This window comes from Rhinatrema bivittatum, chromosome 8 (genome assembly GCF_901001135.1).
Source record: "Rhinatrema bivittatum chromosome 8, aRhiBiv1.1, whole genome shotgun sequence".
NCBI classification, from domain to species: Eukaryota; Metazoa; Chordata; class Amphibia; order Gymnophiona; family Rhinatrematidae; genus Rhinatrema; species Rhinatrema bivittatum.
In genome coordinates this window covers 220,191,595-220,335,773 of record NC_042622.1, presented here as the reverse complement: position 1 = coordinate 220,335,773, position 144,179 = coordinate 220,191,595, and the positions used below count along the sequence as shown (strand labels likewise).

General features: G+C 45.0%; 1 protein-coding gene and 1 long non-coding RNA gene across 4 annotated transcripts; one reads left to right on the top strand and one right to left on the bottom strand.

Annotated features, from left to right (window-relative positions):
• Nucleotides 1–26,369: 26,369 nt before the first annotated feature.
• On the bottom strand, nt 26,370–113,979 carry R3HDM4 (R3H domain containing 4). Of its 3 annotated transcripts, none has more exons than XM_029613456.1 (8): nt 113,851–113,979; nt 65,264–65,418; nt 64,197–64,315; nt 56,291–56,414; nt 54,878–54,963; nt 53,070–53,155; nt 51,946–52,001; nt 26,370–27,514 (listed from the first exon to the last, which is right to left on the bottom strand). In XM_029613456.1, the coding sequence occupies exons 1-8, from the start codon at nt 113,895–113,897 to the stop codon at nt 27,411–27,413; spliced, it is 777 nt and encodes a 258-aa protein (XP_029469316.1). In that variant the 5' UTR covers nt 113,898–113,979; the 3' UTR covers nt 26,370–27,410. The 3 variants fall into 3 exon arrangements, with proteins under 3 accessions (XP_029469316.1, XP_029469315.1, XP_029469317.1); XM_029613455.1 differs by lacking the exon at nt 113,851–113,979 and adding an exon at nt 97,754–98,025; XM_029613457.1 differs by lacking the exon at nt 113,851–113,979 and adding an exon at nt 88,346–88,560.
• Nucleotides 113,710–142,121, top strand: LOC115097531. The gene is made up of 2 exons (XR_003858299.1): nt 113,710–113,954; nt 141,471–142,121. It is a non-coding gene; the product is annotated as an uncharacterized LOC115097531 (long non-coding RNA).
• The last annotated feature ends 2,058 nt before the right edge of the window (nt 142,122–144,179 follow it).

Sequence of the window (144,179 nt, the reverse complement as noted above, 5' to 3'; positions counted from 1 at the left end):
GATTAGCGATGGGGCGGAAATTTACAGGGTTGGCTGGGTCCAGATTGGGTTTTTTTAGTAAGGGTTTCAGCGAAGCAATTTTTAAAGAGTCAGGGACAGATCCTTGATTGAGGGAGCAATTTATGATGTCTGCCAGAGGTTTGGCAATGGTGTTGGGAATGGTGGAGGAGTTTGGTCGGTATTTGGTCCAATGGGCGAGAAGAGGGTTTCATTTTCATATGCAGAATATTTGTGTCAGGCAGTATATTTGGTGGATACATGGAGGGTGCTACATCCTCTGAGCAAAGAATTTACACATGTATCCAGAGCTCATGGCACACAATCTAGCATAGACTTTCTTCCAGGGTTTCCGCTGTAAAAATTGGGCCTTTGATCATCTCTGATCATGCACCTGTTTGGCTTAATCTGGAGGGGTTGTGGCCAGATGAGATGCACCTGGCCTTTCCCAAAATTCTTATATAATGATCTTACATTTAGAGTTTATTTGATAAAAAAAGTGGGAGAAATATACATTTAATTGGGATCATCAAGCCTCCCCCATTGTATTCTGGGAAACTGCCAAAGTGGTGTTGCAGGGAGTTATTTCTTATATGGCCACAAGACGGAAAGCTTTGACATCAGAAATTGTATTAATGGAACAACATCTCTATAGAGTCAAACAAAACTATGATCAAATCCCAAGGAGACACAAGGAGAACATTTTTGAGGTACAGGTTTCTCTGCATATGCTGCTTCACCAAAGGGCAAAAAAGGAAATATTATAAATATTATATTATAAATGTAAATTTTTTCGGCAAGGAAACAAAATTGATAGAACATTGGCCAACATAACAACAATGCGAGATAAGGCAGGGTGGTTGGTAAATACTGAAAAAGATATTAGCAACATCTTTAAAGATTTTTATCAGGAACTTTACACAGCATCTCCAGGATCTGAACAGGATATCTCAGACTACTTATGCTCTACAGGACAGCAGTTGAGGCAGTTAATTCGGCTGAATTAACTGCCTCAACTGCACAGGAAATCAAAAAAGTCCAAGCTTTTAAAAGCACCGGGGTCAGATAGCTTTCCAGCCAAATTTTATAAGCTGTTAGTGTCAAACCCTTGGGAAATATGCTCTTACATTTAATTGACCTACAGCGGTTTCCTTAGCAGCAAATTGTGCCATTATATTCACCCAAGCCTTCCCTGAGAGCTAGAACTTTATGTAGCGATAGACGGTATCCCAACCATTGTACATATGTTTCAGAGTTTTGTATCTTGTTGCAGTTAATCGTGTTTATGATTGTCTCCATAAAAGTTCTTTGTAAACCTGTTCCAATGTAACTCGCCCCTGAGGCGACTGTTCAGTTCCATGTAAACCGGTGCGATATGTATTGTATACAGGAACATCGGTATATAAAAACTAAAAATAAATAAATAAATAATACTGTCGAAGATGGGGATGAGATTTGCCTCTCCCACTTCATATCATCCAATCTCTCTCAAATTTTGATATATAGCTTTTAGCGAAGATCATGGCCAACAGGCTAGCAAAAATTCTAACGATTACAGGACATGAGCAGGTAGTCTTTGTAACTGGCCATTATACTATTATGAATATTTGCAAGAATATTGCTTCTCTAATCAGCAACAAACATAAGTAAATTCCCTCCATACTTTTGAGTCTAGACACCGAAAAAGCATTTGATAGACTGGAGTGGAGTTTTATGTTAGAGGCCTTGGAAACCTTTATTTTCTTCAGGTGATACGAACATTGTATCATGACCCATGCACCTATATATCAGTCAATGGCTGTAACTGGGAGGAATTCTATTTGGGCAGGGGGAAAAGGCAGGGATGCCCTCTGTCCTTGCTGCTTTTCTCTCTTTAGAACCTTTCTTATACAAGATTCAGGGTAATGGAGACATTGCAGGCATTCCCATGTGGGAACATTCGAGAGAATGTGTTAAGCTGTCTGTTTTTTAGATGATATTCTTCTACAGATTGCAGATCCACAAGCATTCATGAGAGCCTTCCCAGAGAGGTAAAGATTTATGATAGGTTGGCAGGCTTTAAATGAAATTTAGACAAATGAGGTCCTCCCAACAGTCCATGAAAGAAGACAGAATTGGGGAAACGTTTCCCAATGCGGTGGATTAATGATTCATTTACTTATTTGGGTATTTTAACTATGGACCTGGCAAATTTGTATAAGGTCAATTTTCAGAAGATGCTGCATTCCACTTGCATATTATTGAGGGCCTGGAGGGATTTTTCTCTCTCTGTATTGGGTAGAATTAATCTAATTCAAATAACTCTTCTACCGAAATGGTTATACTTGTTTCAAACAATCCCTTGCTATTTATCAAACAAAATGTAACTCAGATAGAAAATCTGCTGTGGCACTATCTTTGGAAAAAACAAGAAGTCTTGACTAGCCTGGGCCAAATTGATGCGTAAATGGGAGCATAGTGGGTTAGGCCCAGTGGATCTGAAACTGCACAATATGACATGCAACCTGCGCCATGTGACTGACTGGTTGTCAGGGACCAGCTTTTATACTCCCACCAAGATAGAAAAGGAACTTTTTTCTCTGAAGAATTTGGGGTTTCTTTTGCACTCCTCACTGATGGCAATTCCGAAATACTTGAGGGAGGGTTCCTTGGTCACCCCCTCTGATTTTATCATGGCGTTATTTCTGTTCCTCTTTAAAGAGCAATATCTCTCAATTTCTGCCTCTGATATATAATAAGTATGAGTATAATGAGGCAATTCTATATGCGATCTTTACATTATGGGTAGCTAAAGGGCTGCCCATGATAGCACAGTTATTGAATGAGGAAGGAGGTATAAAAACTTTTCCAACCTTAGTTGAGGAATTTGGGCTAGATAATAAACATTATTTTGCCTACTTGCAAGCTGCAAGATATATTAGATCTTTAAAAGTACAGTACTGGGATAGGGAGAATAGAGTATTGCTATCAGAAATATTTGATATATATAAGACCCTACTCGACATTTTATTTCTTATATCTATCGTCATCTTTTAGATTTGAAGCCACATATTTATTTTGGATAAATATTGTCTAATTGAAAAACAGAAATTGTTTTAGACCTTACAAAACTTCAATTTCCTCTCTGTTTTAAGAGAATATAATATATTACTTATAATATAGATTTAAGAGAAGTTCACTACAAGTTTCTTATGAGATATTATTCACAGAAGAGCGCCTGTCACATGAATATTGCCTTATCCAAAGTTGTAAAAAATTTAATCAAATGCCAGGAACTCTGAGACATCAGTTTTGGGGATGTCCTAAAACTGTTTTTGGATATCTGTAGTTCACTATATTTTTCAGACCACAGGAATACATTTAAGTTGCGAGATAATACTTATATTTTTTTTAGTCCAGAGCAGTTGCGGGAGCTTTTGAATGCTAGAGTAACAGTCCCTCTTATCAATTCATAGAATTGTTGGGTCATGCTGTAATTTGTGGGGTGTTTCACGCTGCATTTCTGGAATTTCTATGTTACTATTGTTCTCCTCTTTTTCTTTCCTCCCCCCGAATTTCTTCTATGATGGATGAGAGATTGAAATGCTTTTCTTATTCTTTATTTCTATTAAGAAACTTATTTAATTTGTACTCTCAATTTCCATTACAAAGTATTACTTTGTTATACTTTGTAAATATCAATAAAGTAAAACAAAAAAAAATTTCTGCCATTAAACCAGCCTTGCTCAAAACCCTTTTAAATACAGAGTAGCATGAATCTGCTCCTTCCTGGGCATCAGCCTATATCAGGCACTTCAATGCCATGGGATCCCCTGACCCAAAAAGGGAAAAAGATAACATTTTCCACAGCAGCGCAGACCTGCTGTTTCCAAGATGATCTTTACAGATTGAACATGGGAGGTAAGGTCACAGGGAGACAACATCTTATTACAGGCAACAATAGAAGTTTGTATTTGGTTGTGTTATTTGGCTGCATAGAGAGAGGAATATCGAGTAAGAAAAGGGAAGTGATTATCCCCTTGTACAGGTCCTTGGTGAGGCCTCACCTGGAGTACTGTGTTCAGTTCTGGAGACCATATCTACAAAGAGACAGAGACAAGATGGAAGCGGTACAGAGAAGGGCGACCAGAAAGGTGGAGGGTCTTCATTGGATGTCATACGAGGAGAGATTGAAGAATCTGAATATGTACACCCTGGAGGAAAGGAGGAGCAGGGGTGATATGATTCAGACTTTCAGATACTTGAAAAACTTTAACGATCCAAAGACAACGACAAACCTTTTCCGTCAGAAAAAAATCAGCAGAACCAGGGGTCACGAGCTGAGGCTCCAGGGAGGAAGACCAAGAACCAATGTCAGGAAGTATTTCTTCATGGAGAGAGTGGTGGATGCCTGGACTGCCCTTCCAGAGGAAGTGGTGAAGTCCAAAACTGTGAAGGACTTCAAAGGGGCGTGGGATAAACATTGTGGAGAGACCACGTGATGCAGTGCTGGGGACGGACGTGAAATCCCAGCGCGACGCCTAGCCCCGTATATCCAGCCCCATCCATGTCCTTACAAGATTCCTTACGTAGTGTCCAGTATACAGATCAGTTTTCTTAGACTGAGTTTGAAGCAGAGCGCCGATGATGACATCGCGCTTGGCAAAGAAGGACAAAGAAAAGGAAAAGACAAAGAACCCGGAAGTGGCAGCAGAAATGGTGCCGGAGCCCCCACTACAGACGAGCACGGCTGCGATCTCAGAAATAAAGGTAGCGATCACAGAACTGCTGGGCCCAGAGTTAAAAACAATCTCAAGTAAGCTGTCGGAGCTTATCGAGGCGTTCACAGATTATGAAGGCAGATTTGGGGAGCTGGAGAAGCGGGTTTCCAACCTCCAAGATGGCGAACGGGAGAGCACTGCCGAAATCGCAGTACTTAAGGCCCAACTCAAAAAGCACACCGAGCGCCTTGAGGATATGGAAAATAGATCGCGAAGATCTAATTTGCGCTTTTTAGGCTTGCCAGAGACTTTGGAAGAGAGGGGGCTCTCGGCATTTTTGGAAGGCTGGTTAACTAAAGAACTTAATATAACTAAAGCGCATGGCCCGTTTCGTATTGAAAGAGCGCACAGACTGGGAGTGAGGCGGACGACGGATCAAAGGCCAAAAGTAGTTATAGCTAAAATTTTCAATTATGCGCACAAAGCAGAAATCCTGCAGGCAATGCGTGGTAAATCACTGAGTTATGAGAATCATAAATCTTAATATTCCAAGATTTTTCAGCGGAGTTATCCGCGAAGCGTAAGCAAATGGCACCACTTTGCACTAAACTCATACAGGGAGGTTTGCGGGCTACCCTGGTATACCCAGCCCGACTGCGGATCCAGACGAAAGATGGAGTGCGGTGGTTTACAGAAGTGAAAGAGGCACAGAGTTACTGTCAGACACAGTTTTCTCTTGAACAGCAAAGGGATACGGCGGCAGATGTACCCAAAGACTGACAATTTGCCCTCTGTGGCCTGAGAAGGAAGGCTGTATCCGAGGAGCATAGGAGGCCTGCTTACCTAGAATTTCAATGCCGATTTATCTCTTTATAAGTGCTGCTGGTTTATTTTCTTTTTTTCGTTACATATTGGAGGCTTGAGAGTGTGCTGGCGTGCTAATAGCTTGGTATTGCCTGCCGACACAATTTTCTGGTACTGTACCAAAAATTTACAAGTGATGCCTGATGCCTAGTTCTAATGTTTACAGGTTGATATTGGACTATGTTTTAGTCAGTTGGGCAATTTGATGGATGGGGCTGGACGGGGGGGAGGGGGGTGGTCGAGTGCATGGTGGTGGTCTCTGTGTTGTTGACAGAAGGGGGGGTACTTGGCGGGAATTATGAAGGGGGAAGAAGGGAGGGGCCAGGGGGGGGGTTTCTTGTTGTTCAGCAGGTATATAGTCATGCTGTGGGGAAAGATGATGCAACAGTAATCAATAGAGTCTACTTATGTATTCTGCATTCACAATTGCTTGGGTGCCTCAGCTGGGAAGGTACCCAAGCCCCAGAATTTTGCTTTGTTTTTTTTACAATATATTCCTAGTCAATTAAACCTAGTATAGGTACTCACATAGCTTCCTGGAATGTCTGTGGTATAAACTCACCAATTAAGCGGTCTAGAGTCCTTAATTTATTGGAAAAAGAAGCAGGTTGATATTGCCCTGTTGCAAGAGACCCATCTGACGGACCAAGAACACGAGAAGCTGTGTAGGAGCTGGGTGGGAGATGTTTATTATGCGTCCGCTACATCCAAGTCCGCGGGAGTGGAGATCCTCTTCAATAAACAGTTGCCATTTAAATTAGTTACTATGCAGAAAGATCCACAGGGGAGATATCTTCTATTGGTGATAAAAGTCTATAACTATACACTGGTTCTTTGTAATATTTATGCGCCTTCTAATTATACCCCCGAGTTTTATAGAACTGTACAACGTCTACTGCTCCCTTATGTAGAAGACGCTATAATATTGGGAGGTGATTTCAATGTGGTAAGAGACCCTCACATTGATAAGTCTCAGTGTACTACACAGGATGTACGACGCAGTCAAAGTTTTCACAGTATAGAAAAATCACTTCAGTTACTTGATGCTTGGCATAAGTTACACCCAATGGAGAAAGATTTTACGCACCTATCCCGTGCACATCACACTTGGTCTAGATTAGACTATTTATTGGTGGGTAGCCAGTTGTTCCCTAAAGTAAATGATGCAGGCATTGGAGAAATATTGATTTCGGATCATGCTCTGACTTGGATAGACCTACAACTAACAGTGAACCAAAATCCCACACGCCTTTGGAGATTTCCATACTATTTAGCGGACGACACCCAATTCAAAAAATACCTGGTAGACAAATGGGAGGACTATGTAAGCTTGAATTCCTCAAATTCTGGTGACCCCGTCTTATTTTGGTACACTGCCAAGGCGGTTTTAAGGGGGGATATTATAGCCTATGTAGCTCATCGCCGGAAAACTCTAGATAAGCGTATACTCACTCTTACTTCTCAACTGCAGCAAGCTAAGAGACGGTTGATTCTTGTTCATGATTGTCAAGCTAGGAAGGAATATCTGGTAATGCAGGGGGCTCTAAACACTCTGCTTCATCAAAGAGCGAAAAAGAGTATCCTGTACTATAAATTTCAATTATACAAGCATGGTAATAAATCTGGGAAACTCATGGCTAATTTGATACGGACTTCCCGCAGGTCTCAACACATAGCGGCAATTAAGATTAATGCGGGCCATATGATTACCGATACAGAAGGTATTTTAAATCAATTTAAGCACTATTATCAGACACTTTATAAGTCAGGGGGGTGGCAACCAGAGACTTGTGAGCAATTTTGTGCCAATATAGCGTTGCCTAGGCTTTCACCAGAGCACCAAAAATGGCTGAATAGGCCTTTGGAGGAGGAGGAAGTTAGGGTGGCCATTCACCAAGCAAAGCGATTTAAAGCTCCCGGTCCTGACGGGACCGAGGAGCTTTAAATCGAATTTTACAAAAACCTGGCAGACCAAGTGGGACTGGTATTCGCCAGGACTTTTTCTGCCTTAGTTAGTGCGGGGGAATACCCGGCTCACACTAATATGGCGCACATAACATTAATCCCCAAGCCGGGTAAAGACCCACATTCCCTGGCAGCTTATCGCCCGATTTAATTGCTTAATGCTGATCAAAAGTTATTGGCCAGGATTATGGCAGAGCGTCTGGCGCTAGTGATCCCATATCTAATTGGACAGGGGCAAGTGAGATTTGTTAGAGGCAGATATGCCATTTCCAGTGTTCGGAAGCTCTTGGCTGCAATGGCCATGAGTCAACAAATGGAATCCCCCTACTTAATGGTTAGCTTTGACGCAGAAAAAGCGTTCGATAGGGTGGAGTGGGGATATCTTTTCCATGTTTTGCAAGAAATGGGATTCAATGGTCTTTTTTTAGAAACTATACATTTGCTATACAGGAATCCTATGGCTTTGATTCTTGGGAATGGTTCACAGTCCGGGCCTTTTCCAGTTTCTAGGGGAATGAGGCAGGGGTGTCCCCTCTCCCCGCTACTGTTCCTGTTGCAGTTAGAGCCTCTTTTATTAGCAATTCAACATACCCCGGCTATAAGGGGCATACGGATGCAAACGGAAATATTTAAATATGTAGCGTTTGCTGACGACATTGCGGTATTCCTCACAACTCCTGACCGTTCCCTTCCAGCTCTTCTGCGTTTGGTGGAGGAGTTCGGAGTATTTGCGGGGTTGCGTCTAAACGCTGAAAAGTCGGTAGCGGTGCCATTCCCAGATACACTTCGGGAGACTTGGGAGGGCGTCTTTCCATTACAATGGGCGACGGGGCTGATACGATACTTGGGGATATATATTACACAGAATCCTAGTGCGCTCTATGGGGTTAATATCCCACCCTTATTGACCTCCACTTCAGAGAAAATGCGTATATGGAAAGGATTGCCACTAACACTAAGCGGGCGCATAAATATGTTTAAGATGGTCCTGTTGCCCAGGTGGCTTTATGTGCTCTCTAATTTACCAGTATACCTTAAAAACGCAAAGACTTGGCCTTCTTGGATAAGGAACTCTGGCTTTTTATATGGCGAGGAGGGAAATTTTGAATCCCGTTGAGCACCCTACGGGCGCCTTGGGGGGAAGGAGGCCTTGGAGTTCCGGATATCAGGCTATATAATTTGGCGGGTAACCTTCGCCTTGTAAGGGACTGGCTTCTTGACCAGTCCTCTTTTGTCCATGTTGCTGCTGAGCAAGCATTGGTTGCCCCCTTAGATTTAAATTCTGTTCTACAAGCTCCTGCTAACTCTTTACCTACCTTTCTGACTCAATCTCCATCTATTGTGCCTATTCGACAGGCCTGGAAGATGGTGACGAAGTTAATCAGGGTCCCACCGGTGTGCGCATACCTTCTCCCAATACAAGGTAACTTGGAGTTTACCCCTGGATCTCAAACTACAGGGTTTCAAATTTGGCGACAGCAGGGTGTAACACGTTTAGGTCACTTATTCGATAAGGAGGGGGACCTGTTAACCTTTGCAGAATTGCAGTCCATGTACCATATTAGTAGGATGCATACTCTCCCCTACCTGCAGGTGAAGCATTATATCAGATCTCTGCCCCCTGAGATGTTTAATGTTAACGCACTTCACTCTTTAGTAGATTTATTTCAGTTGGACAGTAGTAAAACTCCCTCACTATCCAGATACTATAGGACTCTGGTTAAACATACTAAGTCAGACACCTTTCAGGTTTTATTAGATCGTTGGAATAGGGATGGGTTGGTCGTGCTGACACTAACAATACTCAGATCTTGCTTACGTAGAATATCCCGCGTCACACAAAACATGTACTATAGGGAAATGCAGTATAAGTTCCTTAACAGGGCATACGTTATAGAACAAGTAGCCTATCATTCCAAGCTTAACTTTTCTTAAATTTGCGCGAGATGTGGTGGTGCAGTGGGCACGCTATCTCATGCTTTTTGGGCCTGCCCCCAAGTGAGGAGGTATTGGGGACGCATTGCTCAATATCTTATGACTTTATTGGATCTCACGCCCATGGTTTTTTTGTTTGGCTGTTTACCAAAACTCCCAGAGAAGAAAAGGAAGCTTGGAATGTTTATTTTAAAGTCATGTTTGGTGGGGAAAAAGGTAATATTGATACAGTGGCGAAGTGCAGAACCCCCTTTGTTTTGGACTTGGAGAAATCACTTGCATCAGCTGATGCGTATGGAAGACTTTGACTCTCGCACCACGCCGCAGAAACGCCGGCGATTTTTGGAAGTCTGGTATGCTTATCTACAGGCATTGCCACATCGTTCCAAGAGTTTAATTTTAAATGATTGACTTGGACCTTCTTTTGGACAGTGGACACGTAACAGCATGACTACTGGTTCTATTGTTGGGGGGGGGGGAGGTAGGGAATAATCGAAGGAACAGTTCATGAAGTTGTATATGATATAGTTGCGGCAATAAAGGTGCAGAGTAATCCCTTCACTGCCGGTTTCCTTGAATGTTTTCTTTATTGCAAAATAAAAAACTTTATACACAAACATTGTGGATCCATCAGGTCTAGAGGACGTGTATAAAGAGGAGGCAGCAAAACACTGCATGGAGTGGCAGTAGCCACAAAGGCATTCACGGAGCGGGATGCCAGTGGCCAGTGGTTGGTGTTCCACCTTCACGGAGCGGAAGGATGGAGGGCTGCCATCTCCAAATTTAAAAAAAAAAAACATGGGTGGGTTAGAGTATGTAAAATTAATGGAGAGTTCATAGGCTATAGGTATTACCAATTATTAGGCTTATTCAATATTTGTTGATAGTTAATGTGGCTTTCAATGCATATCCAGCAAAGCTCTCTGCTTCAACGGCAGGGGAGAAGTAAAACTAATAGTTCACGCATATCCAGCATAGCTCTCTGCTTCAATGGCAGGGGAGAAGAAAAACTAATACTTCACGCATATCCAGGATAGCTCTCTGCTTCAACAGCAGGGGAGAAGAAAAACAACCAATAAGGGCTGAATAACATAGTCTGGGTAAACAAATAAGTATGGGTGTAGCTTGCTTGTTGCGGCGGTTACTACCCCTAACTAATCAAGCTTGATATTTCACTTGGATGCAGCTCCATCACTGCTCTCTGCATTAGTGGTGGGGGTGAAAGGGAAATAGAACCAAGGATTGCTAAGAGCCAAGAGAAACAGATAAGTATGAAAGGAAAGACGTGTGAAGCTTGCTGGCAGACTGGATGGGCCGATTGGTCTTCTTCTGCCGTCATTTCTATGTTTCTCTATGTTTATTCACATTTGTTGTTGATTTTTAGTCTTGGTTCTGTTTTATGGTTAATACTGTATCTTGCTTAGAATGTGGAAGTGTATTTATGGGCACTACATTTTTTTAAATAAATAAATAAAATAATCAGTCATGGGGAAGCAGCGATCGATCACAGGTACCAGTCACAGGGAGGGACTGTCTGGTAACAGGCCTCTGCTTCCTGTGAAAGGGAGACTGCTGTACGTTTCCGATCTTCTCACATTTATTTATTTTATTTATTTAATATATTTCTATACCGGACTTCATGAATGGGATTCATATCAGTCCGGTTTACATGGAACTAGGGGATAACCAGAGAACCAAACAAGAAGGCTGAAACAAGCAAAGTTACATAAAACAAGGGTATTGAACTTGGGAGCTATAGTAGCTGGGAAGTAAGCAGAAAGGAGCAACTACATATAGATCGAGAGATTAGTGAACATTCAGTTCCTTGAGCTGAGTCTGATGATAAATTTGTGTTAGGGGAAGGCTTGGAGGAAAAGCCATGTCTTAAGTTTTCTTCGAAAGGTAAGGAGGCAGGGTTCCAGTCTTAGGTCGGTCGGTAGCTTATTCCAATGGACTGGGCCAGCTGTGGAGAAGGAACGTTCTCTGGTGGATGTTAGATGGGTGTATTTAGTAGGGGGGACTTGAAGGGTTCCTTTATATGCCTCTCTGATGGGTCTTTCCGAATCATGGTGTTTGAAGGGGGTCTGAAGGTCTAGGGTGATCTGTTTGTGGATAGTTTTGTGGATTATGGTGAGTGTTTTATGTAGAATTCTGTATTTTATTGGCAACCAGTGTAGGTTTCGGAGGATGGGGGTGATGTGAGCACGACGGTTAGTGTTGGTTAAGATTCTGGCTGCTGCGTTCTGGAGCATTTGTAGAGGTTTTGTTGTTGAGAAGGGGAGCCCCAGGAGTAAAGCATTGCAGTAGTCTGTTTTCGAGAATAACGTAGATTGAAGTACTGTTCTGAAGTCCTGGAAGTGAAGAAGTGGTTTAATTCTTTTTAGAACTTGAAGCTTATAGAAGAGGGTTGCCTCAGTGTCTGCGAGACAGGAGTGGACGGTGCCACTTCTGGTCGAGACTTTTTTGGTGGAGGCTCGGACGGTACTGAGGTCGATGACGTCGATTCCTCGACGGGCCGAGACTTATGATGTCGATGGCGATGTTTCTCTTTCCGATCCCCTCGATCATCAGGGGAAGGGACGGGAGTCGATGGCCGTGAAGTCATCGGTGGCGGACGGTCACCGGAGGGTTGTCGATGATGATGAGACCTCGACGGTGCCGGTTCCGATGACGTCGATGCAATCGATGGCATTGGGGTGCGAGCATGGAAGAGGAGCCCCATCTTCTCCATTCTGGCTTTGCGACCTTTTGGTGTCATTAGGGCACATTTGGTGCAAGTCAGGACATCATGCTCACTCCCTAAACACAAAACACAGACTCTATGTGGGTCTGTGATTGACATAGTTCGGGTACAGTCCGGACACCGACGGAACCCCGACACCATGGCGATAGGCCAAAAATTTAGCCGCGGGACTGTCAACTGCCAATGGGCCTCAAGGGCCAAACTCGACAGTAGTCGACCAAACGACGGCAAAAACTTACCGAAGTTCCACGGACCGAAAAATTTGAAGAAGGGAGACCCCTGAGGGGCAAATTTTTCTTCAGAAAAGTAATAAGAAAATTCCTGTCAGGAACGTGGTTTAAGAGCTCTTCTACCGCGTGGCTACTGCTGCGCGGAAAAAAGAAGACTGAAGGGAGACCCCTGCTGGCTACAGGGTTAGTGCCGTGCTGGGCATGCCCAGTAGGGGCCAGTCAAAGTTCCTGAAACTTTGACAGAAGTTTTCCGTGGTTGGGCTCCATCCTCGATGTCACCCATTTGTGAGGACAACCATCCTGCTTGTCCTGTGAGAAATTATTAATAGATTTCTTTAAATTCAGATGAGAGGGATTTGTAAGAAAAGTAATGGATATTAACATTCATACAGGACTGTACGTTTACATTTAATATACATAGAAAAGATTCAAGATAAAAGTTTGATCTAAGTATTTTTTTTTACAGCTGAAAACAAGATAAGCTCTTGTTTACATATTGCAAAGCAGAAGAGCTACTTTTAAAGTACCATTAATACATTTGAACCAAAACATTTTCTCCTTTTAGGTGACTCCCGCAAAACACTGCCAGAAAGTTACTGAGTGGTCTAACCCTTTGCCCTAGAGAACACATGGAGATAATGAAGACCCTTGGGGGTGAGAGAGGTTTCCATTTTGGAAAAACAAAAATATTCTTTTGAAATACTCTCTCTTAGAATGAAGCATGATAAAATATTTTAAAACCATGCCTTGAAAAGCATCATTACCTGCCCATTACCCTCTTAATAACTACATTATATGAAGATGCAAGTACATGAAAAATATTTAATAACTATATTTCCAATTCTGAGCAAAGTACTGTGGTCCCCATGTTAACAAGCTGCAGCTGAGGCCTTTTGATTTGACAAAGTCAATACATCTGCGACCAGCTTTAGAGCATTATCCTCCCTTCATCAGGTCATTGAAAAAACAGTACTGTTACACTAGGTTTAAACAGTAGCGTCAGCTAGGCATGAGGCTATCTGCTTATGCAATTACAACTTAGTAAAGGTAACGGGGATGGAGAAAGGGGGTTGTGACAGACCTAACAGTAAAACTTTCCAGTTCAGAGAGCCTATATCTTGCTTGAACTGGCTAATCTTCCTTGACTGCCAATTTTTTAGCAAGTAAAATATAAAGTGTTGCTATCAATTCATAAACTACTCTACACAATGGTTTCTATTTGGCATAATTCAATTCTTCGTATTTCCAAACTTCAGGAGCTTTAAGATCAGTCAATAAAGGCTCATTATAGGTTCCCATCACCTAAGCTGACACATTTTACTGAAGTAAAAGATTGGGCCTATTATCTAGAATCAGCTTCCAGAATCTCTGCTATTAATAACTGATCTAATACAGTTTAAAAAAATGTTAAAACTCATCTTTTTTAGATGGCATTTGGTGCGAATTAGACATATTTGCTTGTGCCTTTGTGTTATTTATCCTGTACGAAGTTTAATAGCTTTTACATGTATTTACACATGAGTATTAGTTTTATTGCATCTGATAAGCAAGTCAGATCACATTTCTAAAACCAACATTCTAACTAACTCCCCTTGGACAAAACTGTAGAGGCAAGTATAAAATCAAATCCTGTATATCCGATAGTTGGTAAGAAAGCCAAACACTTAGCAGGGATATTGGCTATCTTAATGTCAAATATTTTTCATGCTCAGTGTAGTTCTGAAATGCCCTTTAAAGAACTCTGATTGTGCGGTTAAGAGCATGATCTTCCTTTGAGAGATGCCCACCTATTGAGGTGTCACTCTGTTCTTCTCTGTGATGTTATTTTATGGCTTTTGCCAATCAATTCATGCTGCTGCAAATCTGTTAGATCCAAGATACAAAGGTAGTATGCTAGCAGTGATGGCATTGCTACTGCCTTTGACTGGATAGCTAAAAAGCAACAGTCTTAGTACCTGATGTTGGTAAAGTACTTTCAAATGTGGCAGAATACAACACATTTGCAGCTCTTTGGTTCAGGAGCAAAAGCTAGGACTCTGCCAAGCACACTGCTCCTGCAGTATGGTGGCTGGGTCTTTGTGAAACACAGCCTCCACAGCTCGAGAAGGACACTGGGTCTATGCTGGGACATGCACATCATTACAAACTCACATGTGAAAAAGCGTAGGAAAGCCCATTTAATTCCTGCCAATCTTCAGTTTACCGAAGTTCATGAAAATCAAAATGAAACTTCAGAATCAGATCCTATTTATCTTTCAGACACCAATTTTGATTAGACAGAAAATACAATATTTTCAAAAACGTTATTGTGAACAACATGTTGCATGTGGCTAATTTTCTTCAGGCAATAAACTTTATAATATGGAACAATAGTGCAACTGAATGGCCACACTGAGGGGGGAATTTTCAAAGGCTTATGCGGGGATTGTGTGTGTAAAGTCACATGCAGCCTCCCTGCATGGTAAAAACACATTTTTAGAAGAGCATGAATATGTGCATACCATCACTGCCACACGGAAAGCAGAGTTGCTTACCTATAACAGGTGTTCTCCTAGGACAGCAGGTTGTTAGTCCATCAGATGGAGCCGAGCACAGAAAACGTATGTCAAAGTTTCTGGAACTTTTTGACTGTGCACACTGAGAATGCCCAGCATGCCCTAAACCACGCATCCACGCAGGGTCCCCTCTTCAGTCTCATAACATAGAATTATGATTAAATAAAAAACAGGAGAAACCCAACTCTGCAGGGTGGCGGCTGGGTTTCTTGAGGACTAAGATCCTGCTGCCCTAGGAGAACACCTGCTACAAGTAAGCAACTCTGCTTTCTCCTAGGACAGCAGGATGGTAGTTCTCGCACAGGCTGCTCCCCAACACAAAAGGGGACCAAAAGCACAAACCAAGTGTCAAAAAGCACAACCACCACAGTGCTGTTGGTAACAGAGGGGGGGAGACAGCCTGAACCCAACAAAGAGGCCCTAGGCAGGTAGAGTTGGGTTCAACACCTCAAAGAGATTCCGAAGGACAGACTGGCCGAACCTACTGTCACGTTGGCCATCCCTGTCCAGACAGTAGTGAGATGTGAATGTGTGGCGAGAACTCCACGTTGCAGCCTTGCAGATCTCCTCCACAGGAACTGCTCGCAAGTGGGCCAACAACGTTGCCATGGCTCTGACAGAATGAGCCTTGATATGGCCCCCAAGATGCAGTCCTGCCTGGGCATAACAAAGAGATGCAGTCTGCTAGCCAATTGGATAGTGTCTGTTTGGCAAAGGCAACTCCCAACCTATTCCTGTCAAAAGAAATAAAAAGTTGGGTGGACTGTTTATGGGCTTCTGACCACTCCAGATAGAAAGCTAATGCTCTCTTGCAATCCAAACTGTGCAGAGCTCATTTGCCTTGGTGCAAACGGGGCCTGGGAAAGAATGTTGGCAGGATGATTGACTGGTTAGGATGGAAATCTGTTACCAGCATAGGCAGGAACGTAGGGTACGTACCCAAGATCACCCTATCATGATAAAACTTGGTATAAGGTGGATAAGTCACTGAGGCCTGGAGCTCGCCACCCCTGTGCGCTTAAGTGATCACTGCCAAATATATGACCTTCCAGGTCAGGTACTTCAAATCACAGGAGCACAGTGGTTCAAAGGGAGCTTTCATCAGCTGAGCTAGCACCACACTGAGGTCCCAAGACACAGCGGGAGGCCTTAGGGGAGGCTTCAACTGAAGCAGGGCCTGCATGAAGCATACAAAATGATCAGCTCTACAGAGATGGGCGTACCATCTACACCTTGGAGGATTGCGCCAATTGCACTGAGATGAACTCTAACAGAGTTGGTCTTTAAACCAGCCTCTGAAATGTGTAGGTGGTAGTCAAGCAGTTTTTGTGTGGAATAGAATGGATCTGCCCACACCACACGGAAAACCTCCTCCATTTCAGTCTGTAGGACTTCCTAATGGAAGGCTTTCTGGAAGCCACCAGGACCTAAGACACATCCTCAGAGAGATCAAGCGGCTGCAGAATTAACCTCTCAACATCCAAGCTGTAAGCAACAAGGCCTGGAAGGTTGGATTACCACAGTCTGCTTTGATCTTGCATAATGAGATCTAGGGAAGTCCTCAGACTGATCGGTCTCTGGATGGACAACTCCCGAAGGAATGGCCTTCTAGAAAACATCTTAGGTTGAATGAACTTCATGTTTTCCACACTCCAGGCCCTAACATAGCAGTGATAAGGTGTCTTGCTGCTGAAGCAGCTACTTGGCCATCTCCTGCACCTGCTTCCAGAAGTTGCGCGAGTATTGGCTCATGCAGAGTTGATAAGAGGCAATGCGGGCAGTGAGCATAGGAGCCTGGAATACCTTTCTCTCAAGAGCATCCATCGCTCTGTGATCCTTCCCCAGAGCATCGAGGCATGGGTCTAAGAGCGCTTGGCCCTCTTGAAAGTGGTTTTGACCACTACCGATTTGTGTGACAGCTATTGCTTCTCGAATCCGGTAGCCTGTTGGAGGAGGTAAACCCCATCCGCCATCCTGTTTTACAGGAGGTACCGTATGGGGATATTTCTAGATCCTCAGCAGCATCTCCTTAAAGATGTCGTCTATCTGGACTGTCACAATCTCTTTAGGAGCCTCCACAAACTGGAGGATTTCCAGCATCTTGTGCCTAGCATCCTCCTCAGTCATCAACTGAAAAGGGATGGCCTTGGCCATCACCCGTACAAACCCTGCAAAGGTCAAATCCTTCGGTGGAAACCTCCTTCATTCTTCTAGAGGAGATGGCTCTGAATGGAGACCCTCTGAGTCCTTGGAAGAGGATTCTGCAGGGTCATCCCCCCCAGGGGTCATACAGGGCTTCATCCTCACTGTAATCCACAGGGGATGGGGCCCTAGGTGCTTGCCCTTCATCCAGAGGCATGGGCACTGGCGCCAGCCCCGGCAAAGCTGGATGAGGGGGGGGGGGGGCTGCAGACCTTGGTGTCCCTGCTGGCCTCGATAGAGCTTCCTCCTTGGAGGAACCGGCAACGAGCACAGTAATTGGTTGGGAGAAGCATCGGTACCCCGCCAGGCATCAAGGGCTTCCCAGGAACCAACGCCAACTGGGTTGGTAACAAACCAATAAGCACATTGAACCGTTCCAGCAGGGAAAACGCAGGCATCGGCACCAGTGCTACCGGCTCGATGCCCTAAAGTGCTTGCTCTCCCGCCAGCTGGATTCTACGCTCCAACTCCTCCTCAAAAGTTGCCATTGCCAAAACCGACTGGGAAGCAGGAGGGGTGTCCATATCTTTCTTGGATCCCTGAGGTGGATCGTTGACTGGATCCAGGACAAGTGAGGATTGTTGTAGATCCCTGGCATCGATGGAGGATGGGCACTCCTCACCACAGGATCGCTTTGGAGGCATCATGTCATGAGCTGGCACCTTCCTGAGCCTGGCTCCGTGCATCGAAGGCAACCGGTGCAGATGCTTCCTCAGCTTCCCGGCCCGGTCTTTCCCCAGTGCCGAGGTCAATGACAATGAACCCACCGATCTCGACCTGGAAGAGACTGAAAGGGGCCATTCCCCAGTGCCCCTATACACTGGCAGCATCGACAGAACCAACGGCCCCGCCACTGTCAATTGCTCGGTGTGGCTCCAAGGTCCATTGGTGCAGATGCCGCCGATGCAGATGTTGATGGCTTGGACTTCCTCGACCCAAAGTTTCTCCATTTTATCGAGCTGAGTGAGATGTCCCTTCGGAGTCATCTGAGTGCACAAGCAGCAACCCTGGTCGTCGTGCAATGCTCCCAGAGAACACATTACTTGTGGGAATCTGTGATGGACATGGTCCTCATCACTGGAGGCATCGACAGAAACCAGACGAGGCCATAATGAATGAAAAGAAGGAGAAAAATGAGAGATTGTGACAAAGGGTGGCAGACGCCGGTGGGCACCAAGGCACCACCATCACAGGGGGAACAGAAGCAAAAATAAACTTACCGAACCGCCAAAAACTTGACTGAAGAATCTAAGAGGAACCAAGAGGGACATGGCGTCAATAGAGCACTCAAAAAAAAAAAAAAAAAAATCGGTGCAAAAGTTTCCCAAGGCAAATTCCTGAATAAAAGCCAAGAGCTCACATAACCGCAAAGTGAAAGCTCCACGGAAAAAAAGGGACGGAAGAGGGACCCCGCATGGACGCATGGTTTAGGGCATGCTGAGCATGCTCAGTGTGCAAAATCATTTTCCATGTCAGGCTCCATCCAATGATGTCACCCATGTGTGAGGACTACCATCCTGCTTGTCCTAGGAGAAAAGCATGGTTAATTTGCTTTTACATATGGTATATCAAATCTAATAAATAATAATGTGTATACAAAGGTGGTGTTTCAGCTGGTCTGAAAGTACATACATTTACATACTTTATAAACTGAGTATGTGTATTAGTGTTTTTGATGTTAGTCACCAAGAACTGTGGATTATGCGAGCGACAAACTGTGGAAATAAATAAAACATGCATGCATTAATCACATCATACCAATTAAATCCGATTTTTCTTTTGTCTGCAGTTTTTGGATGAGGGGGCTAGAGCATGTGGAGAAGGGTATGGATGAACTGATGTAGGGAAACTGGTGCTTGGAAGGACACACAAGTAATTCCATAAGCAAAATATGAATATATATAAGCTAACTTTATAAAATAAATACCGTCACGCGCAGAGTTATTGCGAGCACATTACAATCATTTAAACATATAAAATATATACATGTACTTTTGTAAAACAGGTGCTGATGCGGATCCCTGCATTAAAAAAGGTGTACGTACTCGCACACCTGCACATGCTTTCAGGGGGGCGATACACACTGTGGCTGCACAGTTTGTAAAGGATCTTTAGGCACACTTACTTAAGCGTGCATATGTTGAGCTATGCACACAGTTGAAAATTACCCTCTTACTGCTCATTCATACTATGATTGGTTCGGCTGACAGTATTTTTTTTTTCTTTTTTTTTCCAAAAGAACTGAAGGCAGTTTGAAAGAGGGATTGCTACTGTGATACTCAAGAAAAAGGGCTCAGAAAATTACATGCTAGATACTGCTGACTTCAGGAAGACACTTTCTAATTTCAAATAAAGCAGAGTTGCTTACCTGGAACAGGTGTTCTCCCAGGACAGCAGGATGTTAGTCCTCACATGTCCATCATCAGGATGGAGCCTTATCACGGAAAACTTCTGTCAAAGTTTCTAGAACTTTGACTGGCACACTGAGCATGCCCAACATGCCAACAATCCTGCATCCAGTAGGGGTCCCCCCTTCAGTCTCGTTTGTAGTAAAAAGTACGAGCGAAAATAAAATAAGAAAGCGTTAGCAAACCCAACTCCGTGGGGTGGCAGGTGGGTTTCGTGAGGACTAACATCCTGCTGTCCTGGGAGAACACCTGTTTCTGGTAAGCAACTCTGCTTTCTCCCAGGACAAGCAGGAGGTAGTCCTCACATGTGGGTAATTAGCAAGCTACAGGATGCCCGAATATAATGATGCCAAAATGCCAAACGACGTGCAACAGGGCACAACTTTGGTAGTTTTGGCTAGCAGGGCAGCCTGATCATCTCCCTGGGTTGCAGGAAGGAAGTTGGGTTATTTAGACTGGAAACAAATTATGCAAACTACTGGCCAAAGATGGAATCCTGTCTGCCAGCCTTGTCGAGACAATAGTGAGATGCAAATGTATGGAGAGAACTCCATGTGGCAGCTCTGCAAATGTCAGCCAGAGGTACAGAATGGAGGTGCGCCACTGACGTTGCCATCTTTCTGACCGAATGCGCTTTTACGTGTTCCTGTAGAGGGAGTCCTGCTTGTTGATAGCAAAAAGAAATGCAATCCGCTTGTCAGATGGATAGAGTCTGTTTGCCTACCGGAGTACCCAAACTGGTTTTATTGAAAGAGACAAATAATTGGGTGGACTTCCTATGGGCTGTAGTGCGATCTAAATAAAAGGCAAGAGCACATTTACAGTCCAAGGAATGGAGAACTCGCTCACATGGCTGTGAGGTCTTGGAAAAAAGGTAGAAAGTGTTATGGATTGATTTAAGTGGAAATCAGACACTACATTTGGAAGGAATTTAGGGTGACTGCGGAGTACTACATGGTCGTGAAGAAACCTGGTATACGGTGGGTGTGTTACCAGTGCATCCAGCTCTCTGACTCTGCGATCTGAGAAAGATCACCTTCTAAGTGAGATGTCTGAGTGAGATGTCGGAGTTCGCAGGATGCTTCATGAGTCATGCTAGGACAACATTAAGATCCCATGCTGGAACTGGAGGACGCAGTGGAGGCTTGAGTTGTTGTAAGCCTCTCATGAAGCAAGCTACACGTGGTTGTGTCGAAATCAGGGCATTCCCTATACCCTTGTGGTAAGTGGCTATTGCGCTAATATGTACGCGGATGGAGGAGGTTTGTAAGCCAGACTCCGAGAGATGCCAGAGGTAGTCCAGAAACCTTGCTGTGGACAGGAAAAGGGATCTATTTCTTTTGTTGTGCACCACGATGAGAACCTCTTCCATTTGGAACAATAAGATCTCCTAGTAGAAGGCTTTGGTGAAGCTACAAGGACTTGAGACGCATTGTCAGAAAGGTTCAAGGATTATAGAATCAACCATTCAACATCCAGTTAGGGACAGTGAGTGGAGGTTGGGATGACGCAACAGACCGCTGTTCTGTGTTATCAGAGTCGGATCTGTGTCCAGGCGAACTGGCTGCTGGACTGAGGGCTAGTGAGGGGCTATAAGAATTATTGTGCCCCTGTCCTGACATAGCTTCACGAAAGTCTTGCTGATGAGTGGAAGTGGAGGATAGGCATAGAGGAGACCCGTTCCCCATGAGTGGGCGAAGGCATCTCGTGGTGGTGTGTTTTAGCTGCGGTGCAGGGAGTAGAATTGCTCACTTTGCGATTGTGTATTGACTCAAAGAGGTCAATGTGCGGGTGACCCCACTGATGAAATATTCGGTTTGCTACAGTGGGATCTAGGGACCATTCATAGGGATGAAAGGTTCGGCTGAGGTTGTCCTCCATCACATTGTCCACGCCTGCCAGATAGGTCGCTCTTAACAGCATGGAATGGGATAGAGCCCAAGCCCAGATCTGCGCTGCCTCCTGGCATAGCAGGTAAGAACTCGTGCCCCCTTGTTTGTTGAGGTACCACATTGCTACCTGATTGTCTGTTTGGATCAGGATTACTTTGTTGGAGAGGCAATCCCGAAATGCAAAGAGGGCGTAGCGAATTGCTCGTAGCTCCAGAAAGTTTATCTGGTGCTTTGCTTCCGCTATGGTCCAGGTTACCTGGGTTTGGAAGTTGTTGACATAGGCTCCCCAACCTAGGGTGGATGTATCTGTTGCAAAGTAATTTGAGGTTCTGGATGTTGAAAGGGTAGTCCTATAACCACCAAGGTTAGTCCTGTAACCACCAAGACGGAGAGCGAAGCTGGCTGGTGATGTAGACAATGTGGGACATTGTTTTGACTTGATTGGGACCACTGGGACTTTAAAGTCCATTGCGCTACTCTCATGGCCAGTCGGGCCATGGGAGTTACATGAACTATGGACGCCATGTGACCCAGTAATGTTAACAGGTGAATAGCCGTAGTGGTTCGGTGAGAGTGCACTGACTTGGCTAAGTTTGACAAAGTGCGTGCTCTGTCCCTTGGGAGAAACGCTTTTGCCTGGATGGTGTTTAGATCTGCTCCTATGAATGATACTGTGCATGATGGAGTCAGATTCGACTTGGGGTAGTTTACTGGAAACCCCAGGGATTGGAGTAGGTCGATAGTGAAACAGAGTGACTGAAGTGCTATTTTTTGAGACTGAGCTCTGATGAGCCAATCGTCTAGATAGGGGTAGAGATGGATTTTGTTTTGTCGCAACAACTGCCAGGCATTTTGTAAATACCCATGGAGCTGATGCGAGGCTGGTATTGGAAATAATTGCGGCCTACTTTGAATCTGAGGTATTTGCAATGAGGAGGTTATATTGCAATGTTGGCATAAGCCTCCTGAAGATCTAGAGAGCAGAGCCAATCTCCCTGTTGCAGTAGTGGGAGTATGGTACCTAGGGTACCATTCTGAACTTCTCTTTTTGGAGATGTTTGTTTAGGGCGCGTAGGTCCAAAATAGGACAAATGCCGCCTGATTTTTTTGGGATTAGGAAATACTGAGAGTAGAACCCTTGACCCCACTGCTGTCAAGGTACTGGTTCCACAGCATTCAATTGCAGAAGGGACGAGAGCTCTGTCTCTAGAAGCAGGGAGTGACTGAATAGATTTTTATACTGGATGTGGTAAAACGTTCGGTGGTATAGAGAGGAAGTTTAGATGGTATCCCTGGCTGACCACAGTTAGTACCCATTGGTCTGTTGTGATAGTGCGCCATAGACTGGCAAAATGGCACAAACGACCTCCCACTGGAATGGTAAGGACAGGAAAGATTGACTGCTGCTCTCTAGAAGAGAGTCAAAAGCCGGAAGCCAGAACAGTCTGCGGGGCTGGTTGGGTTTTTGGGGCTCTGGCTTAACGAGGCTGACCTCTTTGCGGCGGTCTAGTCTGTTGAGTACAGGATTGAGGTGGATAAAATCTCCGTGGTTTGTAAGAAAATTGTCTAGTATCCCGTCTAAAAGATCTCTTGGTAGTGGATGGGAAATCTGCAGGAAGAGCAGACAGCTGACAAAAGGTGTCGTGGTGGTCTTTTAATTGTGCAACTGTTTCTTAGATCTTAGCTCCAAATAAGTTGTCCCCTACACATTTATTTTATTTATTTATTTAAGGTCTTTTCTATACCGTTGTTAAGCTAGATGTCGTCACAATGGTTCACAATAAGGCACATAAATTAATGTTGCTGAATGTATTAAATTATGTCAACTTAAACAGGTGCCATCAAGGTACGGTAACAGTTTCATAATAAATACTAATTGTTGGGTGTGACTGCTAACCTTTCTTGTACCTCTTGCCGTAAGTCAGAGGACTTGAACCATGCCCAGCGTCTGGCACTTATTCCAGCTGCAGATACCCTGGAGGCAGTATCGAAGATATCATATACTGCTCTCACTTCATGCTTACCAGCATCAAGTCCTTTTAGAAGAATGTTGTTGAGTCCTTCCTGATATTCGTCTGGTAGAGATTCAGAGTACTCTTGGACCTTTTTCCAGAGGTTTCTGGAATATTGCTTCATATAGAGTTGGTACGCTGCTATGCGTGCTATGAGCATAGAGCCGTGGAAGACTCTTCATCTGAAGGCGTCTAAAGATTTTTGCTCCTTACTTGGAGGTGCTGAAGAATGAGTCGGGATCGTTTGGACTTCTTTTGAGCAGATTCCACGACCATAGATTGGTGGGGCAATTGTGTTTTTTGAAATCCCAGAGCTGACTGGACTAGTTAAATGGCATCAGCTTTCCTATTTACTGGTGGAACTGTGCCAGGATGTTCCCAGTTGCGTTGCAGCAAATCTAAAAGCACCTCATGAACTGGCACTGCCATGATTTCTTTAGGGGCATCAACAAATTGCAATACTTCCAGCAGCTTGTGTCTAGAATCCTCTTCTGTTTGCAAATTAAAGGGAATAGTCTCAGACATTTCCATAATGAAATTTGCAAATGTCAGATCTTCAGGCGGGGGCGATGGCATTCCTCTGGGGGTGAAGGCTCTGAGAGAAGTTCTTCTGAGTCCTCAGAGTCTGAAGAATCATCGCCCCAGGGATTATAAGGTGCATCACCAGCACTTCGAGGATCTTCAGGTCGAGGTATAGGTCCAACCCAGCCGGATCTGGAGTTGGCACTGATAGGAAGCGTGGTGGCACCGATGCAGGCACCAAGGATGGTGATGGCATCGATGGGATCGGTGTTTTCGAAGGACACTGGGGCGGTAACAAGCCCGATGGTCCTGGCGTCGGCTCCGGCATCAGCAAATCTGGTTCCTCAACAGAGGACAATGGAATTGGCATCTGTGTCGGTGGTTTAGCAGGCGCCGGTGGCATGGCAGGAAGTGACATCGATGGCAGTGAACTGATCAATATATCCAGATGGTCAAGAAGTGGAGCAAGCATGGTAGGCATCGGCATCGGTGCTGGTGGAGACTGGAATTCACGAAGAGCTTGAAGAACTGCCTCTTGGACTATCCTGTCCAATTCCGCCCGAGAAGCTGGCATCGGTGGCACAGCTATCGGGGGTGGAGGCTCAGAGGGCATTGCCGGAGGGTCCACATATTAGTGGAGTCTCGGCTCCCAGCACCCGTATCGGTGGGGGAACGCCTCAGTGTCCCGGGTCCAGAAGGGGATGGGGCCCCTTCTCCCCGGGACTTCTTGGCCGGTGGTTCAATCAATGCTGATGCCGACAGCCTACCGGCGTCGGCATCAGTGGAAGCGCTCCGATGGCGATGCTTTTCCCAATGTTCAGTCCGTTGCTTCTCCGGCACCGATGAGGATGATGTCAATCCCTTGGAGTGGGAAGAAGAAGGTGGCGGGATATCACCGGTGACTTTCTGGCGCTGAGATTTAAGCGGCGACGGAGTCGATGAAGCGGAAGGCTTCCGACATGATGCCGCTTTGGCTGAGACAGATGGAGAAACTTTGAAGAGGAGTTCCATCTTCTCCAACCGGGCCCCTGGTGGCCTTTTGGTGTCATTTGGGCACAAGAAGTGCACTGTTGGACGTCATGAACAGGGCCCAAACAGAGAACGCACACATCGTGTGGGTCTGTAATGGACATCGTTCTCGGGCACTTGCGGAACCCGGTGGCCATGGTGTTAGAAAAAGTTTTGGGTGGCGCACGGTTGGTGGCCGTCAGGCCTTGATGTAAAACGCCGCCGGGGACCGACCGGAAAAGACAGGGTAACTTACCAGTGTCGATGGAGGTCGGTAATCGAAGGGGGACCCCAAGATGGGGGAATTTTACTGAAATTCTAAGTTTAATTTCCGTGAGGAAAAGTTGTGAGGTAAACTCACAGAGCTCCAGAATCTGTGAGGCTACTGCTGCGTGAAAAAAAGAGACTGAAGGGGGACCCCTGCTGGATGCAGGGTTGTTGGCATGCTGGGTATGCTCAGTGTGCCAGTCAAAGTTCTAGAAACTTTGAAAGAAGTTTTCCGTGATTGGGCTGCATCCTGATGATGTCACCCACATGTGAGGACTACCATCCTGCTTGTCCTGGGAGAAAAGTTACCTTGTATTATTATTAGTGTTGCTGGTTCTTATTTTCAACTCCACTCAATTTTCAACTGGCACAATCTCAGACCTGTTCAGATACTCAGGTTGCAGCAGCTTGCAAGTTAATCTCTTGGAACACATAGTTTAAAAGTATAAATGCCTCAGCTTCATACTAAAGACGACAAATCTTATGTGCTGAGCTGTACATAACTCATTTTGTATGTTGAAAACTGTAAGTTTAAATATTATATAAAAATAAGCATTGTATATATTTAAATTTTTCCCAAAATTTCCATTTTTTCTACAAAACATGGAAAAAAAACCACAGGACATACCTTTTTTCTGATTGTGTCAAAATTTCTAGAACTGTTATATTTCTAAGGTCACAGCAGCTCAGCTACAGCCTCTAAGAGGATTCCTCTCTCCCCCCCCCCTGCTTTCTGTGAAGCAGATGTGCAAGAGAGACTTCCTGAATCTGTATGTGCTGCACAGAGACAGGACACTGCAGCAACAGGTTTGCAAATTCTGTTATATGGTTCCTAGAAGTTGCCTTCATTAGCAGAAAATTTTCGCTTTCGAGTTCTGAAGCCCTGTACTCAACAAGCATCAAACACTTCATTAGAGAAATGACTTTCATTCTAGCAATGAGCCAATCCATAAATCTGCAGCACTCATCCTAATTAAGCAACTCATAGCCCTTTCTACATTTAAATAAAACATTGACAAGACACTTCCCCTTTTACCCAGAGAGGAAATTAAGTGCTAACACCAATATCCCCCAAGAACATGTCCTTTACACATAATTACATCATACAGTACAGATAGCAGCTGTATGGCAGAGAACTGTCATAAAATTCAAGAAACAAGGAAAGAAAACTTGGGCATAAAAGTCTGGAGGTTAACATCAGGCAAAGGGAGCGTACCTCTACTCCTTCCCCAACTGAATGCAATCCTACGGAGAAAGATTCCAAGCATCACCTCGCCTCTACAGGTCCTTCCTTTCTGATCCAGGGAGATGCAACAATATCGTGGTCTCACATGAGCAAATTATTTCAAGTATCACCTTAAGTAATAACCCTCATCGTATCATTACAAGGACAGGAGCCATTGGGGAAGGAACATCTAAATCACCAGGATGGGTTGGGAGGAGCTGGACTGTTGGTCAATTTGGGGTTATTAATGGGTAGTCTAACTGCAGGGCAGGAAAAATGTGGGCAGAAATCTCAGGGGAGACCATGCCTTAAATTCAAAAGCAACCTTACAATCTGCAAGGTAGACCTCATCAACTGCTGAATATAGCCTAGGACAGGGCCAGATGGGGGCACCTAGGTCACTTGGCTGTCCGTAGCTTGGAAATCCAATGAACACAAACATAAAAGGAAAATAATGAGAGAAGAAAAGCCAACTTTACAGCTCCATCAAAAGCAGGGTTCACCTGCTGGCGAAGGACTGCTCTTACAGTCACATTAGCGGACACAAACAAACTCAGCCAAACGGAGCTGCTGAAAAGTTACAAGTCATCATCAATAGAAGACTCCGTCGTCAACTGCAGGGAAAGAGAAGGAAGGAAGGAAGGTTTTTCTCAAGGTTTCATGGATGCGATTGTGAGGTTAAAGAATCCACATCTTCTGGAGAGCTTTCTCCCAAGGGACAGAAGTGCTAATGAAAAAATAATTTCTCCCTGCAAACATTTTTTCATACCACAAGTACACACGAAACCCCAGGCATGCAGGAGAACATTAACCGGCACAGGCAGATTTCTCTTTGCCAATGAAAGGTGATCCTTTGGCGGCGCACAGGTGCACGCCTGCAGGATATCAGCTCATCTGTCCTAGGTATGTCGACAGCAGGAGTTCCGGAGGAAAGAAAGCCCCATGCTTGTTGCTCACCCTCATCTGGCGCTTCCCTTTGCAGTCAGAACCTTAAAAATAACACAAAAACAAAAGCACACAACACAGAGTTAAACCCCAAAAGCCGTTCAGTCTTAAAACTTGGGAATCTTGCTCCTCAATCCCTTCCCAAGGGCACCATGCCACAGTGGGAATCTCCTCCACCCACTCAGAACCCTGGACTCTCTGGCTACTTGGGAAACATATTAGCATTTCAGAGAATTTCAGGACTGTACTGCAGATGTATTAAAGGCAAAACATTCTGCAGCAGCTGTCATTTTTTGGGATAAATTTGTAATAAGTGGAACTGCCTATAGCTAACATTGTTAGCAGGTTCTTTACACTGCGTTAAAGATATACCTCAGAGGCCCTAATGCCATATTAGCAGTTAATTGGTGCTGCTAGCACAGTCTCCTGTTAACTCATTCACAAGTGCAGACTGCATACACCCACTGAAACAGCAGAGGTTTTTCCATAATTCACACAAGCCAGCCTGATTTAGTAAAAAGACCCTAGTAAGCACTTCCATTTCAATGGGCTAAGACTAGTCTAAGACTCTATGATCATCAGGGATACTAATTGTGCAGAGGCGGTCTTGCTTCATCTCAGCAGCCCTGCTTCATCTCAGCAGCCCTGCATGATAAAACTATTGAAGAATGGGTAATAATATCCTCATTATTTCTCAGTTTTTGCTCTTGTGAGTGAAATGGCCTATAACTGAAAGTGCATTGAACAGCTTCACTCTGGCAGCTCCCCAGGGCCAGATATGGCCATTAACGCCCTCAAACTCCGCAGAGACATAGGACTAGACTCCATAAGCCCCACCGCAATGAGAGGCTGCCCTCTGGTCTTTTCGGGAGGAAAGTACTAATGAACGGATGGAAAGAAAATCAGAATGTGCAAGAAGGAACAAAGCCAGCACCCCAGCAGGCTGCAGCAGGGAAGAGTGAACTCAGGAATGAGACTCATTACAGCTCTTACACTTGCACGGTAGCACCACTCATTATCTCTGGAACAGGACAGAACAGGGAAAAAGGCAGTGTGCCTGGGCCTGGTGCCACACGTTTCTTTTCATTTAAACAATTTTTTTTTTTTTGTTTTCTTTCTATTTCAGTGCATGATGCATTAGCAAGCTCAGACTCCAGAATCTGCTCTCACTGAACACGAACTCCCCAATGGGAAGAAATTACTCAGGTAAACTAAAAACTGGCAGACACATCTAGACAATGAGCCAAAGAATAAAAGGAAAAAAAAAAAAAAAGCCCATTTCAGGAAACCGCAGCAAGTCTTGTATGCATACAGAGAACTTAGCAGAAAACTGCCCTCCTCAGTGCAGATAAAAAGCTTCCCATGTCCCTTTAGCTGATCTAGCAAGGTGGTCTTTAGGGATATAGTTATACAGCACACACATGCGTGACATTTTACCCCTCTCAGCTTGTACTTGTACTGTGCGTGTACTTCATTTTGCCTGCGCACTTTATAAATATGCAGACTATTTCAAATCTGCCCTTAGTGTGCAAAACCATGGAAACTGGAGCAAGTCTATGTACAAACTCATCTTGTGTCAACATATAAAGCTAAAGGGGTCAATATTTAAACCCATTCAGCTGGGTAACTCACAAATTATCCAGCTAAATGTCAACTTCTTGAATACTGGGGCACTTATGTAGCTAAATTTTAGCAAGTCATTATCTGGCTAAAATCTAGAAGGATTTAAAAAAAAAAAAAAAAAAAAAAAAAGTGTTTCAAAGGCATTACAGAGTGGTCCTAAAATAGCTGGCTAACTATGCCAATTTTCAACTGTATCCAGCTAAGTTAGCCTGATAATTTCAGACCTGCTCTGAAGCAGGCCTAAAGTTATTTAGCCTTGTGTGGCTGCATAATTTAAGACTTAGTCGGCTATAAACATAGTCATCTCCCTCCCCCCCCCCCCCCAAACCCAGATCTCAAACTCCAGCCATTCTGTCAGAGACTGTCCAAACAGACCTTCCGTCTGGAGTTCATAAAATGTAAACATGCACGGACAATATATCAAGGTGTGCATGGAAGTTCCTTTGAGTATATTCTCCTTTCCATATGTTGTACAGAACAGTCACTTGGTAAAAATGGAATGCTGGTCTTGTGTTTTTCTCCTTCAATCACAATTTCTTGTTTTCTTGCATCAAGTCTTTTTATGGGCTGGAACAGAAATGTCCCAGGTGATCACAATGTCTTCATTCTTACATTATAATTCATATTATTTGTCATGTGCTGTGATATAAATTAATTTGGGACTTTGAGCAGCAGCAAATAAATCTGAATAAATAAATTCTCTTCAGTTCTGTTAGGATCGTGATCTCAGGGCTTTTCTGGTATAGTAAATGTTATGGTGCTTACAGTTTCCCGTGGATAAGCCAGGCCACCTTATTTTATCTCTCTGCAGAGGCCTTCTGACATCAGCACCTCACACTCAGTGATGAGATGTATAACATTTTCCAGAATTTGCATGTCTGTTTTTACCATTTTTTTTCTTTGCTGATTGTGAACCATCTTGCTTGTAAGTCCACTATCCTGTACTGCGATTATCAATCTCCCCCTTTAAGCTTATAAGTCATTGATAGTAACAGTTTTCAGAAGCCCACTTACATGAGAAAAGTGCATTTACTTCAGTAAAATCCAGTTTTGTGTGTGTAAATGGTTTTTAAAACCGGGTGCCCAGATAGCAAAAACGGTGCAGGAGAGACTTTACTGCCTCCTTGCAGCTGCTTCCTGCTAAAACTGTTTTTTTTTTTTTTTTTTTTTTTAAACTTTACAAAAATAACAGGGCCTCTACTCCCCTAAGGCTGAGGGGAGCTGTCCAGCTTCAGCTCAGCCTGAAAGCTAGGAGAGAGCCCTAAAAACAAAAGTTAGCCACCCCGAGCCAAAAAGCCACCTAGGCGGCCTCGTGAAGGGAGGGATCTGGACCACCAGATTTGTACCTCATGGATGGGAGCTGGAGCGAGCATACAAAAAGGTCACCGACCTCGAGCTCGGTCACCTCAACCAAACAGGGAAGGGTTCCCCTAGGGAACCCAAACCCTGGAAGAAATGCTCCTGAGAAAAAGAAAAAGAAAAAAGACCAAAAAATCACCAGACACTGCAGCTGAATGCACCAGCCATCATCTGCTGGAGACAGAGAAATACTGGGGAACTACAGGTTATATTACAGCGTCAGTGAAACTTTCTCTGTCTCCATCTGCTGGCACAGATGCATAAACCCAGGAGTATAGAATGATCTGGGTATGTACAGGGAATGAGACCTGATTTTACTTTGACAGTTTACAGTCTAGCATACCCCCAAACCTTTTACAAACTTTCAGTATCTGATCTGTCCCTAAGGCATTTATTCAAGACTAAACCCAATTCAGCCACAGCTCCCTATCTGTCCACCAATACATTTAGTCACCAGGTTAGTTCCTCCAGTACACACTGTTTGTCAGTCATGTTTTCTGGGTTTCCTCCCTCTTGTTGCAGGTAATTTCTTAAAAAATGAAAAAGCCTTTTTTCAGGAAATCCTAGCTTTTTTCAGTTAAGAAGCAAACCAGGAAAACTCAAGGTAGTTCATTGTGAAAACTGGTCTTATGTAGACACCTAGGGTGCTTTACAAGGGCAAAATTGGTCTCCCCCTTTAAGCTTAGATAATCATTTCTGTTGCAAATGTTTCATGTCACTATGCTGGATTCTACTGAGTTAGCTATTAGTGACCTGTTTTGTGCTAGTAAGGCTTTCCTTCTGCTGAATATGTACATTTAGGGTAACTTTATCGTGCTTTTGCAAAATTATTTTTCCTGTTTGGAGTTTAATTTTGTTTTGCAAATTGTTGCCTCTTTCCCCAAGTGTGCTGGTAAAAGCTCATTCATTCCTTCTACTGTTGGAAACTGTTAGAGTTTTGTGTTACAACAGAGTTTAGAAAATAGAATGCCTTAACAAGCCAGGGAGGTTTCTTCTTTGCAAGAGCAATAAAACAGCACTGCTTTTATTTACCAGGTAAAATGGAGCTGTAAGCAACCAGCAACACAACTCGCATAGAAACAAGGCGTACACATATATGAAAATTGGTTCTTACCTGCTAATTTTCGGTCCTGAAATACCACAGATCAGCCCAGAAAGTGGGTTGTTTATCCCTACCAGCAGGTGGAGTCAGAGAACAATTAGAACTTTGGCCACTGGTACATAATGAGTGTGCCACCTGCAGTCACTCAGTATTGACCTGTACCCAAGCCCATGCTAACAGAACTAAATAACGAAGGGTAGCACCCAACCAAATTTCCGGACTACCACTTCATCGCTAGCAAAAAAACCAGACCGAACAACTGCTAAAAACTGCTCCCTGAATCATGTCTGCAAAAAAGGAGCTTCAACAATAAAAAACGTAAGCAGGTTCTGATCAAGACAGTCTTTCGGTATCTGAAGAAAGGGGTGGGCCTCTGGACTGATCTGTGGTATTACAGGAACAAAAATTAGCAGGTAAGAACCAATTTTCATTTCCTGAACATACCCAGATCAGTCCAGAAAAGTGGGATGTACCCAAGCCACCCTACACTGGGAGGGAACCTGAAAGACCCGCATGAAGCACACTCTCCCCGAAGGATGGTTCATTAGAAGCCTTAATGTCCAATCGGTAATGTTTTGTAAAAGTGTGAATAGACGACCAGACTGCCGCCCTACAGATCTCCTGAGGCGACAGTAACTGACACTCTGCCCAGGAGGTAGCCTGAGCCCTAGTGGAATGAGCTCTGAGACCCAAAGGCACCTGACGCCCTCGGGCTATGTATGCTGCGCAAATGGCTTCCTTAATCCACCAAGGCATGGTTGCCTTTGACGCTTTTTCCCCCTTCTTTGGGCCACCAAAGAGACGAACAAATGATCAGAACGTCTGAAGTCATTGGTAACCTGCAGATAAAGCAATAAGGTGTGCTGCACATCCAAAAGATGAAGGTCTCTGTTCTGAGAAGACTCCTGGAACCAGTTAGGGAACCCCGGAAGCTCCACAGTTTGACTGACGTGAAAGGCTGAAACCACCTTAGGGACAAAGGACGGAACCGTTCGTAACGATATCCGATCGTCATAAATCCGAAGAAAAGGATCCCGACAAGACAGCGCCTGCAACTCTGAGATCCGACGGGCCGAGCAAATGGTCACCAAAAACACCATTTTCAAAGTCATATCTTTCAGGGAAACTTCATGAAGAGGCTCGAAAGGAGCGCCACATAGAACTTGCAGGACTAAATTCAAACTACAATCCGGACACACCGAATGGATGGGAGTTCGCAAATGTTTGACCCCCTTAAGAAACCGAGCAATATCCGGATGCGCTGCCAGCGAACAGCTGTCAAAGTTTCCCCACAAGGCACCTAGAGCTGCAACTTGTGTACACGAAGGGAATTGAACGCCAAGCCCTTAGAGAGGCCCTGTTGCAGAAAGTCAAGCACCGAGGAACATGCACCGCTAAAGGGTCGCAGGAACGCTGATGACACCACATCTCAAAAAGCTTCCAAACTCTGACATAGGCCAGAGAGGTGGCTGGACATCTTGCCTGTAGGAGGGTGGAAATGATTTGTTCTGAATAACCCCTCAAGCGTAAATGTCGCCTCCCAAAAGCCAAGCCGCGAGAGAGAAGCGATCCTCCCGATCCAAAAATATGGGCCCCTGACGGAGCAGATGCATTAGATGAGCCAGCTGAAGTGGACACTCTAGAGCCAAGTGTACCAGATCCGCGAACCACAGATGACTTGGCCACTCCGGCGCCACCAGAATCACTCTTCCCGGGTGCTGCTCTATGCGACGGAGAAGCCAACCTATGAGGGGCCAGGGTGGGAAGGCATACAGCAGAATGCCCGTGGGCCAAGGACACACGAAAGCGTCTATGCCCACCGAGCCCTGTCTTCGGCGACAGCTGAAAAAGCGAACTGTTTTTGCGTTCGCCTGCATTGCCATCAGATCCCGTTGAGGAGTTCCCCATCTGGCGCAAATAAGATTCCATGCCTCGAGAAATAGTTCCCATTCCCCTGGGTCTAGTTGCTGACAGCTGAGATAAATCGGCTTGCACATTCTCTACTCCCGCAACATGGGATACGGCAATGCCCTCGCGATGGTGCTCCGCCCAGGTGAACAGAAGATGTGCCTCCAGTGCTATGGCAGGCTTCGAGTCCCGCCTTGCCGGTTGATGTACCCCACTGTTGTCGTATTGTCCGAGAAGACTCGCACCATTCTGCCCTGGATCCAGGGAAGAAACACCCACAGGGCCAGACGTACAGCCCTGGTCTCAAGCCGGTTTATGGACCAGGATCTTTCCATCGCTGACCAGAGCCTTTGGGCGGACCTGTCTGCACACACCGCCCCCCCCCAACCTGAGAGGCTGGCATCGGTGGAGATTATCAGCCAATTCAGAGTGTCCAAATCCAAACCCCGTTCTAGACTGTCCAGTGACGGCCACCATGACAGACTGGCTCTGGATTACGGAAGTAGAAGCATTGGTAGATGGAATTCCTCCGACACCGGGCTCCAGCGTGACAAAAGCACATGCTGTAAAGGTCTTAAGTGAGTGAACGCCCAAGGAACCAAGTCCAAGGTTGAAGCCATGGAGCCCAGGACCTGAAGATGATGTCACATTGTGGGATAGTTCCTTCGAAGAAGGGAATGTATTTGTTCCTGCAACTTCCCTATTCGGTCTGCCGCTAGAAACACTTTGCCCAGCAAGGTATCGCATTGTGCTCCGAGATAAATCAACTTCTGAGTGGGTTCCAAGTGACTCTTCTGCACATTGATTACCCAACCTAGGGATTGCAATGTGAACATCACCATGTGCACTGATCTCTCGCAGTCCACCTAAGACTTCACGCGAATCAACCTTGTCAATCAAGCTTGTTATAATGTAAACCGGAGTGATAAGTAATTCTGTTACCTGAACTTCGGTATTAAAAAAGTTATAAATAAATAAAATAAATATTCCACTCTTCCAAATCTTTATAGATTCTGACATTATTCAGTTGAAAGAGATCCTGACTATCACCAATGTATATCCTCAAATATTTTAATTTGTGAGTGGACCATTTGAACAGAAACTGTGACTTTAATACTAAAACTTGGGAATTGGGGGGGGACCATAAAATTTGAAATTTCAGACTTCTCCCAGTTGACTGTGAACCCAGAAACAGTGCTAAAGCTTGCCATTTCATCAACTGTGGCTTGTATTATTTCTGGGTTAGATAACGTAAACAAAACATCATCCGCAAATAAAGACATCTTGGATGAGGAAGTCCCAACTGTAATACCAAAACCACTTTGCTCTAATTTTCGTGGCAAACGGCGAAAACTGCAAAACAGAGGGGACAAAAGAACAACCTTGTCTTGTACCCCTACCGACCAGGAACAGAATAGAGTATCCCCCCGGTTAACCTTTATGCATGCTTTGGGATTATCATATAATTTTCGAAGCCATTGGAGAAAAAAGGTCCAAATTGCAACTTTTCTAAAGTTTTAAAAAGAAAAAAACCAATGTACTAAATCAAATGCTTTTCAGCGTCTACAGAGAGTAGGAGAAAAGGATCATTCCATTTTTTCTCCCACCAGATGATGTCCACAATCTTGCGTACGTTATCAGAAGTCATGCAACCTGTGATAAAGCCTGTGATAAACCTGTGATAAAGCCAGCCTGATGCAGATGAATAATGGAAGGCATAACAACATTAAGTCTATCTGCTAAAATTTTAGCCAATATTTTTAAGTCTAAGAACATGCCATACTGGGTCAGACCAAGGTTTCAACAAGCCCAGCATCCTGTTTCCAACAGTGGCAATCCAGGCCATAAGAACCTGGCAAGTACCCAAAAACTAAGTCTATTCCATGTTACTGTTGCTAGTAATAACAGTGGCTATTTTCTAAGTCAACTTAATTAATAGCAGGTAATGGACTTCTCCTCCAAGAACTTATCCAATTCTTTTTTAAACACAGCTACATAAACTGCACTAACCACATCCTCTGGCAACAAATTTCAGAGTTTAACTGTGCGTTGAGTGAAAAAGAACTTTCTCCAATTAGTTTTAAATATGCCACATGCTAACTTCATGGAGTGCCCCCTAGTCTTTCTATTATCTGAAAGAGTAAATAACCGATTCACATCTACCCGTACCAGAACTCTCATGATTTTAATCACCTCTATCATATCCCCCTCAGCTGTCTTTTCTCCAAGCTGAAAAGTCCTAACCTCTTTAGTCTTTCCTCATAGGGGAGCTGTTCCATTCCCCTTATTTTGGTTGCCCTTCTCTGTAACTTCTCCATTGCAACTATATCTTTTTTGAGATGCTGCGACCAGAATTGTACATAGTATTCAAGGTGCGATCTCACCAAGGAGCAATACAGAGGCATTATGACATTTTCCATTTTATTCACCATTCCCTTTCTAATAATTCCCAACATTGTTTGCTTTTTTGACCTCCGCAGAACACTGAACCGACGATTTCAATGTGTTATCCACTATGACGCCTAGATCTCTTTCTTGGGTAGTAGCTCCTAATATGGAACCTAACACTGTGTAACTATAGCATGGGTTATTTTTCCCTATTTGCATCACCTTGCACTTATCCACATTAAATTTCATCTGCCATTTTGATGCCCAATTTTCCAGTCTTACAAGGTCTTCCTGCAATTTATCACAATCTGCTTGTGATTTAACCATCCTATTTGCCTTTGATATTACACCTCCTAACCACCACTATGATCAAGAAAAGGGTACCTTGTCATATTGAAGTCCCCTCCCACAATAACATGCCCTTCTGCCTACTGTTGTATATTCGAAAACCCTTCCAAGAAAGATCTCTCTCTTATTGGGGCAGTATACATTCCCCAAGGTGTAAAGTGAATTTCCCACTCTGAATTTTATAATAAGGTATCTACCATTAATGTCTTTTATGACAGAGTACTTCAGCCACTATGTTCTTAGAAAATAAAATACTCACCCCGCAATACTTATTGAGTTTGGAGGCGGAGGCAAAAAATTGTGTGGGGAAGCCCCCCCAGTGTTTAGGTAAAACAGTCTTCTCCCCTCCTGTGTTCTGGTAGCTCAAGATATCTTAGCTACACGACTTGGTCCCACTAATTTTTTCCCATAATCAATAACACCCTTTAGCCTGTCCCCTGTCCCCTTATTCGTTCCCCCCCCCCTTTCATATTCCTCCTACTCCTACTTCCACGAGGAAAGACTTCACGGATCATCCCCAGCCACCCGGTTCTCATCTCCCCCCCCCCCCCCCCCCCCCAATTCATACATTTTGACAGAAAAAGAAAGCATTATTTTTTCACCGCAAGATGACCTGTTAGTGGGTAAACCTTAACCCTACTCAACTGCCCCAGCCATGTCCACTCAGCTGTTAATCCAAAAAAACCCCTCCGCAAAAATTTCCTGTTACAGATCAGCTGGCTTGTCTTTCGAAGATGCTGAGCTGCCCAAATTTCTCCTCAGCTGTTTCCCTCTGTGTGGAAACCTCTGCAATCGTTGATGTGGTCCTTTATTCCCCACACCAGCCAGAGAGGTGCCTCCTGTTTTGATAGGGACAACTAAACCGGCTGCCATCAGAACTTTCCTCACTTTTTCCACAGAATTTACTTTCGAGGTCTCTCCGTTGATAGTGATGCCGAAGGGGAACAGCCATTTATATTGATAGTTCCCATTCCTCAGTATTTGTACAATTTCCCTGAACTCTCTGCGCTTTCGAATAGTGGTCGCAGATAGGTCTTGAAAGACTTCTATTTTGTGGCCTTGCCATAGCATTTCTTTCTTCTTCCTCACCTGGATCAGTACCCACTCTTTCACACCATATTCGTGAAAACAAACCACGATGTCCCATGGGACATTCCCCCACGGATGAGCCAGTAACAGGTCACAAATGTCTTTAATTATCCTACTGCAGACTACATAGGCCGTCTCAGGGATACCTCTGATCCGTAGGTTCTCCCTACAAGATCTATTCTCCAGATCGTCGACCCACTCTCTCAACATGGCATTGTCTTCCTGGAGTTGCTTGACTTCACGCTTTAGGTTTTCTGTAGCGTAGTCTTGCTCTTCTACCCGCTGTTCTATGGCCTCAACCCTGCCCCCAGTTCCTCATGGTCATGCCAAAGGTCACTGACTATCGCTTTATTTTTTTTTTTGTATATTCTCTTTATTATATTTTTCAATGATAGCATAATTTAACAGCTTCCAATTCTCGATACAAAGTTAGAAAATATTCATACAACTTTAGAATACATCCCAACAGTAGAATACAGCAATCCTGAAACTTTCAACCCCATTCGTACTTTCCCTTCCCCCACTCCCCCTTCCCTTAGACCCTCCCCCACCACTTTAGTACAGCCATTCCCAGGTAGTTGATTACATTCGCAGACATTACAATAGGATATGGAAACATGGACTAGCCCCAGTAGGCCTTTACTGTTGATATTTTGTCACACCTATTACCTTGAGACATTCCTCACCTCCCCTCTATGGTTGGATCTCAGCGTAGTTCTTTAAATAGTTCTACACGACTCGCAGGCAGCAGATGGAGCAGGGGAGACCAAACACCTAAAAATGTTTGCTTAGATTTTGCAACCAATGGGTCTACTGACCTTACTTCCAGTAACAGGTGGTCTACCATGTTACCTTTCCACATGCCCAGTGTAGGCACGGTGTCCACCAGCCACTGAGTAAAAATACATCTCTTTGCCATAAGAGTCACCTTTAATAAAAGAGACTCGTTGGTTCCAGCTCTTGCATTCCTCTCCCCATGTAAGCCTAATAGACAAAAAGTGACTGACCACGGTATTTCACTATGTAAACGTGTTTAGACAAATTGTTTAATGTCCATCCAGAATCCCATTATATTGGTACATTCCCATAAACAGTGTAATAATATAGCCTTCGGGCAGTGACATTTTAGACAATTGTCTGTTAGAGCAACCCTAGCCTTATAAGCCTTGATTGGCCACGAGTAAATTCTAAAAAGCAACTTGAGCTGCATTTCCTTTACCGTCATGGATTCAGTAGCTGCGCTTGTAAATTTCAACCCCTTTACCAGATCCATGTTGGTAAGATGTTTGCCCAAATCTCTACTCCATACCTCTGCCAGCGAATCCACTGGCCCACACTGGGTTAGGGAATGCAGGTACCTGTAAGCCTGAGACATGGAAATTCTCTTTATCCTCCCCAGATGCATAAATCTTTGGAAGGCTCCTTATGTATACTCCCCCCTTTTAGCTTTCAAAGATTTGTTGAATGTAACTGACAATCTGCTTATATGTCAGAAAGTCTGTGCTGTCAAATCCTAAATGCTCCACACAGAATTGCCATGTATGTGGCTTCCCTGATTGTAGGTCATAAAAGGTCTGCAGCTCATTGGTATTATCTTTCTCTAAGTGTTTATATAAGATCATAAGAACATGCCATACTGGGTCAGACCAAGGGTCCATCAAGCCCAGCATCCTGTTTCCAACAGTGGCCAATCCAGGCCATAAGAACCTGGCAATTACCCAAACACTAAGTCTATTCCATGTTACCATTGCTAGTAATAGCGGTGGTTATCTAAGTCAACTTAATTAATAGCAGGTAATGGACATCTCCTCCAAGAACTTATCCAATCCTTTTTTCAACACAGCTACACTAACTGCACTAACCACATCCTCTGGCAACAAATTCCAGAGTTTAATTGTGCATTGAGTGAAAAAGAACTTTCTCCGATTAGTTTTAAATGTGCCCCATGCTAACTTCATGGAGTGCCCCCTAGTCTTTCTATTATCCGAAAGAGTAAATAACCGATTCACATCTACCCGTTCTAGACCTCTCATGATTTTAAACATCTCTAACATATCCCCCCTCAGCCGTCTCTTCTCCAAATTGAAAAGTCCTAACCTCTTTAGTCTTTCCTCATAGGGAAGCTATTCCATTCCCCTTATTTTGGTAGCCCTTCTCTGTACCTTCTCTTCCTAGCTGTGTTCCCCGTTGGGAAGTCCGGGTTACCTCTGAGCAGTAGACAGGGAGAAATTTCCCATGCCAACCCGAATAAGGTATTATTATGCAGGATCTGCCATGTTTTTCTTACCGCTTGTGGGAGAGCCCTTGTTTGAGCATGTAGGACATAGCGTGGGTGAATTGATGGCTCATAATTAATCAATCACCATTTGCATGGTCAGGGAGGAATGGGGTCAGAGAGCCATTCCCCCAGGTTACCCAATTGGGCTGCCATATTATAGTACTTGAGATGAGCAAAATTCAATCCCCCTGCAGTTTTGGGGTAACAGTTTCATCAGTGATATTTTCACCCTTCTCCCTTTCCATATAAATTTGTTACAACAAGAATTTAAGGTTTTAATATCTTGTCTGAGAAGGACAAGTGGCACAATTGACTATCACTTTTAATTCCTGCTTCAAGGAACACATATCTGCTTTTAGCTCACCAAACCAGGTTTGGAAATCTTCCCGGGACGGGGGCAGGGTGTCGGTCTGCGAGATCGTAGTCTGCCAGTCGCTGCGTTCCAGCATCTCTGGCCTGCCATCGCCATTTTGGTTTTCCTCAACGATTAGGGCCTCCGCAAACTTCAGCGCGGTGGTTTCATATGAGAATTGATTTAAATCAGGAACTTTTTTCCTTGCCGACATCGTGCTGTTTTATTTTTGTGAAAGTTATTAAAGTTCCTTTGATCAGCAGTTGGACTGCTGAATTATGCGATGGATTCTTAAAGAGGGGTTGGGAGCTTGATCTCTAGGCGGCCATTTGCGATCGTGACGTCACTTCCTCTCTCGGGCCATTTATTTCTTGGTTATAGTTTCTAATATTTTGCCGCAGGTCACTGTACCAGCCGCAAATCTCCGCATGCGTAGGTACGGCTGAGTCTGACTCGCATGGAGTACCATCTATTTCTCCTTCATTAGCTTTGCCATCGACTGCGGACATTTTTGGTTGGGCAACCTCTTGATTCAAGTCCAGTTTTTGATAAGAAAACTGGCAAAATGCACCGATTTTCACTTGATGGACAGCGATGACCTCTGTGAAGCAGAATTAGGGAGTTGGGAGAGCAAAACCGCTGATGGTCGAGATAATAGCTCGGATTGACCGCTTGGTGAAGGAGCTCCCAAATTAAGCAACCGGCAGCCCTGACGACGTCATTTCCTCCCTCCAACTTGGTTCTCCTAAATCTTTGAATTCAATCTTGGTTTCTAGAAAACTCTTTGCTCCTTGCAGAAACTTGCCATTATTACTAGTATGTCATCTACATAAATAGCTAATATAGCATCATTCTTCTTCTTGCTGCAGTATATAGACGCATTAATCTGATTCTATTTGTTGATAACCCTTGCTGCATTGTATTTGGTCTGTCATATCATGCTCAATCTGATTGTTTTAATCCATATATTGCCTTTTTGAACTTCAAACTCTTGCCATCTTTTCCTCTTCATCAGTTCCTGGAGACTGTTCCATGTGTAGTTCTCAAATTGTTGCATAATTTAATTTTATTCATTTACTATTTATTTATTTAGACATTTTATATGCCGTCGTTCCATGCGTAGATCACAACAGTTTACAAAGTGGCATTCATGATTATAACACAACCAACAAAGGTTCAAAAAAGGTTTGGATAAGTTCTTGGAAGAGAAGTCCATTAACTGCTATTAATCAAGTTTACTTAGGGAATAGCCACTGCTATTACTAGCATCAGTAGCATGGGATCTCCTTAGTGTTTTGGGTACTTGCCAGGTTCTTGTGGCCTGGTTTGGCCTCTGTTGGAAACAGGATGCTGGGCTTGATGGACCCTTGGTCTGACCCAGCATGGCAATTTCTTATGTTCTAAACAAAGATTGGTTAGAGAGGAGGTATTCACAGTCAGGCAATGATATCAAGAAAAATGTACTAGTACATCTTAAAACTGATCTAATACATGAGGCAAAGAGTAAGGTATTTGCAAACAAAATGGTATTTTTTAAGTCTTAGTGAGTTTTGAGAATCTTCCATTCTCACATTTGATTTATTCTTCATGATTTTTTTTTTGTGCTTATTTTAGTGTTCTATATATTCTGGTGTTAAGTTAAATTATATGCATTTTTGAATAGCAATGTTTTTAGTTCATGTTTAAATATCTGGTAAAATACATAACGCCTTCTTCAGGGAATTCACTAAAGACATGAATAATCTAAGAGTTGCCATTTTAATTCCTGGTGAATATGTTTCTTGATAATCTATTCCATATCATTGAGTATAGCCATCTATCATTGGTTGTGCTTTATAATTGCCCCACATCATCTTTAGAACTTCACTTGAACTTAAATTGAACTTAAATACTCTTTTTTTTTTTTTTTTAATTTGAAAATTTATTGAACCATAGTGAGCAATTAAAAAAAACCCCAAAAACGAACAACAAATACAGGAGCAAATAAATTCTTCCAAATACGAAACATGGTTCACATTTCCAACTCCGCCCCCCAACAACCCCACAGTCCTAAGCCTCCCCACCTAAACTCAAAAGTATAAGCAGTGAGGGGATTAGTATATAGTACAACAGAAACAAGCAAAGTCACACTTCATGCCATAGTTCAAAAGGGTCTCCATATTGCTTGAAATTTAAGAAAAGAATCATTCTTTATTGCAATCAATTTGCTCATATAGTACACCTTCCCAATACGACATTGTAAGGATGCCAAGCCTGGTAAGCATAGCACTTTTCCCACTAAGTGGAAACTTTACATCTTGCTACAATGACGACTTGTGTTAACGTCATAGTTTTAGAAGAGATATTTGAACCTGATAACCCCAACAAAAACATTTTACGGTCTTCTAACCCCTTACAATCTGTCATTTCAAAGATTAAAGTCATCTCCATATTCTGAATCTCAGGACACTCCCACCAAAAATGGAAAAAGAGAGCCCACCTTTTGCTCATAATCAAATGTGCAACGTGTTCGTATCAAAACTTGCACAATCACTCACTGGTATAGCCTCAGCATTGATCCAATATATGCCAGTTTTTCGAGACAGTGAATAAATGTTCTTTGCCAATTTTTACTTCACAACAGTCTTTGCCAAAAATCATTTCCAATCCAGCATTTGTTTGGAAACTGATATGAGATTTTCAGATAAAATCAAGTACATAAGGTACATCTTCAGCCATTTTTTTTTTTAATTGTTGCCTCCTTATGGCTTGAATTGAATACTTCTACTGCTTCCTTGGACATGCCATCTGTCACTGTTATAGTGTAGTTAGAGAGTAATTCACATTATCCAGTTAAATGATTTGTGGCACTAGAATCTACTGAAAATGGCTCTGTCAACTGTCTCGATCTATATGGTTTGTTTTTACATGGAATACATTTTGCTTCTTAATGGTGTTCTGGTCATTAGATGATTGTTTGGGTATTTTTGCTCTCCAATTATGTTTACTTAGACTCCCTTTCACTGCTTGAAAAAAATATTTAGCCCTTTTCACATTTTGAGATTTTTATTTTATTTCCCTTGGATTCAAAACAGCAGTCCCTTGCAAAATGTCCATTTTTCTAGCAGTGATAGCATTCTATTTTCTGTTAATTCCTTTGAATTTTCTCCTGACTCTACGTGCACTATATGCCAATTCAGTATCTGGAGAATCCCTTTTCTGACGTGTTGTGGGAGTGAACAATTAGATCAACTTTTTGCAATGGGCCACTGTTGACGAGACGACGCTGGGCCTGATCATCCTTGGTCTGACCTAGCATGGCCCTTCTTATATTCTTAAGTTAATGACAGATTTTTTGTGAAGTCGTTGCACACATCAAAACTTCTGGCCACCCTATAGTATGTTAGAAGGAGTCCTTGAATTGCTAGTGATGCAACTTCTGCCTCCTCAATTGGAACTCCTAGGGTTCGGAGTTATTCACAAGCTGTATGTATGTAGTAGTAAACTTTTGACTACTTATTTCACTCTTACCTCACTCAGTTTTTGCAAAGACATCTCTATTTGCCTGTTCCTTCTGCTGCAGTCTGGTTAATAATTTCAGAAACATGTTATTATTGTCTGAATTATGTTCATGGCATCCTGATCATTTGACTTCTTGGTATTTTTTTTATACCTCCTGTGTAGTTATTATATCAAGTGGATCAGATTCTATGTCCCTTAGTTTTTAGAAGAATTAACATATTAAATCTTCAGGTTGGTCAAATTACTGGAATTCAGCATTTCAATATGATTCACAGCATTTTCAGATTTTTTACATTCAGTTTGTTTACAGAAAATCTTTGCAGGTTGCTGTTTAAATTGGCTCTGCAATTTTCTTACCTGGCTTCTCCTACATTTTTTGTTTTTCTTATTTGGGAGCTTATTTCACTCTGCTCTGGCTGTTAGGGAAAGCCAGAATGGATAAAGATCTCAATCTTTTTTTGCATTGCCTGGGCCCATAACCCATTTTTGTATTAGAGATTTGTAAGACAACAGAGTATGTTTGGATAAGAAAATAAGAACATAAGAAAAGCCATACTGGGTCAGACCAAGGGTCCATCAAGCCCAGCATCCTGTTGCCAACAGTGGCCAATCAAATTCATAAGTACCTGGAAAGTACCCAAACATTAAATAAATTTCAAGCTACTACTGCTTATTAATTAATAGCAGGTTATGGAATTTACTTTGATTTGTTTTAAATGAGCTACTTGCTAACTTAACAGAAGGACTAGGGGGCAGTCCATGATCTGAGAGAGTAAATAACCGATTGACAATAACTTTTTCAAGTCCTTTCATGATTTTGCAGACCTCTGTCATATCCCCACTCAGTAGTCTCTTCTCCATACTGACCAGCCCTAACTTCCTTAGCCTTCCCGCGTAAGGCATCAGTTCTATGCCACTTATTTTGGTTGCCCTTCTCTGCATTTTCTCCAGTGCAACTACATTTTTTTTTTTAGATGTGGCGACCAGAATTGCACACAGTATTCAAGATGCAGTCTCACCATGGAGCGATAGAGGTATTATGACATCCACCGTTTTATTAGTCATTTCCTTCCTAATAATTCATAACATTGTTTGCTTTTTTGATTGTCACAGTACACTGAGCTGATGATTTCAATGTATTATCTACTATGCCTTCTAATGAAAAAAACAAAGCATGCTAGGAAGGTTTCTTCTTTGCAAAAGCTGTAAAACAGCACTGCTTGACAAACAACCATCAACTCAACTGGCACAGAAACAAGACATATACAGCAGAAGGAAAGCCTTACTAGAACAAAACAACTCACTAATAGCTAACTCAGTAGAGTCCAGCACAGTGACATGAAACATTTGCAACAGAAATGATTAGCTAAGTTTAAAGGGGGAGACCAATTTTGCCCTTGTAAAGCACCCTAGGTGTCTACATAAGACCAGTTTTCACAATGAACTACACCTTGAGTTTTCCTGGTTTGCTTAACTGAAAAATACTAGGATTTCCTGAAAAAAGGCTTTTTCATTTTTTAAGGAATTACCTGCAACAAGAGGCAGGAAACACAGAAGACATGACTGACAAACACAGTGTGTACTGGAGGAACTAACCTGGTGACTAAATGTATTGGTGGACAGGTAGGGAGCTGTGGCTGAATTGGGTTTAGTCTTGAATAAATGCCTTAGGGGCAGATCAGATACTGAAAGTTTGTAAAAGGTTTGAGGGTATGCTAGGTAAAATCAGGTCTCAATAGTTGTTCACAATGGGCCCGATTTTAAAAATCAATTACACACATAAAACTGGGTTTTACTCAAGTAAATGCACTTTACTCATGTAAGTGGGCTTTTGAAAACTGCCACTACATGCAATTGAATTGTTCATAGGTTATTTATGCATAAGTGCACTTTACATGTGAAAATTGATTTTTAAATTGCTATTACATTTATGTGCATAACTCTTTTGAAAATTATCTCCAGAGTGTTTTTGCAGTTATGCCAATTGCGCTGTTTTATTGCAAAATAAGGTTTAACTATGGACTTCCATTTTTTGGTGACCTGTCACTTGGATTTTTGCAATTCCCTGTATCAGGGTCTTTCCCCAGTTGTGCCTTAGGAGATTACAATTGTTGCAGACCATGGCTGCAACACTTAACAGGCACTAAGAAAAATGACAATATAAAGGAAAATTGGTTCTTACCTGCTAATTTTCGTTCCTGTAGTACCACGGATCAGTCCAGACTCCTGGTTTTGCCTCCCCTCCAGCAGATAGAGACAGAGAAGTTTTAACGAACTCCGACCTATACCCCTGAGGTGCCACCTAGAGTTTGTCAGTATTACACTGTACCCAAGCAGAAAGGTTAAACCATAACTTCCACATAAACAACCTCCCCCCGAAGAGCAGAGGGAATGAAAAACTTGCAACTCAATGAACGAAACCATGCCAATACTCTTTCCCTGAAAAGGGGGGCATTCGGTAAACTTGCAGAAATATGACTAACTACCGGCCGAGCGGACTCCGTTTTCCCATGGGCGGGACTCTGGACTGATCCATGGTACTACAGGAACAAAAATTAGCAGGAAAAACCAATTTTCCTTTCCCTGTACGTACCCGGATCAGTCCAGACTCCTGGGATGTACCAAAGCTTGCCTAACCAGGATGGGACAGAGAATCCCACTTGGAGTACACTGGCCCTGAAGGAACCGGGCTCAGGGGCCCGACATCTAGACGATAATGCCTGGCAAAAGTGTGTATAGATTTCCAGGTAGCCGCCCTACAAATTTCCTGCGGCAACACCTGTTGACATTTCGCCCACGAGGCTGCTTGCGATCAAGTAGAATGAGTTTTAAGACCAACCGGAATCAGACAGCCCTGAACAAGGTAAGCCAAAACAATAGCTTTCTTTAGTCAGTGTGCGATAGTGGCCCTTGAAGCTTTATGACCTCTCCCCAGAATGAACAGATGGTCTGAAAGACGGAAACTGTTCGTGACCTCCAAGTAACCCAACAACACCCTCTATGTCCAACTTCCTTAAATCCCTAGACTCTGGAGTAGAAGAATCCAGACCCGCGAAAGAAGGGAGCTCCACTGACTGATTCAAATGAAAGGACACCACTTTCGGGAGAAAGGAGGGAACTGTTCTTAAAGAGACTCCTGCTTCAGAAATCCGTAAGAAGGGCTCCCTGCAAGATAAGGCCTGAAGCTCAGAAACCTTGCTGAGGAGATAGCCACAAGAAAAATGACCTTCAATGTCCGATCCTTCAGGGTTGCTCGTTTCAATGGCTCAAAAGGAGCATTACAAAGGGTGCGGAGAACCAGATTGAGCTTCCATGAAGGACAGGAGTTCCGTACAGGACGACGCAAATGCTTAGCCCCTCTGAGAAAACGAGCCACATCCAGATGAAATGCTAGCACAACCCCCTGCACCTTTCCACGAAAATAACCAAGGGCCGCCGCCTGAACTCGTAGGGAATTAAACACCAGCCCCTTGGCTAATCCAGCCTGTAAAAAATCCAGAACATCCAGAATTGAAGCCCTGGATGGCTGCACTTCGTGGGTCTAGACACCAGGATTCAAACACTCCCCAAACTCTAACTGACGCCATGGAGGTAGAAGTTTTACGGGAACGTAAGAGTGTGGCAATAACTGCATTCGAGTAACCCTTACTCCTTAATCACTGCCTTTCAAAAGCCATGCCGCTAGACAAAAGCGATATACCTCTCCAAAACAAATGGGGCCTTGTTGCAGGAGATTCGGAGATGGCCGAAATCTCAGCAGATCGTCCACTGCTAGATTCAGAAGGTCGGCAAACCACAGATGCCTCGGCTGCTCCGGAGCCACGAGTATCACCTTGCCCGGATGAGCTTCAATGCGGCGCAGATCTTTTCCGACCAACGGCCACGGCGGAAAAATGTACAACAGAACATCCTTTGGCAAGGGAAGGACTAGAGCATCTACCCCCTCTGCTCCTGGTTCCTGTCGCTGATTGAAAAATCGAGGAGCCTTGGTATTGCGGCACATCGCCATGAGATCCATGGAGGGCACGGTCCAGCGTGTACACAGAAGACGAAAGGCCTCTTCGGAGAGTTCCCACTCCCCTGGATCCAACTGGTGGCGGCTGAGAAAATCGGCTTGCACATTGTCTACCCCTGGGCAATGTAAGAGGCAGCAATCTTGTAGAGGTGTTGCTCTGCCCAGTTGATTAAAAGCTGAGCTTCTGCCGCCACCGGACGACTCCTGGTTCCCCCCCCCTGACGATTGATGTAAGCCACCATCGTCGCAATGTCGGAAAGTACCGTCACTGATCATCCCTCTACTAAAGGAAGGAGGGCCTGCAGTGCCAACCGAACTGCTTTGGTTTCCAACCAATTGATCGACCAGGAGGATTCCGTTCTTAACCACTGGCTTTGCACTGCCGTTCCTTGACAAACCGTTCCCCACCCGGAGAGACTGGCATCGGTGGTTACCACTATCCAGGAGGGAATTTCCAAATCCACCCCCCGCCGTAAATTGTCTGGACACAGTCACCAAAGAAGACTGGACCGTGCCGAATCCATCAGTGGGAGGAGAAGATGAAACTGTTTGGAGAGTGGATTCCACCGGGAGAACAAGGCTGACTGAAGAGGACGCATATGCGCAAAGGCCCAAGGCACCAGTTCGAGAGTGGAAGCCATCGAACCAAGGACCTGCAAATAATCCCAGACCCTGGGACGAGACATAGATCACAAGGACTCCATCTGAGTGAGAAGCTTGGACAATCTTTCCTCTGTAAGAAAAACCTTTCCCAAGATTGTGTCGAACCGAGCACCCAAAAACTCCAAGGACTGGGAGGGAACCAGGTGACTCTTGTTGGGGTTGACCACCCAACCAAACGAGCTCAACATCTGTAGCACCCTCCTCACCGCTGTTCTGAAAAGGTGTTCTGACTTCACTCGAATCAGCCAATCATCCAGGTAGGGGTGTACCAGAATCCCCTCCTTTCGCAGGGCCGCAGCTTCAACCACCAATACCTTGGTGAAGACTCTGGGCGCCATCGCCAGACCGAATAGTAGAGCGCAAAATTGAAAATGATGCCCCAGGATCGCAAACAAATATTTCTGATGATTCAGGTGTATAGAAATGTGCAAGTAAGCTTGTCAGATCCAGAGACACTAGAAATTCCCCTTTGTGTACAGACACTATCACCGAGCAAAGAGTGTCCATCTGAAAACGAGGCACCTTTAGAGTCCGATTGACTCTCTTTAAGTCTAGGTTGGGACGGAAGGTGCCCCCCTTCTTGTGCACCACGAAGTAGATGGAGTAGCACCCTCACCTGAGCTCTCCTGCGGGTACCGGAACTATGGCGCCTAGGTCCTGTAACCGCCGCAGAGTATCTTGTACCGCCCGACTTTTTTGGTGGTACCTGCATGGGGAAACCATGTACCGCTCGTGGATCGGCCGAGCAAAATCTAACGCGTAACCGTGTTCTACTATACTGAGGACCCACTGATCTGAGGTTAAGTTGGTCCATTCTTCTAGAAAAAGGGATAACCTCCCCCCTGTTCTTGGGACCCCCAAGAGATTGTGGGGCACCATCTCTGGCAGGCCGGCACCCTCGAAAGGACTGATTCCAAGAAGATTGGCAGCCAGGACCCTGTTGAAAGGACGAACCAGCGGACCGTGAAGAGCGAAACTGGCGATTTCCCCAAAATCTCGCCCATTGAGGAAAGGATCCTCTCGTCCTGGATCTATCCTTCAGCAACCTATGGATTTTATTCTCCGCCCGAAAAGCAGCTTACCCTTGAAGGGTAAGGAACCCAGTTGAGCCTTAAACGAAACATCCACAGCCCAATGTCTAAGCCAGAGGAGCCTGCGGGCGGACACGGCCAAGACCATAGTCCTGCCAGAAGTCCATAACAGATCATAAAGCGCATCAGCACTGTAAGCTACCGCTGTCTCCAGGCACCCCGCTTGCACCGCCTCACTCGCAGAAAGGGATGCTGTTGCTTGCAAATCCTGCACCCAACGGAGACCTGGCTCATAGCGTGAAACTGTTGCACATAGCGACCCGGACTCCTAGGGCGGAAACCTCAAAAATCTTTTGAAGTTGCAACTCCAATTTGCGATCCTGCAAATCCTTCAGGGCAGTGGCTCTCATTACCGGAATGGTGGTTTTCTTGGTCACTGCCGAGACCGCAGGATCCACCTTAGAGACCTTAAGGAGGTCCAGCACTTCCTCCGAAGCGGGTATAACTTGTCCATAGCCCGACTTACCTTTAAACCAATGTCCGGAGTGTCCCACTCCTTAAACAAAAGATCCGTAACAGACATATGAAAAGGAACAGATCGAGCTGGACCCCTGAGCCCCACCATCACCGGATCCCATAGCCCCAACTGTGAGTCCTCCAGAGAAACCTCAATGCCCAGCTCCTCCAGAATGGCCGGGATAAGTGGACCTAGTTCATCCCTTCTGAATAGGCGGGCCACTTTGGGATCATCGCCCTCCACTAGAGGCACGCCCACTGGCTTGGCCGGCTGGAGCTGGTGAGCCTGATCTGCATCCGGTTCCTCACCAGGGGCTTGCGGAGGAGACTCCCCTTCATCCGCACCATCCGTATCTGAACTGTCCATTGGACCGGAAAGGGACCAGAGAGGGCGTTTGGCCTTGGGGGCTTCTATGCCACTGTGTGACTTGCTACGCTTGTGGAGTGATGAGGCTCCTGTCCCAGCACCCAGCGACGCTGGGACCTCGCGGGATACCTTAGTACCCTGGCTCTTTGCTGCTTTCCGTGATTTGAAGGCTTTATGCAGCAACAAAACAAAATCGGAGAACAAGGAAGAAGACTCATCCAAGTCCTCCCCTGTTCCTCCTCTGAGGAAGAGATCTGAGCTGCCTGCAAGTCACCCCCCCCCCCCCCCCAGGGGCAGCAGGATGTGGCGAAAGAGGTGGCGGGGAGCTCCCCTCCCCCAGGGCAGCCTTCTCCTGCTCCCTGAACATTCGCAGTAAGGCTTCAGTACCTGCGCTAAGAAGAAAAGGGTCCTGAGGCTGCCACAGCAATTCTGCCCTCCCAGGGTCCCTGCGTGCTCTAGAGCTGCTGCAATGCAATTTTGCCAGAATCGGCTTCCCCGAAGAACCTGCCCCTCCCAACAAGCATCCGGTACAAACTCCAGCCCGCAGGCCACACCATGTAGCATGATCCCCGAGCTAAATTAGGATCGGGGACCGAAAAAAGTGCGACCAAGACAAACCCCCGGGAGCTTTTAGGAACTGAAAAGGACGGCGAAAACGGCATCTGAAGGAAGGAGGGTCTAGAGAGACCGCTAGGCTGGCTCAGAAATTAAATAAATCATCTCAGTGTTGTTTTTTCCTATGTGCAGATCTTCAGAGGGTGAGTGAACAGGGCTCCCCCGTATCACCCTCAGCCACGGGCAGTTACAGGGCTCCCAACCCTCTGCTCCAGAGCCTCTGTTATCTTCTCTCTTTGTGGGTTTTTTGTTTGTTTTTTTTAAAGATTCCTGAAGGAACGAATACCAACAAACTAACCTAACACCAAACCCAGACTAAAGATTTTGCACCTCCACCATCTGCTGGAGACAGAGAAATTCTGACAGACTCTAGGTGGCACCTCAGGGGTATAGGGCAGAGTCCGTTAAAACCTCTCTGTCTCCATCTGCTGGAGGGGAGGCAAAACCAGGAGTCTGGACTGATCCGGGTACGTACAGAGAATCCTTATCTTGAGAGAGCTCCACCACTTACTGGTGGAGTTCCAATTCAAGTTTGGGGCATTCATCTACACCAACTTAGTTGGCTGATTTGTCGTCACACTTTGTCCCAGGGAGAACCCTTAGTTCCTCACAGCAGGCCTTACTAATGTTCCATCTTTGATGGACCCAAGACTGTCGGCCCCAAGGCGGAAAGCATTTAGTTGCTTTTCAAAATTACTTTGAAATAGAGTACCTCTTAAAGTCCATGTTAGAAAGAAAGTAAAGATGTGGATGCACATACAAGCGTTTGCGATATGGTGTGTGTGTATGTGGGCAGGGTGGGGGGGGGGTTTGACAACATGAATATAATGTTCTCAGTTAGGAGGGTTGGGAACTAAAGCCTTATTATAAATGGTTATAATTTTTAAAATACAATGCTATGTTTTGTGAAATTAGATTTAAATTATTGTATTTATTTATTTGATTGTTCCTTGCTTTGATGCTTTCTGGGAAACATAAGTAACCAGGTTCAAAAAAAATGTAACGAGCTCATAATTTGGATTTTCCTTGATGCAGAAGTGAGCAGATGCTGGACTACCAGATGGGCATGGTCTGCTTGGATGTTCCATTTACTTGGTACAATTCCATTCCCCAAGGATCCAAGACAACTGAAACCATGTCACACTTACAGGGATGCACCCCTCGCCCTCCAAAAGAAACAATGTAGATAGAGCACGAGGCTCCTCCCTTTCCACCAAGGGGAGGAGCCTTGTACTATCAGCACTAAACAGTGGGACAAGCGCACTGGGCAAAGGCATGTGCAGTTGAAAGTATATGATAATGTGACATGAAAGCACTTACTAGCTGAGGCGAGATCCATGTACTGGCAGAGTGCGTGCAGCAGCAGTCTCTCATAGCTGGAAGGAACAGGGACAGATGTGCTTACTGTATTATCAATCTTAGGTCTGCCCCCTTACTGGTAAAATATGAGTGTGAAGGGGGAAAGGGAATATAAAAGGCACGGCCATTATACTGCATATTCTTGATCTTTCTATATTTGTACAGAACTGTTCCACTCACTACACCTCCTGTTAAAGACCAAACAGTTATTAAACACTTTCAGGTGAGGTCTAAATTTCATGGTTGTAAATGTCTCCCAAACCCAGTGCAGTGACACTCCATTCCTCGGCACACCACTATGAGCTGGCTGCACAGCCAGCAGCTCCTGCTGAGAACACTATTAGAAGGTGAAGGCATCCCACAGGTGCTTTCTGGCTTGGTCCAGCAAAGCTGGATTACCATGTTGTTTTGTTCTCAAATGAAATGCCAATTCTGTGTGTCACAAAAACAGAATATTCAACTGTTTCATACTGCTGCTGTTTCCCAGGGGAGACGTTTTCATCACAAACCTATGGATTTGGCCACTCTCATCACTCCCAAGCAATAAGAACAAAGAGGTCCATATTCAGCTGCTGTGCGGCTCAGGCACTCAGCCAGATAAAATTATCCAGTTAACTTAGTCACGCTGCTGAATATATCTGGCTATCCTAAAGTTAGCTGGATACGTTTATATGGCTACCTTTAGGACAGGTCTACTGGGTGAACAGAGTTAGCTGGATAAGTTATCTGGCTAACTCAACTCCTCCTCGTTATTGCCCATTCCCCTCTCACCACTGGGCTGGATAAACGCTTAGCTGGATATCTGTTCGGCTAAGTTGCAGCCTCTAACCACACCACTTAGCCAGATAAGACAGAGCTTATCCAGCTAGTTGCCGCTGAATATGGACCTTAAACCTTTAGGCTCCTGGACAATGAGGAGATTTTTTTCTTTTTCTTTCCTCATCAACGATGGCAAGAGCTGCCAACGCTTACTTGGTTTCACTCATGTGTGAATCATGCTCAGCCCTGACACATCCCAGAGCCCAAGCAGGGAGAACTCTGCAGGACTTCCCCTACTCGGCTCAGTAATGAGAGACAGAAGTTACCTATTGTCCAGCAGAGCAGTATACACAGACTGAGGGGTGACAGAGAAAAATGCAAGCAGCTCCTCCTCTAAACACTCCAGAGTGCCCTAGAAACATAAACATTAGCCATTAAACAAAGGCCTTGATGGGTACACAAAGTGGTGGTTATGACCCTAACAGCAGTGGTATGGCTAAACTGATCTTCCAAGAAGGCACTGGGGTATCCTGCATGGAATGACCATGATTAGAACCATCAATGAGCACAGGGAGGCCAGATATTTTGGACAGTGGCTTTACTAATTTTGGTGAATGTGTGGATTATTAGACAATTTGGTAATAAGTAATTGATGGGATCCTGGGTGTTGGATTTAGTGCTGGTCTTGTAAGAATCGAAGAAAGATAAGGCTTATCTTATCTTGTATTATTTTATTATCTATTATTTTAATGGACTACCAGTGGAGATGGGTGAGGTCACTATTTGGCACTTGCTTGGGACTGATGTGAAGGTCTGTGGTAGGAAAGAAGATGAAAGTTCAGATAAAAGACATGGTGGATGGGGAGCTGCAGTAGGGATTATGGGAATCTGTGTATCCATTTACCCTAAATGGAAAAATCACATTTGGGCAAACTGAAAAGACCAAGTTAGTTTTTTCCTGTTGTCATTTACTATGGTACTGTGCTGCATTAGAAAGTGCAGGCTCCACAGAGTCCAAAGTCTGTTGTCAGCTTTCACACAAAGGTTATAAGTGTCAGCAATCTTGAAGAAGAAAGGAATGTGCTCGGTTCCCTCTCTAATCCTTGCTGGGAACACCAGAACAAAAACTCGGGCAAAGTGAAGAATGGCTTTTAAATAGCTGCTCACTGATTACCAAATTTAGGTTTAATTTCTCGCCTTTCCAAGCCCGAGCTCAGGGTGAGTCAGTCATTCAGGTACAGCAGGTACTGCCCAGTTCCCAGAGGGATTACAATCTCAGGGCCTCATTTACTAAGCATTTTTCCCCATAGACACTGAATGGAAGAAAAGCCTTAGTAAATCAGGCCCTAAAATTTGTAGCCGAGACAGAAAGTGAAGTGTCTTGCCCAAAGTCTCAAGAATCATCCATGGGATTTGAACCCTGGCTCTCAGCCGGCTGGCTCTAACCACCAGGTCACGTCTCCACTCACTCACGGTTAACGTTAGCTGCCAAATAGGCTTAGAGATCAAACACTTCTGTATAGTTTCATACACAATGAATTTGTTTTTCTTGCTATCCTGTATCAATTTTTATTTTTTTTTAGTTCTCTAAAGTTGTTTATTGGATTTGGTACAAAACTTCACTCAAGAGAATGATTAAAAATAAAATAAAAGCAGCAGGAGGGCGAAGCTATGGCTTAATTCTCTAGCCTGGCATGAGAGTACGTGTAGGAGATAGAACAAAGGCCTTTGGAGCACTGTGACCCAGGAAATTAAAAGCAATGATGCTTGCAATCACAGAGCCGAATGAAGAGGCACAAGCTGATAGATTGTGCTAAAGTTACTGGAAACCCAGCACCCCACGCTGCTCTCTCATCTCCTAATTCCAGGCTAAAGTTTTTCAACCAAATGGACTCCAAAATTGGTAGCTCTCAAATGTTTTTGGTTGGGAGTGGGGAACCTGAATATCCTCAATTCTTAAATGAGGAAAAATAGCATTTTTTGATCAGATGTAGCAAGAGGATTTCAGCTGTCTATCTAGCCCTTTGGAGTCTGTCGCATCTCCTGCTCTTTACATTGCATAGTAATTTTCCATAAACCCTCTCCTGTGCTTTCCTCCTCTCCCTACACGAGTCACACTTCCCTCAATACCCACCATAGGGATCTGTCGCCGGCGCAGAGCAGAACGCATGCGACGGCTGATCCGCTGGAAGCACTCCTGGGGCGTATATGCAGGGTATTCTGAAAACAAAGAAACGGGTCACCTAAGAATACAGGTAAAGAGCAGGGTCAGAGGAGAGCCTCACCAGTCCTTCCCTCAGCCACAGACACTCACTAATGCATTTATCCAGCTGCCTGGCACATAACTGGTATGTGAGGCACCCAAGCAGGACTAAAGTCATAGGAACATTATGTAAATGCATTTCACTGAGAAGCAAAGATATAACAAATAAGCAAGAAAAACAAGAGAGAGCAATAATAGGAGAGAATCCAAAGGCTAGAAATAATTAAAAAAAACAACAAAACCCCTAACCAAAGCAATAGCACAGCTTAAGACCCCCTGGTGCACCACTGACCCAACCCAGGAAAGGAAGCAGACCCCCAAGCATCCCACCAATCCAACTCAGGAAAGAAGCGGCTCTTCAGCACGCCACTAACCCAACCCTGCAGAGGGGGCTTTTTTTTATGGGGTTTCTTTTTATGGTTTTCCATCCAAACAATACTAAGAGAAATAAAACAAGAGAAATGTCTCACGCTGCAAGGACCCATCAAACCAGGAACATGAAGGGGCGGATTTTAAAAGCCTTGCTCGCGTAAATCCGGGCGGGTTTACGCGAGCAGGGCCTTGCACACCGGTGCGCCTATGTTCCATAGGCGCACCGGCGCTATGTTCCATAGCGCGCAGAGCCCCGGGACTCGCGTAAGTCCCGGGGTTTTTTGAGGGGGGCGTGTCGGGGTGGGGCCGATCGGTGCTGCGTTTTGGGGGCGGGATGCGGCATTTCAGGGGCGGGCCCGGGGGTGTGGCCGCACCCTCCGGAACCGCCCCCGGGTCGCGTCTCGGCGCGCTAGTGGCCCGCTGGCGCGCGGGGATTTACTTCTTCCTCCGGGAGGCGTAAATCCCCCGACAAAGGTGTGGGGGGGGGTTTAGACAGGGCCGGGGGGGTGGGTTAGGTAGAGGAAGGGAGGGGAAGGTGAGGGGAGGGCGAAAGAGAATTCCCTCCGAGGCCGCTCCGATTTCGGAGCGGCCTCGGAGGGAACAGAGGTAGGCTGCGCGGCTCAGCGCGCGCCGGCTACACAAAATCGGCAGCCTTGCGCGCGCCGATCCAGGATTTTAGCGGCTACGCGCGTATCTACTAAAATCCAGCATACTTTTGTTTGCGCCTGATGCGCCAACAAAAGTACGCGAAGGCGCACTTTTTTAAAATCTACCCCAAAAAGCGCATATGAGAAATTTTACACCACTTCTTAGAAATGGCAAACCAAGCACTTTTGCTGGTTTTCCCTCTCATCCTTCTGGTCATAAAGTTCCCAAGATATCGCGGGGCCGGCGCTGCTCCTGCACGGCTACCTTTCCTCTGATCCTCGGCAGTTGCAGAGAGCTTCGTCTTTGGCTTCCTCTTTGCCTTCTCCTCCAGGTACAGCAGAACTTTCTCCTGCTCCTCTCCTGAACGATTCATGAAGTCGTTCCAAATCTAAGAGAGGAAAGAGAAGTCACCTATGGACCTGCAGTCTGCTCTAAGCTTCCTTACCCTGAAGTCCAACTCTTCTGAAACCAAGTGAGACTACTGCGCCTTGCTATGGAAGCCAAGCAAAGCCCTGGCAAAGCAGAGAGCTCCTTTACCACGCCTGCATCTTCCCGTTCCACCCACGTCTCCAGCAGTTATCATATGCAGCCATTTACTCTAATTCATTATTCTACATTTAGATATATTTGTATTTACACAACATTTTATATTGTTACTATATATTCAGTATTTTTGGACTTACTTGTAAGCCACCTTGGACTGTCCTTTTGGACTACAAAGCAAGTCTGAAGATAAGATAAAATTTCACAAAACAACTACTAAAAACGTTTAGCAGCTGTTCCCTTAGCTTCCACTTAACACTTTACGTTCATGCCTTTTCCACGTCGGTCCAGCCTCGTTAATTCTCAGCCCTCTCAGCGTCAAGGAGGAAAGCCACACAGCCAGCAACCAAATACGTAGCCAAGGCTTACTGCTCCTCTGCCAGCGTGCAAAGGTCTCCCAGAGGAGACACAAAACCACAGAGAAACGGAAACCATCGCTTCAGAAAGGCAATGAAGGTTATTGTGCAACGTTGCGTCAGCAAAGAGGAAGAAAGGATGATATTTCCATTTGGTTCCTGCTGCCATTGTTTGTTTGAGCTAAGGGTGCATGCATCCAGTGTTTACTGTATCTGCCATCGTGTGTCAGAGACTTGAAGATTAACAAACCTTCCTAAAGGCAGCTTTGTACTAAATTCATACTTCGACATTCACACAACAGATGAAAAGAAAAACAAAAAAGTCCCTTGCTCCATCCATAAGCACACTCTGCTGCCTGCATCAGCTCCTCAGCAGCAGCCCATAAGGAAAAGGCAGCTGGCAAGCAGGCTGCAGGAACCTATAGTCACACTAGCACAGCACAAGGAACAAAAAGAAACTAACAGGGCAAACAAACACCAAAGGGATAGCAAGCTAAAGATTTTATGCAGGTAAATACGTATTTACTTGTGTAAAACCATGTTTTGTTTTTAAACCTGAAATTTTTATTGAAACCACCATAATATCATAGAACTCAAAACAATTATATACAACACAACAACAGAGAAGGATCTTCATAGGCCATAACAATCATGTTTACACCCACCCTTTACCCAAAAACCATGGTTCCCTGTATGTCCCTCCCACATCAGTCCAGACTCCTAGGTTTTGCCTCCCTTCCAGCAGATGGAGACAGAGAAAGTTTCACTGACACTGCCACATAACCTGGTGCACCACCTGCAATCCCTCAGTATTTCTCTGTCTCCAGCAGATGGAAGGTGGTGAAAATCCTGCAGTCTGAAGAGAATTAAAAAAAGAGGGAAGATAGGATACTTAGGAAAAGGCATTAGAGGTGTTTCCTCTCTTAGCCCTCTCTGAAGGTCGGCAGGTCCTGGTGGGGCCATCCCTTCAGGCAGAGGAGCTCGAGTGCAGGGGTGTGGGTTGGAAACCCCTGAGACTGCCTGTTGCCTTTACCCGCTGAGGGGGGAGATCTGGTGGGGCCAGTTCCCTCTCCTCCCTACCTCAGGTGGACAGCCAAAGCCTGATGCAAGTATAACGTTTTATTTTAAAAAAAAAAAAAAAAAAAAAACTAACTCGTCTGTTTGGCCGGTCAGGTTCTTCTCCTGCTCGGCGTTCCATGGTCATCGTCTGTCCCGTTTAGATTTCCTGCGGTGCTCCAGTGACTCTTGTTTAATTAAAAAAAAAAAAAAGCTGTTACAAGTTCCTGGTGCTCTTCTACCACAATGCCTCGCAGCGGGCAGTGCACATGTGGGGGGACACATGCACGCGACTCTCTCATTCAGACATGTGCTCCCGCCGCGTCTACGGCAAGGAAGGCAGCTCGGGGAGCCACGAGCAGGCAGCATTCCTCTGCAGTCAGCGCGGGAGGATCAGGGCAGCCCAACAGTGCTTTCCCTGTCTTGTCGGGAACGGTGGCCATTTTGTCCTCCTTCGCGGCCGTGAATGACAAGGCTTACAGGGAGGCTTGCCCTGCCCCCACCGCTTTTGCCAGCTGAGCAAAGGCCTCCAGAGTTCCAGGAAGCTCTGTTGGAGGAGGAGGACGACCTCCTGGAGCAGGATCTGGACTGGGCAGGGGATTTTTTTCCAGATTTTGTTTTAATAATGCACAAAGCCTTTCTGGTGAAAAGGGCAGTTGGAAGTCACTATATGAAGTCCTAGATCTGTAGGGGCTGACTGTGGCCAAGAGACCCCGTGCTCCTTTCCTCCTGGTGGCGCAACCAGAGTCAGGAGGTTTCTGGCTCATCAGTTGCCCCAGGGGAAGGCAGGAGATAGCTCAGCGGCCGAAGACTCTCCAGCGATTGATTCGTCAGGAGTGGATCCCCATTCAGATGGTATGTACCTGGATGAGGTTCAGGATCAAGCTCCTTTGGGGTCAAGGGGTATGATCCGAAGGTGGTCCGCCTTTTTCACAGGAAGGAGTTGTCACCCTTAATACCTAGCTCATTAAGAACACAAGGAATTAAGGAGCCCCAAGTGGATCTGGATCACGAGGGAGTGGATCCAGTTATGTGGGGCCTCCGGGGGCTGTTGGAGTCATTTTTTGTTACTTTTTGCTGAGGATGTATATAGAGGTTAGGCCGTATGGATTCAGAGTTTTCACCCAGATACAAACTAATTTGAAGGCCACAGGCCAACCTCTGAGTGAACTCCTGTTTATTGTCTTGCACTGTGAAATGTTTACGAACTGGCAAGAGTCTGTTTATTTAGTTATTCCACTAAGTCTATGATGAGAAAACTAGCAATTAACTTATACTAAAGCCTGAGAGAGAGTATGAAGGCCACACAGCTGTTTCTGAAAACTGATAAGAACTTAAGAGGGAGGGAACGCTGTTGCTTTTCACGAGCGTTTGTAGTGTATAAGGAGAGACAGCGAGAAAGAAAGAGGGGAGAGAGTGAGCACTGGACATGATAGTACAGCTGATCCTTTGGGAATGTAAGCTTTTTATATCTATGTAGCAATTGTTATTTTCTACCATTACTTCTTCCATCTGATCTGATCTTATTTGTTCTATCCTCCTATCGCTCAAATACATTTACTTCCTTACCTGGAACAATGACAAACTGAATCCAAGTTTGTGTGTGACTCTCTGTGCAGGGGATAAGCCCCTGGGTTCAAGCCCCCAGGTATAATCCCAGTAATTGTGTATGGCCATTTGTGTAGGGGATAAGTCCCTGGGTTCAAGCCCCCAGGTATAATCCCAGTAATTGTGTGTTTATATGAAATTAGCCCCCCAGGTCAGAGCCCCTGGGCAGGATACCAGTGTGCATGGTCTGAATCCATAACAGGGGCTGACCAAAACTTTTCCTTTTCACAAATCAGCAAAGAAATTAGTTCTCCAGGAGTGGGAGACTCCAGATGCTGGCTTAAAAGTTGGCAGAGCCACGGAGAAGTTGTATCCTCTACCTGAGGACACGCTGGATTTTCTGTGGATACCGAAGGTAGATGCTTCGGTGTCGGCCGTAACGAAGAAGACAATCCCGGTAGCTGGGTCAGCCGCGCTTAAGGATGTGCAGGATAGAAAGTTGGAGGAGTAGACAACATAGAGATCGGTGTATAAGAAAGACCTTTATTGAAAATAGCCCGACTCTGGCCGAGTTTCGCTCTTTTGACAAGAGCTGCCTCAGGGGCAATGCATTTTTTTTTTTAATTTATATTTTATTGTAAAACAGTATAACCATGCCAAGTACAGACGTTCACCATATACGAAGCAGAATATAATGTTCAATGCATACAAGAAAATCGTAGGTTGAGACAGGGAACAGCTAACAGCCTGTATGCATAACTATGTACAATATATATACACATGCATGTGGTAATGCTTAATATAAACTGAAATACAAAATAGCCGTAAATGGCAATATCTGTTAGATCTTCCATTTTTACTAGGTATTACAGTACAATTTCAGTCTCTTCCTTTTGGCCTGGCGACCGCACCCCGCACATTCACCAAGGTAATTGTAGTGGTAGCTGCGGCTCTGCGAAAGGAGGGAATTCTAGTCCACCCTTATCTGGATGATTGGCTCATCCGAGTGAAGTCCAAGGATCGGTGCGAAATGGCGGTCGACAAAGTATTGCATCTTCTGAGCTTTCTAGGGTAGATTGTCAACTTTGCCAAGAGCAACCTCACTTCCTCTCAGACTCTGGATTTCCTAGGAGCACACTTCAATACCAAGGAGGACAAGGTTTCTCTCTGTCACGACAGAGCACTCAATCTGATTTCTCAAGTTCAGAATTTCCGCTCTCTGCTAGTTCCCACAGTGTGGGACTACCTCCAAGTCCTGGGTTCTATGGCATCAACTAAAGATTTGGTACCCTGGGCTTTTGCGCATATGCGTCCATTACAAAGAGCGTTGCTTTCCCGATGGAAGCCAATTTCACAGGAGTTTCAAACTCCATTGCCGCTCTCGGATTACGCCAAGGACAGTCTACACTGGTGGCACAATCTGGATCACCTGTTACAGGGCGTGGACCTGAGGTACCACAGTGGGTGATAATTACCACGGATGCAAGTCTCTCCGGCTGGAGAGCCGTATGTCAAACTCAGTCAACTCAGGCTCAATGGTCATCCGAGGTTGTTTCAACATTCCATTTAGATCAGTCTGTGGCGCTTCCGGCGTTTCCTGACACTGACCCCTTTTCTCTCGGCGGAATTGAGGCGGCTAGATGTCAGAAGAGTTCTGCTCCGCTACCTCGAAGTTACCAATGATTTTCGCATTTCGGATCATCTTTTCGTTCTGTGGAGCGGACCTAACAAGGGGAACAAGGCGTCCAAAACCACAATAGCTCGTTGGTTGAAATAGATGATTGCCTCCGCCCTTATTTGCCGCGCTGTTCCAGAGGGTCTCAAGATGCACTCTCTCCATTCGCAGGCAACCTCTTGGGCAGAGAGCCGGTCAGTTTTCCCTGCAAGAAATCTGTAGAGCGGCTACTTGGAAATCTTTGCACACTTTTGCGAAGCATTATCTAGATGTCCAAGCACAATGCTTTGGTTCTTTCGGTACACACGTTATTTGAGTGGGACTGTCCAGGGCCCACCCTACGTAGGGAAGCTTTGGTACATCCCACTGTCTGGACTGATCTGGGTACGTACAGGGAAAGGAAAATTGGTTCTTACCTGCTAATTTTCGTTCCTGTAGTACCACGGAACAGTTAAGACGCCCACCCTGGGGTAAGGTCATGGACTTCTTTTTTCTTTGTATTCTTTCTTAACAGTTACTCAGTTCGTATAAACTATGCAATTAAGAAGACACCGGATGCTCATGGCACATTTTTCATGTTCTTCTTCAAGGAGATTTCTCTAGGTTAGGATATGTACATAGTTTTGATTTTAAAATTTGGTTTGATCTGTTCAACAGTTGTTTTTTTATCTGCTTTAATATTCTAAATAAGAACATAAGAACATAAGAAAATGCCATACTGGGTCAGACCAAGGGTCCATCAAGCCCAGCATCCTGTTTCCAACAGTGGCCAATCCAGGCCATAAGAACCTGGCAAGTACCCAAAAACTAAGTCTATTCCATGTAACCATTGCTAATGGCAGTGGCTATTCTCTAAGTGAACTTAATAGCAGGTAATGGACTTCTCCTCCAAGAACTTATCCAATCCTTTTTTAAACACAGCTATACTAACTGCACGAACCACATTCTCTGGCAACAAATTCCAGAGTTTAATTGTGCGTTGAGTAAAAAAGAACTTTCTCCGATTAGTTTTAAATGTGCCCCATGCTAACTTCATGGAGTGTCCCCTAGTCTTTCTATTATCCGAAAGAGTAAATAACCGATTCACATCTACCCGTTCTAGACCTCTCATGATTTTAAACACCTCTATCATATCCCCCCTCAGTCGTCTCTTCTCCAAGCTGAAAAGTCCTAACCTCTTTAGTCTTTCCTCATAGGGGAGTTGTTCCATTCCCCTTATCATTTTGGTAGCCCTTCTCTGTACCTTCTCCATCGCAATTATATCTTTTTTGAGATGCGGCGACCAGAATTGTACACAGTATTCAAGGTGCGGTCTTACCATGGAGCGATACAGAGGCATTATGACATTTTCCGTTTTATTCATCATTCCTTTTCTAATAATTCCCAACATTCTGTTTGCTTTTTTGACTGCCGCAGCACACTGAACCGACGATTTCAATGTGTTATCCACTATGACACCTAGATCTCTTTCTTGGGTTCTAGCACCTAATATGGAACCCAACATCGTGTAATTATAGCATGGGTTATTTTCCCTATATGCATCACCTTGCACTTATCCACATTAAATTTCATCTGCCATTTGGATGCCCAATTTTCCAGTCTCACAAGGTCTTCCTGCAATTTATCACAATCTGCTTGTGATTTAACTACTCTGAACAATTTTGTGTCATCTGCAAATTTGATTATCTCACTCGTCGTATTTCTTTCCAGATCATTTATAAATATATTGAACAGTAAGGGTCCCAATACAGATCCCTGAGGCACTCCACTGTCCACTCCCTTCCACTGAGAAAATTGCCCATTTAATCCTACTCTCTGTTTCCTGTCTTTTAGCCAGCTTGCAATCCACGAAAGGACATCGCCACCTATCCCATGACTTTTTACTTTTCCTAGAAGCCTCTCATGAGGAACTTTGTCAAATGCCTTCTGAAAATCCAAGTATACTATATCTACCGGTTCACCTTTATCCACATGTTTATTAACTCCTTCAAAAAGTGAAGCAGATTTGTGAGGCAAGACTTGCCCTAGGTAAAGCCATGCTGACTTTGTTCCATTAAACCATGTCTTTCTATATGTTCTGTGATTTTGATGTTTAGAACACTTTCCACTATTTTTCCTGGCACTGAAGTCAGGCTAACCGGTCTGTAGTTTCCCGGATCGCCCCTGGAGCCCTTTTTAAATATTGGGGTTACATTTGCTATCCTCCAGTCTTCTGGTACAATGGATGATTTTAATGATAAGTCACAAATTTTTACTAATAGGTCTGAAATTTCATTTTTTAGTTCCTTCAGAACTCTGGGGTGTATACCATCCGGTCCAGGTGATTTACTACTCTTCAGTTTGTCAATCAGGCCTACCACATCTTCTAGGTTCACCGTGATTTGATTCAGTCCATCTGAATCATTACCCATGAAAACCTTCTCCATTACGGGTACCTCCCCAACATCCTCTTCAGTAAACACCGAAGCAAAGAAATCATTTAATCTTTCCGCGATGGCCTTATCTTCTCTAAGTGCCCCTTTAACCCCTCGATCATCTAACGGTCCAACTGACTCCCTCACAAGCTTTCTGCTTCGGATATATTTAAAAAAGTTTTTACTGTGAGTTTTTGCCTCTACAGCCAACTTCTTTTCAAATTCTCTCTTAGCCTGTCTTATCAATGTCTTACATTTAACTTGCCAATGTTTATGCTTTATCCTATTTTCTTCTGTTGGATCCTTCTTCCAATTTTTGAATGAAGATCTTTTGGCTAAAATAGCTTCTTTCACCTCCCCTTTTAATATTGAAGGGACACAGAGGGTGCACCAGACTAAGAGAGAGTGCCCTTCAAGTTTTTCTCTTTCTCTATTTGCTGAAAGTGAGGCACAACCCACTGTCTAGACTGATCCGTGGTACTACAGAAACGAAAATTAGCAGGTAAGAACCAATTTTCCTTTACTTACATCAGGTATGCTGGACCTGCAGAGGTTCTTCTAAGGGAGAGTACACGTACCTGCATGTAGGTTGTGTTGTTGCAAGCCTGGGTAAAGATGCTGGGAGACGCATGGTTTGTGAGTTCCCCTTCATCAGTCAGGCACTCATCTCTTTCCAGCAGGGTCATCAGGTAACGAGCTATGGAACAGAGAATCCTTAAACTGAAAAAGCAGCGCCAAGGCACAACCTCCACACAGAACTCAAGGCAACTGTCAGCCAGATCAATGACTGACACTCAGTGGTCTCAAGTGAGAGACTCCCAGATGGTCCTTTGGCCATTACTAGCCTACTCACATTACCACTACACTTTGTAGCTAACATCTTGCGGCTCTTCAGGGTTCCAATCTGGATTCTGGGGGCAGGCCAGCACTGCTTAGCTGTGAATTAGTTTCTTGATGACATTAGCAATGAAAAACAAGCACTTGACTGTTAAAAACTGAATAATGGCTTCCTTTTTAATCAAGCTTTAATTGGGATACTGGGCTGGAGAGGATAATGGCTGCTGTTATGTACAGGATTGAGGGAAATTATGGAGAAAAATAACATTTGTATGAATGCTGGATATTGGGTCACGCATGCACTCTGCCTCTCCAATCTGATTGCTAGGAACACAGGCTCCTTTTTTGCGGGTGGGATATGGCAGCTTCCTCCTGCTCTTTTGGGCTTCCAGTTGGGACAGAGCCAGGGCTGAGATCTCAATCATGAGCCTTCATTCACAAGTGCTGGGGTGTTTTCCCCCATTATGTTATATCCCCTCCCAACTTACTTTAGTTTGGTTATTGCAGTATCTGTCCTTTGGCTGGGGGCCATGTATCAGGGATCCCCTCTGAACCTGTAATCAGAGGCCATAAATCCTGCCACTAGGTGCTGCCGTTGAGTGATGACGGACTCCCTTGCCCCTGGGGCTGTGGACACTGCCTCTGCAACATCCTCAGTCCTAGGGCTGATCTGGGGAATGACCTGAGCTAGGAATCAAACCCAGATCCCTTAATATGAGAGCGTGCAGCACTGTCACTGCAATGTTGGGTTAGCCCAAGACAGGCTCCTTGTTATTCCCATCTGCTGGCCAGGAACATGGGCTCTTACTATTCTCCAGCCTTTGGAGACTCTTGCGTCCCTTGGCCTTTGGGATGAGGTCAGAGTTGCGCACTGCTTGATTGATGTAGTACTGTTTCCGTTTGGCTGGCGAGAACTTCTTACATGGAGATCTCGGGAGAATAGGAAGACCATCATCGATAAGGCTGCAAGAGACAATAAAAAAAGAAACTCAGTCCACAAATTTGGTTTCCGTAGCCTGGGATGATTTGGCATAAACATTAGATAATTTCAAAGTTTTAATAGTGTGCCTGTTGTAAACCAATACCAATAAAAACAGTACAAGTTTGATGAGCTTTTGTTTGAAATGTATTTTTTATTTTTTGAAGGGCGGTTGCGAAACATTATTGGGGGGGGGTTTAAATTAATTTTAGTACTCAGTTATGTTTTTTAAATTGTGTGTGTACTTATTTGTAACCTGCCTTGAATCTTGAAAGGAGAGGTGAGAAATTAAAATAGAAAAAAATATATGACCATTACACAGCAGAGGCTGCAATAAGAAGTCTTGTATGACCGGAGAACTGACACCATAAAACTTGCACAGGGCAAGCATCTCCAGCCCCTCCTGGAGCCTTAGTATAGAAGGATGATGGAAGCCCAGCATGATGGCTATTCCAAGGCTTGCATTAAAGCACTGTTTCCCAACCCTCTCCTGGAGGCACAGCTAGCTGGTCTGGTTTTCAGGATTGCCACAGTGAGTATGCATTAGAAATTTGCATACACTAGGTATCCAAGATATGCAAATCTTAGTCCTGAGTGAATTCTGCACTATTGAGGAATGCAGAATTCCCCCGCCCTGCGCAGAATTACCAAATTCTGCGCAGAAAATGGCAGAGGAGACCCCGGCGTGCCATGCGCGGCGAAGATGAAGGCCCCAGTGTGCCATGGGATGCGCTCTGCTTGCAGTGAAGGCGGCCCCGGTGAGAGTGTGTGTGTGTAGAGAGGTGTGTGTGTGAGAAGGGAGGGGGGAGGGGAGAGGATGTGAGAGAGAGAGCAGGGGGTGTGTGAGAGAGAGGAGGGGGGGTGCTTGAGTGTGGATGCCAGAGAGAGCGAGAGCCTATATGAGGAGATTGTGAAGGAGTGTGTATGTGTGTGAGAGATTGGGAGCTCGTGTGTATGAAAAAGGGATCCTGTGTATGTGAGGGTGCTGGCCTGTGTGAAGGAACTTTGTATGTGTGAGAGAGAGCCAGTGTGGGGTATGTGAGAGAGAGAGATAAGTAGCCTGTGTGAGGGTGTATATGTGAGAGAGAAAGGGAGCTTGTGTGGGTGTGTATGCAAGAGAGAGGGACCCTGTATGAGGGGATGTGTGTGTTCGAGAGAGTGAGGGAGCCTGTATGAGGGTGTGTGTATGTGCACTAGAGAGAGGGAGCATGTATGTGAGAGAGGGAGGGACAGAGGGAACCCTGTGTAAGGGGCAGTACTGAGAACGGGGCCAAACTCTGGGAGTGGCGATAGAGTGGAAGAGGTTGAGTTTAGAGGTGGAGAGGAGAGATACTGGCAGGTAGAGAAGTTGGGGCCTGAAAGGGCAAAGTGGCCAGGGGAGTAGGGAGAGAGTGGAAGAGACACTCTTACAGTGAATTTCTAGGGAAATTCTGCATCTTTAGGTAATTACATTTTAAATTTAATACAGAAAAAAGTTATTACTTAAAGACCATCATGTAAACTGTTAATTTGAACAATATAAAGTATGCAGAATTTTAAGTTTTTGTGCACAGAATTCCCCCAGGAGTAAAATCTCTCATATGCAGACCAGTTAGGTGAGCCTCCAGGAGAAGGTTGGGAAACACTGCACTATAGCCTACACAACTCTAGTAAAGGGTACCTCCCAGCCCTCAGCCATAAAACCTATCCTAACTGCTCATAGCCATTTCTTGCCCTTCTCCCCACCCACTGTACTTACATTATCTCCCAGGCATCAGCTATACAAGTTTGATTATCTACACTGCTCTAGCTAAGGTTATCTCCCAGCTATCAGCTCTACAAGATTGACTCCTTGCACTACTTTAGCCATCATTCTGTCTTGCCCTTTCCACCCACAACTCTCAACTTTACAAACACTGAATCAGGGCACAGGAAGAGAAATTCAGGAAGGCAGAGAGAAGTCAGCATAGGAAGGTGAGGCGGTGTGTTCACCAGATACTCTGTATCTTTAAGTTCTACCTTCTATCACTAACATTTTGATACTGAAAACAATATGCTCTCATCCATTTTAAATGATGACAAAATGGCAGTTTGATCTTAAAGGGATAATGAGTAAATACACAAAAGGCTTGGATGCATATGATGAAGGATCAAACCCTTTTAGTTTAAGAAATAATGAGGACCATATTGAGCAAACTGGAGAGTAGAAATTGGATCTGCTGGGTACTTGTGACATAACTGGCCACTGTCCAGAACAGGATGGTGGAGTTGTTGGACCTTGCTCTGAGCCAGTGTGGGAAAGTTACCCGAGAAGTGTCCTGCTAAACACGACTGGGTTAATTTACACAGTGATCTTTCCAGCCCAATTTAACTGGCTACATCTGACAAGCGCAGAATGCTCCCTGCCCTCTTTTGTATCTGGTTAATGACTTACCTGACTAAAATGTGTCCATTCGGCAGAGCAGGCAATTTAAAACTGAGTTTGTCCAAGTAATTTGAAAAGTATTCTGGACAAACCCTTTGAATAACAATCTCTATAATAGAAGTACCTGCCTCTGAAAGGCAAGGGATGGCTCACTGAGAAAGATTTTGTTCACCATTTTGCTACTCTGCATGCTGCTTCTGGGAGAGCTGATCCAGTGGATATTAGATCTCTTCTGGACTCTCTTAACTTACCAAAATGTCTGCCTGTTAGTACAGAGAAACTGTCTGCACCTATTACTCTTTCAGATATACAATCGGCCATATTGGCTCTCCTTAAGGGTAAATGTCCAGGACCTGATGGATATCATGATTTTTAGAAAAAGCTTTCCTGGCAGATGTTGCCTCTTTTCTTTTTTTTTTTTTTTAAATTCCTCTTTATTAAGTCATTAAGTGTAATAATGTGCAACATCAAATACAACAAAAACAACTATATTAGCCCTCAATACGACGACCCATTTTTCATTTACCCACACCAGATGCAACCCCAACATACACACTAACATACACAACCATAGTCACACATATTCATACATATACCCCACCAAAGAACAGCCCTCATTATACTGCGCCTTGTAGAACAGCATGGGAGCACAGACCCAGTTATTACCCTTAAGTAGCGAGTAATATCTTGGCCCAGAGATGAGCAAGTTTTCTCACCATAAACTGTGTTTTCCGTAGATAGCAGATGAATTAGCCATGCTGTCTGGGAACGTCCTCCGTGCCACTAGGTGGCGCAGCTCTCAAAGCTGAAAACTTATCTTTGATAGTGAGGCGCGCCTGCTTGTATGATTCCATGCTGCCTCAAGTCTCCTTAGTCTGTATCAAAGCAAGATGAGATGCAAAGTGACAAACTGTCCGGGGAGGCAGGAGGGTCAGCATGGCTAATTCATCTGCTATCTTTACTGTGAGCAAACTTGCTCTTTTCTCATAGATAAGCAGCATGAATTAGTCATGCTGTCTGGGAGTCCCCAGCTAATGTATTGAGCGCATATAGCCCATATCATGTGTCCCTGATGGAACCAGGAAATTGCGCTCAAAGCTTAGACCATAGGCAGACAGTTTTATGATGGTGTTGTCATAGTGGTTTAGATATGTGTAACCTGAGGATTGTGTCTGTCCTGTGTGCGTCATCTGCAGTCTGCTTGAAAAGTAGTAGCGGAAGGTTATCAGATACAGCGAGGACCCTGGGGTTGTGTTGCAAGCACCAGGGTAGGCCATTCAAGGAGATAGTCCAGTGAAGCAAGTACAGTATGGACGTGGTGTATGAAATAGGTTGTAGACAGGGTCTTTGAATGCTGCTGACAGCAGAGAAGAAAGCAGTCCGAGATCCAAGTCAAGAGAGTGTCATTGAAGATAGGCGGTCTCGGGTATTCGGGTTAAAGGAGACGTAGAGCTGCGGGGCTCTGTAGTCAGAAGGATTTTGACGTTGTGAAAAAGTGAATGTTTGGTTACAAAAAATAGTGTATGGAGGGTAAGCTTGCAATGGTAAGCTCGAGTTTTTTGGAAAAAAAACAGGAGGCAGTAGATTGGTTGATGTAGAAGCAGACAAGCATCTGTGTGTAGAAGGCGGGATGTGCACGCAGTGCAACCCTGTCCTGGTGAAAAATTGACAGGGCGGTTAGCCCAAGATGGGTCGTAGTTTGCCAATGTGCCTGGGGAAGGTGGAAGCGATTGAAAAAGCTGCCTTCAGGCGAGGGAACATGGGTAAAAAGTGTGTAGGGGTCCCCGTAGTGGGAGCATGAATGTGCTATGGAACTCTGTTTATGTCCCATGGAATTATAGGATATCGAGCCGTAACCGGAAACGCAAGATCCCAGACATGAACTTGGAGGTGAGCGGGGCAGAGAGCAGACACAGATTGAAGGGGTAATGGCAAGGGTCATGGCACTGAGGTATGCCCGAGCCAAAGCTGATCAGAGGGCTCCGGCAAAGGAGGTGGAGGAAGACTGGAGACTGTCTGATGGACCTGCGCTGATAGTAAAAAACAACCGAAGGTGCAGTGCAGGGTTTTGGTTTTTTTGTAGTTTATGTGCAGGAGAATGTGTTCTGCGATGAGAGCAGAAGAACTCCAAGCTTAGGGAAAGAACCCTGGAACTGGGGTCTGAGCCGTGCAGCAATTACTGCTTGGGCGAGAAGGTGTTGGATGTTTTGTTTTTTTCTTTTTGAGGGATCGGTGGGCCAACAATAACTGCTTTAGGGAGGCATATCATGACTGTTTGGTTTGACATTAAAATTAGTTTCACGCAATCTGCGATGTAGTTCTGGATAGTTCTGGAAGGCTGGTAATGGGAGTAGACTTTCTCTAAGTCTACGAGGATTACGACCTGTGAGAGAGGACGGGAGGTTGGGCAGAGTCAGCAAAATAGGTCAAGTATATCGTTCTGCTCAAATGCGAAGAGGTCGAGATGGGAAAAAAACGCCTAGTGCATCTGTCCATTCCTTGGGGGTTTGGGTTTTTTTTGTGTTTTGTTTTTTTTAAGTTGACGCCACTTGAAAATACCAGTCAAGGGTATGAAAAAGTAAAGGTGAATGCCTAGAAGTTATTAACTTCAGGAGAAAATAGGAACGCAGGGATATGAATCTGCTTCCTACTCGTTTGAGGATTCCTACTGGAGCTCTGCAGGGAATCTGGAACCTGACCGTCCTTCTTTGGTGAAGCAGAATGGGAAACCATGAATGTTTAGGTGGAGCATAAGGATGAGGGTACAAAGAGTCCGCTCGAATGTCTGAAGAACGGGTCGGACCCGGACGCTCCCGGCGGTTGATGCGTCGCGCCCGCTGTAAGTGGGACAGTCTGTGATCCGTAAGTGGGTGAAATAGAGGACTGTTGTCCACAGTAGTGGTGTATCATGTGGGATGGAGTAAGCCTACAGGTAACACCGATGTGTCCTGCCATCACTTCAAGTGTCCGCGGCTTCTGGGAGGGAGGGAGTCTGCAGCAGAAGGAAGATGAAGAACTGACTCTATTGGGTCCAGTGTGAATGGCACATATGGTTGCATATGAAGTGCGAGATAAGAGTGCGATCAATACATTTTGCAGGGCCTGTGTTCGGGCTGAAGGAGGAGGATTCTGCTCTGAATGATCGAAAGAAAGGGGGTCACAATGAACTGCAGGGCCTGTGTGTGTCGCAGATGGGATTTTGCGTATGCATGTAGTGTGGATCAGGCCAGAAGAAAAAGATTGGTCGCAGGGTGGATAGGCTAGCGGCCACCCGCAGGTAGTCGTCTAGGTAGGAAATATATCCGGTTCCTATGTCGACGAAAGGGGTGCAGCAGTACCACCGCGGAACCCTGATGACAAAACTTGTGGTGCCGAGGATCCGTTCCTCACTTGGCCTCTTCTGAGAGAATGAAGTTCGGGTTCAACGGAGGCTATCGTACTCCATGTCAAGCGGAGTAGCGCCAGTAAAGGTTGGGGGGGGGGGGGGCACCATTTTGGGAGGAGAGGATTGATCTCCTTTAGCAGAAGCCTGTAGTGTGGATTGCAGTGGGCCAGGCAGTACAGGTGCAGCAAGAATGAAGCTGAGAGAGAGAGAGTGCCTCCTTATAACTCCGAGAGTAAAGGTCGATTGACCCGTGCCCCGGATAGAATGAAGTGGGAAAGCCTGCTTCCTACTAAAGGTGGTGGGAATAGGGAGTCCTAGAAAACTTGATGGCTCGTAGGGGCTTGAGAACGCCACCGTTTTCCCTGTGAATATGAAGGTTGAAGTAGACACCAGTGGGTCAGTAAGCCAATATGGTCAGTAAGACGATGTAGATAAAAAAAATCGACCGGTAATATGAGTTTGATGAATCATCCACGGACAGAGACATGACCTTTACTTTCTGTTGCCATAGGTGAAAAAGGTTGTTCACTGCACGTAATTTGTGAGAGGGAGAGGCAATTTACCTTTGGTAAGTTTTGAGTGGAGATTGAAACTTTTTTTTTTTTGACTCAGGGTTCATCGTTCTGATCGTTATGTGTTACTTTACATTAGAACCTCGATTGTTTCCGCCAGCCAATAAGAATAAATACGGACAGCTGTGCTTGTCCGTAAAGGAAAGTAAGCGGTGGATTTCTCTGAAAAAAACTAAATCTTCATATAATTAAAGAAGATATCGTGAAGTTTCGGCTATGACATGTAGTGCGCAAATTGAGTGTCCTGGGACAGAGGCTTCAGAGACTGGAGATATGCCATGTGGTTCTCCATTGTCGTATGCAGTACTGTGTATTGGAGTGCCCTTCCATCGAAAGGGCCAAGACATACACGTTCCCTGCCAGGGGACTGAATGAAGGTCATATTTTGTACGTTCTTGACCCAAATCCACCCCCCCCTTTTTTTTTTTTTTGAGAGCTCCTTGATAGGAAGCCGGCTGTCCTCGGAGGGGGACGCCCCCGGCCTGGTTCTTACAGAAGGCGACGCCCGGGTGTCGGGAATACTCTGTAGCATTCCAAACACTTCAAAAAATCCCTAAAAACACATTTATTTCAATCTGCTTTCCATATATCACACACTAAATAACATAACTACTTCTCCATCTCACAGGGCACAACATTATTATATATTGATTTATTTTTATGTAAACTATTCATTGTTTTAGATTTTTTATTTTTATTGTATATTTTTGTAATTTTGAGCTTTTATAATTTGATAATCTTTATGTTTCTTTTAAGTTTAAATCTTTATTTACGTTTGTTTTTTTATTTAGTTATGTAAACCGTTTTGATTAAACACTGTTTGTAAAGACGGTATACAAACACTTTTAAATAAATAAATAAATAAGGACTCTACGAGTTCCCACGTTGAGGCTGTGTCCCTCTTTTTTTTTTTTTTTTTTTTAGAAGTCAAAGAGACAGATTCACCGAGAAGCCCATCACAGCGCAGAGCAGCAGGGTGTAAAACGTACTCCATGGCAAAACTAGCCCTACGGATAGGAGTGCCCGGAGAAGATTCCGGTATGGGATAAAGGCAGAGGGGAGCCGACAGCCGCAGAAAGGTGCCAGATGGCAACCACAGGGTGATTAAGTTCCATCGGGTGGCTGTTGAAGTTGGCGCCCTACAAACGTTACAAGCTGCAAGAGCCCTGGTAGATGGAAACTCTTGAGGGATCCTGTCAGCTGAATATAGCACTGAAGCTGAGCTGAAGTGCCCATTGGGTGCAATGACGCCAGCTGAATGTCGCCGTATAGTATTCTGGGTCAGGATGCGTCCCGAAGGCCATGCATGTTCTCATAGAAGGGTCCTTGAGTCTTGAACCCACTGGTGTCCAAAGAAAAAGAAGGACTCCCTTTTTTTTTGACCAACCCACTGGAAGAGGGATCCGTGGGCGCCCACATCCAGATCCATGATCCCTGGGTGGTCCAGAAGCATCGCATGTGATGCGTCAACATTGGCAGCGAGTCACTCGGTGGTCCGACGGTACACGCGCTGACATCACAATGTAGGGCGGACCATTCAACGTTGTCCAGTCCCACATCGGTGTGCCGCCGATTGGTTGGGTGGTCTGTGGACGCAGCAGCGTGCTGGTGGACACGTCCTAGAGTCTGCAGACACGTCAGCGCCATGGCAAGCACACCGGAAACCCTCCAGACGCACTCGTACCTCGGCTTGCCGGCAGAGGCGTCGGTGTCTCAGTGCTCTGTGCGCACGGTGTTTCAACGCGCCCAAGCATGCATTGGGACTTCGGTGCGCCCACACCCTCTTTGGAACTTCGGTGTCCCCGGAGCCGCGTTGGTGGTTCGGGGCGCCAGCACCCGCTTCGGAACCTTGATGCCCCCGCGCCCTCATCGGTGCTTCATGGCGCCCACTTCAGAGCCTTGGTGCGTGTGCGCCCACGTCGGTGCTTCATGGCGCCCACGTCAGAGCCTCGGTGCGTGTGCGCCGTCTGTGCTTCATGGGACCCACTTCAGAGCCTCAGTGCACGTGCACCTGCATCGGTGCCTTGGCGGCCTGGCATGCTGGTACATACGTTGGTGTGCCAGTGGATGCATTGGTGCCTCGGTGCACTGACCGATGCATCGATTGAAGATCGTGTCGGCGTCTCAACGTACTGCTGGGTCAACTGACTTGACTCGTAGCGCCTCCCCATCGGAGCTCTCCTTAGCGTCGGCCCGAGCGAACTGGGAGCTCCACCGAGGAGGCTCAATATGAAGGCTCCTAATGACTGGGGGCGGGGGGATGAGTGCCCGGAGAAGATTATTCACGTCTCCTAAGGGCAGCTCTTCTATGTTGTTATTCTTGAAGAATCTGTTCTTTTGATTTTCTTCTCTTTCTTTTTTTTTGTATTATTTAACCGAAAAAACGTGAGGAGAGCGCTATGCGTACTCGGTCGCGCAGAAAAAAACAGACTGAGGAGACTTGAGGCGGCGCGGGATCATACCAGCAGGCACGCCTCACTATCAAAGGGAAGTTTTCAGCTTTGAGAGCTCCGCCACCTAGTGGCACGGAGGACGTTCCCAGACAGCATGGCTAATTCATGCTGCTTATCTACGAGAAAAAATAGGCCTTCATGAAAAGAAAGGACTTTTGATTTTCAACTTCCCTCTTCCGAATCAGCGCCAGCCGTGCATTTTGGCTGCATCAGAACCTTCCAATGAGCAGATGAAGGCTGCTCCTCCAGTCTCCAACACATCAAACTGGACATCTTTGCAAGGAGAGTAGCCACCGCAAGAATTTCCTCCCGCCCTGCGGTAGTACACAACCTCTCTCCCATAGGCATAGACAGACAAAGCCCAGAGCCAAGGTATACCACATCCCGGCAATTTGTTAAGATAAACAATAATATGGTTCCAGAAAGGTTGTAGCTTTGGGTATCATGTAAACATATGACAAAGACTACCTGCTACGATTTTGTATTTCAGACATGTATCCAAACCCCATAATTTCATTTTGGCCCCCCCATACCCTAGTAATATATGTTCTGTGTAGTAGCTTGAACTGAATTTCCCTCAAGTTGGCAGAAAGGTAATGCTGATATATTATTGTGAAAGCTTGGGACATCAACTCTGCATGTATCTCGATTCCAAGATCCTCGCTTCACTGCCCAGCTAATCGCAAAAGCTGAGGAGCAGGTATAAGAGTTTAACTGTCTTGTCTAAAAAGCTATTTTATTACACTTAGGCGGAGTCTCCAAGAAACTTTCCTCATCATTTGATACAATGTTGCCCCTTTTCTTTTAGCTGTTCAATTCTGCAGAAAGTGACAGTTTCCATCCTAGAGATTTGGCTGATGCAACCATTTCCCTTATTCACAAGAAAGGCAAGGATAGCTCTGAATGTAGATCTTATTGCCCCCATCGCCCTGATAAACTCCAATATGAAAATTTTAGCCATGGTCTTACAACTCCATCTGAAAGATATTATGCCCACTTTGGTAAAAAATGATCAGGCTGGATATCTACAGCTAATACAAGTTTATTTAATACCTTGCAGGTGGAGGGGGAAAAAGAGCAAGTTTGCTTACCGTAAACGGTGTTTTCCGTAGTTAGCAGCTGAATTAGCCATGCTGTCTGGGTACGTCCTCTGTGCCACTAGGTGGCGGAGCTCTCAGACAGGCCGATACAGTACAGTGCGCTCCAATGGAGCGCACTGTTAACCTGACCTTGGACGCGCGTTTTCCCTTACCCCTTATTCAGTAAGGGGAGGAAAACGCGCGTCCAGCCCGCGGCACCTAACAGCGCCCTCAACATGCAAATGTATGTTGATGGCCCTATTAGGTATGCCTGCGGGGTACAGTAAGTAAAATGTGCAGCCAAGCCGCACATTTTACTTTAAGAAGTTAGCGCCTACCCAAAGGTAGGCGCTAGTTTCTGCCGGCACCGGGAAAGTGCACAGAAAAGCAGTAAAAACTGCTTTTCTGTGCACCCTCTGACTTAATATCATGGCGATATTAAGTCGGAGGTCCCGAAGAGTAAAAAAGTTAAAAAAAAGAAAAAAAATTTTAAAATGGGCCGGCAGCTGTTGGGCCGAAAACCAGACGCTCAATTTTGCCGGCGTCTGGTTTCCGAGCCCATGGCTGTCAGCGGGCTTGAAAACCGATGCCGGCAAAATTGAGCGTCGGCTGTCAAACCTGCTGACAGCCGCCGCTCCGGGCTAAAAGGAGGCGCTAGGGACGCGCTAGTGTCCCTAGCACCTCCTTTTGCCTGTTTTTACTGCACCACCTAATTTGAATACTGAATCGTGCGCACCGGCAAGTAGCCGGTGCACATGCTGGGAGAGCAGGCGTTCGTCTGCTCTCCCTCGGACTTTACTGAATCGGCCTGTAAATATGGTTAAGTCTTTTAGCTAGGTACTCCCTCCGTCCATATAGGACGGAGGGAGTACCTAGCTAGCTAGTACCTGGCAGGATCACCTCAGGTAGCTCAGTCAGTATCAAAGCAAGGTAGGTATGCTAGAACTGTCCGGGGAGGTGGGCGGGTCAGCATGGCTAATTCATCTGCTATCTACAGGAAAACACTGTTTACGGTAAGCAAACTTGCTCTTTTCACGTAGATAAGCAGCTGAATTAGCCATGCTGTCTGGGAGTCCTCAGCTGATGTATTGAGCAGGCGATGTTATTTTATTTTTTTTTGGTGCTCAATACAGGATGTATTGGCGGACAGTTCCTATGAAAGCTGTTTATGTGAGGTACATGTGTTCTTTTATAGGATAGTCCGTCCAAATAGCACGTCATCCACAGCTTGATAAGCCAAGCAGTAGGGGGATGTGAAAATGTGTAAAGATGATGACATCTCTTCTTTACCGATGTGCATGCTAGGTGTTGTATGAAAGTGGGCCACTGAGGCCGCCACAGTTGTTAATTGATGCGCTTTGAAGTGGTAGATAGCGACTGCGATTGGTTATGGTAACAAAGTGTATAGCGTTGGACATCCAGGTGGAAAACGTTCCCTTTGTGATTGGACGTCCTGTGGCGTTAGGAATAAACGAAAGAAACAGTTGCGAAGGACTGTTTGTTGAAAGGGTGCGCTGTGTACAGTAGGAAGCGCACACTTACTGTCCAATGGAAGTAAGTTCTTCTCATCGTCGTTTTTGTGAAGTCTTGACTGAAAAGTGGGTAAGGTGATAGTCTGGTCGAGACAGAAACTAGATATTACCTTTGGTAGAAATTTTTGGGGTGAGTACGGCAGGTCACCCTGTGATTATGGAATACAGAGAAGGAGTGTAGTGAACAAAGGTTTGAAGCCCACTAACTCGTCCCGTTGATGTGAAGGCTGTCAGGAAAGTACTTACCATGAGAAGTATTGAAAGGTTACAAGTCTTTAATTGTTGAAAAGGTGGAAGCACTTGTTTTTCGCGGACTATAGTAGTAGTCCATTCTACTGGCGGTGTCGTTATTGGTGGACAACCTCCCTGAATTCAGAAACAAGCGAATGATATGGAAGAAATACTTTGTTTAATGGAGAATGGTAAGCTGTTAAGCACTTAAGTGAAGTAGTAGTGAGGATGTGGCGATTTCTTCACTGTACAGGGGATAGAGGTAAGACAGAAGGTAGTTTGATGGACAAGAAATAGGGATTTTTTCCCCCCCTTGTGAAGAACCAGGAATTGTAGCAAGAGCACTTTAACTAGTAATTAAGGCCGGTCGAAGGCTTCCTTGAGGACAGGAATATGTCCCGGAGGGAAGGAAGGAAGGTTAAGTTACCGGAGATGATTTGTTCAACCTGCACCCGTGAGGTGGAGGGAGGAGTGAAGATGATGTTGTAGGCTCCCGTTCCCTTGGCCAGATGATGAGGATTGCTGGTCAGGGAATTTGGGTCTGTTCTGGACAGATGCAGTTGATAACTGTACCATGGAAGTCACGGCCCTGCTGGCGCGATAAGTATTAGATATGACTGGTCTCCGAGGTAGCACTTGATTATACGAGAGTTGAGATGCAGAGGGAACTCATAGACTAGGTCATGATACGAGATTATGAGGAATGCGGTTGAAGCTAATGAAAGCGTGTTGAGGACACTGAGAAGAAGTTCTCAAGGTGTCTGTTGAAGATTTGATATAGGAATACGTGGTGCGTAATCTTCTGATCTAATTCTCCCTTGTGGGAATGAACAATGCTACTCAGTTAGGATGGTCTGGAATGTGTATTCCGGGAGATGAATTTTGAAGAAGGATGGTTATATGTGAGGTCATCGCAGTGTCTGAACTGTTTTTCTGTAAGGTTTCCAGAACGTGACCTTCTTTTTCTTATGTAGAACATTTTTTTTACGTGTTTGCCCTAGGAATCATTGCTACCCTCTGTGATAGGGTGTTTTTGAAGGGTAGAAGGGTGGTTTGTGCACCTTGAGTTATAGGAAGTCTATGGCCGCACGCTTTCGTATGCGGGCTATAGACACTGAGTCCGTAATTGGTTAGGTGAGCTCCCCAGTCTCTGGGGTTGCATCAGTAGTGCGTTATATGATGTCAAAGGGGTCGTATGGTGAACCCGTTAGTGTGTTTATGCGAGAACCACCACAGAAGGTCTTCCTGTAGGTTGTTTTTATGGTTATAGAGTTGGAGAATGGATGGAAGCTTATTCCATTGGCTCGGTAGACCTCATTGGAGATGACGCCTGTGTCGTCGTGCATGAGGAGTTACTTAATGGCCGCTGCCATGTGTCCTAATATGGTTATGACTTGGCGTGCTGGAACTGTCGCCTTACGAAGTAGAAGTGACGGTAGCGTGGAGAGGGCTAATGCCCTCGTAAGCGGTTGGAAAAAAGACTTGTCCTGAATTGTGTCAATATCTGGTCACATGAATTGTAGAAATTATGTTGGTTTTAACTGTGATGTTTCGTAAAGTGGTATGGGTCTAGATTGTCTAGGCTGGAAAAAGTGCGCAGGAGATTGTGTCGTGAGAGAATCTGACTTGGTACTATGAGAGCCCATCGTGTAGATAGGGAAATTTGTGCATCCTTTTATGACGAAGTTGCGCCAGTGTCAGTGCCCGACCTTTTGTGAAGACTGTGGGGGCAGATGAAGGCCGAAATTAAGGGCCTTGTATTGGTAGTGTCTGGTTGTCCGGCTAAAAATATATGTCAGATCTGGAATTCAGATGCATTGGTATATGCTTGTTTCACATTCAGGAAATACATCCAATCCTTGGGTGGTAGAAATGGAAGAATGGACTTGCGGGAAGTCCTTGAAGTGGTGTTTGTACAGTTGCACTGAGTATATGGAGGTCTAGGATGGGACATAGGCCCCCTGACCTCTTGGGAATTAGGAAAAATTGAGAATAGAATGTCTGCAGTTTGGAAAATTGGCTGGAGACACTTTTTTTTTGTTTGTTTGTTTTTTATGTATCCACGTGGTAAATTTGAGAAATGAAGAGAAGACCAAATGATCGAAAGTGATGAGTTTCTAGGTTGGAAGGAGATTGGGTCACTTGCGTCGCTGCTTAAAGTATGTATGCAGGTGGCAGTGTGACAAATGAGTCTGCCGCATGGCAATGGTCCCCAGTTCAATTTCAATGGCATAGCAATTGCCTGTGGTTTGGGCGGTTAGCCTGGCGCTCCAGACGTTCTGCCTTTGCTCCGCATGCAGGTACGATGGTGCGCAAGACGCAGGCATATAATGGGAATGAGGTTTAAGAGCCTCTTCACTTCCCTTTTTTTTAAATGCTTGGCAATGGGCCAACACTGAAAAGAAACGTCGCTGATGAGATGTTGGTAAGAGATGCTAGACGGTATGGCAAGATTTCCTAATGTTGGGAATCACGTCTGTTATTGGTAGTCAAATGGAACCATGGAGTCCGTGCAGCTGTCTAGGCATTCGTTGATCTGAGAAGAGACAGGAAATGGACTGTCTCGTAATGGACTCAAGATATGCGCAAAGGCTCGAAGGGTAGTTTAGATACTATGGTCGATGCTTCTCTTTTTTGGAGTCCTACGGGATGGTAGTGACGTAGATTTTGTAGGAAGGGAGCGGTCCCGTAGGCCTCGCAAGAACGCGGTGGAGTGCCTAGTATCTCGGCGACGTGGAACCAGGCTTAGTGTGATGACCGTGACTAGCATGCGAATGAAATGCATGGCCCCGTTTGGTGGCAGGAAGCTGGCAAGGAAGGAACGTGTTGCTACATGCAAGACTTTGTTCTCTTTCCCTTCTTTATGGGGTTTGTTTTTTTTTTTGCCACTAATGCACATTTTTAGGTGCTAGCGATGAGTAGGTGCGAGTGAGTCTGTTGGATGGCCTCACACGTAGCTGCAAGGTAATCAGACGCGTGGAGGCCCTTGCGCATCTGTGGTTGAATGCATTGTTATTTGTTTTCTTTTTTTTTTTTTTTTTTTTTTTAACACCCTGATTTTATCAGGGGGTTGGGTACACAGGCGGTTTTGTAGAATAACATACCGCAACGCCGTCTTAAATTTATATGGTTTGTTTGGTTTTTTTGCGGTCTGGCAGTATGCAAAAAGCCTGGGTAGATGAGGTCCCGGATTGTCTAGCAGCCGGTCAGTGAACAGATTCCTGGGAGCCTGACTGCGTCAGTGTGCCCACTATATTAAAAGCGCCGGTTCTTAGGCGCAGACACCATACGTTGGCCGATGTGCCCACCGCTCAGTGTAGGTGTGCCATTGTCTTAAAGTGAGGTGTGCCAGCCACTCGGCACAGGCATGTCCCCTGTCTGAATTCCGATGCGCCCGCCTCTAGCCTCGATGCGCTCGTCTTTTAACGCCCGTAATGCTCGCCTCTCGGCACAGGCGCCGATCCGCTGGCCTGTTGACGAACGCCATCAACGCAGCAGTCTCCTGGACGCATGGCGCCGATGCACCGGTTGCTTGAGCCCTTCAAAAACTGGGTCCTCCGGCGCCACAGCGGGGAAATTAGATTTTATTTATAGTCGCTGTGCCCCTGGGATTCAAGAGGCAGCAAACTGGTGAGCGTCTTTTGGCATTGGCTTCACGGGAGTGAGCAGAGGTCCTGGTCTGCCGGTTGGTTTTTTTTTGCACTCTTTCCTCCATCAGCCAGAAGAGAAAACAAACGGCTGCACAGCGCCCCTCCCCCAGTCTCTACTCCGCACCAGCCCGGTACAACCGGGGAGTGACCGAGGAGACGAAGGTCAATAGGAATGTTCGTTCAAAGGTGGGGGGGGGGGGGGGGGGGGGGGGGGGGGGGGGGGGGGGTAGTGCCCCGAGATGCTGAGCAGTCTCTTGAGGGCAGCTGTGAGGAATTGTACTTTTTTTTTTTTAACCTTCCTCTTCTTTCTTCTTGGTTATGAGGAGTTTTTTTTTTTTTTTTTTTTTTAATATAGGTGTTTGTTATAATTTTAATAAAGTGAAAATGAGAGCTCCACGCACTGTGTTGCATGGAAAATTTTAGACTGAGCTACCTGAGGTGATCCTGCCAGGATATAGGATGGAGGAAGTACCTAGCTAACAGGCCGATACAGTAAAGTTTGCGGGAGAGTGCCAGTGTCCTGTGCACGCGATACAGTAAAACAAAATATTTAAATTAGGGCCCGTGGTAAAAAGAGGCGCTAGGGACATTAGCGCATCCCTAGCACCTCTTTTTGGACAGGAGCGGCGGCTGTCAGCGGGTTTGACAGCCGACGCTCAATTTTGCCGGTGTCGGTTCTCGAGCATGCTGACAGCCACAGGTTCAGAAAGCGGACGCCGGCAAAACTGAGTGTCCGGTTTTCAACCCGCAAGCCACGGGCTGATTTAAATTTTTTATTTATTTATTTATTTTTTTAACTTTTGGGACCTCCGACTTAATATCGTCATGATATTAAGTCGGAGGGTGCACAGAAAAGCAGTTTTTACTGCTTTTCTGTGCACTTCCCTGGTGCCGGCAGAAATTAACACCTACCTGTGGGTAGGCACTAATTTTTTAAAGTAAAATGTGCGGCTTGGCTGCACATTTTACTTACTGTATCGCGCGGGAATGACTAATAGGGCCATCAACATGCATTTGCATGTTGCGGGCGCTATTAGTCTTGGGGGGGGGGGGGGTGGATGCGCGTTTTTGACACGCTATTACCCCTTACTGAATAAGGGGCAAAACTTGCGCGTTGAAACCGCACGTCCAAATGCTGGTTAACAGTGCGTTCCACCAGAGCGCACTGTACTGTATCGGCCTGTAAAAGACTTAACCATACTTAGAGAGCTCCGCCACCTAGTGGCATGGAGGACGTACCCAGACAGCATGGCTAATTCAGCTGCTTATCTACGTGAAAAAAAGCCTCTCTGGGATGGTTCGCTCTTTAGATTAGAGAGCCTTTGGCTGGGTGTACTGGCTTTTCTTGTTTGCAACACTGGAATGCTTTCAATTCCCTCGAAGGGTTTACTGCATGCCAGGCCAAGTACACATCTGCTTAGTAACGACTCTGTGTTGGGGCTGTATAACAGACAAAGGGAGGGGTTACACAGAATCTTACCTATGTGTCTTTGGGGAAGAAGGGCTGTTTTGTTGAGTTCAACTGACTCCAGCCCAACATTTGTGTGCAGTCAGCCTCGTGGCAGTCCTTTCAGAGTGTAGCAGCTACAAGAGATCTGAATATATTCAGTATATATATATTTTTTTTTTCCTGTAAGTAATCTCAACTGTTTAGCTCCCTCGCTACCCCTCTACCGACCCACCCTGAGTTAACTTTTCTTATACAGCCCTCCCTGGACTCCTAGTTAATTAGCTTCAATTACTTCATCTCCCATTACATAGTAGCTCCTTACAGCTAAGTTTTATATATTAGTAACAAACTGTCATATTGCTTATTAAAAAAGAATCGTAATCTATTAATCTTTACTGCCTAACATGAATACTGTTAATTTTTACTTCAATTACCTATTAAAATTTTGCTAGAGCCTAAATTTTACTTTACCTTATCTATATGATTTTAAGGACTTAGAGATAATTTAGCAAAATGTATTTTATTCAATGCAACAATTGTGGTGCTTATGTCCCAAGGCCTATCATTTGCAGAATCAAAGGTTGTCCCTTTTGCTTTCAGCTGTCTGCAATTAAATTGGAGCTGATTCATCCATCCTGTATCTCTCACCCATCTCATCCAGGAGGATGAGGAGGATGAGGAGGTATTCTTTTAGCAACTAAAAAGGACCTCAGATTCTCTCTACAGCAATCCAATTCCAATGCAAAACTTGAATTCGGCCTTTTCACCTCAGACAAGCTCCAAATCCTTCTCGTATATGCTCCCCCAGGACTCCTGGAATCAGATGCTTCACCCCTGGTAGAATTAACTTCTTCCCTCATCAACTTTGACTCGCCAGCTATCATACTAGGTGATTTCAACATGCACGTAGATAACCCTACCCCATCACCTAACTGTGAATCACTTCTCACAGCCTTCTCAGCACTAGGCTTCACTCAATTAGTTAACAAACCTACCCACAAAGCCGGCCACACGTTAGACCTGATCTTCGTTAACGCTGCAATCAATCCCGTATCTATCCCAGATTGCACAAAGGTCCCGTGGTCAGACCACTACCTCATAACAACTTCATTCTCTATAAAAGATACTAGCCCGGCTTGCATTCCTGCGCCCTCCTTCACATACAGGAAAACTTGCTCCCCAGAAGACCTCAATAATCACCTATCACCTCAACTCCACCAACTGGACCTTACAGATCCGAACTCAGCACTTCGATCATGGAACACAATCACCGAAACTATAGCTAACAAGCTATGCCCTTCAATTACAAAAAAACCACACCAGAATTCCTCCAAAAGACAGCCCTGGTTCTCCTCAGAACTAAGAAAGCTCAAACTCCAACTAAGACAAAATGAGGCTAAATGGCGCAAAAACCCAGGAACCAACACCCTTTCAATCTACAAATCATCTCTGCACCAATACAAATCAAGCACCCTAAGATCCAAGAGGGACTATTACGCCTCGAAGATACATGACCTGGTATTCGATGCCAAAGCCCTCTTCAGCTATGTAGCCAACCTCACACAATTAAACCAACCAGAGATTCCACATGACCAAGCTCAATCGAAAGCGGAAGAATTAGCTCTATTCTTCAGCAACAAAATCAACACTCTTCTATCTCAGCTCCCCACTAACCATACTGTTCCACTAACCACTCGTCAACCCTCAATCAACTACACTCAGTTAGAAGAACTTGACACAACTTCATCCATGGAGATCCAAGGAATTCTAAGGAAAATGAAACCTTCCTCCCACCCTTCAGATCACATCCCAGCTAAACTACTACTATCAATTCCAGATTCTATCGCCAAAACACTGGCAGATATCATAAACTGCTCCCTCACTCAAGGACTCTACCCGGACAACCTCAAACTAGCCTCACTCAAACCCCTTCTCAAAAAACCAAATCTGGACCCAAACGATCCTAACAACTTTAGACCTATAGCCAACCTCCCCTTCATAGCCAAGATAATGGAAAAATTGGTAAACTCCCGACTCTCAAACTACCTTGAAGACAATAACCTACTTTTCCCATCACAATACGGATTCCGTAAAACCCTAAGCACGGAAGCCCTTCTCATCTCTATGACCGACCACATCATCCTAGGCTTAGACAAAGGACAATCCTTCCTTCTGATCCTACTCGACCTTTCGTCTGCATTTGACACGGTCAATCACTCTCTTCTCATCAACCAACTAACAGCCATAGGTATCTCGGGCACCGCCCTATCTTGGTTTAGAACCTTCCTCAGCAACAGAGGATATAAGGTTAAGATTCATAATAAAGAATCCTCTCTTCACCCTGCGTCAGTAGGAGTCCCTCAGGGCTCATCCCTGTCTCCTACCTTGTTTAACATTTATCTGTTACCTTTATGTAAACTTCTCACTGACCTCAATCTCAAACACTTCCTCTACGCTGACGATATTCAGGTCCTGATCCCCATCAAGGAGTCACTCGCAAAAACACTGTCTCACTGGGAAACCTGCCTCCAAAATATCAAACAGCTTCTCACAAGTCTCAACCTTATACTAAATTCTTCAAAAACGGAACTTCTACTCATCACACCAGAAAACAGCTCCCTCACACCCACTCATCCAGCCTTACCAAATACTACACAAGTGAGAGACCTAGGAGTTCTAATTGACAATCACCTAAACCTGAAAGCGAACATCAACAAAACCACCAGAGACTGCTTTTATAAGCTCCAAGTGCTGAAAAGAATACGGCCTCTCTTCCACACACATGACTTCAGAACGATTCTACAATCAATCATTTTCGCAAAGCTGGACTATTGTAACTCCATCATGCTTGGTCTCCCTTCTTCACACACCAAACCATTGCAAATGGTCCAAAATGCCTCCGCCCGTATACTCACTAACACCAGGAGAAGAGAACACATAACCCCTATCCTGATGGGCCTCCACTGGCTGCCTATCCACTTCAGAATAATCTACAAGACCATTCTCACCATTTTCAAAAACATCCATCAATTAGCCCCAATCGATCTCCATATCCCCCTCCGATTACACTACTCAACAAGACCGACAAGAGATGCTTACAAAGGATCTCTTCAAGTACCTCCAGCCAAAACTACCAGACACATCACGCTTAGAGATCGGGCCTTCTCCACAGCTGGTCCAACTTTATGGAACGCCATTCCCCCGGATCTTAGAATGGAACCCAGCATCTCAACATTCAAGAAAAGACTCAAGACGTGGCTGTTCACGCAGGCCTTTCCTAACTCCAACATTACTTAACCTCCTCCAATCAACATTCTTCGCTAGTAATAGCATTAATAGCCAATCAACATTCTTCGCTAGTATTAGCATTAATAGCCACCTCTTATAATGTTATTATATATATATATATATATAATTATTTGATCTTCATTTTCCCTTCTTACTCCTAGTTATTGATTCCCTGTTACATGTAACTGCTTTTCTGCACCATTGTTCAAATTGTAAAGTTTATTGCACCCCTGTTTCTTGTGAACCAGCATGATGGGACTACTGTCTTGAATGTTGGTATATAAAAAAACTTAAATAAATAAATAAAAAATAAATCCAGTATCCCTCACCCATCTCCCACAGAAGTTTCAGAAACCCAGAAAAAATGTTTTTTTACAGTGGACTCTGGTAGAGCAAGACGTGACAAATAGACACCCACCTTCCCCAACTTCGCAAAATCCTGTGCATCAACCCCCACTCCCACAGAAATGTCAGAAGATTCAAAAACCCAGGAACAATCGGATAATCAGTGGACTCCGGCAGAACAAGACCTGTAATGAAGAGACACCTACTCTCCCCACTGTTACCTCTAAAAAAAAATCTTCTTCTGCATTGGAGAATGAAGAAACCTCAGCATTAGATTTTGAAGTGATTTCTAAAAGTGAAGTCTTCCAATGCAGCCCTTCAACACAATCAAATGTCAAAAGAAAGCTGTTTCTGCTGGGAGACTCAATCATCAGAGGAACCAATTTGGGAGCACATTTTGATGGTGATACAACAGTTAAATGCCTTCCAGCATCCTCATCTAATAGAAATTCAAACCAGATAGTCCAAGTCATTGAAGAAGAAAGTAGGAACTTTGATATCAGTGTTATCATCCATCTGGGGATCAATGACCTCAACATAAATTATATCCATGAAGTACAAAAAGATTTCCAAAATCTAGGAAAGACGGTAAGCCACACTGCAAAGACTATTGCCTTTTCAGAAGTATTGCCTGATCATGGAAAGGGAAACGAGAAGCTATGCCATATAGATAATTTCAATTCCTGGCTCAAAAACCAGTGTACAGAAAGTGGTTTTGGATACATTGGAGGCTGGTGTCGTGTATGGAACAGTAAAATGCTACATTTGTCTGTAGCAGGAAGGAAGATGCTAAGTGAGAAATTCAGATCATATATTATCAGACATTTAAATTAAAGAATGGGGATGGCAGGAGATGGCCAATTAAACTCATGTCACCCCCAAGCAATACAGGAAGTGAGAGGAGAAAAAAAATCAAATCAGTTCAAAAAAGCAGAACAGATGTCTAGGAAGTGCAACAAATCGGGGAGAAAAATTGGAAAGCTATGACTACAAATGCTCATACTTTGAGCATAAAATCCCAGACCTGCAAGTGGAGGTGGACTTGGCCACTGCTCCTGTTACAGAGACATGGCTCACGGAGTCTCACAATTGGGATGCCGCTATTCCAAGCTGTAACTTAAGGAAGGACAGAGAGGACAGAAAAGGGGAAGGAGTACATAGATACATAGAAATAGACAGCTGAAAAAGACCAGGGGGTCCATCGAGTCTGCCCTGCAATCTTGTTTTGAATTTGAATTGCCAATCTTTAGTCTGGGTCCTTTCATTGTCACAGGGTTTGATTGAAACTGATTTAACCCTATGCCCCTTTGCTAAAGCTCCTTAGGGGGCCCACATAGTCTAACTCATTCCCTATGGGTGTCCTGTCCTATTATCCTCGTCACAATTTCTCCTTTACTGCCTCCCTATTGTTTCTGCTCATCACCCATACTCTTGGGAACTCCTGGAAACTATTTCCTTAAGGAACCACATAGTTCTATCCCATGCCTTTTTAAAGTCCTTTTCAGTCTTCTTCCTCACCATCTCCTCCGGCAGGGCATTCCAAGTGTCTACCACCCTCTTCGTGAAGAACCATTTCCTGACATTCAATTTGAGTTTCCCTCCCAGGAGTCTGGTGACCCCTTGTTCTCATTGTATCTTTCAAAGTAGAAGAGGTTTGTTTTTAGTTATGAATCATGTATATCTTTCATGTATCTGAAAGTATCATGTCACCTTTGTGCCTCCTCTATTCCAGGGTGTACATATTTAGTAGCTCTGTATGTCAAAAACAAAATCCAAGCAACTGAATTGCAAGGGATGTGGGGTAAAGAAGTAGCTTTATAGACCGTCCTAAGAAGAGAAGATGGTGCTTCCATTTTTACTGGTGTGATCTACAGGCCTCCAACCCAAACAGATGAACTGGACAGAGACCTGATCGAGGACATCCAAAAGTTGGGAAAGAAGGAAGAAGTGTTGCTCATTGGAGATTTTAATCTGCTGGATGTGGATTGGAGCATCCCTTCTGTGGAATCTACAAAAAGTAGAGAGATAATGGGTGACTTTCAAGGTGCTTTGCTCAAAGAAATGGTAATGGAACCCACAAGGGAGGGTGCGATCCTCGATCTAGTGCTCACCATTGGGGATAATGTCTCTGATGTTTGGGTAGGGGCTCACCTGTGCAGTAGTGATCAGCAGACAGTATGGTTCGATATTGCAAATAGAATACAGAGAAGAGACACAAAGACCTGAGTTTTGAATTTCACAAATACTGACTTTGTCAAAATAGGGATTTACCTAGAGGAAGATCCGGAAGACTGGGAGAAAACGGGTGAGGTGGAACAACAGTGAGCCAAATTAAAAGGAGCTACTACAAAGGCAACAAATCTATATGTTAGGAAAGTAAAGAAGAGTAAGAGGAAAAAGAAACTGATCTGGTTCACTAAGGAGCTGGCTGAAAAAATGAAGGCAAAAAAAGAGCAGCATTCAAGAAGTATAAAGGATCTAAAAAAATAAAAAGGAACATAAGGAAGAGCAAGTTTGCTTACCGTAAACGGTGTTTTCCGTAGATAGCAGATGAATTAGCCATTCTGTCCGGGACGTCCTCTGGGCGGCTAAGTGGTGGAGCTCTCAAAGATCACTGAGCTTTGTCAGTGAGGTGCGCCTGCATGTATCTTCCCGTGCAGTCGCGAGTCTCCTCAGTCCGTATTCAAGCAAGACGAGATGCAATACAGGTAAACTGTCTGGGGAAGCGGGAGGGTCAGCATGGCGAATTCATCTGCTATCTAAGTAAAACACCGTTTATGGTAAGCAAACTTGCTCTTTTCCCCCCAGATAAGCAGCATGAATTAGCCAAGCTGTCTGGGAGTTCCCAGCTGAAGTACTCAACACACATTGTGCTGATCATATGTCCATGATGAAGCAATAGTTATGTGTTGTTTGCGTAGAGTTCAAGAAGTGGCTGACATCAGAATTGCCTTTCCCATACGTGCGTCATCCTCGGTCTGCTTGTCTAAACAGTAGTGGGATGTAAACGTGTGTAGCAAGAACCACATGGCCACCATGCAAATGTCCAGAAGAGGCACTTCGTGGAGATGAGCTATTGACGCAGCCATAGTGCGGACCTGGTGCGCCTTAGGGGTGGCGGACAGAGGCTCCTACGCTTTTGATAGCAGAATTGAATGCAGTGCGAGATCCAGGACAATTGTGTTCTCTTGGAAACCTGAAGTCCTGGGGCGTTTGGGTTAAAGGAGACAAAGAGCTGGGAGGCTCTGCAGTCAGAATGAGTGCGGCGTTTATAGTGAGTGCTCGTTTATAATCCAGCGTGTGGAGTCTATGCTCACCCTCATTGGCATGGGGTAAAAAGTTGGGAGGGCGATTGGTTGATGTGGAAAGCTGATACCACTTTTCAGAGTAAGGCGGGATGCGTACACAGTGTAACCTTGTCATGATAAAACTCCAGGTAGGGCAGTTAGTGTACTAGGGCTTATAGCTCACTGACACTCCTTGCGGAAGTGAGGACGACCAAGAAGAGCACCTTCCAGGAGAGGAACCTGGGATGACAAGTGTCCAGTGGCTCGAAGGGTGGTAGCATTAATTGTTCTAGCACTACGTTTATATCCCATGGGACTGGAGGGTTTCGGACTGGGGGCCGGAGACGTAGAACCCCCTTCATGAATCTGGAGACGAGCGGGTGACAAGAGATTGGCGCCTCATTGTGAGGAGAGTGGTAGGCAGCTATGGCACCGAGGTGAACTCGAACCTAAGCTGTAGCCAACTCCTTCTGGTAGAGTAGATGGAGGTAGTCCAGGAGACGTTCCGACGGACAGGTCTGCGCCATTATCCGAGCACCAGGAGGCATAGCATGCCCATTTCTGCTGATAGCTGAGTTTGGTAGAGGGTTTCCTGGATGAGACCAGAATATCCTGAAGCTGAGGAGAAAGGTTCAGGTGGTGGAATACCAGCCTTTCAATCTCCAAGCAGTGAGATTCAGAGATGAATGAAGCGGATGAAGCAGGGAGTCCCCTTCTTGGGTGAGGAGGTGTGAACTGTTGCCCAGGGGAATCCATTGGTCCACCGATAACTGAACTAGGTAGGCATACCATGGTTGCCAGGCCCAAGCCGGAGCGATGAGAATCAGGTCAGCTTTGTCCTCGATGCACTTTTGGACTTTGCGGGAAATGAGAGGTATTGGAGGGAAAGCGTAAAGTAGACCCTCTGTCCAGTCAATGAGGAATGCGTCCTGCACTAGCTGGTGGTAACTGGGATACACCGAGCAAAAGGCCTCCACTTTCCTATTCTGCTCGGTTGTAAAGATGTTGATGCGGGGAAGACCCCAAGTGCAAAGTATCTGATCTGCCATGTCCTGATGGAGTTCCCACTTGTGAGGGTGAAATAGCCTGCTCGGTCTGTCGGCCCTGGAGTTGTTGATCCCGGGCAGGTAAGTGGCCTGAAGGGAGATGGATCTGCTCTCTGCCCATTCCAGGATCCCAACAGCTTCCCTGCAAAGGTTCCAGGAACCTGACCCTCCTTCTTTGATGATGCAGAACATAGCAACTTGACTGTCTGTGTGGACCATGACAGTCTTTCCATGGAGGGTATGCTCGAAGGCCCGAAGAGCATTCCGAATGGCACGGAGTTCTAGGAGGTTTATTTGTTGTGACCGTTCCCAGGCGGAACACAGGTCCTGAGTCTGTAGGTGGGTGAAATGGGCATCCCACCCCTTGGTGGAAGCGGCCGTGGTGAGGACAGTGTGATGCAGAGGGGGCCAGAGAGGCGAGCCCGATGTGAGCGCCAATGCTGTCAGCCACTACTCCAAATCCCTTTTCATGCTGAACGTGAGGGTGACAGGAGTGGAGAGAGGATTGAAGAACTGGCTCCATTGGGACTTCAGGCCCCATTGTAAACGTTGCATATGCAGTCGAGTGTGAGGTACGACATAGACCAAGGTGGCCATTTGACCGAGAATGATGAGTTGGCGGGCCAGGGCAGTGGTGGCCACTTGGAGGCGACCAGCAGGTGTTGTCAGAGCAAGCGCCCGGGACTCCGGAAGGAAGGCCCTATCCTGAATGGTGTCGATATGAGTCCAGATGAACTGTAAGACCTGAGTGGGTTGTTGATTTGAATTCTCGTAGTTGACCAGTAGGCCCAGGTTGTCTAGGCAAGATGTGGTTCAGAGAAGATTGCTTCGTAGGGTGAACTGGTTTTGGCCACCAGCAGCCAGTCATACAGGTAGGGAAATATCTGGATCCCCTGTCGTCAGAGGTGAGACTGCTACCATTAGGCATTTGGTGAAAACCCTGGAAGCAGAGGAGAGGCCAAATGGGAGAACCTTGTACTGGAAATGGCGCCATTTACCGTGAAGCATAGGTATCGCCAGGACGAAGGATGCATCAAGTATATGTGCATACACATCCTTCAGGTCCAGTGAGCACATCCAACTCTGGGGCGAAGGAAGGGTAGGATGAACTTGAGGGACATCATCTTGAATTTTTCCCACGTCAGGTATCTGTTGAGAAAACGCAGGTCCAGGATGGGCCAGAGGCCACCCGATTTCTTGGGAATGAGGAAGTATTGGGAGTAAAAGCCCTGGAGGAGCTATGAGGAGGGCAGCTCCCGAATGCACAGCTGCTGGAGCAGATGGTTGATCTCCTGTAGCAGGGGTCTGCAGTGCGCACTGAGGTGTTTTTGGCAGATCAGGTGCGGTAGAGATGGGAGAGAATAAAAACTGAGGGAGTATGCTTCCCGCATGATGCAAAAACCCAAAGGTCAGATGTGATGGTTTACCAGGCTGGAAGAAAGTGGGAGAGCCTGACCCCCCACCGAAGGCAGTGGTAGCGATGGGGACAAGCGCCCTAAAAACCCTGAGGGGCTTTAGGGGGGTTGGGATCCGGAGGAAGATGAGGTTGCCGAGGGAGGCGATGATGCCGTCGAGGTCCCTGCTACTGTGAAGGCTGCGGACTGCGGACAACTTGGTGGATATGAAGGAGGCCGGTAGGATGGATACGGCTAGTATGAACGAGGTGGGTAAACCGGCTTTTTGTAGATGGCGAAGGAGCGTCTCGACGAAGCTGCATCAGAGGGAGTGGTCAGGGACATGACGGCCACCTTCTGCTTCTTAAGCTGCGCAACAGTTTCCCTCAACTTATCTCCAAATAGGTTATTCGGGAGACAAGGCAGGCCTGCCAGTTTCTCATGGACATCCTCACGAATGGGGCTCGCACGCAGCCATGCCAAGTGCCGGGCCGCAGTAGCATTGGCAGTGAACTTCGCTGAAATGTCAAACCCCTCTTATACTGTACAGAGAAGGTGCCGTAACCCTTCCTCAAGGTCATGCAATTCCTCAGGAGGTCGGTCATCCGGGGACGCGGCCCGCAGCAGGGGTTTGAGACACTGGAGACAGTCGTACAGATACTGCTTAATATAAAACTGCTGTTGCTGAATCTTTGCGTTCAGCATACTGGATTGGAACGCTTTTTGCCAAAGTCATCCAAATACTTACAATCTTTGCCAGGAGGAGTATTTGAATGGAGTCGGGACTTTTTGGCCTTCTGCATAGCAGATTCCACCTCAACAGAGGCGTGAGGCAGCTGCACCATGGAGTAAAAGGATGACTGTCACATCTAGAACTTCAAATCCATTTTACGAGAAGTTGGCTGCCCTGCAAAGGGGGATTCCCAAGCCTTGGTCATGACAGTGTGGGAAGGCAAGGCCGTAGGCTCCGAAGGTGTGTCGAAGATTTTAAGGATCCCCATGACCTGCTGCCTGGGGTCAGGAATTTTTCAAGTCTCTACATTGAGGCGTTGCCCCACCTTTTCCACAAACTTGGAATAGGAGAGATTCTCCGGCAGAGAGACAGGCTCAGGTGGTACATCGGCAGGGTCAGAGGGGTACCCTGTGGAGGAACCTGGAGAAGTGGATGGCTGAGGAGAATCCTCTGCAAGAGGAGATGGCGGCGGAGGCTGTCCAGTGGGAGAAGGCTCTGGACTGGGGCTGTCCTGCGGTGATATAGAGGCGTCTGGGGGCCTGTCGGGTGGATATTGACCCTGCTGCTCCACAGTCGTGAGAAACTGTGAAAGTATAAGGGAAATTTGCGACATCTCCTGAGAGACCAAGCTTGTCTGAGAAAGTTGCCTTGGTTGTGCTGGAGTGCCATTTGGAGGCACTGCTGTCAACAGAATGTCGCTGTCCGGACCCCTGGGCCGAGTGGTATCCACAGGAGGCTGCCGTTTTTATCCCGTAAGGGCTCCTGAAGGCCTGCTTTCCTTCGGTGCTGGGAAGCCATGGAAAGGCCCGAGAACACGTTGGACGAGGCTAAAGAACTATGCGAGATGGCTGGCGAAAAAGGTCCCACATCTGAATCAACCACCAAAAGGGAACAAGGCTCCCTGGGCCGTTTGTGCCCGAAGAATGTTTATTAGGTGGCTTGGAAGCACCATGCGTTGGATGCATCGGCGTCGCTGAGCTCTGGTGGTTTGTGCGTTGGCGCCGATGATGCGTCGTGTTGACAGCTCTTCAACGCACGTTTGTCGGTGCGGCACCCCGGCGCAGTGCTTCGGCATCGCATGAGCTCGCTTCGGTGCCAGTCCGGATGAACTGGGAGGCCTAACCAAGGAGGCTCGATACTGGGAGGACTCCTTGGAGGTCCGGGGGGGGACCCGGAGAAGATGTTGCAGAGTCCTCCGAAGAGACTAGGAGCCAGACGCCGCCTCTTTTAACTGGGTGATTCAGGCAGCCCTCTGCCGCTGGGCCCAGGGGAACATGCAGCCACAGTCCCGGCAGGTCGATTGATCATAGTCCAGGCCCAGATAAAATGTAACATCGATTGTGGCTGTCAGTTATTGACATTTTTCCACACTGGCAAAACTTAAACCCTGGTGGACGCGGCATGTCGGAACTAGACAGCGGTTTGTTTGTTTTTTTAACTTTTCCTCTTGAAGAGGGAGAGAGAGAGCTCCCCGTGCATTCAGTCGCACGGAAAAAAAATGAACTGAGGAGACTCGGGGCAGCACAGGAAGATACATGCAGGCGCACCTCGCTGACAAAGCTCAGGGATCTTTGAGAGCTCCGCCAGCGAGCCGCCCAGAGAACATCCCGGACAGCATGGCTAATTCATGCTGCTTATCTATGGGAAAAGAATATCTGTTTAAAATGAGGGAGATGAAGAAAGAAATCAGGAAAGCAAGAAGTCAAGCAGAAGAAAAAATTGCCAAAGAGGTGACAAAACATTTTTCAGATATATCAGAGAAAGAAGAGAGGCCCAAAGTGGTATAAGTGAAATTGAATGGTGACAAGGAGCAATGTGTGGAGAGAGGTGAAGAAATAGTGGAAATATTAAACAAATAATTCAGTTCGGTATTCACTAAAGAAGACCCAGGAGAAGGACTGGTGCTGGTTGACAAGACTGTAGATGGAGATGGGGTAAAGGAAACTCTGTTTACAGAAGAGAATGTATGGGAAGAGCTAGGAAAACTGAAAGTTGACAAGGCCATGGGGCCGGATGAGGCTCATCCCAGGATACTGAGGGAGCTCAGAGATGTGCTGGCAGGCTTGCTGTATGACCTGTTCAATAGATCCCTGGAAACAGGAGTGGTAGCAGAGAGGAAGTTGGAAACTACAGGCCGGTTAGCCGCACCTCAATGGTGGGAAAATTAATGGAGACTCTGCTGAAGTAAAGTATAGTGAACTATCTACAGTCAGGAGGATTGCTGGACCCAAGGCAGCATGGATTCACTAGGGGGAAGGTCTTGTCAGACAAATCTGATAGATTTTTTTGATTGGATGACTAAAGAATTGGATCGAGGAAGAGCATTCAATCTCATCTACTTAGATTTCAGCAAAGCTTTTGATACGGTCCCGCATAGGAGGCTTGTGAACAAAATGAGTAGCTTGGGAGTAAGCACCAAGGTGGTTGTATGGATTACAAACTGGTTGATGGCTAGAAGACAAACACATGATGGGAAATGGAACCTTCTCTGAAGAGAGAACAGTGTTAAGCACAGTACCACAGGGATCTGTGCTGGGACCGGTTCTATTCAATATCTCTGTGAGCGACATTGAGGAAGGGATCAAAGGTAAAGTTTGTCTATTTGTGGATGATACTAATATCTGCAACAGAGTGGATACGACAGAAGAAGTAAAGAAAATGAGACGTGATTTAAAGAAGCTTGAAAAGTGGTTGAAGATATGGCAGCTAGGATTCAATGCCAAGAGGTACAGAGTCATGCATCTGGGGTGCAGTAATACAAAAGTACAGTATGTCTTGGGGGGCAAAGGGCAGTTTGTGCATGGAGCAAAAAAGAGGGACCTTGGGGTCATAGTGTCTAGCGAAGCAATGTGACAAGGCCAGAAGAATGCTGGGCTGCATAAACAGAGGAATAACCAGTAAGAAAAAGGGGTGATAATCCTCTTATACAAGTCCTTGGTGAGGCCTCACCTGCAGTATTATGTACTATGTTCAGTTTTGAAGACGGTATCTCAAAAGGGACAGAGACAGGATGGAAGTGGTCCAGTGAAGGGCAACCAAAATGGTGGAGGGTCTCCATCAAATGACATGAGGAGAGGTTGAAGGACCTAAATATGTATACCCTGGAGGAGAGGAAGTGCAGGGGAGATATGATACAGACCTTCAGATACCTGAAAGGTTTTAATTATGCACAAACTACAACAAACCTTTCCCACTGGAAAGTAATAAATAGAATTAAGGGTCATAAAATGAAACTCCAAGGAGGACAACTCAGAAACATCGTCAGGAAATATTCCTTCACAGAGAGGGTGGTGGATGCCTGGAATGCCCTTCCAGAAGAGGTGGAGACGACAAAAACAGTGAAAGAATTCAAAGGGGCATGGGATAAACAATGTGGATCCCTAAAGGCTAGAAGATGGAAATGACGAAGAGTGTAAGGGGGTAACTTGCTGGTATTGTGATTACTATTCTTAACCAGTAAGCCTTCATACTGTTGATGCAACCCCATCATTGCTCTCTGCTTCAATGGCAGGGAGAAAAAGTGGAATTAGATTCAGAGAGCAACCGACAAGGACACAATTTTACAGTCTGGGAAAACAAATAAGCATAGTAACTTGCTGATGTGGCTGTTATTACCCTTAACCAATAAGCCTGAAACTTTTGATGCAACTCCAACATTGATCTCTGCTTCAATGGCAAGAGGTGATAGGGAATTGGACTCAAACAACCACCAACAAGGGCCCTGAATTGATGGCCTGGGAAACTGATAAAGTATGGGGGTACTTGTATGGCATGGCAGATACTACCATAAGTTTGCTGAGCAGACTGGATGGACTGTTTGGTCCTTTTCTGCCATCATTTCTATGTTTTCTGATATAAGAGTGGCACTCACCAATGCTGCCCTTTATTCACCTATGATCTCACTACTGAACTCCTTGCAGCGGCTATCTGCAATGTTTCGGCTATCAAGGGATTTTGGTTGGGTGGAATGGAACAAAATTTAGTTATACATAGATGATGTTCTCCTATATGCAAATGGCCCATCCTCATCTGGCCCTGCCTTTATGGATATTCTCTGCCAATAAAGGGAGTTATCTGGCTATACTGTAAACTATTCCAAATCTGAGATTTTTCTGCCGGGTGCTAGAAGGAAGTTCCCCAGGTGATGTCTTCTATTAAAATTGCCAAGGGCTGGGTTTACCTATCCTGGGATTAAGATTGTTCACTTTTATAGGGACCTTTCCAAAGCCAATTATTGTCCCATAATATTTTTTTTTTTTTTTTTTTAAATGATTTGACTGAAATCCTAGTTTAAAGAGGGAACAGACCTCTCTTGCATATCCCTGGAACAAGAGCTATCCTTTTTACTTTTATCATATTACCACCCCTCCCCAACCCCACCCAGAACTGTTTCTCACTGTAGTCCAATAATTGCACACACTACTGGGATATAGCGAGCTGTCACTTTTTTTTTTTTTTAATCTCTTGGATGAAAAGCTATCATACTTTCTCCAATCTTTCAAAGCCCTGGCATTTACCTTTTCTAGGGGATTTCAGTGTTGGGCAAGAAAGGGTTTAGCATTCATAACTCGATTATGAGACGACATTGGGTTTAAATACTTTAACATACTAAAAGATGAATTTGAAGGAGACTGGATCGATGGTGTTATGTTTTCAGCTGCGTAGAGGTCTGGACAGTTTTGTCAATACCTCTAACCCTCTTCGGACCATTAATGGCATAGAATCATTTCTTGTTGACTTGGAATCTATGTCACATGGTACTTATGTAATTTATCAGGGATATCACCTGTGAAATTCAGATCAAGTACATTTAATTAATAAATGGAAAAAAAGTTTAGATCTTGCTCTCACTGAAAGGGACTGGAAAAATGTATGGGCTGCTGTACATAAAACATGTTTGTGCTGGGAGAATTACATTAATGGTTAAATCACTACATAGGATTTACCACACATTATTTTGCTAATATTTATGTGGGAGTGGACCCCAGTTGCTGGAGGGGGTGTGGAGAATTAGGTTCTCATTTCCACATGTGGCAGGACTGTCATGGGGGTCAATCAGTTCTTGCAGATGGTGACAAGAAATTTCTGCTATTATAAAAACTGTCCCTGTCACCTTTCAAGAGTTCTACGATTACTGAGCAGGTATGTTGGTTTGGGGGTTACAATCAAACACAGGGTTTTAGTGTCACAGTTACTGCTAGCAGCATGATTAATGATTGCCACTATGTGGAAAAGTAACTCCAATATAGAATACTGGAGGACTCAAACGAGGGACATTGCAGATATTGAAAAACTGAAATATAATTTGCTGGGACACAGATCCAAATATAATTCTATCTGAGGCTGTTTCTGGAAGTACTATGATGCGCCTCATGCCAATTAAGCACTACATGTACAGGAGGAGACCACGTGATCCGATGTGCGATTAAATTGTGTCTAGCTTGCTCCCGACTCCCCCACTGATAATCACCATTTTCGGTCCAATTTCTCGGCAGATCTGGGCCCCGAACATCCCCCATCCGTGGCTTCCCAACGTAGCATCGACGAGCTTTGGCTCGGGAGTGGTGAGATAGTCAGCAAACCGCAAAGGGAGAAGAAGATACCAGGCAAGGCGGTGAATTCCAAAATGGCCGATGGGCCGCCGAGCCCGAACAAACGCCGCAGCTCCAGCAATGGGGCATTAGTGGAGGAAGTTACTCAGGCAGTAGTCTTGCTCTGGACACGCGTTTTCAAGCCATCTCCCAGCAAATTACTGCAGTTAACGAAACTCTACAAGAAATAAAAAAGCAGGTAGAAGAGACTCAAACCAGAATCACAGGCCTAGAAACGGATACCTCAGTCCTACAGCAGAAACAGGGGGTCTTGGAGCAGCAGGTACATGCACTGGAAGCTAAAGTGGAGGACTTGGAAAACAGGTCACGAAAGAACAACCTCCGATTTGTGGGGTTTCCAGAAGCTCTACCAGACCGCATCGTTCATGCATTACTGGAAGGCTGGTTGCTGGAAGAACTGGGTCTTTCCTCTCTATGAGACCAATGCTTGGTAGAATGGGCACACCGACTGGGGGCCCGGATCCTCAGGAACGCCAGGCCCAGAATAGTAATAGCCCGCTTTTTGAACTATTCCCACAAAATGGCTATACTTCAAGCATACAGGAAAAGCTCCACGTTACAACATGAAAACTGTAAGATTTTAATCTTTCAAGATTTTTCAGCCATGGTATCGCTGAAGCGGAAAGAATTCTATGGGATCTGCCCCAATGTATTTAAGAAGCAAATAAAGTTCTCACTACAATATTCTACGAGACTACGAATGGAATACAATGGCACATGGCGCATGTTTGAGTCAGCTGCAAGCACCCAGCAGTTCCTGAACACACAAGGCGACAAGTGATTTTGAATCTCGCTGGAATGGTAACCTGGGCGACGTATCATATAGGAAGGGCAGAAGGGTAATTGTGTCGATAAGCGGAGGCCCGTGAGTCTTGAATTAGAGGACATTTTGTTGGTTGCATGGACAGAATATATATTTTATTAATGTCAGAAATTTTCTGTATCAGTGGGGGAGCTGAAACAGATACAAACGGTCTCCATGCCTCCTTCTTCGGGAGGCGAGGCACTATGGAGTTGGGGTATACAACCAGAGGGAGACAGGGATGGGATTTGGGGGGGGGGGGGGGGGGGGGGGGGGGGAAGAGGGCTGGGTGGGGGATGGGGAGGGGAAACGATATGTTCAATTGCCTGAGAACCTTTGGGGAAGGGGTCTATCGGGCTAATGGTCGGAGAAGGGGGAAGGTGTTCAGCTCCTAGGCTGGGGGCCGAACACGGTAACATACAATGTCTGGTATATCTATACACAACAGCTATATTGCTGGATAAAATATGGCTGACAGGCTTAGAATCCTCTCATGGAACATAGCAGGTATTGGTTCCCCAGTAAAATGTTCAAAACTTCTGACCTTTATATGTAGATGCAAAGCGCAAATAGCGTATATTCAGGAGACCTACTTAAATGATCAAGAGCATAATAAGTTAAAAAAGGACTGGGTGAGGGAAGTATACCATTCCTCTGCTGTGCAAAGAAAAGGGGGAGTAGCCATTCTGATTGGGAAGCAATTAGTATGGGAATGGTGCTCTACCATGAAAGATCCAAAAGGCTGGTACATTATACTTGTGGGGAGAATTCAGGGTCGCCCCGTAACTATATGCAGTGTGTATGCTCCCAACGCCTACTCCCACCAGTTCTTCGTAACCTTAATGAACGAACTCCTTGCAAAAGCAGAGGGTCATATGATAGTGATGGGTGACTTCAACCGTGTGGTTGAGCCCACTCTGGATAGGTCCTCCCAGGTGACAATCCCCGCAATGGGTAAGAATAAGGGTATCCCCTTATATGCAAACATCTGCAATTACTCGATATATGGAGGTCTCTACACCCAGAGGAGTCTGATTTCACCCATATCTCTCGGGCCCACAAGACAATGTCTAGGATAGACTATATTTTAATATCCAATCAGTGTCTGGCTAAGGTGCAAAAGGCAGAGATTGGGCAACCTGAATTCTCCGATCATTCACATGTGTGGGTGGAGATGAGCTGGGAAGGGCCAATGAGGGGTCCCATTCGATGGAGATTTCCATCTCACCTGGCAAGGGATAGGGATTTTCAGTCCTATCTAAAAGAAAAATGGGATGATTACCAAATTAACAGAAGCCAACATAAATTGACTCCCATTCCATTTTAGGAGGTCGGAAAATCCGTTATAAGAGGAGACATTACAACATATATGATCAGGAGATCAACATTGTTAAATCACTGTATTATAGAGCTAGAAAGAGAATTACGATTGGTAAAGAGAAAATCGATCAATGCCTCGTCAGAGACCACAAAAAAGATATAGGGAAACCTTATATTCCCTCAATAGCCATATACATCAGAAAACACAGAAACAGCAACTTATGTCCCATCAACTGTATCGTTTTGGCAATAAGACAGGCAAATTAATGGCATCCTTAGTCAAATCTCAGAGAGGCCACACGTTTATTGTAGCACTTAGGGATGCCGGGGGAACAAGACAGTCATCGGCAGCTGACATCTGCCATATTTTTAGGTCATTTTATGAAAATCTATATAATCATGTTGAAACCGAAGAGGCGGAGCAGAATTTTTTTCACAGGGCTGTCACTCCCGCAGATCTCAGCGTAGCAATTAATGTGGTTAAATAGCCCAATCTCGCTACAAGAGATCTTAGATGGAATTAAGGCCAGCCCATCCCACAAAGCCCCAGGACCTGACGGATTCAATGCGGACTATTACAAGATTGTGAGCAGGGATATTGGAGAAACCCTTAAGGACTAAACCAGGGATCTTTCCCCAAAGAAGCAAAACTAGCATATATAACAGTCCTCCCTAAGGGAGGGAAGGATCCCCTACTGGTGGGTCTCTTATAGACCGATCTTTTTACTTAATTTTGACCTTAAAAGTTGTTTGCTAAAATTATAGAGACCAGATTACAAGTAGTTCTGCCCTCCCTGATATCCCATGATCAAGTTGGCTTTGTAAAAGGAAGGTCATCATTCAAAACACATACTTCGCCTTTGGACGGCAATGTTGCAGAGCAAAATCCTTGGGGTACCATCATTGGTAGTAGAATTCAACGCCGAAAAAGCGTTTGATAGGGTAGTTTGGAAATATCTTCTCTCAGTCCTAAGGAAATATGGCTTCGACGGAGATATAAGAAAAATCTCCCTGCTCTATCAGGAACCCACCTCTTGTATTCTCGCTAATGGGACTATATCACAACCATTCGAACTGAAACGGGGCACCCGTCAGGGCTGCCCATTATCCCCTTTGTTGTATATTTTATCCTTGGACCTACTCCTAAGGAAAATTGCAGAGACACCAGGAATTAAAGGGTTTGAGACCACAGGGCATAGCTTTAAAATAGCTGCCTTTGCGGATGATATTCTGGTTTTCTTAATTTACCCAATGAGATCCCTTCCGGAAGTCATGAGATATCAGGAACAGTTTGGACTTTTCTCAGGCTAAAAATAAATTTGGATAAGTTGGAGGCTTTAGATGTCACGGGGCAATTAAGACTCAATGGCCCGGCTCATTCCCATTGAAATGAGTGGAGGAGGACATGAAATACCTAGGTATTAAAATCTCCACAGATATTCACAACATATACAATCGTAATTTCCTGCCCCTGTTGACAAAAACCAAAGACAGATTAGAAATGTGGCAGAACCTGCCCCTATCGTTGGGAGGTAGGATACAGCTGTTTAAGATGACAGAACTGCCTAGATGGCTATATCTACTCCAAATGCTCCCAATCTGGCTCAAAAAGAAACATGTAAAGGAATTGGAGAGGAGATTGAGTCAGTTACTTTCGAGAGGGAAGCGGGCTCGCTTATCCTTAAAATTGTTACAACTCCCATGAGAAGAAGGGGGCATGGATTGTCCAAATATTCATAATTATAATCTAGCGAGCCTCCTGCAACATATTCAGGATTGGTTGTGTGGACCAGAAACTTTTTCTCCTTCCCTCTTCCTAAAGCTTGTTATGACTTTCTCGGACTACAGAATCTGTTGCATGTGCCAGGGAGCACCCTGCCGCAAATAATCCAACAGAATCCCATTATTAAAAACTGCAGACCTGTGTGGCAGATTGGGAGTTGCCTGGGAGATCTCACCCTTTATGTCTATAATTGGACATCCTAGATTTCCTCCGGGGATAGAAAACCCAGTGTTCCGGGTATGAGCGAGAAAAGGGCTAGAATTCCTTCACCAATTCATACATGAGGAGACAGGAGCAATATACACCTTTGAGGATTTGAGATTGGAATATGACCTGGCCCATAAAGAGTTCTATGCTTACCTACAGACCAGACATTTCATTGAACATGATCTTTCTCTTAAGTCCAGATTGCTCAACTCCCAAAAGTTTAAGGAATTCTCCTCCCTTCCTAAGGGGCAAAAATATCTTGTGCCTCTCTGAACAAGGCTATTAACCAAATACGGGTGGATGGGCAACTCCAGTTCTTAGCGGATAAGTGGAATAAGGAATCAGACATTCCGGTCACTGGTAACATACTGAAAGAGTCTGATGGGTCTAAAGAAATTGTCAGATAATGTGCTAATGTGGGAAATACATTTTAAATTCCTTAGATGTCTGTATATCTCCGAGGCATGGGCATTTAAGATCAAATTAACGGACAGTGATCAATGTTTAAAGTGTGGTACAGCACCAGGAACATTATTTCATAGAGTCTGGGGGGCTGCAGTCACATCTGAGAGTTTTGGTGCAAGGTATTGAAATGTCTCAGTGAAATGTTTCAAATAGCAATTAATGACTCTGCCATTATGTCTAAGTATATGGATGATTTAAAAGAGGTCACCACAGACAGCCAACACAGGCTTTTGAAGAAAGCTTTTTTACTAACAAAAAAATCGATACTGGATTTCTGGCTCAAGGAGGGCATTCCTAATCGGACGTACTGGAAGCTAAAGATGCACAAAATGGCAGTCTTTGAGCAGCTTTCGGCAAGGAAGGAATCTCCTGCCAAATACAACGAGTTCCTGAGGATTTGGCATGCATACCTGATGTCATTGAATGCAAAATCCAGAAGCAACCTTCTCGACCTTCGTTAAGACCTTCTCAGGGCAAAGAGTTATGGACAGATGCGGTGATGGACACTCCCTCATAAGGCAAAGAGTTATCTGGGAGAAGGGGGTGGGAGGGAAGGGTTTGGGGAAGATTTGATGTTTAAAATGTGTCTCCTAACTATTACTGAAGCACTGTATGAAAAAGTTGAAAAACTAAAATAAAGGAGTAAAAAAAAAAAGCACTACATGTATAAACCTTAATCTTTATGTTTATTCTGTCCTGTGCAATTTCTTGTGTTATTCTCCCAATTGCTTGGTTGTCAGCAGAAGCTGTTTGTATAAAAGGCTAGGTCTGTAAGCTGTTGGTTAAATAAAAAGTTTTAAAAAAAGAAGAGGTGTGGCTCAAATTATTTGAACTGACTCACAAAGAAACCCTTTCCAGTAAATATTTCAAACTTGTGCTAGTTCCTTCCCTTTTTTGTGTCTCTTACCCTGTGTCTACAACAGTAATGGCTCTTCTACCCCTAGCTCGGGCCACGCTGCAGCAACTCCCCCAGGAAGGCACAAAGACAGCAGGGGGACTGCAGCGTGTGCCAGGTTTCCAGCTGCAGCTGTGTGAGCCACTGACAAGGCTAACCCCCACTTGGGACATCACGTGTCACAGAGGGACAAACCAAAAAGCATGTTTGGGTTTTTTCATAAAGTGCACTAAGAATGTAATTTGGGAAAAATCAATACAACGCCTGTTGCCAGCAGTCAAAGCTCTGCAGATGTTTGCACAGTGATTGAAAGAAGGCAAAAATAAAAGTTCTGTGATGTGGAAGAGAGTTTCAGGCACAGAGTCAATGCTATTACGTCCAATTACCCACTCCTATCACAGCTTTTTCTACTCAACCAATTTCAAAACAACCTGCTGATCAAAATTGCCTGGCAGGCTGCCAGGCCACAACTCCACAGAGAGGCGCTGACCCTACAGGGAAGGCAGCAACGCTGTAAATGGGATTCAGCAAAAATCCTGTATCACGGAGGTCTGTCTTGGAAAGTTCAGTCCAGAGCAGCTGAGCTGCTGGCCTCTGACCGAGTCACACATCACAGTAAGTGTTGACAGTTTCTGAAGATGTGCCCTCTCCAGAGCAGGGCTGAAGGAAATTAAAGCGGGTCCTCAGAAAAACAGTGGAACCAACCCAGCGTAGACTTCCAGGGGCCAAAGCAAGGCGTAGGTTAGGTTATTCAATATGAGTGCTCAAATAGCAAACTGTCATAAGAACATAAGAAATTGCCATACTGGGTCAGACCAAGGGTCCATCAAGCCCAGCATCCTGTTTCCAACAGAGGACAAACCAGGCCATAAGAACCTGGCAAGTACCCAAACACTAAGAAGATCCCATGCTACTGATGCTAGTAATAGCAGTGGCTATTCTCTAAAGCAACTTGATTACTAGTAGTTAATGGATTTCTCCTCCAAAAATTTATCCAAACCTTTTCTAAACCTAGCTACACTAACTGCACTAACCACATCCTCTGGCAATAAGTTCCAGAACTTAATTATGCATTGAGTGAAAAAGAATTTTCTCCAATTAGTTTTAAATGTGCTGCTTGCTAACTTCATGGCGTGCCCACTAGTCCTTCTATTATCCGAAAAAGTAAATAACCAATTCAAATTTACTTGTTCCAGACCTCTAATGATTTTAAAGACCTCTATCATATCTCCCCCAAGCTGAACAGCCCTAACCTCTTCAGCCTTTCCTCATAGGGGAGCTGTTCCATCCCCTTTATCATTTTGGTAGCCCTTCTCTGTACCTTCTAAAGTGCAACTATATCTTTTTTGAGATGCGGAAACCAGAATTGTACACGGTATTCAAGGGGCGGTTTCACCATGGAGAGATATTATGACATTTTCCATTTTATTAACCATTCCCTTCCTAATAATTCCTAACATTCTGTTTGCTTTTTTGACTGCCGCAGCACACAGCCAACGATTTCAATGTACTATTCACTATGATGCCTAGATCTTTCTTGGGTGGTAGCTCCTAATATAGAACCTAATATCATATAACTACAGCTTGGGTTATTTTTCCCTAATATGCATCACCTTGCAATTGTCCACATTAAATTTCATCTGCCATTTGAATGCCCAATCTTCCAGTCTTGCAAGGTCCTCCTGCAATTTATCACAACCTGCTTGTGATTTAACTACTTTGAATAATTTGTATCAACTGCAAATCTGATTACCTTAAATTCACAGATCATTTATAAATATATTGAAAAGCACCGGTCCAAGTACAGATCCCTGAGGCACTCCACTGTTTACCCTTTTCCACTGAGAAAATTGACCATTTAATCCTACTCTCAGTTTCCTGTCTTTTAACCAGTTTGTAATCCACAAAAGGATATCACCTCTTATCCCATGAATTTTTAGTTTTCTTAGAAGCCTCTCATGAGGAACTTTGTCAAACGCCTTCTGAAAATCCAAATACACTACATCTACTGGTTCACCTTTATCCACATGTTTATTAACCCCTTCAAAAAAATGAAGCAGATTTGTGAGGCAAGACTTCCCTTGGGTAAATCCATGCTGTGTTCCATTAAACCATTTCTTTCTATATGTGATTTTGATCTTTAGAATAGTTTCCACTAATTTTCATGGCACTGAAGTCAGGCTCACTGGTCTATAGTTTCCCGGATCACCCCTGGAGTCCTTTTTAAATACTGGGATACTGCTGTTGAGAGGAAATTGATAATAAATCACATTTGTTTTCTCTACAGACTACACAAGGTTTCGATAGTATCCATTGTCTACTGCTAGATGGCTTATGTTAGGGCAACTATACATTTGCCTTTTGGTACAGCAGTTGCTTATCTATTTGTTTGTACTTTGTGATCCTATGGTTTGCATATGTATCTTTTCTGATTGTACAACTTGTGTTATTGTTTGCTAGAGCTCAATAAAACTGTTTAAACAGATATTGGGGTTACATCAGATACCCTCCAGTCTTCAGGTACAATGGATGATTTTAATGATAGGTTACAAATTTTAACTAATAGATCTAAAATGTCATATTTTAGTTCCTTTAGAACCTGGGATGCTTACCATCCGGTCCAGGTGATTTGCTACTCTTTAGTTTGTCAATCTCACCTACTACATCTTCCAGGTTCACTGTGATTTGGTTCAGTTCATCTGACTCATCACCTCTGAAAACCATCTCCAGAACCAGTATCTCCCCAACATCCTCATTAGTAAACACAGAAGCAAATAATTCATTTAATCTTTCTGCAATGGCCTTATCTTCCCTGAGAGCCCCTTTAATCCCTCGGTCATCTAACGGTCCAACCGACTCCCTCACAGGTTTCTTGCTTTGGATATATTTTTAAAAGGTTTTATTATGAGTTTTTTTCTCAATGGCCAACTTCCTTTCAAATTTTCTCTTCGCCTGTCTTATCAATGTTTACACTTAAATTGACAAAGCTTATGCTTTTTCCTATTTTCTTCAAATGGATCCTTCACCATTTAACCATGCCTTCCTTCCACCTTTCTTAATGCGTGGAATATATCTGGACTGCGCTTCTAACATTGTGTTTGTAAATAATGTCCATGCCTGTTGAACACTTTTAACCTTTGCAGCTACACCATTCAGTTTTTTTTCTATTTTCTTCATTTTATCGAAGTTTCCCTTTTGAAAATTTAGTGTTAGAGCTGTAGATTTACTTATTGTCCCCCATCCAGTCATTAGTTTAAATTTGATCATGTTATGATCACTAATGCCAAGTGGCTCCACCACCGTAACCTCTCTCACCAAATCCTGCATTCCACTAAGAATTAAATCTAAAATTGCTCCCTCTCTCGTTGGTTCCTGAACCAATTGTTCCATGAAGCAGTCATTTATTCCATCTAGGAACTTTATGTCTCTAGCATGTCCTGTTGTTACATTTACCCAGTCAATATTGGGGTAACTTTAATCTTCCATTATTACTGCACTGCCAAATTGGTTAGCTTCCCTGATTTCTCTTAGCATTTTATCATCTGTCTGATCATTTAGGCCAGGTGGATGGTAGTATACTCCTATAATTATACTCTTACCCAACACACATAGGATTTCTACCCATATTGATTCTGAGCATTTAGTCTCTTGTATGATCTTTATCCTGTTGGACTCTATACCCTCCCGGACATAAAGTGCCACACCCCCGCCAAGTTGATCCTCCCTATCATTGCGATATAATTTGTACCCTGATATAGCATTGTCCCATTGGTTATCCTCCTTCCACTAGGTCTCTAAGATGCCCATTATGTCAATCTCATCATTCACTACTATACACTCTAACTCTCCCATCTTACTTCTTAGACTTCTGGCATTGGCATACAGATATTTCAAAGTGTAATTTTTGTTTGTATTAACAACCTGCTTTTCAGCTGACAGGGATAATTTGGAATTCTTTACCTCAGGTGGTTCTTTACTTATAGGCACATGGAATAGTTTTGCTTTTATTGGAACCTCTCTGTTGGGATGCCCTAACTCTGTTTCATTAGTATCCTTCAAAGATACATTCCTCCGAACCATGCACTGCTGAGTGACTGTCGGCTTTCCCCTTTGTCAGGCTGGAGGAAAACAGCAGCATGCAACCAAACCATCTGTCTCCAGGTGCTGCTCGTGTTTAAAAGGTAAACAAAGGGACAGAGACAGGATGGAAGCAGTCCAGAGAAGGGCGACCAAAACAGTGGATAATCTTCATAAAATGACTTATGAGAAGAGATTGAAGAACCTAAATATGTATACCCTGGAGGAGAGGAGGAGCAGGGGTGACATGATACAGACTTTCATATACTTGAAAGGTTTTAATGATCCATGGTCAACAACAAACCTTTCCATTGGAAAAAAGTAAGTAGAACTAGGTCATGATTTGAAACTCCAGGGAGGAAGACTCAGAACCAATATCAGGAAGTATTTCTTCGCGGAGAGGGTGGTGGATGCCTGGAATGCCCTTCCGGAGGAAGTGGTGAAGACCAGAACTGTGAAGGATTTCAAAGGGGTCATGGGATAAACACTGTGGATCCATAAAGGCTAGAGGATGGGAATGAAGAGAAGAGGCATGGGGGTGGCTTGCTGGAATGGAGGCTACTATCTGGTGATTACTACCCTTACTCAATAAGCCTTCACATGGTTAATGCAACTCCAACATTGCTTTCTGCTTCAACGGCAAGGGGAAATATGGAAAAGAGGATTTGCATTCAGACAACAACCAACAAGGACTGAACTACACAGTCTGGGTAAACAAATAAGCATGGGGGGTAGCTTGCTTATTGCAGCAGTTACTACCCTAAACCAATTAAGCCTGATACTTCATTTTGAATGCATATACAGCATTACCTCTCTGCTTCAACGGCAGGGAGCAATATGGAAAAGAGGATTTACATTCAGACAACATCCAACAAGGCACTGATCTGTGCAATCTGGGTAAACAAGCATCGGGGTAACTTGCGTGATGTGGCGGTTACTACCCTTAACCATTAAGCCTTATGCTCACCTTTGATGCAACTAAAGCATTACTCTCTGCATCAATGGCAGGGGGTGGCAGGAAATTTGAATCAAACAGTTACCAACAAGGGCCCTGAACTTGGTGGTCGATAAAACAGATAAGTATGGGAAAATAAGTGTGGGAGCTTGCTGGGCAGACTGGATGGGCCAATTGGTCTTTTTCCGCCGTCATTTTTATGTTTATATGTAAATCATTATTCCTCCATCTTTCATCACAGGACAAAGGAGACTGACTGAAAGTCAAACATTGTATGACCATCAGTGTCCATCTCGATCTTTCTCTCAGCAGAAAACGCTCAACTACTGGGCAGGCTTTCCTGCAGTGCAACTGTGAAGCACAACACAAAGAAACTAATTGTGAAGGAATGTATGCAGAGAAAATTAAATAAGCCCAAAAGTCAGTGAAGAGAGGAGAACTTCCTGGATGACAGAGAACCTGCTGAGCCTGTCTCTCCAACATATCTCTCCAGGTGCTAAAAAGGACGCTTCAGGTCTTTCAGATCAGGGATGCAGACATAAAATACTGAGAGAATGGCTCACAATTACCCAACATGAAGCATTATTTCCCAAGAATTTGGTTTAAGGACTCAGCAGCTTTTCATCTCTCTGCAACTGCACACAGCTCTCTATGACATTTCAAGGCTTACATCCCAGTCACCATTTTGAATACCCCGATAAATACCAGTCCACACTAGGGGAGCTGGAGACTTCTCTATTCCACTGGCCAAGAGATGCCCTCAGAGCCCACAATGACCAGAACTACTCAAGCTGGATCACCGAGTATTTTCCTTCGTGAACTATAAGAAAATAGAACAGACTAGCAGGAAGACAGCCAGAAGTACATAAGAACTGCCAAGCTGGGTCAAACCAAGGTCCATTGAGCCCAGCATCCTGTCTCCGAAAGTGGCCAATCCAGGTCAAAAGTACCTGTCAGATCCCCTAAAGTAGTCTAATTCAATATTTCTTAACCCTCTCCTGGAGGCATACCTAACCAGTTGGGTTTTCAGGCTATCCATAATGAATATGCATGAGAAAGATGTCTCATACATATTCAATGTGGCAATCTTGAAAACCCAACTAACTAGGTGTGCCTACAGGAGAGGATTGAGAAACACTGGTCTAATTCCTCTTACTCATTTCCAGGGATAGCAATAGCTATCTTTATTTATTTATTTGATGAGTTTTAAATACCGTTATTTGGTTGAGCCATCATAACGGTTTACAAAAGTATACATTTATCTAATAACATGTTTTCCTACAGGCACTTATTGGAACCACTTCTAAACATCACTATGCTAGTCACCTTGAACAGGCCCTCTGGCACCAGATTTCACAGCCTGACAGTGCACTGAGTGAAAAGCTATTGCTACAATCTGTTTTGAATTTGCTGGTTGTTAGTTTCATGGAATGTCCCCTTGTTTTAGTATTATTTGAAAGGGTAAATAACCGTCCTTCATTTACCTGTGCCACCAACTCATGATTTTATAAACTTCTATCATATCCCCTCTCAGCCATCTCTTTTCCAAGCTGAAAAGCCCTAGCCTCCTCTGGATCTTTTCTACTTCTGCTATGCCTTTCTTGAGATGGGAAGACCAAAACTGTACACAACACTCAAAGTGCGGTCGCACCATGACCCAAAGTAGAGGCAATATAATATTTTCCAACTCCTTTCCAGATCATTTCTAACATTCTATTTGCTTTTCTGACCACCACCACAAACTGAGCAGAGGATATCAATGTATTGTCCCAAAAGGACTCCAAGGTCCTTTTCTGGGTAGTGACTCCCAGTTTCATATACCTGTATTTGCGATTACTTTTGCCCATGTTCATTACTTTGATCTTTTCTACATTAAATTTCACCTAGCGTTCAGTTGCCCAGTTTCTTAATCTCACAAGGTTCTTCTGCAGTTCCTCACAATCCACTGCCGTTTTAACAACTTTGAATATATTTTTGTCATCTGCAAATATGATCACCACACTCATCATTCCCTTTTCCAGATCATTTATGAATATGTTAAACAGCACAGGTTGCAGTATCGATCCTTGTGGCACTCCACTAGCAACTTTACTCCATTTGTAAAACAGACCACTTAGTCTTATCCTCTGTTTCTGGCCTTTTAACCAGTTATTAGTACAAAAATCCTTTTTTTATCCTGCCTTGGACTGACAAAGGAGGAGCAAGCATGGTGATATCTGCAGGCCTCAAGCAAGGTTCTTGGGCAGGGAGAGATGGGGCAAGGTAAAAAACGAAGTTTGCTCCAGCATTAGTCTGAAGACCATTGATGAGGGTGCAGTAGCATAGCAGCCTTTGGTTCACCTGTGTAAGGCTATGGTCAGAGGTGGAAGCCTTTAAGAAGGTGAAAACAAATAGGTGTCATGAAAGGACGAACTACAGATGTGAGAAGGCCAAAAATTGCTAACAAGCTCCTAAATCCTGCCACAGAGACCTCAGGAGTCAGCTGCCAAGATACAAGTTTTAGCTTTGCTGCATGGTCACCTAACTCTACAACTCATATAAAGGAAAATGCTTCACATGAACCTAAAAGGGTGGCACAGAACAAAGAAGAGCCAAAATTCACCTATACATAAACCAAACCATTTGTTGGAACTAGAATATGATCACTGATAAAGAAAGTCTTTTACCTCAACGAAAATAAGGGTCTTCCATAGTTTGAGGTTCAGATATTCAGAGAGATAGCCATGTTAGTCTGGTGTAGCAAAAATGACACAATGTGATAGCACCTTATAACTAACCAATTTCTTGAAGCATGAACTTTCTAGGACAGAGTCTACTTTGTCAGATGCATGAGGCGAAGTACAGAGGTAGGTAAAAGGGGCAGGGCCGACGCCATGGAGCATGGCGAGCCCCGCCGTGAGGCCTGGACGGGAGACTGAGAGCGGGGGAGCCGGGGACACCAGACTCCCCCGCTCTCCTCCACAGCTGCGGCTGTGGAGGAGAGCCAGGAAAAGAATAAATGGGCATAAATTTGACATTAGAAATGGCAACAGAGAACAGTAGGTGAACATTTCATCCTTCCAAGACATTCTCTATCTGACCATACTCCTACAAAGGACCTTCAAATAAACATTCCAGTGTGAAACTGCTGAATTGGAGCTCATAAAAAAAAACAAAAACCTTAACACCATTGCCCTAGGTCTGAATAGAGACAATGGCTTCATGGCACGATACCACTGTCTATGAACTTAACTATTCTTAGATCATTCTGTCTTTTCACACTTACCTCAGTTGTCAGTAGTCTGGACTATAATGCTATTGAGACTATTTCCAAATCCTGCCTGCCTATTCAATGCCTTCTCTCTGTTCTGTATCTCTCCTCTCTCCCCCCCCCCCCCCCCCATCTCTATAATTTACCTACCTCTGTACTTCACTTGATACATCTTACAAAGTGGACTCTGTCCTTGAAAGCTCATGCCTCAAATTGTCTATAAGATGCTACCTGTCTCATGTCATTTGTGCAAACTTTGAGGAGTTTGCTGGTTTCCAGAGAAAGGACCCTATGCTCCCATGAAACCGAATTCTTTCTTCTGAGGACCATACCACTAGTGTTACACAAATTATTTTCTTTTTTTGGCCTGGAGCATTCCCCTTCTTTGGGCTTCTAGCTCAATCAGAAACAGCCTCATCTGGGTTACAGCACAATGCGCCTTCTTCATTCTCAACTACCCAGGAAATTTCCATTATTTTTTATATCTCACTGCCAATACAATTCAGTCATCATGACAGTCCTTGGCAAACAGCTGATCACAGCTCCCTCCAGAACCTGGATAATATAGAGCCTGCATCTACCAGTAGGTATCAAATTTCTGAGCAATGGTTGAGACTCCCTACCTCTTCCATAGCATCCCCAGCCAACCCTGCAAGCAGAAGCCTAGTCTGGAAATGTTTGGTACTGAGCCACTGGACCAATAGCAAAATTTAAACACAGGTTAGATATTTTCTTCCCCTGCACACACAAGCAATGTTATATTATGTTACATTTATTTATGACACCTAACACACATTAGCCACTATTCTGCTTTCGGCAGCCACATTAGGGCTGACAACCATAGAGAATGCACAAAATTAAATATTAACAAACAAAACAAAAATATATATACAGAAATACCTTTTTATTGGACTAACAATACATTTCTTGAATAGCTTTCAAGAGTTAATACTCTCTTCTTCGGGTCAGAATTCAAATGAACAAAAGATAATTATCAGGAAATATATTGTAGTGCAGAACCATAAGTAAATCATAAAAGGCATTCCAGTTATCAGACTCTTTGGAACTGACAAAAAAGGACAAAGAGTTTCCTAACACATTATGAACCATAAAATTATATTTCCTGTCACCTTTTTTTTTTAAATGTATTTATTTGTGTTATATATATTCTGCCTTTCAGGAACTTCAACGCAGATTACATTCAGGTACTGTAGGTATGTCCCTATCCCCAGAAGGCTCACAATGTTTGTACCTGAGGCAATCTAGGCTGAAGTAACTTGCCCAAAATCACAAAGAGTAGCAGCAGGATTTAAACCTTAGTTTCCCTGGTTCATAGACCATTGCACTAACCACTAGGCTACTCCTCCACTCCACTATCAATTTATCCAACTCAGTTTACTAGTCTTTAATAGTTGGTGGTTATACTCTGCTCCAGTTTCTTAGGATTACTCTCCTACTTTTCTGATCACACATAAACCCTCTCTCACCCTATCACTGGAATGCCTTTTATGAGTCACTTGTTACAACCATACTACTTCATATTTCCTGGTGATGTCATCTTTTGCTCACCTGAACTCTGACCAGAAGAAAAGAGAGTATTATATCTCAAAAGCTAGTCAAGAAATGTATTGTTAATGCAATAACAAGATTATCACCTTACATATAATTTTTGTTAACTTTTATTTTTGTGTATTCAAATGGACTAACACAACAAACTACTTCACCACAGAAAAGGAAGCAAAGGTTGCTGAAGATTTTGCGGGGCTTTTATTGGTTCTGAAATAAACCTGAAGTTGTTACTCCCTTGGTAAAGGATAGTTTATGTTTTGATAGGTCAGTGGAACAGAGCAGGACAGGTCAATTAATTCAGCCCATTTACATAACGTCGATACGGCATCACAAAAAATAATGTAAAAATGCAAAACAGGCGATTCTCACACATACACCACACCTACTCCCTTCTCACTTACTCCCCTTATTCAATCCCCATCCCCTCTCACTCAAGCTCAACACCCCCCCCCCCTCCCCTTTCCCGTCTCACCCAAGTACCATTCCTATTCGCCCTTTGTCACTCAACTCCCACCCGCGTATTCCCCACCCTCTACTCCCCTCCCTCACCTCACTCCCACCTGCCCTGTCCCTTCCCTCACCCCGTCCACCTCTGGATTCCTCTCCTCTTTCGTCCCCAGGGCCCAACTCACTGGTAGTTTTCCGGTTCCCCCGTCTCTCGGTTCTTCAGCACCACCATATCGCACTGACCCAACCCGGCTCAGTCCACTCTAATCCGAAACCGACGCAGCAAAAGGTTAGTGAACAGCAGGAAAACACAAAATGTCCGCACTTCCGGCTTCAGGGGCCCGGCCCTGCCCCCCTCCCAGACGGAAGTGATGTCAACTGCTCGCTTAATTGGTGAAGCTGCTGTAGTATCTGGAGAAGTAGTGCAGGGAGCTAGGGTGCGGGAAGACGAGTGCAGAGAGCTGCGGGGAGGGAGGTAAGATGATGGGGAGAGCTCTGCAAAGAGAGCCTAGGGTGGGGGGGGGGGGGAAGGTAGTGAGGGAGCCGGGGCAGAGGTAGAGCAGTAAGGAGAGATGCAGTGAGCAGAATGCACTGGTAATATAAACATAGTAAATGACGGTGGTCCATCGAATCTGCTCAGCAAGGGGTTTACGGTTATAAATGCAGCTCCGTGCAGGTTATATCCCATGTCTTCTGTTTAGGGTTGTAATTGTTGCTCGGTGCACCTTTTAGAGTTGAAACTGCCCCTCCGTGCAGATTATCCCCTCACCTTCTGATCTGGGTTGTCACTGCTTCTCCGTTTAGTTATCCCCATGCTTTTCTTGAGAGCACAGTACCATCGTTTGATTGTGGCTTGGGGCTGAACCGCTGTTCCTTGCATGTTACCGCTGAGTTTTGTTTCCACGTTCTTGCCAATAAAATATCATGTTTATCCCATGTTTCTACTACCACTTTCAGGAGGGTAACAATCACCCTTTCTGTTAAAAAAAAAAAAAAAAAAAAAAAAAAAAAAAGTATTTTCTGATGCTGTTCCTGAGTCTACCTCCTTGTAGCTTCCTGTTTCCTTTCCATTGGAAATGTTTTATTTGTGTATTAATATATTTCTGGTATTTAAATGTCTAATACCTATCCCCTCTGTCTCTTTTCTCCTTTTGGGTATACGTGTTCAGGTCCTCAAGTCTGATGTGTCTTTTAGTGCAGACCCCACACCATTTTGTCTGCCTTTGGGGTTGGGTCTACTTGTGCATGCTTTCAGTTGTTTGAGATTTACTGGACACAGATTTGTTCCTGACTCCAGGTTAGAGGGCTGCCCGAGCCTCTTCAGAGCTTCATGGGTGCAGATATTGTTTTGTGATCACTGAAGATGTCATTGATTCTGTGATGGAAGGAGATGAGAGTTTGGCACTGTCTTCCCATGTTCCTGGGGTTGTGAGGATGAGCAGAATAGGAAAACAAATTGCTGCTGGTGTCGTTTTGCTTTGAAGCAAGATGCGTTCTCGAGAGCCAGCTAGCTGTGCCCACAGTCAGAGCCCCAGAGCCAGCCATACCCACAATTAGGGCCCCCATAACCAGAATAAAAGACACTAGATGTGATGTTCCTCAGTGCCTAGAATTGAGAGAGAGTCAAGGCCCTCTCCTCATTAACTGTTTTTAGAAAGCATAAGGGGAATCTCACAATCACCCAGTTTTATACTTTGTACATATACAGTTTAGAGCAATAAAGAGCACTCCACATCATAAAGAAACATTGCTCTGAGGAAAATAAAATCCCTTTTGGTGCTGGTGCATTTTTCCATGTAGGGGGGGAGAAGAGGGGGGAGCACATTAAAGCTAGTAAGGTCACCCTTTACGAAAGGTGACAGCCTCCGTGGGAGATGTGTGCTTTAAGGGGATTCATCTGTGAGAAGCATTTCCCTTGATGTGGAAAAGTCTGTAGTGAATGGGCAGGGCAAGCCTAAAAGGCACTAGGGAGAGCTGGCTGGGATCACATTCATGCTCTGTTTATACAGTGGGAATCTAAGTGGAATATTTGGGAAACTCTGAGGTGTAGGACAGAATACATTTTGGGGAAAAGGAGGAGAGTTTTGTGCAGATGTCAGTGGCAGGTTCAAGTCTTCATCCAACCCCAGTTGTATGGGTCAATGAATAGGAGCAACATAGCAGTATTCTGAGCTGATTAATTATTTCTTCCATGAGAAGAGATTGAATAACACAGTGCAGCCACTTAGGAATATTCCAGGAAATAAATATTTGGGCTATTTGACTGCCTTATTGCCTGGTTATCCAGGATAATTTGTAGGAAATAAGTCTCTCTTTTAGTTATACATTTTACCCTTACCTGAACATGAGTCTTCTTGAGATTAAAAGATTCACAAAGGAGTCTGCTCAAGGCAGCAAGATCTGACCTTTAGATTTCCTGAATGTTTAAAGGTGATATGTGGTCCTATGTTTTAAGACAAATGATAAACTTTGTTTTCTAGAAGGAAACTGTGAAGGAGTGTCCCTAAAAGCCCTCCTGTGCAGGATCAGGCATCTAGCCTCTGGTCCACCTTAAAAACCAGAGAGAGAGATAGCTCTGTGGGCGGTTCCCTGCTGAGCAGGAATAAGGGTGTGGACCCAGCTGGGATTAGACAGGCCCAGTGTCTCCAGGAGAAGACAGCTCCTATCACATCTCTGTCCTGAAGTGAATTCCTTGTGAGTTATACTGCTGGAGGGAAGCAGAATACCTTTCAGGAACACTGTTTCTGTTATAAATAAAGCTGGAATCTTTAAGAAACAAGACTGGATTCAGTGTGCCTTATGTCTCCAGCCTAAAAGCTTACTTGGCTATTCCACAGAGACCTCCTATCCTGCGATATTTCCCAAATGCACAATTGAATCTTTATGGGTAGAAATCCCTTGTGTGTTGGGGAAGAGTATAGTTATAGGGGTATACTACCGTCCACCTGGCCAAATGGTGAGTCAGACAGTGAAATGCTAAGAGAAATTAGGGAAGCTAACCAAATTGGTAGTGCAGTAATAACGGGAGATTTCAATTAACCCAATATTGACTGGGTAAATGTATCATCGGGACATGCTAGAGAGAAAGTTCCTGGATGGAATAAATGACAATTTTCTGGAGCAATTGGTTCAGGAACCGACAAGAGAGGGAGCAATTTTAGATCTAATTCTCAGTGGAGCACAGGATTTGGTGAAAGAGGTAACTGTGGTGAGGCCGCTTGGCAATAGTGATCATAATATGATCAAATTTGAATTAATGACTGGAACAGGGATAGTAAGCAAATCCATGGCTCTAGTGCCAAACTTTCAAAAGGAAACTGATAAAATGAGAAAAATAGAAAAAAACTGAAAGGAGCAGCTACAAAGGTAAAAAGTGGGCAAGAGTGTTATGAGGTGTTGGAGTGGATTCTTGGGTACTGTGGTGATGGCCATTCCCACGGGGAGGAGCCCTGTGAGGAACCGCAATACTAGGCTAGACTCTATACACGCAGAGACAGAGAAGTTGTATTTATTGTACAGCTTGATGGTACTGCCCGGGGAGCGGGCAGCAGTGAAGGGAACCCAGTGAAGTAATCCAGGGTCCTCAGCAAAGGAGACCAGTCTCACACTCGAGTAGGTGATAGGCAGCACGGCGTAGCAGGGACAGGTCCCGGATGTAGACACAGAGCGCTGAAGGTGAGACAGACTGAAAGGGTTAGTACTCACTGAAGCAGAAAGCTGTATAGTTGAAAGTCCTGGCAGGCAGAAGTTGTTCAGTGGCAGGCACCAGATTAGGGAGAGCAGGCCCTCGAGGAGTGAGTACCTCGTATTCCAGATAGGTACCTGAAATAGAGGAGAAGGACCCCCGAGGAGCGGGTACCGAGGCTAATGAAGAAATACCTCAAAGGGCAGAGAGAGCTTCCTGCGGCAGCTGGGAAGTGACAGAGTAGCTCAGACCGGAGGCGTATCCAATCCTTGCTAACTCAGTTTGTTAGCAAATGAAGGGCAGGCTAAATACCAGGATGTGATGACGTCACTCGGAGGGGATGTCCCTGAGGTTCCTGCCATGACATGGATAAAGACGTGGGTGGTATGCACATCTTAGGAGGCCCTCAAGAAAATCATGGAGAACACCGTCGCCGTTGCTGATCCGGGGACACCGGAGAGAGCGGCATGAAGATGCGGCAGCAACCATCTTCCCAAGGCTTGAGGAGAGAGAAGGAAGAAAGGTGAGGCACAGAGGTTGAAGCCGTCTGAGACCGACGGACGCAACAAAGAGGCATGGACATTGTTAAAAAAATACCATCCTAGAAGCACAGTCCAGATGTATTCCACACATTAAGAAAAGGTGGAAAAAAGGCAAAACGATTACCAGCATGGTTAAAAGGTGAGGTGAAAGAGGCTATTTTAGCCAAAAGATTTTCAATCAAAAATTGGAAGAAGGATCCAACAGAAGAAAATAGGATAAAGCATAAGTATTGGCAAGTTAAATGTAAGACATTGATAAGACAGGCTAAGGTAGAATTTGAAATTAAATTTTTAAAATATATCCGAAGCAGAAAGCTTGCGAGGGAGTCAGTTGGACCGTTAGATGATCGAGGGGTTAAAGAGGCACCTAGAGAAGATTTATTTTATTTATTTATTTATTTATAATTTTTATATACCGATGTTCCTGTATAATATACATATCACACCGGTTTACAACTAACTAACTGACTCCTCGATAAGAGGTTTACATTGAAACATAGAAACAATAACAAAAACAAAATCAATTATCAAATACAAATAAAAATGAAAATAAACAAATAACATAATTGGGAATAGGGGAACTTAGAGGAGGTAACAGAGAATAAACATGATTAGTTAAATTGCGATCACGAACTAATAAGCAACATATGTACAGTAGGTGATGGTAGATCCAAGACAATTCATGTGTGGTATTCTTCCGGCTCTTAGACCTCCCGGAACGCTTGTGCAAAAAACCAAGTATAAGCTTCTTCTTGAATGTAATGTGGCACGGTTCACTGTGGAGGTCAGGAGGGAGCGCATTCCAGAGTGTTGGGCCGGCTGTGGATAGTGCGCGTTTCCTCAGGGAGGTTTTTGCCGGCTGATTGACTAGCATGTTCTTGTAGGCCCTTCTAGTTGGTCTCTTGGAGATGTGTAGCTGAAGTTGAAACGTTAAGTTGAGAGGAGAGATATTATGTAGGGCCTTGTGTATCATCATAATGGTTTTAAATTGTATTCTGAATTTGATAGGTAGCCAATGTAGGTGCTGGAGGATGGGGGTGATATGGTCCCTTTTTTTGGTGTTTGTGAGAATTCTGGCCGTAGCGTTCAGGACCATCTGAAGTGGTTTGGTGGTGCTAGCGGGAAGGCCCAGAAGGAGTGAGTTGCAGTAGTCCAGTTTCGGGAGTATAATGGCTTGGAGAACTAGGCGGAAGTCTCTGTAGAGCAGCAGGGGTTTTAATTTTTTTAATACTTGCAATTTAAAAAAGCATTCTTTTGTGGTGTTATTTACGAACTTGTTGAGGTTAAGATAAGGCCATCGTGGAAAAATTAAACAATTTCTTTGTTTCGGTGTTTACTGAAGAGGATGTTGGGGAGATACCCGTTCCAGAGAAGGTTTTCATAGGTAATGATTCAGATGGACTGAGCCAAATCACGGTGAACCTAGAAGATGTGGTAGGCCTGATTGACAAACTGAAGAGTAGTAAATCACTTGGACTGGATGGTATACACCCCAGGGTTCTGAAGGAACTCAAAAATGAAATTTCAGACCTATTAGTAAAAATTTGTAACCTATCATTAAAATCATCCATTCTACCTGAAGACTAGAGGATAGCAAATGTAACCCCGATATTTAAAAAGGACTCCATATGGCAGGCCTACCTTCACTCTCTCCCGCATTGAATTCGTAGCCTTGTTATCAATGATTGACCGCCAGGTTTTGCATTGTGTGATGTACTTGGATGGAATATATTGATCTGGTAGCCTGTAGCCCACCTAACTGCTTCATGTGGGATTAGGGAAGGGGTGGGAGGGAATAACCTGATGTTTGTCTTCTGTTAAATGTTTAGTTCTGAGGAGGGCTCAGAAACCCACCCTCCTCAGTGTTGTACTATTTGCTGATGTTAAAATCAATAAAAAACGTTTAAACATAAAAAGGACTCCAGGGGCGATCCGAGAAACTACAGACCTGTTAGCCTGACTTCAGTGCCAGGAAAAATAGTGGCACTAAATATCAAAATCACAGAATATAAAGAAAGACATGTTTTAATGGAACAAAGTCAGCATGGCTTTACCCAAGGAAAGTCTTGCCTCACAAATCTGCTTCACTTTTTTGAAGGAGTTAATAAACCTGTAGATAAAGGTGAACCGGTAGATGTAGTGTATTTAGATTTTCAGAAAGCTTTTGACAAAGTTCCTCATGAGAGGCTTGTAGGAAAAGTAAAAATTCATGGGATAGGTGGCGATGCTCTTTCGTGGCTTACAAACTGGCTAAAAGACAGGAAACAGAGAGTAGGATTAAATGGATAATTTTCTCAGTGGAGGGGAGTGGGCAGCACACTGTCTCAGGGATCTGTATTGGGACCCTTACTTTTCAATATATTTATAAATGATCTGGAAAGGAATACGACGAGTGAGGTAATCAAATTTGCAGATGATACAAAATTATTCAGAGTAGGTAAATCACAAGCGGATTGTGATAAATTGCAGGAAGACCTTGTGAGACTGGAAAACTGGGCATCCAAATGGCAGATGAAATGTAATGTGGATAAGTGCAAGGTGATGCATATAGGGAAAAATAACCCGTGCTATAGTTATACAATGTTAGGTTCCATATTAGGAGCTACCACCCAAGAAAGAGATCTAGGCGTCATAGTGAATAACATATTGAAATAGTCAGTTTAGTGTGCTGCGGCAGTCAAAAAAGCAAACAGAATGTTGGGAATTATTAGGAAGGGAATGGTGAATAAAACGGAAAATGTCATAATGCCTCTGTATCGCTCCATGGTGAGACCGCACCTTGAATACTGTGTACAATTCTGGTTGCCGATTCTCAAAAAAGATATAATTGCAATGGAGAAGGTACAGAGAAGGGCTACCAAAATGATAAGTGGAATGGAACAGCTCCCCTATGAGGAAAGACTAAAGAGGTTAGGACTTTTCAGCTTGGAGAAGAGACGGCTGAGGGAGGATATGACAGAGGTGTTTAAAATCATGAGAGGTCTAGAACAAGTTAATGTGAATCGGTTATTTACTCTTTCGGATAATGGAAGGACAAGGGGGCACTCCATGAAGTTAGCATGTGGCACATTTAAAACTGATTGAAGAAAGTTCTTTTTCACTCAACACACAATTAAACTCTGGAATTTGTTGCCAGGGGATGTGGTTAGTGCAGTTAGTGTAGCTGGGTTTAAAAAGGATTGGATAAGTTCTTGGAGGAGAAGTCCATTACCTGCTATTAATTAAGTTGACTTAGAAAATAGCCACTGCCATTAGCACTATGGCCTGGATTGGCCACTGTTGGAGACAGGATGCTGGGCTTGATGGACCCTTGGTCTGATCCAGTATGGCATGTTCTTATGTTCTTACCTATTATTTAGTGCCAGACCAAAAACATGAAGCCTTCTGACATCATAAATCTGCAAAAATAAAGTGTCACAGAAGTATTGCAATAGGGACTCTGGTGAAGGCTGACCTGAATAAAGGCTAATCTTTACAACAGGGTCACTTCAGTCTTTCTCAAAGGCTCAGCCTGAAATAGAAACCTTTTACTATTAATGAATCTGTTACAAAGCAAAATTTAAAACATTTGATGAACAGTTCACTTAGACTAGAGAATAGCCACTGCCATTAGCAATGGTTACATGGAATAGACTTAGTTTTTGGGTACTTGCCAGGTTCTTATGGCCTGGATTGGCCTCTGTTGGAAACAGGATGCTGGGCTTGATGGACCCTTGGTCTGACCCAGTATGGCATTTTCTTATGTTCTTAGGAATGTCATATTAATTCAAATACCTTGCTTCCAACTGGGTCGCAAGGGCAAGGAGCTGAAGGAACTGGCCAAAGCTGGAAGAATCCATGGCAGAAGGGAGTCTAGAACTCATGGCCCAGGATCTCTCCTGAATTAGAAGTCCACTGCTCCGAGCAATACAGGGGCCCAGAGACTGAATATCACAAATGATACCTGGGTACTAGGGTTCACCAGTCTAAATGGGGAAATGGGGGACAGGGAGAAAGATGGCAATGGTAGATCACAGTGGCTCATGAAGACATTCATGGGATTTGTCTCCATCAAGAGGATTTGGATGTCTTCAGTTCATTTATTACTCGTTAACTTCCATCCTTCCACTGGTCATTTACCTTACTGTGTATAATCTTCATGGGTCAAGAGCTGTGACCCACACTAAATTCCTTTTTATCAAGGGGGACATAAATATTGAATCTGTGCTTTCTTTTAAATAGAAGCTAAAGTGAAAAACAAACTCTCTATTGCACTTCTGTCTTGGTAAAAGACAATACCGTTTCCATAGCAACACATTTCTGTATCTGATTTGATGACAAGCCCAGAATTCCTCTGGAAGGGTTTTCATGGGGTGGTTTTTATTTTGGCCTCAGAGGCTGAGAAGCATCTCCTCCTTTACAGCAGCAGTTCTCAACCTGGTCCTCCAGGACTACCCCCCGCCAGCCTGGGCTTCAGGATATGCACAATAAATATGCATGAGGTAGATTTGCCTCCATTCATATTCATTGCAGGTATCCCGAAAACCTGGCTGGTACCCAAAGACCAGACTGAGAACCACTGCTTTAGACAGAAGTAGCTGAAGAAAGTGCCTCTAGAAATGAGAGTGCCATGAAGTGATTGTTTCTTTCCCTCTTTATCCCTCCACAATCTGGCTCGCAGGTGACTTTATTTTACCTAAGTCATCAATCTAACAATATCCACAATAAGTCAGAATAAATGAGCCATCGTGCTGCCAACGAAATGTCTCACTCTATTAAGGTTAATGAATGCTGCATTTCATTCTTGTCTCCCGTGGTAATTCCATTATTCTATTTATTGTTTGATGGTAATTCCATAGGCTCTCTGAAAACATTAGCAGTTCATCCCCCCCCACCCCCCCCCCCCGATGATAAAGGCAGAGGTGGTCAAATATAGACTCATTGCATGCTAACTGGTAGGACCCTGCTAATTAGAGTGGCAGTGTACATCTGACAGTTTCCTCAGACATTTTTCTCCCCCAAGAAATTCAGTCTGTCTATTGTGTACTGGCAGTAGTAAAAGGTATGTTCCTCTCTGCTTAAGATGCACTCCTCCGTCCTAGTGTCCGTACGCTAAGGTAAACTGCCATTTCCTACGTGCCATGGCATCTGTGCCAAAACAATGTGAGCAGGCCAGGGGGAGCACAGTGTCCTGCTGGAGTCTTCTTCATCACCCTGGAATAGATGGCACCTCTGACCTCCCTCGTGGGACTTTTTCAATTTCTATTTTTGCTGCTGTCGGCCACAGGTAACAGCAGGCTTTGCGAACCCAACAGAGTTTATAAATCTTCCAGGAGTCTTTTTTTCACATGCTTCTCTCATGTGTGCGTCTTTTCTTCATACATGGCGTGTGGCCTAGCTTTGCCTTTAAACTCCAGGTCACAGGGACGAGCTGAGCCAGTCCTAGTTTCATCCCATGGTATTTAGGGTTTTCTAGTTCCGCTTCCTCTAAGGAAGGCGGGAACTACAAATCCCAGCTTGCAGTAGGGCACAATCAGGGCTAGATCAGTCTATCTGCTCTGACCTGGAGCTTGTGCGTGACCTTAATGTGACATCCCAGTCCAGTGCAAGGTGTTCATGTAATGTGTTACCCTGTAAATACCATATAGGAATCGATTTTGCTACCTTGTAAATATGTTCTTGTTCAGTTATCTCCCCTCTTTCTTTTCCAGATCCCAGTTATCATTTCCCTGTTTTATTGTAACTGTTGCACTTTCTTAACCACACTCTTGTTTCTGTGGTTCGAGTTCTCTATACCTTACACATTGTTAAATGTAAACCGGTTTGATGTGATTCTTGTCATGAAAATCGGTATAGCAAAATAATAAATAAATAAATAAATAAATAGTAGAAGTTCTCTCATAAAATGCTTTTCGTGGCATAGGGATGTTTTACTGGGTTGAAGGTGAAAATTCCCATTTCTGTTTGTGTATTCTCCAGTTTATGTTGGAAGACATTTTTTATATTCACTCTTGCATGGTCTCTCTTCCAAGTCCATCTGGCTCAAGATACCAGCACAACCTGACATGTTGCCACGTGGTATTCCCCCAAAGCAGGAGCTTGGCCAAGACATGTTATCCAAGAAGTAGATCTAATAGCAAAGATGAGTGAGGAGTTGGAGATGGAGAGCAAGAAAGCGTTATACGCTGCCCAAAGTATTCCTCACTTTCCCTCACTGGGAGGACTACTTGAGACTTCCTTGGGAGCTGGCCAGGCTGCCAGGGGCTGTTGTATCTTTTCTAGGGGCTGAGAGCCCCTCAGCAGCACTGGGGAGCAGGGGAGCACGTGAGGAGTCAGCAGGGGAGCACGTGAGGAGTCAGCAGGGGAGCACGTGAGGAGTCAGCAGGACAAGAGCCTGAGCTGGACAGAGCACTAAATCCACAGCCAGTTCTGCATGGTTTTTTTCTTTTTCTAATTGCCAGTTAGGCTTCACCATGCATCATATCCTTGAGCACATCTTTACTGCTGTCTCAGACTCTTCCAGCCAGTCTCTGAGGCCTTCATGCTCTCTCTCGGGCTGATACAGTACAGTGCGCTCCGATGGAGCGCACTGTTAACCCTCTATTGGACGCGCGTTTTCCCTTACCCCTTATTCAGTAAGGGGCCGAAAACGCGCGTCCGATCCCCCGAACCTAATAGCGCCCGCAACATGCAAATGCATGTTGATGGCCCTATTAGGTATTCCCGCACGATTCAGAAAACAAAATTGTGCAGCCAAGCCACACATTTTGCTTTCAGAAATTAGCGCCTACCCAAAGATCAGCGCTAATTTCTTCGGGCACCGGGAAGTGCACAGAAAGCAGTAAAAACTGCTTTTCTGTGCACCCTCCGTCTTAATATCATGGCGATATTAAGTCAGAGGTCCCGAAACTTTCCAAAAGTAAAAAAAAAAAAAAAAAAAATGTTGTCGGCCCGCGGCTGTCGGGTCAAAAGGTCGAAAACCGGATGCTCAATTTTGCCGGCACCCGGTTTCCGAGCCCGTGGCTGTCAGCGGGTTTGAGAACAGACGCTGGCATAATTGAGCATCGGCTGTCAAACCCGCTGACAGCCGCCACTCCGATCCAAAAGGAGGCGCTAGGGACGCGCTAGTGTCCCTAGCGCCTCCTTTTACCTGGTTTTACCGCCGGGCCTAATTAGCATACTGAATCGCGTGCACAGGAGAGTGGCCTGTGCACTCGCCGGGAGAGCGGGCATTCGCCCACTCTCCCGCGGACTTTACTGAATCGGCCCGTCTGACTGCTCACACACATTTAGGCAAGCCTGACTCACTAAAGGCCCTCACGTGCAATGCTTTCTTTGTCTGGATGGGGATGAATCTGTAGTCTCTAACACCTCCTCATTTCCTGAAAGAGATCTCTTAGAAAATGCTTTCCACAGAGTATCGAAATCCTGTTTTGGATGTTAAATAATACTCACAATCAGCCCAATTTTCAGAACTGGCTGCAAAACACCATTTGCGTGCATAAGTGGACACGCGGAGACTTATGCTAGTATTTTATAAACTGTGTGACGGGAGCTGCACAATTCATAAAATACCATGTTTTCCTAGCATGTAGCCAGATGGCCTCAGGACCAATGGGTTATGTGTTCCTCTGCTAGCAGATGGGAGACGGCGTCAGGTTTCAAAGCTGACGTCACCCTAGATATACCCCTGCAGTGACCTCAGCTCTCCAGTATTTCTCCGTCTCCTAGAAGATGTGGACGCTATCCCCACACTAATACGATGTTAGCGGGATTGCAGCACAAACAAAGAAATTTTACCTTCACTTTAAAAGAAGATCGAGCCCATCTCTCCTGCGGTGATACCTAAGGGTACCTCCCCCAGTTGAGAATTCCTGAGACAATTTCTGAGATCCCTTAGAGGCGTGCCTTGGTCTGGTAGCCGTCTCCTGGCGAGGACTTAGCTGCTGAAGCAGCTGAAAGGTAGTGGGTGTAGGAAGCCGAGCACGGTGGTGAAGGCCAAAGCCCTCTCCCCCCGTAGCCAGAGACCATCTCTGTACTTAGCTGGTAGGCGCTGAGACCAGGTAAGTAGAGAAGAATCTGCAGCGGCGCCATCTTGCGCGCAGTTTGGTGCGGCACCATTTCCCCCCTTTGGCCGTCGGTACATGCAGTGCGGGCCAGCCTCCTGTGTGCCTAACATGCTCATAAATATGCGCCTAGCTGCGTGCATAACTTTGTGCATAACTGTGCGCATTACCTCGCACACAACTGACCACTGTCACATACACTCGCTGAGGGGCCACACAGGCTGTGGCCCCGGCAGCAAAGAAGCTCAGGTGACACTCTCTCTGTGTGGCCTGCCATATTAGAGTCTGACCTGGAATCCTGCTTGTGTCAGCACTGTGAGGAGGACCAGGGAGGGCTGGATTCTCAAAATTTTTCTAAGCCCGGCCCATCCCTGTCAGAGGACGGGTCAGCTGCGACCTTATCCGGTAGCTCCCCGGACCTCAGCAATTCCGGGATGGCGTCCTCCCCGGGAGAGGGCAGTTCAGGGGCCCCTATCCCGGTTCCCTCTGGGACAAATATGGATCCGGCGGCCTTCTCTTGGTTGGAATTTTTTCAGGGCCTCCAAGCCTTTGTTCAGGCGTAGTCAGCCCCGGTTCCTGCCCAAGTTGAACCCCAATGGGGGGGGGGGGGGGAGGGAGCTTTGCTCTCCTGGCCCTGCCTGCGGGCCACGAGACATGCCTCGCTTCATCAAGAGTATCCCTGACAGGGACCCAGATATCACGGATGATAACAAGGATCCACTGGAGGATGGGGAAATCCCTCCAGGCCTGAAACCATACCGGACCATACTTCATTTCTTCCACATAAATGAATTACCGGCACTAGTCTCCCAGACCCTGAAGATTCTGGGAGTTCCAGGCACGGACCCTATGGCGGTGCCAAAGAAGAACCCCATCCTGGTGTCCCTTCGTAAAGCTTCTTGCTACTTCCCAATGCTGGAAGCCATCCAGGATTTGACTGACCTAAATGGGACACCCTGGAGGCAAGTTTTAAAGGAGATCAGGCCTTGGAAGCCTTGTATCCTCTGCCTGTGCTTCCCCAAAGTGGATGCCATGGTCTGCACCGTCTCGAAGTGAACAACCATCCCTGTTGAGGGAGGGGCGGCTTTGAAAGATGCTTACGATAGGCAGTTAGAATCCATCCTTAAGCAAGCCTTCGATGCGACAGCAATGACACTGCAGATCACTTCCTGCTGTGCCCTGGGGCTCGCTCCTGCTTACTCCTTGCGAGAGAGGCAGATAGCTCTGGGGCACACGCCAGAGAGGCGATTGAACCCGCTGCAGCCTTCCTGACAGATGCAAGCTCAGACCTAGTGCATACCTCGGCTAGAGGAGTAGCCTCAGTGGTGGCAGCCAGAAGACAGCTATGATTGAGGAACTGGTCAGCGGATGCAACCTCTAAGGCTAATCTCAGAAAGATGCCCTTTAAGGGATCCCTCCTGTTCGGAAGTGAGATGGAGAAGCTAGCCAGTAAGTGGGGCGAATCTCCAGTGCCTTGACTACTGGAAGACAGGAAAAAGAGGTCTCAGTGCCCCTCTCCCATGAGTGGTCATACCAGAGGCTTCCTATGCTTCCAGCCCTACAGAAACACATCATTCCAGTCACCTTGACCCTCAGGGAGGTCTCAGTCCTTTCAGAAATGGCAACCCAAAAGAGAGACGGGTTCGGGCTCAGGCTCGACCCGAGCTTCCCACAGGAAGAGAAGATAGGGGGTCGACTTTCCCTCTTCTACAAGCGGTGGGTCAAGATCACGTCGGACAAATGGGTGCTGGACATCATACAAGAAGGCTATGCTCTGGAATTTTGCAGCATCCCTCGGGACAGGTTCATGATATCACCTTGCCACTCCCAGCTTAAGAAAGTGGCAGTGGAATCCCCACTGATAAGGCTCCTCAATCTGAGGGCTATAACTCTGATACCAACACCCCAAGTAAATACGGGGCGTTATTCCATCTATTTTATCATGCCCAAGAAAGAGGGCTCATTCCAACCCATCCTGGATCTCAAGAGTGTCAACCGTCATCTGCAGATATTGCACGTCTGCATGGAAACTCTCCGCTCCACCATAATGGCAGTGCAATCGGGAGAGTTCTTAACCTCCTTGGCCCTCTCTGAAGCCTACCTTCATATTTCAGTCCATCAAGACCACCAACATTTCCTATGCTTTGCGGTACTGGGCCACCATTACCAGTTCCGGGCGATACCCTTTGGTCTGGCAACTGCCCCCAGAACATTCTCCAAAATTATGGTGATCGTGGCAGCAGCACTGAGGAAAGAAGGGATCCTGGTGTACCCCTACTTGGATGACTGGTTGATCCAAGCGAAGTCAGTGGAAGAGAGCCTCCAGGTGACCAGCAGGGTCAGGCCCCTCCTACAAGAACTCGGTTGGGTCGTGAACATGGAAAAAAGCAGCCTCAAGCCCTCCCAATCTTTAGAGTGCCTGAGGGCTCAATTCGACACCAATCAGAACAAGGTCTTCCTCCCTCCCCCGAGGAAGAGGAAACTGATGGCCAAGTACACCGGTTGATGACCACAGTGTGCCCCAAGGTGTGGGATTATCTTCAGGTCCTCGGCCTCATGGCATCAACACTGGAAGTAGTACCATGGGCCTCTCCAACGCGCCTTACTGTCACGCTGGAACCCACTGTCCCAAGACTACTTGATTCGCCTCCACCTACCAACGGAAGTATGCTCTCAGCTCCATCTAAGTAAGGGCGTAAGCCTATCACCACTGAGCTGAATCGTCCTCACGACAGACACAAGCCTCCGAGGGTGGGAAGCCCACTGTCAGGAGCTGACAGCCCAGGGACAATGGACCAAGGAAGAGGTGAACTGGAACATAAACCGCCTGGAAGCTTGAGCAGTCAGACTAGCATGCCTGCAGTTCAGCCACAAGCTCCAGGTGCAAGCAATCTGGGTGATGTTGGACAACGCAACAACGGTTGCCTACATCAACCGCCAGGGAGGAACCAAGAGCCATCAAGTGTCTCTGGAAATAGACCCCCTTATGGAATGAGCGGAGTTAAACCTACAAGGGATCTCGACCTCCCACATCACAGAAAAAGACAATGTCACAGCAGACTTCCTCAGCAGGGAAAGCCTGGACCCAAGGGAATGGATGCTGTCGACCAAAAGCTTCCAGCTTCTAATATTTTCATCTTCTTATCTTCCTGGCTTGTATATTTGTCATTAATTCCACATCAGCCCGTGAGAGCTGACGCGACTCAAAGGGGCTGCCATGGAATTAATGACGAATATACAAGCCAGGAAGATAAGAAGATGAAAATCGCATCATTCAACGTGGGAAGACTCTTTGAGAAATAGATACAGAAGGAAACCCCCTGAAGCAGGACTTCTTGTTCGAAACACGTACGTGTCGGGAGATTAACCAAGATTGAAACAGATGAGTATTATGATTGTTCCTCTTGTATCTTTGAATATTGTGGCTAAAGCGAGAAGGAATAACTGACTGAGAAGTAAGTTTTAACATAAAAGTAAAAATCTAAAAAATGATGTTATAATTAAAGTAAGGTGACCCCATACCGGATGGGAGTCTGTGGTACAATACAGACCCTTGGAGTGAGGGGCCCACACATATACTTGGCAAATAACTCTTTATATTAGTTAACATTGACCGGTGGTACTATTGGTTTGACCTCCTCCTCATCCATCAAAAGACATCGGACAGAGGCCCACCTAACTCCAGCCGGCACCAGTACCCAAGGGCTCAACCTGTGGGGAACGAGGGCTGGTATTAGCAAAGCTCCAGCCGGCCTCCATCAGTCAGCCAGCTCCACCTACCGACAGTGGGGACCTGTAGGGCTTGCCCTGCGGGTAGCGTCAACTCCACCTCGGCCCAAGGGTCCACCTCCTGCACAACAGGAAGTTTATAAAATATGTACAACATACATGCTACTTACGTGCATATATGCTATTTTTACACGTGCAACCCCCATATAAGTCTGAAAATTCTCCCAGTTATGACAATATTGATTATAAGGACAGTGATTCTGTGATGTCATCAGCCATAATGGGGGAGTAAGAATAAAACAGTCCCTGGTGTTTTACATTAAGCTGAGAAATTGCCTGGGTTCTGAATGAAGCCTTCCAGATGGCATACGCTGCGGTTATTTAGAGATTTGTATTCAGAATGAATGTTTATTTAACACATGCATGATGAAGTGACAGTGGTTTAGTGCTTCAGGAATATCACGGTCCATCTCATGTTCTTTTTCACAGACAGAGCCGTTCTTTTCTGGAACGTTCACCACACTGCTAGAGTTCTGGAGCCCAAGGAACTGGAGGTATTACTCTCTGAGGGCAGAAAAAGCTCTGGTTCACCTTGAACCAGTGGATTATTGGGATGGAATAGGCAGTTGAGAGCTAGTGCTCTGTCCTCGGGATGCGGGTAACTTTGACAAGCTAAAGCAGAGCAAACTAGAAAGAGTCTGCACTAGAGGAAGAAGCTTAGTCCTTAAGTTTTCTAAAGAGGTGCTAGACTCCAGAAACACATTCCTGGCTATTGGAAGGCTAGAGAACTACACTTGAGAAACCTGGATGAGACCTATTAGTCCCAAATCCAGAAATACATTTTTGTGCCTTTATTTCCTCAAGTGTAAGGCAGGACATATCTTTATTTCTTTTATATTTTGAATAAAGCTCTGCCAGAAAATCTGGGGTGGAGTGTTCCTTATGCTGGCCAGGAATCCAAACTTGCTATGGGCAGATGACATATACAGTTCTTTTTTCCAGTTTCTTCCACACTGCCCACACCACCTTTTCTGTTCTTACCATCTACCTGAACACCATTAAATGTTGACTGAAAAGCAATAAATTGTCATATTGAACAGGCTTCCCCCAACCAGTTTTCTATTTGATAGTATCGTTATACCTGTCATTGCTCAGCTAAAAATCTGGGAGCCATGCTTGGGTCAGATTTGTCATTCCATACACAAATTAAGCCTATCATAAAAAGCATGTATTCTAAACTGATTGCTACGTAAATTAAAACCTTACCTGAATGCATTTGATTTCAGAACTATTCTACAGTCACTTGTTTTGTCCATACTTGATTACTGCAATTCAGTCTATCTTGATCTTCCTATGTCTGCTATGAAAGCACAGTGAATGATTCAGAACTCTGCCACAAGGATACTGACTGGCTGAACTTGTTAGATATATATATATATATATATATAGCCAGTATTACAGTCGCTCCACTGGCTTCCAGTCCAATAGCGAATAAAATTTTAATTCTAATCTTAATTGATAAAGCACTAGGCATCGATGCCCCATTATGCACCATCTCTCTCCAGAATATATATGGACCAACTAGGGACCCAGGATCAGGCTGTTATTGCCTTATTATCTGTTCCTTCTAGACGTTCAATAAGGCTCTCAGAATTTCAGGAACAAACCTTTTTTTGCTTTGGAGCTCTCTATCTGAGCAGCTTCGGCAGGAACCAAGCATTACAATCTTTAAGAAGTGGCTGCAAACGTTTGTATACTGAAGCACTGGGACTTTCAGACCGAAGTCAATTCAACTGTACATGAATTTTGAAATCATTTACGTATTTTCATAGCTAAGTCACTGGCCCATATCATTAGTTTGACCTGCAGGTACATGGTAATGTAATCATATTTTACAGCACTTTGGCACTATCTGATTTTATAACATCACTCATCAGGTTGGTTTATCCTCTCTCAGTCCTTCATTATTACACCCATCTTTAATCAGGGAGTTTTTGAAATACCTTATGTTAAGCAGTGCAAATGTTGATGCTTTTTATCATTTCCAAGAGGTTTGTTACTGTTTGTGTATTGTTTTTCATTATTTATGAATATTATGTTGTAAACTGCCATGTACAAGGATAGTCTGGTTGATAAATGTTTTAAATAAACAAACCTGATATGCACAAAGGATCCCGCACCATCAGGGCTAAACCAGGGCAGAAGGATCGGCAGAAAGGCACAAGTTTTGTTTGTAATATCTCCTTGTGCATCCCAAACAGCAGAACCCAGAGAGCTCTGACCAGGGACTTCCTTGGCAACCTCCATCCTCATCTTCCTGACATTTTGCTGTTAATTGGCTCCCCCACGTCAGTCAGGTTCTGAGCTGTGATGCACTGCAAACCTTTTGTCTCTTTTTGTAGTAATTAGTTTCAGTATTTTTTTCAGCAACCAAACCTTGAGATGCAAATATTAACAAGGGTCATATAGGCAGGCAGTGAGTTATCCAGCTCTTCTCTGCAGCTTCATGTCTGAAGGCCTCCCTAATCCCCTTTTGAGCAATTGCATGGCATTTCCTATACTGGCTCTATCATATACTTTATCTTTGTATGTGTTTCTTGTTTTGTATAACTAGATCAAACATGGTTACATTTGAGACACTTGTAAAGATGAAGGATTAATAGCACCTGTCCCTGTCCAGCACAGCATGAAGGAGTGCTGTGCTCCTTGGATTATCTGTGCAGTGGATTCCCCCCTGGAACTATAGAATTAGATTAGAATCTACTAACTAGACAAATCTGTTTTGCTTATCAGGTCCCTACGCCCTGGAACTACCTTTGGAAGTGCATTACAAATCAAAATATAAAAAATTTAGAAAAGAGAAAGGCATACGTTTTGAAACATTTTGCAAAAATGCATCTACACTGCGAGGGGTGATATCAAAAGATATATGCTCTCCTGAACGGACGTAAATTGGGAACATCACGACATCGGACTTTATGGGAAGCGGATTTCCGCATCTCCTTGGATGATAAGGACTGGGGAAGGATTTACTCTGCCGCTCATAAGTGCTCCATTTCAGCAGGGCTCCAAGAAAATTGCTATAAATTGATTTACCGATGGCAGTACACGCCGGATACTCTTCATAAATTTGCACCGGATGTGCCTGATACCTGCTGGAGAGGCTGTGCGGACAAGGGAACTTATTACCATATATGGTGGCAATGTCCCAAGGTTTCCAAATGTTGGCAGGCAGTATTTGACTGGATGGCCCAGATACTACCGACCACGGTTAAAGTCGAACCTTGGCATGCCCTGTAGGGATTACCATTATCAGGTGTAACACAAACCACACAGAAACTGATGTTACAAATACTTATTGCGACAAGAGCAGAGATTGCGCTTCACTGGAAACGGGAACACGCTTCTGCCCTGGCGACTATTTTGCATCGGTTATACTCCTATTACCAGCTGAACAAGCTCACGGCGTTACACCAAGACCGCATATTAGCCTTTCAGAAAACCTGGGAACCTTATTGCAACTGGCTGGCAGCTCAGGACAATCCTCCGGTGTGATCCCCATCTGGCTGCTAAAAAATGTTTGAGGCTCTCATCTCTTGTGCATGGGACTGGTTGTTGGCTGCTTTTACTTTTATGACAATTTATTTTACTTTGCTGATATCCTAGTTTTGTTTCTGGCTGACCCCAGGAGATGGTTTACTCCTCCTGGCCTAAAATACCTCTAATGCTCCAAATTTGTTAGCTTTCCCCTTCTTTCCCTGTTACTATGTGTGTAGTTACTGTACCTTGTGCCTAATCTCGTCCTTAAGGCACTTCATTGGTCTGGTTCTGGGAGTGGGTGGGGGGCTACTCTAATTGGCACTTAAATCGGTACCAGTTGTGGGTGCATACTTCTTATGTTTACAAATGTTATTGTCATGTGTACTCTGTTTTGCCTACTTGGAGTGCTTTATTATTCCTCAGATATGTACACTGTGGCGTTATGTATATTTACTGGCTATCAATAAAAAACGTTTAAATATTAAAAAAAAAAAAAATTTAGAAAAGAAGTTAAAACATAGCTATTCCAAGAGATATTTGAATATTAATACATTTGAATGTTTATTTTTGCTGTTTAAATTTGTATCTGCTTAGAAGGATTGTTTAACTGTAGAGTATTAATTGTGGGGTAGCTTAGGTTTTTTAAATTTTTAATGATTGTATTGATGTATTTATTTATTTTTAATTCATGGTTGATTATGTTTTATGTTTCATTAATGTTTGATTTAACTTTTATTTATTATATTATTCACCACTTTGATTTTATTTTAGAAAGGCAGTTAAAAGAATAATAACCTAAACTAAACTAAATCCATGCAATGTACTCCTCAACTAGTGCAATGCTCCTCAAACTCTCCATGCTGAGCTCTCAACTAATGCAGTGCTCCTCAAATGATCCATGTTGAATTTTCAACTAATGCAACACACTCAACTAGTGTGGTGCTCCTTGAACTATCCATGTAATGCACTTCTCATCTGGTGCAATGAATCTCTATACATTCATGCTGAACTGTCTTCTGGTACGATGTACCTCAATATATCCATGATGAGCACTCTATTAGTACTAGTGCAATGCACCTCAATATATTCATGATGAGCCCTCTACTAGGACTAGTGCAATGCACCTCAATATATCCATGATGAGCACTCTATTAGTACTAGTGCAATGCACCTCAATATATTCATGATGAGCCCTCTACTAGGACTAGTGCAATGCACCTCAATATATACATGATGAGCCCTCTACTAGTACTAGTGTAATGCACCTCAGTATATCCATGATGAACCCTCTACTGGTACTAGTGCAATGCACCTCAATATATACATGATGAGTCTTCAAAACATACATGCTGTACTCACACTTTGAAACTATTTTGCCTAATAGCCATCTGAAAATTGTTCTGTATGCCTTGTGAGATCAACTGCAGTGTGATGTCCTTGGAGTGGTCTAGGACTGGGGTAGGCCAGAGAACAGACCAGGCTGGACTCTGATCTGCTTTTCACCACTTTATTTACAAAATTATATAGCAGAACAGAAGAAAATGGTGTTGCAACCGTCGCTGCCCGACGGCTTCACTTTGCCTACCTTTCTTTTTCTGCAACTCCTCCTGCTCCTTGTGGACGTCTGGCTGCCGCGGCCCCTGCCTGCCATCCTCTCCGGTGTCCCCGGACTGGCTTGGGCCCTGCCTCCCGCCATGATCCTCAGGTACCTTACGGCGCCCGCGCCACGCGGCCCTCATTCTTATTTCCTCTATGGCACGAACCTCAGGGGCGTTCCCCTGTGATGACGCCACGCTGCCCAGATATTTAAGTCTGTTATTTATTGCTAGCCTTTGATTTAGCAAGGGATTTCCTATGGATGGGATTTGCTCTCTGTACCCAGCTACTCTGCCTCCAACTTCTATTTGGACTCTTTGCTGTTAACGGAGTACCCGTTCCTCAGGGGCCTCTCTGCTTCTTTCAGGTCACTATCAGGAACCGGTACTCGCTCCTCGAGGGCCCATGTTCCCTGACTCGCTGCCTGCGTCCATCTCCTCTTCTGCTTGGAAGAATTCGCTACAGACACCATCTGTGAGTACTACTACCATCTATTCCTCAGAGCTGTTTCCCTGGAACCAGGTACTCGCTCCTCAAGGGCCTGCCTCTGTTCCAGCACCAGTACCATCTTCCACAGAGAACTGCTGCATGAGTACTTGCCAACGAGTCTCTGCGTCCAGGGATCTGGTACTCGCTCCTCGAGGGCCAGCTCTCCCTATCTCGGGGCTTCTCCATACTGGGGACTTTGTGAATGTCTCAGTGTACTCTTTTTCTCAGTTCTTCTTCCTACAGCACTGCTACTGGAGAAGCCACTGTTCCAGCGCCCTGAGGAAAATTAGCCCAGACGGGCTCCATCTTCTACTCACTACCGCCACCTCTGGTGGCTTCACAAACTGTCTAATAAAAGATATAATCTGTGTTTGTGTGTCCAGAGTTGAGCCTGACTTGTGGCCCCTCACGGGACTTCCCCCCCCCCCCGTGGGCGTGGTCAGCTGCCACAGTGTCCAAGGGTCCACCCAAACCCTACAAAACGTAACAAATGGCTGCTTACCTCAGCAGACTGACAAGCAAAAGAAAACATCCAGAATAGACACAGCATTTAATTACAGCTTCTTTCCTCTTCCTGGGGCCTCCTCTCTCTCTCAGGGCCTCACCTTTTTATCCCGTACCTCAGGGAAATGCCACCACCCGAGGATCCCCTTCCTGTCTGTCTTAAGGTGGACCGGGCCAGATAGCTGGAGTCGGTCCTTTAAGGCAGTCTGGGGCTTTCTGTCATGTACTCTATCACATTCCCTCGCCCTCAGCTCAACCTTCCTTAGTTGAGCGCCTGCCTGTACAAGGGAGACTTCCCTAGAAAGGAAGTCTGCATTTACGTTCGCTTTCCCTGCTCTGTGTCGGACTTTAAAATCAAATGGTTGGAGTGCCAGAAACCACCTCATTATTCATCCAGTGGACTCCTTATTCTGAGTGACCCAGACAAGGGGTTGGTGATCCGTTATCAGCGTGAACTCGTGGCCCAGTAGGTAATAACGAAAAGCCTCCAAGGCCCATTTGACAGCTAAGGCCTCTTTCTCTATCGTTGAATAGCGTCTCTCTCGAGGTAGTAGCTTCCTGCTAATGAAGGCTTTTGGGTGTTCTTCATCTTCTTTCTCTTATGTGAGGACAGCTCCTAACCCCACCTCTGATGCTTCTGTCTGTATATAAAGGGCTTAGTAAAGTATGGACTTAGCAGAACAGGTTCCGAGGAAAGCTCCCTCCGCCTCTGCAAACCATCTAACCTTCTCTGGGGCTCTCTTTTGTAATAGGCATGTGAGGGGTTCCGCTTTTTCTGAAAAGTTTGGTATGAACCGTCGTAGTAACTGATGAGACCTAAAAAGGCTCTCACCTTACTCTTTGTCTGTGGGACCGGGACTCGGGTAATTGCTTCTATTTTCCGTGCCTGCGGTTGGACTTTTCCTCTCCCAAGGGACTATCCCAGATATTGTACTTCTTGACCCCCTGATTTACATTTCTTGGGGTTGGCTGTCAGTCCAGCCCTTCATAGACTTGTAAGTACTGCCTGAAATTGTCTTAGGTGTGTCTCTCAGTCTCCACTGTAAATGACGATGTCGTCAAGATAAACTGCTGCATAACCCTGATGTGGGCGTAGCAAGAGGTCTACCAAGCACTGGAAGGTAGCTGGAGCCCCATGAAGTCCGAACGGCAGGACCGTAAATTGGAAGTGTCCTTCCGGTGTTGAGAAAGCCGTCTTCTCCTTCGCCATTGGCGCCAGGGGGACTTGTCAGTATCCTTTTGTCAAATCAAGCATGGAGATGAACTGGGCAGTCCCCAAGCATTCAATGAGTTCATCCACATGGGGCATCGGGTATGCGTCCAGCTTCGAAGCCTCATTGACCTTCCGGAAGTCAATACAGAACCGGATACTATCATCCGGTTTAGGTACCAGTACAATAGGCGAGGACCAATCGCTATTGGATTCCTCTATTACCCCAAGTTGAAGCATTTCATTCATCTCAGCTTCTACAACCTGCTTCCTGGCTTCAGGAATCCGGTAGGGCCATTGTTTAATTATTACTCCTGGGTTTGTAATAATGTCGTGACAAGCTAAGTGAGTTCTCCCAGGCATAGTCGAGAAGACATCTTTATTCCGAGTCACCAGTTTATCTAGGTCCACTTTCTGCATTGTGGAAAGTTGGTCCCCATATGGGATCATCTGGGGCCCGGAAGTTTGTGAAACATCTGGACCAAAGTCTTCTTCTTGGACCAGACTGCAAGTCGGAGCAACCCATTTTTTTAGTAGATTCATGTGGAAGATCTGGGCTTTCTTCTGTTTGTTGGGTTGGGCCACTTTATAATCCACCGGGCCTATCTTCTCCAGTACCTCATTTGGACCTTGCCAATGGGACAGCAATTTACTTTCTGAAGTCGGTAGTAACACTAGTACGCAGTCTCCCAGCTGGAAGACCCGATGAACAGCGGACTGGTTATATTGCCGGGCTTGGGTAGCCTGGGCCTTTTCCAGGCATAGTCAGGCAGCCTCCCCTGCCCTCCACAGTCGTTCCTGCATCTTGATAACATAGTCGGCCAAATTCCGTCCAGAGTTGGGTTCCTCCTCCCAGGTCTCTCTTACTACATCCAGGATTCCCCGTGGTCTTCTACCATACAATAATTCGAACGGGGAAAACCCGGTCAAACTTTGAGGGACTTCCCGAATGGCAAACAATATATATGGCAAGAGTAAGTCCCAATTCTTGCCATCTTCCACGATGAACGTCCTCAATATCTGCTTGAGAGTTTTATTAAAACGCTCCACGAGCCCATCAGTTTGTGGATGATAAACTGATGTACGCAGGGTTTTTACCTGCAATAATGCGCAAACTTGCTTCATCACTTTAGAGACAAACGGGGTCCCTTGGTCGGTTAATATCTCTTTGGGTAACCCCACCCGGGAAATCACCTCCACCAAGGTCGTGGCTATTGTTTGTATCTTCATATCTTGAAGGGGAATAGCTTCTGGATACCTGGTCGCATAGTCGAGAATGACCAGGATATATTTGTTTCCACGGCTAGACCTTTCTAAGGGGCCTACCAAGTCCATAGCGACCCGCTCAAAAGGTGTCTCTATAATTGGCATGGGCACTAGGGGAGCTACATGCGTTGCTGCCGGTCTGGTCAGCTGACAGGTAGGACAGGACTGACAGTAGTCCTGAACGTGTCGATACAAGCTAGGCCAATAGAACTGGACTAGAAACTTTTCTCATATTTTCTCTTCCCCTAGGTGGCCCCCCAAAAGATGACTATGGGCAAGCCGTAACACTTGCTGATGATACTGCTGGGGAACCAAAAGCTCAACCGTTTCACCTTCCAGATTCCCCTTTGCTACTCTGTATACTAGATTTTTCTTGAGTACAAAAAAGGGGGGCTGGCTTTTGACCCTCCACCCCAGAGACTAATTCCCCATCTATCATCTGTATATTCTCCCGGGCCCCTTATAGTGTCCCATCTTCTTGTTGGGCCCACCTAAAATTCCCGGGGTTTCCCTCGCCTGTCCAGTCTGAGGGAACCTCTATGGGTTGGGGAGCTCCCTCTAATTCCACGACTGCCTCTAAACCTTGGGAATAATTATACTTTTCTATCTTACGTTGTCTACAAGGCTTGGGTGTCTTAAGATTATTAATATACAATTCCAGGTCTTCTAACAGAAAGATCCCCAGAAATAAGGTCTCTTCCTTGCTGAAGTCATCTGGTCCCCTCATGAGCCGGGTCCAAAGAGTCCCAAAGTCTGGATAATCTCGTCCCAGTATCACAGGATATGATATCCAGGGAGCACTCCCACTTCTACTGTAGCTTGTCCCACTGGAGTCTTCAACAGGACCTGACTGGTCAGGTATTGTCTCTGGTCTGTTCATAATCAATCTGTCTATTCATAATCAATCTGTGTTCTTTTGACCAGTTCCCTCCGAATGAGAGTTTTTACACTTCCCGAATCTACTAGGGCTTGGGTCGGGTCGCCATCTAGCTCCACCGGAACCACAAAGGTTGTAAACCCCAAGCGGGGAATGTCCACAAACGAGCAGGAGTGAGGGGCCACCAAATTGACATCCATAAGTTTCATCCTCCACTCGATAGCAGTCACGAGCAAAATGCCCCCTCGCTCCACAGTTGAAGCAGGTCCCTTTGGGCGTCACTGCTTCTGGGTGTTTACTCCTTCTGCCCTCAGGTCCCTCTAATGCATTGTCGGGGTCTCATGGGGTAGGGAGACTCTCCACTTCTCGGCCAATATAGCGCCTTAGGGTTCTGCCCCTCGATTCTCTCCTTCCTTTCTCCAAGCCCTTTATTCGGGAATTCTTCTCTGTTGGAGTAAGCCCACGGCCTGTGTATGCAGCATCCAAATAACACTCTACTAGGGAAACCACATCCTTCAGGGTCCCCACTGTCTGTCTCCGTACCCATTCGTGCACTCGGGAGGGGAGAATGTCCACAAACTGTTCTGCCACGACAGTCTCCGCAACTTCAACTCCCCCTTTATTATCGGGTTCTAGCCACCGCCAGCACTGGTCCTTTAATTTCTGAGCCAGAACCCGGGGCCTCTCTCCTGGTGTAAAGGTTAAGCCCTGGAAACTTTTCCAATAAGACTCCTTAGTCCCAGTCTATCGAGTATGGCAGCCTTGACCTCCTGATAGTCTTGGGCTTGCTGGTTGTTAAGGGCCCGATATGCAGCCTGGGCCTCACCGGTTAAATGTGGGGCCACTCTCATTTTTCAGGAAAATAACCAAACAAAAGAAAAGCCTGCTTCTCCAGCTCTGACTAACTTCTTTTGTTCCCTCCCTCCGGCGGAGCTTCTCTCCTTAGCTGGTACTAATAAACAAAAAAAAATCCTGTGTGGCTGCCGTTGCAAATTGCCCCAAATTTTTTTTTCTGCTAGTGTGGGTTCCTGTCTGTGCAGACGCTTAAAACAGGTAATCCCACTGCTGCCACCATATGTGATGTCCTTGGAGCGGTCTAGGACTGGGGTAGGCCGGAGAACAGACCAGGCTGGACTCTGGTCTGCTTTTCACCAGTTTATTTACAAAATTATATAGCAGAACAGAAGAAAATGGCTGCTTACCTCAGCAGACTGACAAGCAAAAGAAAACGTCCAGAATAGACTCAGCATTTAATTACAGCTTCCTTCCTTCCTCTTCCTGGGGCCTCCTCTCTCTCTCTCAGGGCCTCACCTTTTTATCCCTTACCTCAGGGAAACGCCCCCACCCGAGGATTTCCTTCCTGTCTGTCTTAAGGTGGACCCGGCCAGATAGCTTGAGCCGATCCTTTAAGGCAGTCTGTCATGTACTCTATCACATGCAGATTATTGCAACTTTGTGTTTGTAGGTTTGCCTCTGAAAACATTTCAGGGGAAGTTCCTTGGATTTAGATGGCTGCTGAAGGTTCATCTTTTTGGGATGGAGTTCCCTGATTTCTTTTATGTTGGTGCTTTTCCATATTTGGGATTCTGCCTGCAGAGGGATACATTTATTCTGGAAATCATATAAAGGATAAGGTTACAGTGTTTTGTATTGTATTAATTTCATGCTTATTGTATAATGGCTGGAATCAATCAATCTGAAGCTCATTTGTGAGAGGGATTAGTGATTCTCAAATTTTTTAAATTCTAAAAGAATAAAGTTATTTTTTAGCAGCATTGGTGTCTTATTTATTTGCAAGCTCCCATGCTCTGCCCTTCTGAGGCCCTAGGAGAACAGCCAGCCAAGGGGAGAGAACAGCAGAGTCTCCATTATGCAATCACCCCCATGAAGCATTCAGCCAGCCAGCTATATTGCATTAGTAGAGGGTTCAGCACGGATATATTGAGGTACATTGCACTAGCCTTATCTATATTATTTAGCTTAATTTATTGCCTATCCTGCAGGCTTAAGGCGTTGTACAGGAAGTATACAATAAACCACAACACACTTTGGCACACAATATCATATATACATTACAAAAATATAAACTAACTCAAAAACTACGCCATAGCAAATTATATAATTACAAACTAATACAATATAACACCATTAACTTTGACATGGGCAGCTGTCCAATCCATGGTGCTGAACAACAGTGAAATGCGCTTCAGTAAATTTGACTTGGCTCTTCTTGTTTGTTGATTTTATTTACATTCTGCCTTTCAGTTGCAGTGTGAGTGTAAAAATGGGCATGAATTTGATAGTGTCATTGCCTTTTCACAGGACAAGCTGGTCCAGCTGGAAAGGCAGGTGGTGAGCTGAACTGAGCTTCCATCCAGTCGCCCGAAATTTCCAATGTGTCAGAAAAGAACAGCAATCAAGGGGCCCAGCAGAAAATTCAGTGTGTGGAGGATCCTTCACGCTCTTGGGTTCATCAGATTAACACTGGTATATTGAGATGCCACCAGATCTCCAAGAGTCTGACCCCTTTCCTGGGATCCTTAACCTGCTTTATAATTCAGCAAGATTCCCCCACTCAGAATTCAGGAACGTGAAGGGCTTTGAAAACCCCTGATTCCAGCTGCACTATTGTGTGCTTTATTTCTCTGAAAATAAACGTTTATGTTTAGTTTTTCCATTGACTCAAGGTAATTGCTGCCCAGCAGGCAGCAGCTCCATGATTAATCAATACCTGGAACAGTGCAGGCAAATCTCAGTTCTGACAAGCAGCCTTCCTGTGTGCTGGAGGAGAAAAAGGGAGTGGTGTGCTTCCTCAGAATGGGAGGCTGTTTCTTAAAAAGTCCCTTGATGGAAGGTGACAGGGACCATGCAGCTCAACATGCCTTCAGGATATGCATTTATATGTTGGGAGGGAGGAAGGAGTATGCACAGGAATTAATCATGTGTTCTGAATAAAATGCAAATCAAACCTGGGCTCTATTTGTTTACTTGGATTTTTTTTACATGTCTTTTTGAATAAGGAATTCATCCAAGGTGGAGTACAACATATTAGAAAGGCGGCATACAGTCACATCAGTAGGTATAGCAGCTTAACAATTCTGGACTTGAGGACTGAGCTAGAGATAAATTAACAAAAAGGACTAAACATGAAATAGACAAACAACATATCAGCAAAACACTTAGCTGCCACAGCACGCTCATATATGGTGCCAGGCAGTTTATAGCAGACTGTAATTCTCATGCCTGTAGGGGAGCAGGCTTCAGCTACTTTCCAGGATGGAGGTACATTGTGGGTTTGGCATTAAAGTTCTGGTGGAAGAACTTGCTTCCTGAAGCGGGAGTAGTCATGTGTTTGACGGAGCGTTGCGATTCCGTTTGCAGGACAGGCCCGCGAGCAGCTCACTCACCTCCCAACTCCATGGAGGCCACCATCCCGCCGATGCCACCAAGCGCAGCCTCTTCTAGGCCAGCACTGCCATCACAGCCACTCTGCAGCAGGAGGAATGCCATCACACCATCCCGATGCCATCTTTGCCTTCATTGTGGCCTGAGAGTCGCCAACTTCCACCACACCATTGCTCCTGCCCTGGCATTCTCCCTAGGCACTCCCACTTCTGCTTATAATTTAAAGGGCCCGTGGTGGGAAATGCAGTGCTTCCCGATGATGTCATCTCCAGCCAGGCCTATAAAAGGGCTCTTTAGTCTTTGCTCCTGGCCTTTGCAGTGGTTTGCAAGCACCTTCAAGGTCTTTGTTCCTTGTTAGATGTTTCACGGTCTCTCGTCGGTTCCTGGTTCTTGTCTTCAGCATCTTGTTCCTGAGTCCAAGTCTTCATTCCTGGTTCCAAGTCTTCATCCTGTATAGAGTCTTCATTTTCTAGTCCAAGTCTCAGGAAGCCTCTTGGTTTTAAAGTCTTGGTCCAAGTTCCTGAATTCCAGGGTCCTGTCCCTGGTCCTGAGTTCCTGAGTCCAAGTCCGAGTTCCGAGTTCCTGAGTCCTGTCCCAGTCTTCAGAGTTCTTGCTCCAGCTTCCACCCTGTTCCTGAGTCCAGTGTCTGCACTGCTATTATCGTGGTCAGTGGCCAGCCCACAGGCTGTGTAGGGCATGCTGTGGCCCAGGGCTCTCCCAGAGCTTCATCCTGTTCCAAGTCTTCAGTGCCTTCATCTCATCCAAGCCTTCAGTGCCTTCATCTCGTCCAAGCCTTCAGTGCCTTTGTCTCGTCCAAGTCTTCAGTGCCTTTTTCTCATCCAAGTCATCCATGCCTTTGTCTTGTTCCAAGTCAACCATGCCTTCGTCTTGTTCCACATCTCCAAGTCATCTTCAGTCCTTGCCTTTGTCTCTCCTGATGCACAAGCTGCTCCCAAGCCTCAAGTCCCAAAAGGTCTTTTGGAGTGGCCAAAGGGCTACCCCAGAGACCAGCATTGCATTGCTTGGTCTCACTTCCTTGTGTGTGTTGAACATCCAAGAGTTCCTGGCTTCTAGTCTTTGTGTTCTGCCTCCTACCATTGTTTAGCCACACCACTAAAGGAGTGGATCATAAGAGCAGGGTTTTTCCAGAGAGGAGAGAAGGCCAAGGGCTTCGCCTATTAATATGTAACCCTTTACAAACAGCCCTCCACATCTGAACAGTACAGGCTATAAGGGGACAATTGCGACAAACTCTCCTACACCCCACCGTGAGAGGACCCCCAGAAAGAAGGGAGACAAGATCCATGCCCTCCACCAGATGTCTCTCAAGGACAAGCCATGGCATGGTAAAATCCCGATATATCCACTCGAATATGTCAGATAAACGGGCTGCCCAACAATAAGCCCGCAGGTCCAGAAACACCATCCCACCTCACTCCTTGGGTCTGCACAGGATACGGAGACTGACTCTTACAATCTTCCCCTCCCACAAAAACTTCAAAAGTGCACTATTAAGAGAGGAGAAAAAAACATTTGGGAGAAATCATGGAATATGCTGAAACAGGTAAGATAATTGAAGCAAGATGTTAATTGCATTGATCCTTCCGCCCCAGGAGAGATAACAAC

What these genes read in the sequence shown, in the direction of transcription:
- R3HDM4 (XM_029613455.1), bottom strand. Translation starts at nt 97,824, where the DNA reads ATGCTACGTTGGGAAGCCACGGATGGGGGATGTTCGGGGCCCAGATCT. An exon ending in GAGAAATTGGACCGAAAATG is followed by an intron (nt 65,419 to 97,753) that starts GTGATTATCAGT and finishes TGTCTCTTGCAG; the next exon opens with CCTTATCGATGATGGTCTTC. An exon ending in ACTGCTCTGCTGGACAATAG is followed by an intron (nt 52,002 to 53,069) that starts GTAACTTCTGTC and finishes TGTTCCTTCCAG; the next exon opens with CTATGAGAGACTGCTGCTGC.